At 50.5% G+C, this 144,179-nt stretch overlaps 5 protein-coding genes across 18 annotated transcripts in view; 4 read left to right on the forward strand and 1 right to left on the reverse strand.

Annotated features, from left to right (window-relative positions):
- RAB8A (RAB8A, member RAS oncogene family) overlaps positions 1–1,730 on the forward strand; it is a 20,903-nt gene extending 19,173 nt beyond the window's left edge. Inside the window, exon 9 of the mRNA XM_045554113.1 lies at positions 293–1,730. Coding sequence (XP_045410069.1) covers positions 293–385 — 93 coding nt within the window. The 3' untranslated portion in view covers positions 386–1,730. The remainder of the gene's footprint in view (positions 1–292) is intronic.
- A 4,067-nt stretch (positions 1,731–5,797) lies between these two features.
- On the forward strand, positions 5,798–16,557 carry HSH2D (hematopoietic SH2 domain containing). 6 transcript variants are annotated; one of them, XM_045551141.1, is made up of 7 exons: positions 6,810–7,009; positions 8,323–8,516; positions 9,763–9,909; positions 11,789–11,878; positions 12,831–12,996; positions 13,523–13,657; positions 15,829–16,557. In XM_045551141.1, the coding sequence occupies exons 3-7, from the start codon at positions 9,785–9,787 to the stop codon at positions 16,411–16,413; spliced, it is 1,101 nt and encodes a 366-aa protein (XP_045407097.1). In that variant the 5' UTR covers positions 6,810–7,009; positions 8,323–8,516; positions 9,763–9,784; the 3' UTR covers positions 16,414–16,557. The 6 variants fall into 6 exon arrangements, with proteins under 6 accessions (XP_045407103.1, XP_045407097.1, XP_045407088.1 ...); XM_045551147.1 differs by lacking the exons at positions 6,810–7,009; positions 8,323–8,516 and adding an exon at positions 5,798–5,943; XM_045551132.1 differs by lacking the exon at positions 8,323–8,516.
- A 1,790-nt stretch (positions 16,558–18,347) lies between these two features.
- CIB3 (calcium and integrin binding family member 3) lies at positions 18,348–26,412 on the reverse strand. 4 transcript variants are annotated; one of them, XM_045551198.1, is made up of 6 exons: positions 26,206–26,412; positions 24,404–24,438; positions 22,670–22,781; positions 21,516–21,663; positions 20,307–20,502; positions 18,348–18,467 (listed from the first exon to the last, which is right to left on the reverse strand). In XM_045551198.1, exons 2-6 carry the CDS (start codon positions 24,406–24,408, stop codon positions 18,446–18,448), a joined length of 483 nt encoding a protein of 160 aa, XP_045407154.1. In that variant the 5' UTR covers positions 24,409–24,438; positions 26,206–26,412; the 3' UTR covers positions 18,348–18,445. The 4 variants fall into 4 exon arrangements, with proteins under 4 accessions (XP_045407154.1, XP_045407145.1, XP_045407127.1 ...); XM_045551189.1 differs by lacking the exon at positions 26,206–26,412 and adding an exon at positions 24,666–24,929 and having other exon boundaries at positions 21,567–21,663; XM_045551171.1 differs by lacking the exon at positions 26,206–26,412 and adding an exon at positions 24,666–24,929.
- Positions 26,413–38,743: 12,331 nt separating this feature from the next.
- Positions 38,744–43,293, forward strand: FAM32A (family with sequence similarity 32 member A). Of its 3 annotated transcripts, XM_045551213.1 has the most exons (5): positions 38,744–38,858; positions 38,963–39,104; positions 42,105–42,158; positions 42,431–42,548; positions 42,980–43,293. In XM_045551213.1, exons 1-4 carry the CDS (start codon positions 38,785–38,787, stop codon positions 42,497–42,499), a joined length of 339 nt encoding a protein of 112 aa, XP_045407169.1. In that variant the 5' UTR covers positions 38,744–38,784; the 3' UTR covers positions 42,500–42,548; positions 42,980–43,293. The 3 variants fall into 3 exon arrangements, with proteins under 3 accessions (XP_045407169.1, XP_045407177.1, XP_045407164.1); XM_045551221.1 differs by having other exon boundaries at positions 38,963–39,074; positions 42,431–43,293; XM_045551208.1 differs by having other exon boundaries at positions 38,745–38,858; positions 42,431–43,293.
- A 2,767-nt stretch (positions 43,294–46,060) lies between these two features.
- On the forward strand, positions 46,061–74,904 carry AP1M1 (adaptor related protein complex 1 subunit mu 1). Of its 4 annotated transcripts, XM_045551234.1 has the most exons (13): positions 46,061–46,285; positions 50,967–51,123; positions 52,710–52,777; positions 54,967–55,097; positions 55,971–56,118; positions 57,116–57,151; positions 63,467–63,593; positions 64,544–64,686; positions 65,154–65,225; positions 65,771–65,929; positions 73,143–73,268; positions 73,798–73,873; positions 74,004–74,904. In XM_045551234.1, exons 1-13 carry the CDS (start codon positions 46,244–46,246, stop codon positions 74,024–74,026), a joined length of 1,308 nt encoding a protein of 435 aa, XP_045407190.1. In that variant the 5' UTR covers positions 46,061–46,243; the 3' UTR covers positions 74,027–74,904. The 4 variants fall into 4 exon arrangements, with proteins under 4 accessions (XP_045407190.1, XP_045407208.1, XP_045407217.1 ...); XM_045551252.1 differs by lacking the exon at positions 64,544–64,686 and having other exon boundaries at positions 63,467–63,571; XM_045551261.1 differs by lacking the exon at positions 57,116–57,151 and having other exon boundaries at positions 63,467–63,597; positions 64,521–64,686.
- The last annotated feature ends 69,275 nt before the right edge of the window (positions 74,905–144,179 follow it).

The following is a 144,179-nucleotide window of genomic DNA, read 5'->3' on the forward strand; positions in this document are numbered from 1 at the left end:
AGATGGGTGATGGCTGGATGGCTGGAAGGGGATGGATGATGGATGGATGGATGGTTGGAAGAGATGGATGGATGATTGGAAGGAGATGGATGATGGATGGGTGGATGGTTGGTTGGAAGAGATGGATGGATGGTTGGAAGGAGATGGATGATGGCTGGATGGCTGGAAGGGGATGGGTGGACAGTTGATTAGAAGGAGATGAGTGCATGGACTGGCCGGTGAATGGCTGGTTGGTCACGAGATGTGGCACTGATGCTCAGCAGTAACCTTGGAAAACCTCTTGTGACTTCAGGAAGGCAACAGCCCCCAGGGGAGCAACCAGGGAGTCAAAATCACACCAGACCAGCAGAAGAGGAGCAGCTTTTTCCGGTGTGTTCTTCTGTGAGGAATGCCGCCTTACTCTGCGCCTCACTCAGCCGAGCTGACTGTGCCTGTTCCGAGTGAGCCCCTCACTCGGCTGGGGCCCTCCCACCTCCAACGCCCCACCCATGCCGTGGCCGCCGAGCCCGCGGCCACCAGAATGCAATTGAGAAATTGTTTATTTTAGTAACTGTCTGATCTTTTTCAATTTCGGAGATGGAATAAGTTAAGAATTGCTATTTTTTTCTTGTAACATCCGCTGAACGGGCCGACCCACGCATCGAGTTTCCAGAAAGAGAGAGAAAAGTACAGTCAGGGTGTGACCAGCAGCAACAACCAGTGGCAGTCCTCCGGCTCCGGGCCTCTGATGCCTTGCCGTGGTGTGCGTGACACAGAACCCCACCGGAAAGCCCGTTTACACGACCCCGCTGGGGAAGCGAGGCCACCGAAGGCCAGCGGCAGTTCTAGGAGCGTCAGGCTCCGCACTTTGATCCAAGCAACCAACCACCAGGCCCGGGAGGCATCTGCCCAGCAAACCTGCTGCCCACTTCGTCCCCTCTTGGTTTCGACAAGTGACAAAAACCATTTCTCTCCCCTCTCTCTCTTTTTTAACTGTTAAACCAAAGGGAAGCACAAGTTAAGGGAGTCCTGTGCAAGGCGTCGAGAAGGGAAGAACCTGGGACGGTCCCTACCGTTCACGGAGGGGTTGAGGGCTGAGGTCCAGCCAAGCCCCTTGGCCAGCCCTGTCTGAGCACCAAGGGGACACTGGCTGTGCGCACCACAGGTGACCCCGAAAACAACCACACCTGCCACACGGTCCTCCTGCCATCGGGTCACCCTCCTCTCAGCCCCGAAATGGCCCCTGCTTCTCTGCGTCCCCCGCCGCTGTCTCCAAATTGGACATCCTTCCTAGCTGAGATTTTTATATTTCCAGATTCGTAGTGCCATGAAGTGATTCCATCTCTGATTTCTGACGGCAAACCTAGGTGATGAGGAACAAGCTCCTAATACCCCCAGCTGGATGTGGCCAAGACATAGGCATTCCGTGGCAACGGGGTTGGTGTTTAGCTGTCATCATTGGGTTCTGTCTTGACAGCTGTGCTGGCCCGTACAGAGACTGCAATTGGGACCAGGTCACCATGCTGGAGCAGTGCCACCACGGAGCCTTTTCTTTTGGTTTTTTTTTTCCCTCCCTCCTTAAGCTGCTGTCAATCGAAGCCATTGGCATCATAGTGTCTTTTTCTTTTTTTTTTTTTTTTTTAATTAAAACCAACATACCAGCAATAGTCTGAGCTCTCCTGGAATCTCTAACATGCTCTGTTTACATCAATAAATGCACTTAAGGAAAACAAAGCTCATTTTAAAGTTCATGGATTTTGATGTCCACGTTTTCCCTGTAGGCCTCACAGAGGGGCCACGTGTCGGGGTGGAGGGGTCTCAGGTCTGGACGAGATCAAAGTAGGAACTGGGGGCCACCTCAGCCGGGGGGTGCCTTGGAGGAGATGACACCCATCCTCAAAAGACAAACTTGGGAAAGGAAGCTCCCAGCCCTGCCCCTCTGCACCCGTGCCCTACCTCTGCCCACTTTTGCAGAAAAACAGAGGCATCCCCCTCACAGTTCTACTTCCGTGCCTCATGTGCTCTGCTTAGCCCACTCAGCCAGCATCCGTCCCCGTCGTGCCACCAAAATTCTCTGCTCTTGGTGCCTGATGACACCCATGTGGCCAAGTTGAGCCCTTGGTTCTGAGACCTCCCCGCCCACCCCTCACCTGCTTTCTGCCACACATCTTGGCCACTGTTTCCCTCCCGCCTCCCTGGTGGCTCCTTCCAGGGCCGCCACCTCCTGACTGCTCTCCAGGGTCTTCTACCCGGTCGGGGGTTTCCCCAAGGTCACCCTCAGGTTCAGGGGTTCACTAGGACCCAGCATATAGCTGCACTTGGGGTCAAAACGTGTCACAGCAAAGGGGTGCCACGCAAAACCAGCAAATGGAAAAGGCACACAGCGAAGTCCAGAGGAAACCAGGCAGAAGCTTCTAGAATCCTCTCCCAGTGGGGCCATACACCATGTGCTTAATTCCCCCAGCAACAAACGTGCAATATGTCTTATCACAGAAGCTCGTGAGACTCCATGCTCAGGTTCTTACTGGGGCCAGTCACACAGCAGCCTTTGCCTGGTGCTCATGGAGATTGCAGACTCCCAGAAAGCAAGCACGTGTGGAGCATAAACCGCATTGTTTGTACAAAAGAAGTTTAGACTGGGTGTGTTGGCTCACGCCTGTAATCCTAGCACAGGAGGCCAAGGTGGGAGGATCACTTGAGGCCAGTTCAAGACCAGTATGGGCAACGTAGTGAGACCCTGTCTCTACAAAAAATTAAAAAGTCAGCCAGGCATTGTGGCATGCACCTGTAGTCCCAGCTACTCAGGAGGCTAAGGTGGGAGGATCGCTTGAGCCCAGGAGTTAGAGGCTGCAGTGAGCTACGATGACGCCACTGCACTCCAGCCTGGGTGACAGAGCAAGACCCTGTCTATAAAAAAAAATGAAGGACACACAACACATGGCCTCCAGAGTGAAGGGGTGAGCAGGGAGGAGCTGACATCTCTCCCCTCAAAGCAACCAGCTGCTAGGTTAAACCTGGCCTCTGCAACCTCATGGGCAGCTCCCCATGCCCAGGCGTCCTCTTTTCTGGGCCCCTCAAACCACCTCTAAATCCCACGGAGGAGAAGGCAGTATAAACAAAGGGTTTGGGAGCCCCTAGCCACACACTCCCTCCCCACCTGACCTGGTTAGGGGCCTGCCCTGGTGGTCCTCAGCTTAGCTGCCATCAACATCGCTGGGCTTCATCCCTGGGCCTCAGAGCACCCACTTCGGGAAGACCCTGATTACTACTTCTAAAACTCAAAGCCCCCCCAGTGATGCCCGGTCATCGGCCACTTGGGAAACCTTTGCTCTCTTTCCATTCCTGCCCAAAGCTGCAAAATTCTGAGGAACTGATGGCTGATGCCAATTAATAGCAAACGCTGACTGAGCACTCGCCCTGCGCCTGGCTTTCCTCTGGGCCCCTCCCAGGTCACAGATAAGAGGCAGCTCCCCCTGCTCAAATCCCAGACCTGCGGCACAACCTTGGGCATGTACCCTCCTCTGCAACGTGGGATGATCAGTTTGCACGCCGCGAAGGGCCAGTGAGATGGTGGATCCCAGAGGAGAGAGAGACATGTAACAAGCACCAAGACAGAATAAGCTGCCATCAACAGCATCGTCACACCTTGTGGCCCAAGAAAAGAACCCACTTCTCTTTTCACCCCTTTTCACAGGGGACAAGTCACCAACGTAGCGCACAGCTTTGAGTTGTCATGGCGTTTGCCCCCAACTCTGATTTCCCACCCAACTGGGTCAGGGTTCCTAAGTCCCACCTTATAGCTGCTCTCTTGCTCAACGTAGCCCTAACTTCCCATCTCTAGGGGCTTTGATGGTATGGCAGGCAAGGAGGTCGTCCCCTTATACCCAGAGAGGTGACACCTCGGCTTTTTTCTTTTGTTCTGTTTTTAGAAAGAGGGTCTTTCTCTGTCACCCAGGCTGGAGTGCAGTGGTGCAATCACAGCTCACTGCAGCCTCAAACTCCTGGGCTCAAGCGATCCTCCCGCCTCAGCCTCCCAAAGTGCTGGGACTGCAGGCGTGAGCCATCGCGCCTGACTGCTTGGCTTTATTTTTTTTGAATACCAGCTTTATTGAGATATAGTTCACCCACTAACGTGTGCAATTTAATAGTTTTTAGCATATTCATAGAGTTGTGCAACTATCACCCAAGTCAATTTTTCTTTTCTTTCTTTTTTTTTTTCTTTTTGAGATAAGGTCTTGCTTTGTCGCCCAGGCTGGAGTGCAGTGGCATAGTCATAGCTCACTACAGCCTTGAACTCCTGGGCTCAAGGGATCCTCCTGCCTCAGCCTCCCCAGTAGCTGGGACTACAGGTGCACACTACCATGTCTGGCTAATTTTTCTATTTTCAGTAGAGACGGCGTCTTGCTCTTGCTCAGGCTGGTCCCGAACTCCTGACCTCAACTTTGAACATTTGCATCATCACTGTCCCTATTAGTAGTCACTCTCCACTCCCCTCCCCCAGCCCCTGGCCACCACTAATCAGCTTCCCGTCCCTGTGGATTTGCCTGTTCAGGACATTTCATGTCAGTGGAGTCACACACTGTGTGGCCTTTGTGTCTGGTCTGGCTTCTTTTGCTCAGTGTAATGTTTTTGAGCTTCATCCATGTGGTAGGTACCACGTATCACTGCTTCATTCCTTCATGAGGCGGAATCACATTCCACGGGGAGGAAGGACTGTATTTTGTGGATCCATTCACGTACTGATGGGCATCTGGGTTGTTTCCACCTCTTCGACACTTTGGCTGTTTCCTCCTTAAGTGCATCTAGTGCATTCCTGCCCCAGGGCCTTTGCACTTGCTGTCTCCTCTTTCGCCAGCCTTTCCTGCAGGTGAACTTGTTCAGCATCTGTCTCCCCATGGGCTGTGGACCCCAGCAGGTTGGGACGGTGCCTGTCCTCTCTCCGGCTTCAGCCCCAGCATCTAGCATGGTGCCCACACAGACCTGGGGCTCAGCCAGTGTTGGTAGGATCAGTGAGTGAACAGGGGCATCGTAGGAAGCTAGAACCATAAAAGTACATCAAGCCCGGCACTGGCCAAGCCTCCGGACTTCCCCACTCCCTAACTTCTGTGGTTCCAGCACTGAGTCAGTATGGTGGCCACCTGCTCGGAGGGCCACTCCCCCATGGGGCTGTGAACGTCCCACTCACCAGCTGAGGCCTCCAGAGAAAAGCCCAGATCTACCTCCCTGGATGAAGCTGACATTGGAGGGAGGGGGGCCTTGGAGTCCCATCCCCACTATCTCCGCACTGGGGCACCTCTGTCCCCCCACACCACACAGGCCGCCACTGGTCCCCTTCCTTCCTCTGGGGGCTGCATGTCCACTTGCGGGCCAGGGACTGTTGACACCGAAGGGTTCGGGGGCTGATTCTGTTGTGACATTCTTGAAAGGAAGTCGTTAGTTTGTGGGAGACCACATTGCCCAAGCAATGTCAGGGGAAGTGAACTGGAGCCTTTGCTGTGGGGCCTCAGGGGGCTGGGCTGGAGCAAGGCCCCAAGTTCCTAGAGACCTTGAACTCCACACAAATGAGACCCCCGATGGCCAGACTTTCCCAGGGACAAGGATCTTTCAGGCACTTCCAGTCCCCTCCCACAGCAGCGTTTGTCCCTCACCATCGAATCTGTGCCGAGCTGGCCCACTGGGCTGCAGAGGGTGTTGGGGGATCAGAGAAGTGAAGTGAGTTGCCCAAGGCGGCCCAGCCCATGAGATCCGGAGCCCAAGACCGCGTCTTCCTCAGCCAAGCACAAAGGCACTGGATTAGGTCACAACTAAGAGTCCTGATGTCATTGCTCTCGACTGAGCTCCGTGCCCCATGCTGGAGGGTGGTCACTCCTATCATCTTCACATGACTGAAGAGTTCTATTGTCATGCCCACTTCGCAATGCAGGCTCAGAGAGGCTGAGCGACTCACCCAAGGCCACACAGCAGGTGAGCGAGAAGCTGGGTTCCATGTGTCTATCTCCTGCTCCAGGCTTGTTGACCTACAGACTACAGACAACACCCCTCCCCCCGCCACCCCGAGAAGCAACAGGGGGGTGAGGGGAGCACCCAGCTTGAGCCCACAGCAGGGATTATTCCGCCCAGCTGGGCAGCAGCCATAGGCCCGTGGGGAGGCCCCCAGCCCAGCCAGGGGGATCTGAGCCCTTTCTGCGTGAGAGACAAGGAGGAAGTGGCTTTGCCTGTGTGCCCCCCAGCCAATCCGTTAAGCATGGGGTGGGGGGGCCACACCCAGGGCCCACGAGGCATGTGTAGGAGCTCCCAAAATAGTCTAACTCTTCAAATCAGAAAAAAGAAAACGAACACACCGATAATAACTACATAATAAGGAATCCAGTCTGGCTGCAGGGGCTTGATGCCAATGCAATTGTAAAATCTAGCGTTAAGTGTGTGTGGGTTTTTTTTGTTTTTTGGCTTTTTGTTTTGACAGAGGAAGACCTGGTGTGGTCCTGTGTGGGCTGTGGGCCCCCAGCCTGTCCAGCCTCGGTCTGGTCTCAGAGCCTTTGACCGTCCCGTTCCCTCCACTGACAACACTCTTTCTGCACCACACCCCCCGCCCAGAATCGCATTGACTCCTACGTGCCCTCAATGCCCCTTTCTCGAGATCAGCAAGACCCCCTCTGTCCCCCCTTGTGACAGTAATGACTTCTCACTGATAGATTCTACATGCTAGGAGAGGAGGGCTTGCACCTGTCTTAGGGTCACCCCTATGTCCCCCGAAGAGCTGGCACACAGTAGGTGCTCAAGAAAAGCTCGTTGAGGGCTAGGCAGGAGCAAGGTGTCCCCCAGCTGCGGCTCCATGGCTTTGTGGGACAGCAGACAGAGGGTGGCTGGTCCCGCCTCCAGGGCTTACCTGCTAGAGGAAACAGAAACCCAGAGCCACTTGGGGCGGCCGGCCCCGCCCCACTGACGACATGTAGACCCTGAATCGAAACCCAGGCTCCTGCAGCCACCGGCACAGCCAAGCGAGGGTCCCGGCCACCCAGGGGGCCCCCAGGTATGGGCTTCAAGAGCCTCAGCACCCTTCTGGCCCTCTCTCGGGGAGACAGAGCATGGGGGCGGAGCTTGTGGGGTGCAGAGCAGCATGAGGAATTTTCTGGAAGCATGGGGGAGGACTGCCTGGAGGAGGGGGCATTTGAGGTGACCGTCGGAATATGGAACTTGAGTTGGGGAAAGGGCACTCCTGGCAAGGGAATGTGGGGAAAGGCGTGGACGGGAGAGAGAGAGAGCAAGGATGGCCTTAGGACTAGAATGTGGGGAATGAGGAAGTGTGGGAGGCCCCAAGACCCAGGTCAGGAGTTTGAAATTTAGTATGGGTTCATGCATCACTAGATAGCTGTTCTTCGGCAAGCACCCTTGCACCATCCTCTGGGCCCAGCCAGCACCAGGGGATGCTGGGCACCCAGATTAAAAAAAAAGAAAAAAAAAAGAATCCAGCCCTGGATCCTGGGCCTCAGGAGACCCCAGTCTGGTGGAGACAGAGCCAGATGAAAACACTCCAACTCCATGGGATCATAGCTGGGCCAGAGGGAGAACCAGTGGGGAAGGCAGGGACAGAGAGGGGTGCCAGGGCTTTATCTGGGAGGAGAGGCAGGAAAGCTGCCTGGATGAGGGGACATTTTTACCGGGTTTTGCATGATAAATAGGAGCTCTTCCAAGTAGAAAAAAGAATAAGCCTATAAACATTGCCCTGTGCTAGTTCACAACTGGATTTACCAATATGACATATATATATATATATATATATATATATACACACACACAATGCTTACTCTGTGCCAACTATACCTTCCCAGGCAAATATCATTATCCTCAAGTAACAGATGAAAATATAGGTACAGAGAGGTTAAGTGACTGGCCCAAGGTCACACAGCAGCTAAGTGGGGGAGCTAGGGTTCAAACCTAGGCCATCTGGCTCCAATTCCAGGCTCTCCGTCGCTTTGTCACCCTGTTTTATTAAACATTTCTTATTAGATCTGTTTAATCTTCTTTGCCCCCAAATTCCCTTCGGCTACATCCTAGAGGGTGTACTTGTCTTCTCGCAGGAGAAAGTCAATATTGACTGCCATTGGTCAACACGCCAGTGTTTCTCTGTCCCCAGAGAAACGGCCCAGTAACAAAGACCTTTTGAGATATTGAAAAAGTAGATGGGGCCAGTGAGGGAGGGATCTGAGCTCCAGTCTGAAGACAGAATCACGGGTGAGCATGAGGGTGCCTTGGGGCTCATTCAGTAGGCCATGATCCTTATGCTAGTTTTACACCAACTTGATACCGTTTTGCAAATCGGTGCTGTTTTCTCTCTTTCTCCAGCTCTGTGCTATTGGCTCACAAAGTCCAGTGGTCCTTGAGCTTAAACTTGTTGATAATGTGTGTGAATTAACGACAAGCCTGACACATCGTAGGAGAGCCATCAGTGGTCACTACGTGTGGCAACACTGGTGGCAGAAGCAACTGTCTGGGCCACATGTCTCTAATGTTTAATGAAACCAAGGCAACCCTTTGTGGTATGCACCGCGGGTGGGCTATTGCATTCCTTTGCTTACCATTTTGCTATCTCCTCATCCCTCCAGGGACATTGATAATTGACTTGATATTTAAATAAACTCTATTCATACAGTTAAATACACTTATTTATAAAGGAAACTTTCTAGCCCTTGTAGTAATGCATAATAAGAACAAAAAGGCCAGACATGGTGGCTCAAGCCTGTAATCCCAGCACTTTGAGAGGCTGAGGTGGGAGGATCACTTGAGGCCAAGAGTTCGAGACCAGCCTGGGCAGCATAGTGAAACCTCATCTCTACAAAAAAATTTTTAAAAATTAGCTGGATGTGGTGGCACGTGTCTGTAGTCCCAGCTATTCAGGAGGCTAAGGCAGGAAGATTGCTTGAACCCAGGAGTTCAAGACCAGCCTGGGTGACATAGCCAGATCCTGTCTCTGCAAAAAAAAGAAGAAGAAAAAAAAAAGAAAAAGAAAGGAAGAAAAAGATGAGAAAAATTAGCTGGACATGGTGGCGAGTGCCTGCAGTCCCAGCTACTCAGGTGGCTGAGGCAGGAGGATCACTTGAGCCCAGGAGTTCAAGGCTGCAGTGAGCTATGATCACACCACTGCCTGGGCAACAGAGTGAGACCCTCTCTCTAAAAAAAAGAAAAGAAAAGAAAAGAAAAGAAGGCCGGGCGCGGTGGCTCATACCTGTAATCCTAGCACTCTGGGAGGCCGAGGCAGGAGGATTGCTCAAGGTCAGGAGTTCGAGACCAGCCTGAGCAAGAGCGAGACCCCATCTCTACTAAAAAAAATAGAAAGAAATTATCTGACCTACTAAAAAATATATATATAGAAAAAAATTAGCAGGGCGTGGTGGCGCATGTCTGTAGTCCCAGCAACTCGGGAGGCTGAGGCAGTAGGATCGCTTAAGCCCAGGAGTTTGAGGTTGCTGTGAGCTAGGCTGACGCCACGGCACTCACTCTAGCCCGGGCAACAGGGTGAGACTCTGCCTCAAAAAAAAAAAAAGAAAGAAAGAAAAGAAAAATGAATAAAAAGAAAAGTGCTAGAGGATTTTGGGGAGAAGACAATGAATGAATATGTAAAAAGTGCCAGACACATAGTGAGTGCTCAAGAAACTTAAGCCAGTTTTAAGCCCGTTGTTCTGTCAAGCCTAGAAGACTTCTCAGAGAAGGAGGAGCATAAGATGTGAGAATAGAACGAATATAGGAGGTGCACCAAACTTGAATGTCCCCCTCTCTCGCCCCCAGGTGAACCCCACCCCCAGAAGCCATGACAGAGGCCGGTAAACTGCCCCCACCACTACCCCCACGACTGGACTGGTTCGTGCACACCCAGATGGGCCAGCTGGCCCAAGACGGGGTCCCCAAGTGGTTCCATGGTGCCATCTCAAGAGAGTGAGGACACCAATACCCTGTACTCTCTTTCCTGTGTGCCCCCACCTTGAGCAGGTTTTTATTTCAGAACCCTGGGCTCAGCTCAGCTGAGGAAAGAGCTCTTGAATTCTGGGCTCAAATCCTACCTCCTCTGCGGACTCACTGTGTGACCTTGGGCGAGTTACTTGCCCTCTCTGGGACTTGGCTTTCTCCATACAAGTAGCCACCAGGCCAGCATTGCCAAGGACCTGGCAGCAAGCCCCACCTTACCCAGGACAGGTATCACCAATCAATGATGGCAGGATACAGCCTCAGAATCCTTCTTAACACAGCGCCCCAAGCATCTGCTCTCAATCCATCAGGATGTCACCAATGTGTTCTTTCTACTTCTGACTGTGAGCTCTGAGGACATGAACAAATAAATCCAGCCAGTTAGTTACCTCCAGGGCCTGGCTCTAAATAAATGGAAGTAAAGAACATTTATAGCCACCTTCTGTATACAGGAAATTGAGAGAATTCTGGGAAGGCCACAGAGAGGAAGCATTGGGCATGGTGTCTGAGCTCTGGGGCCGCACTAATAGAAATATTACATGAGCTGCACATTGCAATTTAACAATTTTTAGTAGCTATATTAAAAAGTGGCACATGCCTGTGGTTCCAGCTATTTGGGAGGCTGAAGCAGGAGGATTGCTTGAGCTCAGGAGTCCGAGGCCAGCCTGGGCAACATAGCAAGACCCTGTCTCAAAAAAAAAAAAGATGAAGTCAAAGGTAACAGTTGAAATTAATTGTAATTTTATATTTTATTTAACCCAGTCTATCCAAGATACCACTTCAACATGTAATCCAAACTAAAAATTTGATCCATGAGGGCCAGGAGCAGTGGCTCACGCCTGTAATCCCAGCACTTTGGGAGGCTGAGGTGTGAGGATTGCTTGAGGCCAGGAATTCTAGACCAGCCTGGGCAACATAGCAAGACCCCATCTCTAAAAAAAATTATTTTTTAATTGGCTGGGCATGGTGGCATGTACCCATACTCCCAGCTATTCAGGAAGCTAAGGCATGAGGATCGCTTGAGCCCAGGAGTTCAAGGCTGAAGTGAGCTATGATCATGCCACTGTACTCAGCCCAAACAGTAGAGAGGAGACCCTGTTTCAAAAAAAAAACAATACTGTTTTCAAAATCCAGCATGTATTGCAAGCTAAAAGCACATCTCAATTCAGATCAGCCACGTTTTAAGTGGTCAGTAGCCACTCGTGGCCAGTGGCCTCTGTATTGGACAGTGCAGATCCAAAGGCTCCCCATGTTACCCCACAGAAGGCTGCCCTACTCTCTGTGAACCCCAGATAATACATTATAGTAATGACAGAATACATAATAGTAATCATAATAGCAAATATTTTGGGAGCACTTACCAGGTAGCAGGCCCCACGCTCACAACGTTGCATGTGTTTGAGCTGTTCTCACATCCGCCCTGGGAGGGAGGAAGCTGGTCAGAAAGGGACAGACCATCACCTAAGGTCACACAGCTGAGCAACAGCAGAGCTGGGTTTTGAACCCAAATGCATCCGAGGACATCTCCTGTTCTGTTACCTGTGATACCCTGACCCACCCAAAGGGGCCTTAATGTGGGACTTGCAGGTGTTTGGGAAGGCAGGTGGGGACTGACAGAGAAGGGAGGAGGTCTGGTCTGGGGTCAAGGTCATCAGAGGCCTCCTACCGTCTCTGGTGAACACCCCCAGTCCCTGAATATCCCAACCGAGAAAAAAAATGCTTTTAGGTTTTTTGTTCATTTAGAAAACCAAAAAAGGACCAGCCTCTGTGGCCCTATGGCACCAGGAGTCTGGCCAGTACCTGGGGTGGCTGAAATGTGGCTCTCTCCTTCCTGTGTGTGCCCTTCCAGGGATGCTGAGCACTTGCTGGAGTCACAGCCTCTGGGATCCTTTCTCCTCAGAGTCAGTCACAGCCACGTGGGCTACACACTCTCTTACAAGTAAAGGCCTGGGCTAGGGGCCAGGGCAAGGGCAGGTGGGCTCTGCGGCTTCTTTGGAGGGGCAAGGGGTGATTCATGCCACAACTTCTCGGACAGCAAACAGTGTGAGGTGTGGCCAGATGCGGCTAAAGAGTGAGCGGCTGCAGGTCTGGCTGTAACCAGCAGACAGAGGCTCAGCAGTAACGGAAACTGTAGGTCTAACAACAAGGGGCTGCTGGAAGCCTGAGAATGGTTGCTGTTCTCCTCCCACCGCCGACCTTCTAATTAGTGACTCCCTGACTCTGGGTTAAGGAAACCCAGGGAAGTCCAGCTCTTTAGCACCTGAAAGGTTGATCTGGTATTATTTCAGAAGATTCAGAAGCACAAAACTTATTTTTCAAAGGGCAAATCCAAAAGATTCCAGGCCAAAGGAATAAACAAGTCCAATGGCTCGATTACAGAGTTCCCCACAGTGGCAGAAGCTTGGGCCAGGACTCACATAATCCAAGGTTCAGCTCTGCCATTCTATGCTGTGTGACCTCAGATAAGCTATTCAACCTCTCTGTGCCTCCTGCAAAAGAATGCTAAAACTTAATTCAGAGTCTTGATGTAAAGATTAAATGAGATATAGTAAGCACATAGCCATTAATAAATAGTTGCATTGATTAACAGAGCATTTATTGAGTGCTTGCTGTGTGCTGGGCACACAGCCTTATGCTGGAATCTACTCAACATGTTTCATTGTTATCATGTCTATTGCTCGTTTACCCCCAGCCAGGCACAGAGTTTTGCCTGTAGTAGCTTGTTTTATCTTTGCAAGAACTGAGGTCCACCTTAGTAGCCCCATGTTATAAATGGGGAAACTGAGGCAGTGAGGTTGGTAACGTGGCGGGTGTTGCATGGCTAGCCAGTAGGGGTTAGGAGGAGGAATGAGGGGGAGTGGGATGTCCCAGCCCAGACAGTGTCTCCGCAGAGCCCAAAGCTGCTGCCGCCACTTCATGGTGAAGCTCTTGGACGATGGGAGTTTTGTGGTGCCCGGGCAGACAGTGGCCCACGCCTCACTGGACGACCTGGTCACCTTCCACCAGCAGAAGCCAATTGAGTTGCATGGGGAGCTGCTGACACAGCCCTGCGGACAGGTGAAGGCAGGGCCCATGAGGGCCACAGCCATCTCCTTGGGGCCAAGCCTCCCAGACCCCTTTGCTCCCACCTGTCCCCTTTGGCTTCTCTTGATTCTGTCATCTCATGGCCCTTGACCCCTCCTGGCCCCCTGCACAAGGGTTCACGGGCAGGCCTTGGCTGATCTGTAGGAATGGCACGTTTCCTTACAAGGCCCAGTGGATGTGGCCCTAGCCCCCAGGATCCTGCTATGGGTGGGGCTTATTTCCTTATAAGTCTCAGTGGGTGTGGTCTAGACCTTAAGAAACTTCTGTGGGCGGGGCTTATTTCCTTATAAGTCTCAGTGGGTGTGGTCTATACCTTAAGAACCTGCTATAGGTGGGGCTTGTTTCCTTATTAGGCTCAGGTGGGCGTGGCCTAGGTCCTAAGGAGCTGCAGTGGGGTGGGGCAGTCCCTTAGACCCTCCTTCCAGGGTTCATTCAGGACCCCAGCCCGGTGCCTTCCCCCCCACATAGTGCTGAGCTGCAGGTCCCTTTTACCCCACAGAATGACCCAGAAAACGTGGATTACGAGGATCTCTTCCTTTACTCTTACACACTGGCTGAGGAAGCCGCCAGCCCCACCCCTGACCCCAGGGAGCATCAGAGGCCTTCCTTCTGCCCGGTGGCCACACCTGAGGAGGTATGTGACCCAAGGCTGGCACCTCATCTGAGGGATGGGCAGGAGCAGAGGTGGTCAACAGCTGCCAGGGGAGTCTCTTTCTGGAATGAGAATTAGGTCTTGCACGTAGTTTGGTACTTACAAACCTTCCAGTGCTTTCCTGAGATTAAATTCAAACTGCAACCTCAACTCCTCTTCCTGTCCACCATCACTGGTGGCCCTTCTCTGAAACCACAGGACCTTTGCACATGCTGTGTGTTCTGCCCCCTGACCTCCCATGCCTTCTTGCAGTTCTCCTTCAAGGGCCTCCTTCCCCAGGCTCCAGACTCAAAGCAAGACCGACTGCATTCTCTCCCACATCACCCTGTTTATTCATTGCGGAGTGCTTCTCAGAATTTAAAAAGTCTTGTTTATGTATGGGTTTACATGTTCCCTGTCTGCCTCCCCCATCAGACTGTGAGCTTTGGGAGGCTCGGGAATCCATCTTCCTTGTTTGCCACTGCTTCTCCCACCCCTAAGAGAGGACCTGGCATATTGAAGGTCCTCAACTAATGAGTCTGTGTAGTAGGTGAATGAATGAATAAATGAATATATCCCAGCTTCTCAGGGATGGGCAGACTTGGAGAGCCTAGCTGTTCTCCAAGCCTCCTGCATAGCAGGGAAGTTCTGACGGTGGTGGAAATGAAATAGGCTGGTGCGATGAACATCAATGGAGGAGCAAGTCAGTGGAGACAGTCAGGGAAGGCTTTCTGGAGGAGGTGGTATAGAACTGAGATGTGCAGGGTGAGGAGGACTCTGGCACATACAGAGATGCAGGCAGAGCGTCCAGGCAGCAGGAACAGCACATGCAAAGTCCTGGGGCTTAGTGAGTTTGAAAAGTAAAATAACAATAGCCAGGGTGCAGATGGAGTGGAGTTAGTGAGAGGGAGGCTGTTGAAAGGTGAAGCACCTGAGTTAGCGGTGGCCGACTGTCATGGAGGTTTGGGGCCAGAGTGAGAAGCTGGGATTCTATTCCACGTGTGCCAGAAAGCTCTCGGAGACGTTGAGCGTGACTGTATTGATGGTTTTAAATGTTCCTTGTAGCTGCTGCCTGCAGATCTTCCAGCTTCTGGGGGGCAGAAAGAAGGAGGCAGGGGCAGCGCCAGGTGGGGGGGTCCAGAATGGGAGCCCTGGGGGTGGAAGGAGAAGTGGATATTTGGGGCATGTTTTAGAAGGGAGCTTGTGGATGGCTCAGACGTGGAGGGTGAGGGAAAGAAGGATGTCAAGGTGTGGGTCTCTTGGTCCTCTGGTATTCGAGAGATGACCCCAGGAGATGGCAGTAGGGGAGCCCGGAAATGGGGCAGGAGAGAGAGCACAATGAATGAAGGGTGCGTTAGTGAGTGGGTTACCCCTGTGGGCAACCAGGGCTCGGTGCCCCTGGGGAATGCTGGGGGGCTGTGTAGAATATGCACCTCAGTTATGTCACCTTAGGGGCGAGGGAGCTGGGGTATTTATCCTCCAACTTCCATTAGTCATTGGGAGATTTTAAATCTCTGTTAATTTTGGTCCACCGTGCACAAACACAGTGGGCATTGGTGACCAAAGGAGGTCCCCAGGCAGAGTCCCCAGTACTGGCATTTGGGAGCGGGGCTGGGGGCACTGATGTGCTCAGGGCAAAGGGATATAGAGCAGCGAGGGGCATTGACACTCATGTTTTTGGCCTGAACAACTGGTTAGATCAGGGGTTGGCAGCCTATGGCCCTTGGGCCACGTCAGGTCCACTGCCTGTTTCTGTAGGGCCCTCGAGCTAGGCATGGCTTTTACATTTCTGAATGGCAGAGATAAACAAAGTCAAGATAATATAGAATCAGATGACATCCAAATAAAGTTTTATTGGAACACAGGCACGCTTGTTCACTGATGAATGATTTATGGCTGCCTTTGCCCTACAACAGCAGAGGTAAGTAGTTGTGGGTATGGCCTGCAAGGCTGAAAATATTTGCTTTCTGGCTACTTCCAGAAAAAGTTTGCCAACCCCTGGGGGAGATGGTGAAGCCATTTCCTGAGATGGGATGGATGGGGCGTGGAATCTGGTTTGGGGGTTCACACAGGGACATTTCTCGGCCCCAGGGCATCTGGGTGGAACCCGGGCCACAATTTCCCGTGCTGTCGTGGGCAGGTTGGTCCCAGGTCTCACCTGCTTTCGGTTTCAGGCCTCCCTAAAGCCAGTCCTGCTGGATGGGCCAAAGGAAAGCAAGCCGTTGACAGAGATGGACAGAGAACCCACAGAGGATGCCCCTTCCTCCTGCCCCCCAAAAGCCCCTTTTGGGGACGCCTGCCAGAAACTCTGGAGGAACCTCAAAATGCTCCCTGAGAAGGGCAAGAGAGTCCAGCAGCAGCTGAAGTCCCAGCTCACGGCTGTGAATCTGTCATCATTCTGGGATGCCAGGAGATCGACAGTGACCCATGGCTCCAGGGCCAGGGCAGGCCGCAGGGAGCACTCAGGTGCTGCAGCCCGTGAGGACAATATCTGCAGGGACCCCTTTGCGGCCACACCCCTGAAAAGCCCCTCGCAGCCCCAAGCCCCAAGAGACAGAAATGTCCCCTCCAGGAAGACCAAGAGGTCTGTCAGCTGGGACAAGGTGATGCCAGGGGATAGGAGTTGGCACCAATCAGTAGTGAGGGCTCTCTCCTACTCAGTGTCCTGGCCGGAGCCGAGGGGCATAGCAGAGCCCCAGGAGGACTGGCTCCCCGAGGAGTACCGCCCACCGCCACCCTTTGCCCCTGGGTACTGCTAGAAAAGGGGTTCACCCCGGCTCCAGAACATTCGCTGTCAGAGGCTGCCACACTCCTGATGTCCTCGCTCTGCCATGGCCCCACACCAGTCCTTGGGAGCCCAGGAAATGTAATAAAGATGTTTTGTGGGTCTGGTCCTGCAGTCACCGGTGGAGTGACCGGGTTATTTTAGTAATAATAATCAGAGTCATAGCAACAGTTCGATGCACCTACTGCATGCCAAGGCCCCACGCCAAACCCCCTTGTTCGTTATTTCTTTTATGCCTCTGAGCAAGCCCATCAGATAGGGTCATTCTCCGAGTTTTGAAGAAGAGACTGAGGTTCAGAGAGGAGAAGAAGCATGACAAAGGCCACAGTGTCAGCACCAGGATTTGAAGATGGGTGAGTCCGAGCCTTTTTCCCACATAGTCCATGCTCTTGTCTAAAACCAGAGCTGCACCTGGGCGTGATCATCTTCCAGCATGTTCTTGCCTCTAAATGGAGCTGTTCACACTTTCCTCCGGGGGTTTTATGCAGATTAGGGAGATGAAATGTGTTGAGGGCTTGGTGCACAGTAGGCTCTACGACATCATCAGTGTCAGCTTGAGGAGAAGCAGATGAGCCCTTTTTCTTTAAAAAAGTGAGGAGGCTGGTCGGGCGCGGTGGCTCACGCCTGTAATCCCGGCACTCTGAGAGGCCAAGGCGGGAGGATTGTTTGAACTCCGGAGTTCGAGACCAGCCTGAGCAAGAGTGAGACCCCGTCTCTACTAAAAATAGAAAGAAATTATCTGGAGAACTAAAAATATATACAGAAAAAATTAGCTGGGCATGGTGGCTCATGCCTGTAGTCCCAGCTACTCGGGAGGCTGAGGCAGTAGGATTGCTTGAGCCCAGGAGTTTGAGGTTGCTGTGAGCTTGGCTGACGCCACAGCACTCACTGTAGCCTGGGCACCAGAGTAAGACTCTGTCTCAAAAAAAAAAAAAAAAAAAAAAAAAAAGGCAGGAGGCATCACAGAGCCCTGCTTGGGGGTGGGCTTGGAAGGGAATACCAGGATGCAGTGCTGTGTGACCTTTGGCAAGTCTAGACCTCTCTGGGCCTGTTTCTTCACCTGGTAAATGAGGCAAACAAGCAGTCCCTCCTTCTCAGGATGAACTGGCAGGATGCACGTAGAACCTGGGGCTCTGGCACACAGTAGGTGCTTAATTTATTAGTGGGTTAGGGTGAGAGTGAGCTCTCTAGAAATGACACACTGTACAGTGGAGGTGTCTGGGAAGGTCCCTGAGGGCTGGTCTTGGTTGCGGGAATGACCACTCATTGTACTGACTGGAGCATGGGTAGGGGATCCTGGGACAACCTCTGGTGGAGCGGGGTGGGACTCCCCAAATTGGCAAGATGTAGATGGCTGGGATCTTGAATTAGGTGCACCTGGGTTCAAGTTGGCCTCTGCAAATGACTTGTGGTGTGGCCTTGGGCAAGTCACTCTGCTCCTTCTAAATGAGGGTATGATGGCTCCTGGGAGGCGCAGGTGCCTCATAAACTGTAAAGTGCGGTGCCTGCCTCCATGAATGACATTCCAGCCACTCTCCATCAGAGGCCTCCTCTTGGCAGCTCTGAGGAATTAGCAAGGGGTGAAAGTGTCAGTCCCTTTGAAGGACTCAGGGATTAGGGGAAAAGAACAAACTTGAGCTGGCAGACCTGAGGTTTAGCCGTGGGCGGGGTCCTCGGATGAGCCTGATCTCCCCACCTTGTCTCTGCCCATGGTGACCTGCCATGAGGCATTTCTAGCCTTCAGTGAAGAAAATCTGTCAGCCCCTTCCTTGTACAAATAGGCAGATCGTGGCCCAGAGAGGGTGTGGCCACACCCAGTGTCACACAGCAGCAGGCAAATGTAAGATTCCAGGCCCCCTCCCTCCCATCTGCCAGTTTTGAAGTGGAAAATGTGATCCCCCCAAGAGGTGTGACTCAGTGACTTGTGTTTATTCCCCCAGACGAGACTCCACAGCGGGGCGAAGGGTCAACCCGCCCCTTCTGTAGCTCCTTTCTCCGTGGTGCTCTCAGATGCGAATGTGGAAGGTGCTGTGTGCAAAGAGAAAAGGGGTCAGTGTCATCAAAAAGAGGGCAAGCCCTCGTCATCCTCCCCAACACTCTTGCCACAAGGCCCCAAAGCAGGCAGGAAGCCACGTGGGGAGATGGACCCCCACATGCAGCCCTAGGCCATGGGGTCTCAGAGTTTACATCCCAGCTCCACCTGGGACTTGCTGTGGGACGCTGAGCTGGTAGCTGCCCCTCTCTGAGCCTCAGTCTACTCCTCCATAAAATGGGGATGATAGCTCTTCCTGCTTCCTAGGCCTGTAATGAGGGCTAAGGGGGCAAATGCTCATGGAGGGACCCACAGGAAGTGCTCAGTCAGTGGCGGAGAATCCACCCTGTTTTCATTGTTCATGTCCCTGTCTTGCTTATCCAGGGCAGAAGAGCCCCTCTGTGCGCAAAAGGATACCACTAAACAATAGCAACAACAGGGGGAGGGAGGGATGGGGAGAGATTTTTTTTTTTTTTTTTTTTGAGACAGGGTCTCGCTCGGTCCCCCAGGCTGGAGTGCAGTGGCATGATCAGAGCTCACTGCCGCCTCCAACTCCTGGGCTCAAGTGATCCTCCTGCCTCGGCCTCCTGAGTAGCTGGGACAACAGGCACATGCCACCACCACTACCAGCTAATTTTTTAAATTTTTTTGTAGAGATGGGGTCTCACTATGTTACCCAGGCTGGTCTCAAACACCTGGCTTGAAGTGATCCTCCTGCCTTGGCCTCCCAAAGAGCTGGGATGACAGGTGTGAGTCCCCATGCCTCACCAGGAAGAGGTTTGTTAAAGGACACAAAATTACAGCCAGATAGAAAGAATAAGTTCAAGTGTTCTATACCACTGCAAGATGACAGTAGTATATAGTAATAGTTTCAAATAGCTAGAAGGAGGATATTGCATGTTCCCAACACAAAGACATGATAAACGTTTGAGATGGTGGATATGGGAATTACCCTGATCTGCTACCATACATTACATGTGTCAGAACATCACTATGTACCCCATGAATGTATACAATTATTATTTGTCACTTAAAATATAAAATAAAACATTAAAAGAAGTAACAGCAGCAATAATGACAGCACATGCTTGTTAAACACCTACTGTGTGCCAGATGCGGCCCTAAATTCTCTCCATATATTAACTCAGAGGTCAACAAACTTTTTTCTATAAAGGGACAAATAGTTGATATTTTCAACTGTGTGCCAGGACTCAACTCTGCCATCTCAGCACAAAAGCAGCCATAGACAATTATGTGCACAAATAGGTGTGGCCGTGCGCCAATAGTACTTTATTTATAGACACGGAAATTTAAATTTCATATCATTTTCACGTGTCATGGAATATTATTACTTTTTGATTTTTTTTCAACCATTTGAAACTGTAAAAGCTATTCTTAGCTCACAAGAGGTACAAAAACAGGCTTTGGGTCTCAGACATGGCCTGCTGGCTGTGCTCTGCCAACCCCTGTATTAACTCATTTGAACTTCGATATCAGCCCTACAGTGGGGGCTCTGATTTTCTTCCCCCAAAGGCTGCCAAGGACAGTTGCATAGTCTGTTCACTGCAAAACACATTGTTCCGGCAATGAGGGCTAAAGTCTAGCTGGGCTCTGCTTGCCAAAAGAGCTGCAACCTCACCCCCAAGAGGTGCCCACAGGGTCCCTAATTTTCCACACTTCATAGTCAGGGACTGAAACCAGGGAAACTGAGAAAGTTCCCCAAGGTCACAAATGAATGAACAGAGGAATTTTCATGAGTGGAGTCTGTGAACCGTCTCTGTAAGAGCCCCTTTCAGATGTGAAAATGGATTGTGCGGGGTAGTGGGAAATGTCACCTGAGGAAGTCAGGTGCCCGTAGGATCATGTTCTGGAAGTCTTCCAAGGACAGCCGCCCGTCGTGGTCCCCATCAGCCTCGTCCAGTACCTTTTCACACACCAGGGTCACCTCCTCAGCGCTCAGCTCCCCCCGGGTCAGCTTGGTCACTGTCTGCTCCAGGTCCCACGTGCAGATGTAGTCATCATTGTTAAAGTCTGTGGAGCAGGATGGATGGGCAGAGACAGCAGGTGGCAGGCAAGCTGGGCTGTCTGTGGGCACATCTTGTCCCCATGTTTCAGAGGAGGAAACTGAGGCACTGGGAGGGCACCCAAGGCCCTGGGGTAAAATCTGGATCCTGGCATTGGGCAGGGACCTGCTGGGAGTTCATTCATTTATTCACACAACAAAGTATTTACTGAGCACCTACTATGTGTCAGGCACCATGATAACTGGTTATAATTCATTCATTCACTCATTCAACAAGTATTTCTTCAGCATCTACTGGGTGCCAGACACTGTGATAACTATTTTCATTTACTCACTCAAAAAAGAGTTACTGAGTGCCTACTGCATACCAAGCACTGTGATAACTTTTTCATTCATTCATTTATTCAACAAGTATTTATCGATCACCTACTATGTGTCAGACACCCTGATAACTGATTTTCATTCAGTCACTTGCTGAACAAGTATTTCTTGAGTGCCTGCTAAGTGCCAGACACTAAGATAACTGCTTTTCTTTCATTTATTCATTCAACAAATCTTCACTGAGCACCTACTATGTGCCGGGCACAGGAGACAGATGGTGAACAAAACAGATATGTTGCTACCTGTGGGTCTCTCAATAAAAAGTGAACAGGGCAATAAATAAGAAATTAAGCAGCATTGGACAGTTCTAGGAGAGAAATAGGACAGTGGGATGCAGAGTGACTGGAAGCAGGTCCTACTTTCGACCTTGACTTCAAGGATAAGAAGGAGCTGAGGGCAAGGTGCTCCATGCAGAGAGTATAGCATAGGCAAAGACCAGGAGGCAGAAAGAGTTTGGTGTGTTCAGGGAACAGCAAGGCCAGTGCAGCTGGAATGGAGAGAGGTAGGGGACAAGAAAAGGAGGTACCAGGGTGGGGTGGAGGACAGGGTTACTTGGGCCTCAAAGTCCTTGGGGAGACATTTGTGGTGGGGGCTCCACCTGCTTCTCACACCCCACTCCACCCCAGGGCTGTGCACACACCATAAATTTTAAAAGCATAATAGGCTTTGAGGTCACGGGGAGCCATCTCACTCATCACGGAAAACATGTCTAGAAAGTTGTTCAGAGTCATGTGGCCGTCTCCGTCCTCTGAGAAGACCTGGGCGATCCTCTGGCGGAAGGGGTTGTCCTGGTGACAGAAAAGAAATAGGGAGGCGACCCTCTGACCAGGGTCTCTGGTGGCCCGCGTGGTCTCACTCTCAGCACCCACCTTCCTGGGAAGGTCCAAATGCCCTCCAGCAAGACTGTCTCCCTCCCACGGACCCTAGACAGGACTTTGGGCAGCTCCACCCTCCAACTCCTGTGGTCTGAGTGATGCTGACCTCACTTTCAGCTCCAGGAGCAGCCACGTGACCCAGGTGAGGCTAATCAGAGATTTCCATTCACCTGGCAAGTGTGATTGGCTCTGGGATGGGCGTGTGGCTCAAACTGGCCGATCAGAGGCTGCCCTGGGATGTTTTCTGAAAAACTGGGAGGGAGGGATCTGCTTTCTGCTGGTTGCAGAGCTGACAGAAGCTAAAGCTAAGTGGCTGAAGGTTCCCTCACAGCCTCCAGAGGAGAGGCTGCCTGACTCTGAAACCTCTTCCAGGGAGGAGCTGAGAGGTAAAGGGAGATTCCTGAGCATGTCATCGAAGGTCCTCGTTCCAGCTGCACCTGACGCTAGCTCCTGGCCCTGGATTTTTTGTTCAGGTGATCCAATCCCTTCTGTCCCTCTTAAATAAGGTTTCTGTCATTTGTGAAGAAATAATACCTACTCAGTCAGTCACTCAGCCCCCAAGTTCCCTTCAGAGGCACAAACCATGCATCAAACATCTGGCTGAGAAGAATCTGCATGTAGCAGGTTCTATTATGAAAAAAAAAAAAAAAAGCTAATGTTGCCTGAGTACTTGGCATGCTACACACCCTGTCTTGAGCCCATTACCTGAGTCATCTCATTTCAGCCCCCAACAACTCTGAGTTTTAATCCTGTCTCAGTCACATTGTACCTGTGTGACCACGAACAAGTGTCTTAACCTCTCTGAGCCTCAGTTTTCTTATCTATAAAATAGGGAAAATTGAAGCACCCACCTCATAAGAATGCAATGAAGGGACATCTCTGCTATTTTTCCCCTGCCTGCTCCATGCCCCGGGCATACCTTCAGCTCAGGCATGCTGCCAATGAGCTCGTAGGGCACCTTCACATCGGGGTAGCTGGTATAGTCCAGTGGGACGAGCTGAGGGGCCAGGTCCTGGTAGCGATAGAAGAGCCTGATGTGGGGAGGGAAAAGCTGGGGAAGGCTGGGAGCAGGGAGGGGGCAAGAGACTTGTCCCTCCTCTCTCACATTCACAGCTGCTCAATTCACACCAAAGGGTGCTAGATCCCCAAGGGCCATCAGCCCTGGGCCAGACACAGGCACCTCTACCCCACTGGGACAGGGCCAGGGTTGAAAGAGGTTCCCAAGGCTAGGGGAGACTAACTGGGGAAAGCAAGCTAGGGAGGAATAAGAGCTTCCTGGAGGAGGGGGCATTGATGCTGGGCTTTGAAGTATGAGCAGGAGTTTACCAGGCAGATGGAGTTGGGAGAAGGGAGGGTGCTTATGGTCAGATCATTTCACAGCAAGCCTTCAGATAACCCATCAACATCTTGACATCATCACATTCTCAACAAGACCCTGGCTCTAAAGATCCCTCCATTTTCAAACCTTCCTTTTCTCCCTTTATAATGGAAGGCAGGGTTCTTCAATGGGGACAGAGCAGAGGCAAACATTTAATATTCATGTTTTTGTGAAAGGACAAATGAAAGACATTGTGTAAAGCACTGAAGTCCACATACAGTACCTAGATTATAAAGCCAGCTCTCTGCTTAGATGCCCTCACCTGGTGACACCATACATTCACTGGGGCATGCTGAGACCTTGTGGAGACTGTTCTTGGTGAGGCCTCCAAGCTACTAAGGGCTGTCTCTGAGAGAGACGGGAGCCCCTGGGTCACATGGTGACTAGGAACTAGATGGTGTTGGGGGTGGATCTAGTCCTGACCACCCAATTCCCTATCTGGGTCCCCTCAGTGAGCACGCTGGGTCTAGGTTTCCATGTGGCCTTGAGCAAGTACCTCTTCCCCTCTGAGCCTCAGTTATTCTATTCAACAAGCGATGTCAGCCTTCAAATTCCTTGGGGCTCTGCACACCTGCCTGCAGGCTTGGGGTCAGCCCAGCCCTTGTCTGAGCCTCAGTTTCCCCATCAGTAATCTGATCATGATGGCCAAGGTGACCCTGCAAGCTGTCCTCACCCAGACAATGGGGCTCACTGGTGAAAGGTGTGTCCATCAATAATGGATGTCTCGTGACCACACAACTGGGGCCTTGGCTCTGATCACTCTGCAGAGGAACCCCAGCCAGCTTGGGTTTCCCAGCTCCAAGTTCATGGGTCGGGGCCTCTGGACAATGGCCTCATAGGCCGAGGGATGACGTGGGATACTCATCTGTGCCTATCTTGCTGGGCTCATACCAGGGACCTGCAGCAGTCTCAGGCCACCTCCCTGCCCCACACCCTCTCCTGGGTTTCAACCCCACAGCCCAGAGCTGGCTCTGAACTCTGCACTTGGACTCCCAGCCTCCAGTCCCAGCCTCTGCACATAGGCCTCGGGGGGATCTTTCTAACCTGTCGATTGGTCTCTCTCCTGCTCACACACCCTCCATGGCTCCCTGCCACCCTTGGAGAAAAAGCCAAGCTCATCAGCCTAGAGACTATGACAATAGCATGCCTGCAATGCTCCCCCCCCGCCCCCGCCACCACCCTTAGCATTTTTAAGTCCCATGAAATTGCAAATATCTTCCAGCAATGAATAGAAAGTTGTTTCCAGGCCTTCTCCCCCCTCCTCCCCGGACTGACCTCATGATCTCCTTCCTTGTGAAGAACGTGCAGTCCTGTGGAGAGAGATGATGGCTTTACCAAGACCCTGCCTCTGGGGCCTCTGTTCCCCACCCCGTCCTGCCACCCTATGCCTGTGCAGATGTCCTGTTGCCCCTGTACACAGAGCCACACCAGGAACCTTGGCTGACGGTGCACTCAGGTAAAAGGATGCTGTTCCCACTTCTCAGACCCGGGAACCAAAGCTGTCAAACCTACCGAGGGCCCCTCCTGGCTCCCCTACCTGATATGCTTCCAGCTGCTCATGAGTGAAGACAGTCTGCTTGTTGCCCATGGTGGGGACACAGCCCGGACACCGGGATGGATCCCTGAAGCCCCTTGTCTCCTTGGGGCCACACGTGTGGCTTGCCAGGCTGCTGTGTACCTGTGTCTGGGCAAATGTCCCTGCCCTGGCTGTCACCTGCCCACCCGCCCCGTCACTCCCAGCCTGATTGAGACTCAAGTTACAGCTGTGCTCTCTGGGAAACAGCCTGAATGTGTCCACAGACACGGAGGTCACGGAGCAGCCCTCAGTGGGGAGCCCACATCCGCCACCACCAGGTGAGGCTGGGGGTATGAGGTACCTTCAGGAGACAGGCAGACTGTCAGAAAGGCTGTGGGTACCCACCCCTCCAGCTCAAATTCCAGCTCCCTGTCCACTTAGCTGTGTGGCCTTGGGCAAACTGCTTGACTTCTCTGAGCCTCATTTATGAGAAGGAAATTACACGACTACTTATCTCATAGGGTCTTTCCAAGGATCTAATGAGATAAAAAAGTATTTGACCATTAGCTATAAGCCAATTCTAGACATTGGGAGCATAACGATAACCAAGCTAGATGAAGTTCTGAGGTGTCCATTGGAGTTTTTATCATTATTATTATAAGTGTTATGTTATGACTTGAGAAAAGTGATCCAAGGTCTAAGTTTGAGAAACTGGCTAAATAAAACCAGATAGAGTTCTCTATTGCAGGAATTGTCAGAGCCTTTAATGTTTTCTTTTTGATTTTTTGGGTTTGTTCTTTTTTTTAAGAGACAGAGTTTCCCTCTGTTGCCTAGGCTGGAGTGCAGTAGTGCGATCACAACTCACTGCAGCCCCAAACTCCTGAGCTCAAGTAATCCTCCCACCTCAGCCTCCTGAGTAGTTAGGGCTACAGGTGCATGCCACCATGCCCAGCAGCTAATTTTTTGTTTGTTTTTGGTAGAGACAGGGTCTCACTGTGTTGCCCAGGCTGGTCTTGAACTCCTGGCCTAAAGCAATCCTCCCACCTCAGCCTCCCAAAGGGCTGGGATTACAGGTGCGAACCACCGTGCCTGGCCAGAGCCTTTGATATTCTAATGTGCACTGTGCATCCTCAAGGGGGAGAGACAAGGTGGCTGCTCCCAACCTTACTAAGACCCAGGGATCTTCTTGGACAGATAATCTGGGGGTCTAAAGTTCTTAGCCTGGCTAGCCCTTCATGCCCTTCTCACTCTGGGTGTCATCTGTCTTTCCACGTTCCTCTCCTGCTCAACCTTTTGCAGCCCCATACCCCAAACCCCCTGAACCACTCTTAGATCTTCCCCTTCCCTCATCCCCACCCTCCAAGGCCTGGACCATTGCAATTCCTCCCAGAAGACTGCCCTGCCTCAGCCTTGTCACTGAGGGAGGAAGCAGTGATCTGATTGGGTCAGGCAAAGATGGGCTGATGAGTCCTTGTCTCTGAAATCTGTACTGCAACAAAACAGGGCACCCACAGCTTTGTAATTCAGTCCCTGTTCCTCAATCTGAGCACTTAGTTTTCACCTGTGGTTGATTTTTTTCCTTCAGGCTGGTGCTGGGGTCATGAATCGGGCACACTTGGTCCACCCAGGCCTGCTCAGGTTACATGATCTGCAACCTGGGGGTCTGTTGCACTGAAAAACAACTCATCATTTCATTACATTCTGTGACAGACAAAGTTGAACCTAAGTTGAACCAGACTGAACTGGTTCTGCGTTGCAGCGTCGTCAACTCATCCTCTACCCAAATCTAAGCAGTCATCTTGTAAAATGTGACCCCGATCAGCCTCTAAAGACTCCCCTCCAAGGATGACTTTTAAAAACGGACCTTACCAAATGTTGACGAGGACATGGAGCAGCTGGAACTGTTGTGTATGGCTGGTGGTTATGCAAAATGGTGCGACCCCTCTGGAAATGGGTGGGTAGTTTTTTATAGAGTTAAATATGCACTTACCACACGACTCAGCGATCACACTCCTGGGTATTTACCCGAGGGAAATTAAAACTCATGTTCAACCAGGAGTGAACCCTAACATAAATTATCAATTCTGGTTGATAATGATGTATCGATGTAGGTTCATCACTCGTAATAAATGTACCACTCTCCCGTGGGGAGGATGCTGTTAACAAGGAGGCTATGCAACTGAGGAAGCCAGGGGTGTATGGGAAATCTCTGCACCTTCTGTTCAATTTTGCTGTGAACCTAAAATTGCTGCCTAAAAAATGAAGTCTAATAAAAGAATTTTTAACTATGTTCACACAAAAACCTGTATATGCCATAAAATGGGAAAACATGCATTTGTCGCTCAATATCCATGGGGGGTTGGTTCCAGGACCCCTGAAGATACCAAAATTTGTGGATGCTCAAGTCCCTTATATAAAATGGCATAGTATTTTCACATCACTTAAGTGCATCTTCAGCAGGAATGTAAGAGTAATAAGAAAAAAAAGCTTATGCACATCCTCCCATATACTTTAAATCATCTCTAAATAACATAATATCCAATATGATGTAAATGCTATATAAATAGCTGTTATACTTTTTTATTTATATTATTTTTATTTTTGTATTTTTAAAAATTTTATTGTTTCCAAATATTTTCAATCTTTGGTTTATTAAATCTATGGATGCGGAACTCACTGATGTGAGGGGTTAACTGCATTTGCAAATCATACGTTTCATAAGGAACTAATATTCAGAATATATAAAGAATTCTTACAACACAACAATAAAAAGACACATAACCTAAGTAAAAACATGCTGAGCGAAAGAAGCCAGACATAAAAGGCCATATATGGTATGATTCCATGTATATGAAATGTCCAGAATTTGCTTTCTCTTCCCCTGGGGTTGGGGGAAAGAAGGAATTTTGGGGGTGATGGGACTGTTCTATACCTTGATTGTAGTGTTGGTTATGTTAAAAGAAAAAACTTTAGGAAAGTTAAATGTAGCAGGGTTTATTTGAGCAAACAACAATTCATGAATTGGGCATCCCTCAGTCCCAGAAGAGGTTCAGAGAGCACCACCTAGTCATGTGGGCAGACCATGTTCATAGACATAAAAAATAAGAGGCATACAGAAACAGCTTGATTGGTTACAGCTGGGCACTTACTTAAAATGGACATGGTCTCATCAGTTGGCAGCCTGTGACTGGCTGAACTTCAGCTGCTGTGATTGGCTGAGATTCAACTATTTGTTACAAGAATATACTCTTGTTAGGTTGCAGTTTGTTTACATACGAAGTCAGGTTGCAGTTTGCTACGTGGGGATTCAAGAGATGGAGACAGCTTTAGGTCGAATCTAATTTAACAGTTACATGGCTGGCTGTATTCATTTGACAAAACTCATAGAACTCTACACCCAAAACGGTAAATTTTATTGCAATTTTTAAAAATGAAAACAATAGCAAAACTAATTAGAAATGCCTCCTTACTCCCTGTTGCATCATGACTGAAATTCAGATTCCTACGCCTGATCAGACACTTGGCAGTTTGGTTATGCCCTGCCCCTCCAGCCAAAATTAATTATTGAGCACCTACTGTGTGCCAGGCACTGTCCTAGATCTTGGTAATACATCAGTGAACAAAGCCAGGTCCCAGCTCTCACGGAGCTCACATTCCAATGGGCAAGCAGCCAAATAAATACATAATTAGTCAGAAGTGCTAAGTTCTAGAAAGAAAAATAAAATAGGGGAGGGATTGAGAGAGATGAGGGTGAGTAGTGACCTGAAGGAAGTGAGGGAACAGGAAGAGAGTTCCTGGCAGGGGCTATAGCATGTGCAAAGGCCCTGAGGCTGGAATAAGTTTGACACAGTGGAGGAAGGGCAAGGTGGCTTGGTGCTGTGTGAGGACTCTACAAGCACTAACTATGATTAGTTAACTGCTCATGTCTGCCAGCCACCAGAGGCTGTTTCTCTGACACTCCGGCTCCAATAATGGGTTTGTGGTTATTTTGCATTTCCAAGAAATCATTTTTCATGGCATAGATAAATTAATTTTATCTTTGTATGGATCAATTCCACCTTCGCTATTATAAACAATATGCAATGATACCCCTTGTAATATAGCACTCCAAGGATGTGGAGAAATTGGAACCCTGGCACTGTTGATGGGAATGCAAAATGGTATAGCTGCTATGGAAAATAGTATGACGGTTCCTTAAAAAATTAAAAATAGAACTACCATGTGATCCCACAATCCTACTTCTAGGAATTTATCTGAAAGAATTGAAATCAGGGTCTCAAAGAGATATTTGGTATTCCATTGTTCATTGCAGTGTTATTCACGATAGCCAAGACATGGAAACAACCTAAAGGTCCATTGACAAATGAATGGATAAAGACAATGTGGTCTCCCTGGATAGAGTGCAGTGGCATCATCATAGTTCACTGCAACCTCAAACTCCTGGGCTCAAGAGATCCTCCTGCCTCAGCCTCCTGAGTAGCTGGGACTATAGGCGTGAGCCACCACGCCCGGCTAATTTTTCTATTTTTTGTAGAGATGGGGTCTCGCTCTTGCTCAGGCTGGTCTCAAATTCCTGAGCTCAAGCAATCCTCCCTCCTCGGCCTCCCAGAGTGCTAGGGTTGCAGACTTGAGCCACCACACTCAGCCCCAAATGAAACAGGTGTTTCATTTATAAGAGCCCCAAACTGGAAACAACCCACATGTGGTTAAGCAACCTGATACATCCATATTGTAGAATACTACTCAGTAATAAAAAAAAGATACATAAACATGATGACTTGGATAAACCTCTGGGGAATTATGCTGAGTGGAAACAAGCCAATTCCAACATGCTGCATACTGTGTGATTCCATTTGTGTCGCATTTTTAAAATGACAAAATCAGAGAAATGGAGGACAGATTGCTGCTGACTGCCAGTGGGCAGGAACAGAGGGTAGGTGGCAGTGCCCATAAAAGGACAACAAATGGGATCTTTGTGATGACAGAACTGTTCTGTATCTTGTCCATAACAATGTCAATATCCTGGTTTTGATACCGTCCTATAGTTTTGCAAGATATTACCATTGAAGGAAACCACTGATATCAAGGTTACAAAAGCTTTGTAGAATTATTTGGAAATATTCCCATAGTTCCTATTCCTTGGGGGAGTTTGTACAAATTCCTTTCCTGAGATCTCTATTTTCTTTCTTAAAACTGCATGTGAGCCTCCAATTATCTCAAATCAAAAGTTTAATTTTCTTAAAAACCCAATACTGCTTCTCATCCATTCAAAGATACACGTTTTGTTCCACATTTTAATATCTCTAAAATCAAGATGTATCTCCCCAGTGCTGTTAGCGTGTTCTCATTGTCTACACATGCACACACATTCAAAGCACCAGCTTCTAAGTAGGGTGCAGTGGTGCGTGCCTGTGGTCCCTGGCACTGGGGTGGCTGAGGCCCAGGACTTTGAGGCCAGCCTGGGAAATACAGCAAGACCCTCATCTCTGGGGGAAAAAAATAAAAAAGAAAGAAAGAGGGAAAAAATACAAACTTCTCATATCAGCCAGGAACAAAGCAACCCCCTTTTTATCCCAGCTTGGCTTTTTTTTTTTTTGAGACAGAGTCTCGCTGTGTTGCCCGGGCTAGAGTGAGTGCCGTGGCGTCAGCCTAGCTCACAGCAACCTCAAACTCCTGGGCTTAAGTGATCCTACTGCCTCAGCCTCCCGAGTAGCTGGGACTACAGGCATGCGCCACTATGCCCGGTTAATTTTTTTCTATATATATTTTAGTTGGCCAGATAATTTCTTTCTATATTTTAGTAGAGACGGGGTCTCACTCTCGCTCAGGCTGGTCTTGAACTCCTGAGCTCAAGCGATCCACCCGCCTCGGCCTCCCAGAGTGCTAGGTTTACAGGCGTGAGCCACCGCGCCCGGCCCCAGCTTGGCTTTTGATCTGTGCCCATGCCTGGTTCGTGAGCCTTGGACGTACAGAACAGAAAAAGCACCATCCCCTAGGGTATGAGGAAAGGGGCTATGAAATCCCACGTGCTTGGCTACATGCCTGAAGTGGGAGTTCAAAGTCAGTTAGCTTGACATCATCGCAAAGCTGGCTAAAACATCCAGCCCCAGAGGTTTCTAATTCCTTTACAGATTTTTTTTTTTCTAATACACTTTGAGTTTGGAAATGATTTTGAATTTACCTTAAAGTTGCAAAGATGACACAGAGAGTTCTCATAGATACTTTGACCAGCTTTCTCTAATGTGTTTTTTAATAAGCTTTTTAATTTTTAATTTATTATTATTATTTTATGACAGACTCGCTCTGTCACCCAGGCTGGAGTGCAGGGACATAGTCATAGCTCACTGCAGCCTCGAATTCCTGGGCTCAAGTGATTCTCCTGCCTCAGCTTCCCAAGTAGCTGGGACTACAGGTGGGCACCACCACACCCAGCTAATTTTTTTAATTTTCTTGTAGAGATGGGGTCTTACTATGTTGCCCAGGCTGGTCTTGAACTCTTGGCCTCAAGCGATCCTTCTGCCTCAGTCTCCCAAAGTGCTGGGATTATAGGCGTGAGCCACCATGTCCGGCCTCCTTTAATGTTAAGATCCTACATAATCACAGCACACTTATCACAAATGAGAAATTAACACTGGCACATCACTATTGACTAAACTCCAGACTTCATTCAGTCTGAAATATTTCACTGTTTTTCTCAGTAATGTTCTTTTTTTAAAAAGTCTTGGCTGGGCACAGTAGCTCAAGCCTGTAATCCTATCACTCTGGGAGGCTGAGCTGGGAGGATTCATTGAGGCCAGGTGTTCAAGACCAGCCTGAGTAACATAGCGAGACCCCATCTCTACCAAAAAAAAAAAATGTTTTTAATTAGCTGGGTGTGGTGGTTCGTGCCTATAGTCCTAGCTACTCAGGAGGCTGAGGCGAGAGGATCCCCTGAGGCCAGGAGTTTGCAGTTGCAGTGAGCTACAATGACACGACTGCTCTTTAGCCTGGGTGACACAGTGAGACCCTATCTCAAAAAAAAAAAAAAGTCTTGGTTCTTTTCATGAGTACAAGAAAATTTTTACCTCTGTCCAAAACATTGGTTTTAATAACCAAGTTTTTTCTATTTTTTTCTATTTTTTTTCAAGTTTTTTCTATTTTTTTTATTATGGTAAAAAATATGTATAATGTAAATTTTACATTTTAACCATTTTTAGATATACCAGTCAATGGCATTAAGTGCATTCACATTGTTGTGCAACCAGCACCTCCACCCATCTCCAGAACTTTCTCATCTTCCCAAACTGAAACTCTGTCCCCATGAAACACTAACTCCCTATTCCCCTCCTCCAGCCCCTGGCATCCACCATTCCACTTTCTGTCTCTATGAATGTGACTATGCTAGCGACCTCATATAAGTGGAAATGTACAGTATCTGTCCTTTTGTGTCTGGCTTATTTCACTGAACATAGTATCCTCAAGGTTCATCCAAGTTGTAGCATGTGTCAGTTTTATGAAGGCTGAATAATATTTCATTGTATGGATGGACCACACTGTGTTCATCCATTTATCCACTGATGGACATTTAAGTTGTTTCCACTTCTTGGCTACTGTGAATAGTGCTGCTGTTAGCATGGGTGCACACATGCAGTGATATCCTTTGTTTCTGTGCCAGGATTCAACCCAGAATTCCATATTGCATTTAGTCACCATTATCTCCTTAGTCTCCTGATCTGTGACAGCTCTTGAGTTTTTTGTTTTTCTTTCTGTCTTTTATTTTTCATGACCTTGACAGGCTTGAGGAATAGTGGTCAGGTATTTTGTAGGATGTCCTTCGACTTGGGTTTGTCTGATGCCTTCTCATGAGTAGACTAGATTTATGGGGTTTTGGAGGGGATGGAGAGGGCAGACCTCAGAAGTGGGGTGCCCTCCTCCTCCTCATATTGTATCAGGGGTTACATGATAGCTACATGATGTCACCAAGAATGGTAACCTTGATCGCTTGGGTAAGGTAGTGTTTGCCAGGTTTCTCCACCATCAAGTTCCTTTTTTTCCCTTTTCATACTCTATTCTTTGGAAACAATGTAGGTTTTTTTTTTAAAGAAATACTTCTCACTGGCCAAGTGCAGTGGCTCTCACCTGTAATCCCAGCACTTTGGGAGGCTGAGGCGGGAGGATCGCTTGAGCCGAGGAGTTAGAGACTAGCCTGGGCAACATAGCAAGATCCTGACTTTATTAAAAATAGAAAAAAAATATCCAGCTGTGATGGCTCACACCTGTAGTCCCAGCTACTTGGAAAGCTGTAACAGGAAGATCGCTTGAGCCCAGGAGTTTAAGATTGCAGTGAGCTATGATCACACCACGGCACTCTAGCCTGGGCAACACAACAGAGTGAGACCTTGACTAAAAAAAAAAAAAAAAAAAATGGAAGGAAGGGAGGAAAAAAGAAAAGAATTCTTCTTGCCAGTGTTGTTCATGGCACAGAAGACAACATCATGTGACAAAGCAAAGACATCAACATCCCTAACTTGAAAAATAATTGGGAAGAGTATATTCTGAAGTTCAGGAAACCTTACCTGATTCATTGTATTTTCTTTGTATGTATACACATGCATTACATATAATAAAAATCTATGTGTATTTAAATCTCAAGACTTTTTAAAATGGATATGAAACAATTTTTTAAGTGAGCAAAAAGCATTGTGTCATAGATTATTTGACAGTTTTCCCACCTTAGAGCATGGATTACCAGTGGGAGCAATATTCCCCCCAAGTGGTTAAAATTTGGTTGGAGGGGAGATGAAAAATCTTAGCTATTTCAAAGGTTTGTGCCTCTCCAAAACTCAACCCTCCTTGACAAAATCTTATGCATCAATATTTAACTTCTCTGATTTAATGACAGGTTCTCTTTAGGGACTGATGATGCCAAAAAAGGTTGAGAAACACTGTCTCAGAGCTGTATAAAATAATGGTGCACCTTACAACAGACGGCCTCAGTGTGGCAACAAAAGCAACAGTGGATCACTCGGTGTGGGTTGGATTACAGTCTGTGTCTCAGTTTCCCTAATAGGGTGGCTGTAACAGTAAATAAGACGATTCCTAGACATCCATATAAAGTATTAACTGCTGCTGTTGTTTTTATCATCATCACCATCAGCCCTATTTTATAAAAGAGGAAAAGGAAGCTCAGAGGGGTCAAGCCACCTGATCCAGGGCACACAGTTTTAGAGTTGCCAGAGACGAGCTCCAAAGCTTCTCACATGTAACCTCCCAGGCCAGGCTGCTGGGCTGGCTGGGAGAGAACAGGTTTCACCAGCTGAGTCTGTCCTGTCCCTCTCTGTCCAGTGGATTGTACCGGAAGTCCCCATCTGCTGGTGCTAGAAGCCAGTTCTCCCCAGACCCAACTGTGGACTGTTAAAGGTTGCGCCTGTGGCCCAAGAATTAGGCAGTCCCTTGCTTCCCCCTGCAGGTAAGAGTGAGGAAGGCAGTCACTGTGCCTTCCTTTGTCCTGTGTGCTAGATTTGGGGACACTTGCTTCTTCTTTCTTTTCTACTCTCTAACGCCACCCCCTAAAAAAAAGCCTCCGTGTCACAATTTGAGCAACAGCTGCCAGAAATAAAAATGCATAAATGTACACAACCTTGGGCCCAGCAATTCCACTGCTTGCAAAAGTTGGCCAAAATTTGTGGGAATAAAGATGGTTATCAGTTGGGGACCAGTTCACTCAGCCCCGGGACATCCAGCCTTTGAGGAAGGTGCGGTGGAGATAGGTGTACTTTCTGCCATGTAAAAACCTTCAAAGACAGAAATGAAAAGAGTATTGCACAGATATATAGATGTTGGCATTTACACACTTCTGTGCGTGCTGAAAGGAATCATAATGAAATTGTTCATCATTTTTGGAGGAGATGGGAAGTTCCCCCTTTTTGTGGTCTTTCTTTCTTTCTTCCTTCCTTCCTTTCCTTTTTTTTTTTGACAGAGTCTTGCTCTGTCACCCAGGCTAGAGTGCAGTGGCATCATCATAGCTCACTGCAGCCTCCAACTCCTGGGCTCAAAGGATCCTCCTGCATCAGCCTCCCAAGTAGCTGGGACTATAGGTGCAGGACACCAGGCCCAGCTACTTTTTCTATTTTTGGTAGAGACGGGGTCTCGCTCTTGCTCAGACTGGTCTCATACTCCTGAGCTCAAGCGATCCCCCCTCCCCCCACCACCAGGAATGCAGACGCATTAGTCCAGTGTCAAGGGAACTGCAGGGGACAGGGAGACTGCTGGAAATTGCTAGAAAACACCCACAGAGGAGTCAGCCATAACCAATGAAGATCAAAAACTGTCTTATTATCTCACTTCTTCTCCCTTCTCCACCCCTCCCTGGTGGGGACACAATTAGCAGCTGGCAATGGAAAAGAAGGAACAGTGGAAGACCCATGTCCTGCCCCTCCCCTTCTGTAGCAGGTCCTAGCTGAGGGAGAGGGGAGACCATTCCACATCAAATTCTAGACATTCCAGCTATTGAACTGTTTCATTTGCTTCTGTTGGGACTCAGAAAACAATACCCCAAAATAAAGGCCTTGAAACAGCCTCAGAAACAAACAAAAAAAGTCTCTCTCTGCCCTCCTCCTGCCCTCTTGTCTTTCAGTCCAGTTCTCCCCTGAAGCTAGCCATAAAAATGAAAATCCCTCTTCCCCAAGGTAGGTCATAGAAACCAAAAGCCCTTTTCCCCAAAGCCAGCTATAGAACCTAAAAATATTACTCTAACTTTCCTTCTGCCTTCCTGTGTAAAAAATTAGCCACAAAGAAATTATCTGACCTGCCTTGTTTGACTATAGGGCGTTAAGACCCCCATTCCAGAGAAGGTCCTGCCCACACCCAGGAGGAAGGAATGCACGATCAGGGAGTCGAGAAGAATCTAGACAGACAGGCCTTGCTGGGTTTCTCCACACATCTATTAGCATTAGATTATATCCTTTTTGTTTAATCATATTTCTATGTGACGGTTCATACTTTATTAAACCTAAGCATAAAAAGGGACAATTTCTGTCAGGCACAGTGGCTCACGCTTGTAATCCCAGCACTTTTGGAGGCCGAGGCAGAAGGATCGCTGAGGCCAGGAGTTTGAGTCCAGCCTGAGCAACATAGTGAGACCCTGTCTCTACAAAAAAATCAAAAAATTAGCCAGGTGTGGCACATACCTGTAAACCAGGTACTTGGGAGGCTAAGACAGGAGGATCGCTTGAACCCAGGACTTTGATGTTGCTGTGAGCTACAATCACGCCATTGCACAGAGTGAAACCCTACCTCAAAAAAAAAGGCGGGGGGGGGATTTCCCCTGTGTCTTTGGATCTTCATTTTGAAGGCTCCCATGTACACATTAAATACATTTATATATTTTTTCTCCTATTAATCTGCCTCTTGTCGATAATTTTCAACAAACCTTCAGAGGGCAAAGGAAAGGCTTTCTGGTGTCCTTAATATGACAATAGCACTGTATGTTACATAAAAATGAAATGAAAGGACAGTCATGGGGTCTGATAACATCTTCATCCAGGGCCAGAGGAAGGTGACTCACTTTTTTTTTTTTAAGTTTAAATGGATGGAAGGAAACAAAAGTAGAATTGTGTTTGGGTTATGACAGTAGTTGTGCCTGTTCAGCAAACAAATTACTCATCTTATTGGGGAATAAAAAAACAACTAACTCATTGGAGCCCCAAGTATTATGGCACCAGTAGATCAGGTTTTTTGGTAAACTCTACGCAACAATTTTCTCACAGCCTCAAAGTCAGAGTGGCTGAGAATCAAATTTAGTTCTGGGAAAACCCAAAGCTTGTTACAATCCCACAGCAAATACCAAAGGCATCAGGAGTGAGCACAAGAAAAATGAAACCTATGTCCATGTAGACTTATACATTGATGGTCATAGCAGTTCGGCTCATTGTATTGCCTAACTGGAAACGGCCCAGGTGTCTATCAACAGGTGCGTGGATGAACAGATTGAATATATTTACACAATGAATAATATTCAGCAATAAAAATGAATGAGCTACTGTTACACCCAACAACAAAAAGAATCTCAGACATTATGCTGAGTGAAAGAACTGTGAAATTTGGCTGGGCGTGGTGGCTTATGCCTGTAATCCTAGCACTTTGGAGGCCAAGATGGGGAGGATCGCTTGAGACTCTTGCAGCCTTTGCAATAACAAGACTCCATCTCTACAAAAAAAAGAAAAAATTAAAAATTAGCCAGGCATGGGGGCACACACCTGTAGTCCCAGGTACTCAAGAATTCGAGGCTGCAGTGACCTACGATGACACCACTGCACTCCAGCCTGGGTGACAGAGCGAGACCCTGTCTCAAAAAAATAAAACAAACAAAAAAAAACTATGAAGTTAAATAATTCCAACTTAAAATAATTCAAGCTTAAAGCTGTTGGAACTTTTAAGTACCCTGAGCCTTCATTGGAATGTGGCTATGTGGCCTGAGTCATATGGCATGCAGCTGCAACTTTGGTCCTTTTTCCCCTGTAAATAATTAAAGATCAAATGGCACCAGAGATAAGACACCCCGTCCCTCAGATCACGACCCCTCTCAAAGTAATCTTCCTTGAAATGTAGCAATCTGTAACCAATCATTTCGCTGGGGCATATACACTGGTTTTGTATGGAAAATGTTAACATCCTGCTAAAATTTCTATAGAAGTGAAAGCTTAACTTCTCTACTTTGGAACGCTGACCCCATTTATTTGGAGTTGGTGTTTCCAGGTGGCCATCCTCAAGCTTTGTCCTTGAACAAATCTGAATCTCATTATTTAAGATTGACAGAACCCTAGCTCAAAAGAACACATATGGTGTGTTTCCATTTATATGAGACTCCAAAAAGAGAAATCTAATCTACAGAGACAGAGAGTAGATCAGGAGTTGCCTGAGGACAGAGAAGGAGGGATTAACTGGGAAGGGGAACAAGGGAACTTTATAGGGTGATGGAAAGTTCTACGTCTTGATTGCAGAGGTGGTTACACAGGTGTGCAAATGTGCCAATACTCATCAAAGTGTATAACTAAAATGGGTGCATTTTAGAAAGGCAAATACCACATGATCTCACTTCTGTGACTCTAAAAAAGTTGAACTCAAAGAAGTAGAGAGTAGAATGGTGGTTTCCAGGAAGTGGGGGGGGGCAGTGAGGGGCAGGATTAGGGAGATGTTTGTCAAAGGACATAAAATTTCAGTTAGAAAAAATGAGTTCAAGAGATCTATATCACAACACGGTGACTATAATTAATAACAAACGATGTACTATATTCTTGAATATTGCTAAGAGAATTAGCCATTTCTAGTGTTATTGTCACTTTAAATTATCCTGAGCCTTGAGAGGAATGAGGCTATGTAGCCTGGGTCACACGGCACACAGCTTCAACTTCTGCCTTTTTTTCCCTCCTGTAAATGATAATTAAGACCAAACAACAGCCCAACAGATAAGACCTCCCCTCATATCCCTGCCCATCCTCACGGATTTTAACTATTCTCATCATAAAAAATAAGTATGTGAGGTAATGCATATGCTAATTAGCTTGATTTAGCCATTCCACAGTGCACAATATATGTAGACAACTTTTATTTCTCAATGAAATAAATAAAATAAAAATTTTTAAATAAATAAAAATAAAATGGGTGCATTTTACTGTACTTAAATTTTGCCTCAATAAGACTGACTTAAACATTTTTTTAAATATACAACCAACATGTCACATAATGTCATTTACCTAAAGCTGAAAAATTAATAAACATTGATTAGACCTACAAAATTAGGTCCAGTCATCCACTGAAAGTTCAAAATACGGCAATAAACAAAAACAGGATATCCAAAGGCAGCCAAGACTCTCAAAAAGGCATTGGGTATTAAGCACCTGACCTGAGGCTGAGAACCCGGAAGTGGGCGCCCAAACAGGAAGTGTGGCAGGAGACATGCTGCAAAGTACGCACCTCGCCTGACTCTTCGCCCCGCAACCTTGGCCCGCAACCCGGAAGTGTGGCCCAGCCGTAGCCGCCAAGAGCGCATGCACCCCACGTAGCTTGGCCAATCGGGAAGGAATGAGGCGGGCTTTCGCGCGGAAATAGTGTTCGCAAACAGGAAGTGTGGCAGTCTACTGCCTTACTGCGGGCGAGTACCATGGAGGCCTACGAGCAGGTTCAAAAGGGGCCCCTGAAACTCAAAGGCGTCGCAGAGCTCGGCGTGACCAAGCGGTGAGGCCCCAGGGCCCGCGGGACTCCATGTTCCGTTCCCTTAGACCTTTTCCCCTGACGCTCTGACCCATCCTCGTCCGCCCCTTCTCTGTACCCCTTCCCAGGAAGAAGAAAAAGAAGGCCAAAGACAAGGCGAAACTCCTGGAAGCGATGGGGACGAGCAAAAAGAACGAGGAGGAGAAGCGTCGCGGCCTAGACAAGCGGACTCCTGCCCAGGTGGCCTTCGAGAAGATGCAGGAGAAGCGAGTGAGGCGCAGGGCAGAGCGAGAGTGGTCGGGGAGGCTGGGGAAGCTCAGCGCCGGTTGACTCGAAGTCGGGGTCAGCGCTGGGACGCTCGAAGGAGGGCGAGCGGTCAGAGGGAACCTTAATTTCGGGAAGAAGATGTCGCGTGAGTGAGAAAGGGGGAGTTCACAGCCGAGGAAGATCCGAGGACGCAAAGACTGCCCCCTGGCCCGAGTGGGAGGCAGAGGGGAGCTAGGGCGGCGTTTAAACGATTCCAGCACTGTGGCTCATTGCCCTGTGACACCAGGCCAGTGACTTTTATTCTTAACGTGCCTCCGTTTCCTCATCCGTAGGAGTCAGGATAGTACTTTCTCTTAAGAGAGTTGGGAACTTTGGATGAAGTCATGCAGGTAAAGCATCTGGCAGTAGGTGTGGCATAAACATTTAGTGGATGATAGCTGTTGGTATTAAATGGCCATGCTCACTGCTCTAAGTCACCATAAAGTCTGTTTCCATGGCGACTTTGGCAGATTCAGCCATGTTGTATTTTAAAGCTCCAATAAATTATTTTGCTTCATATTAATCACTTAATAAATTTGGGTGATATGAGGCAGAAGAGATCAGGCAGGGTAAGACAGATAAACTTAGCCCATTATTTTGGGGAAAGGGATAATCCATTTAGGTGAGAGCCAACCCCCTCACCACCACCGCTGCCACACACACACATGTGGCAATGTCTGGGACATGTCCAGGTCACAGCTGGGCATGAGTGCTACTGGCATCCAGCGGCTGGAGGTGAGGGATGCTGCTGCACATCCTGCAATGCACAGAACACTCCCCACTCCCCCAGAAAATAATGATTTGGCCCCAAATGTCAATAGTGCCAAGGCTGAGAAACCCTAACCCCATTCTAGGTGTACAGTGACATTGGGGAAAGTTAACTCATTATTCCCGAATGTAATTCAGGCATACAGAAACACATGGACCCAGTAGCTCTGACAAGACAGACCTGGGTTAGACTCTACCACTTGTTAGCGGTGTACCTCTGCACGAGTCAGTTACCTTCCACTTAAAGTAGGGCTAAAGTCTACCTCTTAAGAGCCAGGCATGGTGGCTCGTACCTGTAATCCCAACTACTCAGGAGGCTGAGGCAGGAGGGTTGCTTGAGCCAGGAGTTCAGGGTTACAGTGAGCTATGATGACACCACTGTACTCCAGCCAGGGCGACAGAACGACACTTTTAAAAAAAGGAAAAAAAGAATGTGGAGGAAGAAAGGCTGATGAGAGTGGGTCCAAGAGAACGTGGGGAAAGACAAGTAGAGATGAGGAATAGAAATAACTTTTTGGAGGACATTATTATCCTTCAGGTGGACAGAGAAATGGACCTGTAGCTGGAAGGGGGTAGAGAGTGAAAGGGAAATGTTTGTTGCTGTTATTTAAAATGGGAGGTATTGCAGTGAGTTTTGTTTGGCCTAGAAGAGAAGAGTCATGAGAGATGCGGCAGGTGAGAGAGAAGAGAGAGAGATGTGGGCAGGGCCAGGCACAGTTGGGAAATGCAGATTCTCCTGTGGGCACGAAGGCTGTTCAGCTCCCGGCTCCTGGGAGAAGGGCCCACAGGGACAGGGGCCTGGCATCTCCAGCCCCATCACCAGCTGTACAAGCTGCTCCTCATTCTGTCCATCTGTGAAGTGGGGTTGGTGACAGTACCAGGATACCCTGTGAACTTGGTGCCTGGAGAATCTGGAGTTGGGGAAGGGAGAGCAGAGCACGGCCAGGTGCCTGGTGTCACGTGACAGTCAGAAAAGTCAGTGTGGTGTCTTGGGAGGCGACCCAGGCCTCAGGTGGGCTCACGGCAGCAAGAAGAGAGGCAAGGATGGACAGAGGGAGGTGAAGGGGGAGCGAAGGAGAAGAGGAGGGACAAGGAAGAGCAGCCAGGTGGCAGCTACCAATAGTATCTCTCATGATTCTTTGGGTTGACTGTGTTCAGCGGGGTGGTTTTCTTGCTGATCTCATTTGGAGTCTGGTGTAGTCAGATGGCAGCTGGGCCTGGAGTCCTCTGGAGGTGCAACTGAGCTGGAGGAGCAAAGATGGCTTTGCCATCACTTGCCTGGTACCTCAGTGCTGTTTTTGTGGCCTCTTCACCCGGGTCATCTTATCCTCCAGGTCCTGTCTTTCCAGCAGGGCCATCAGTCTTCCTGCACAGTAGCTGGCTTCCAGGCGCATGAAGCCAGAGTTGCCAGGCTGTCTTATGGCTTCAGCCCACAACTGGCACTACATTCTGTTGAGTTAGCTAAGTCCAAAGCCAGCTGTGTGTGTGGCCTGGGGACTGCATAAGGGATGAACAGGGGGCAGCACAGCTCCTGGGGACCACCAAAGAGTCAGCTACAGTCACCCTACCACTAAGTGGAGAGCCAGGTGCAGCCCCAGGTCTGTCTGGCTCTGCATCCCACACTCTCAACTCTTACCAGGTACCAGCCTTTCCAGGTATCATCAGGTGTTTGGAGTGAGTGTTGCAGCAGGACGTGGTGCAGGATGCACACTCCAGGATCACACTGGGGAGGGTGATGTGCATCTTGTAGCCCTTCTGGGCGCTGTGACTGGCCATCAAGATGGATACTGTCACTCGAACGTCCACTCTGTGTCCCCTTTACCTCCCTCATTCTTCATCCTTCTTCAGACTCCATCTTGGCTTTGTTTTCCTGCAAACTGGGAGTGCTGTCAGTTGACTAAGGATGCAGGAAACGCACGTACAGCTGCCAGCGGAGTGTGCTCACGGATACATACTCAGTCGACACTTGTACATTTCCTGTTACTCATGAGGCTGGGACCAAAGGGCAACTTGACCCGGGTTCCCTGTTGGGCTACCCTGAGTGGAGTTGAGGGAAGGGAGTGAGGTGTACAGCCTGAAGCCTCCAGCTGTTCTATGTGTGAGAGCCAGGCTGGCTGGGGCTCCCACCTTCCATCCCATGGCAGCCTGGACTGCCTTGAGCTTGGGAACTCACCTCCATGTCTCTTCTATCCCCAGCAAATGGAAAGAATACTGAAGAAAGCATCTAAAACCCACAAGCAGAGAGTGGAGGTAAGTCACCATGCCTGGTGTGGAAGACCGAGCCTTTTAGGGTCCCATTTGGCCCCAGAGGCTGGGAGCCATTGGAGTGGCAAGGGAGTTGACCCAACAGAAATGACACCACCCAGGGTTCAGGTGTCTAAAAGATCTGGCAAGTGGGTTTGAGAGGAGGGGCTCACTCAGGAGAGACAGGGTATGGGAGAGGTAGGGCTGGGCAGTGTCCCATATCTGTAGCACCCTCCTTGGGTCCATGCTGACACAGGCTTTCTCCTTCCCTTTCCCAGGACTTCAACAGACACCTGGATACTCTCACGGAGCACTACGACATCCCCAAAGTCAGCTGGACGAAGTAGCCTCCTGGCCCCGGGTACAGAGCAGCATCGAGGCTAAGCAGAAGGCCAGGTCAGGGTTATGTTTGGTTCCTGTGGTATTTTTCTAGAAACACTGCTTTACACACACCCTTGCATCTTCTGCTGTGGCAGTGCTTTTCGAAGCTGTGTAACCTCATTCTGGAACTTGATTAAAGACAGACTGTCCTTTTACTCAGGTGAGGTTTCTTGGTAGCACACAGAAGATACACCTTTTTGGTTTGAATGGAAAGTTTTGAAGGTTCATCTAGAGGTAAAGGCCATTTCTTTGTGCCCCATAAAAATGATTTTATCTCCAAGTCCCAGCTAACCCTCTGAGGCCAGGCCAGCTGTCTGTCTTTACCTGGATGAGACGACTCCACAGGATAAGGAGCTAATGCAGGCGTGGTCTGCAGTGTGCAGCCTCCTGTGGGACCCTGCCCTTCCAAGCTCCCTCTAGCTTGGGGCTCGTGCTGTTCTCCCCAGGTGCCAGGAGGCCACTGGCAGCTTCGTGGCCTTCACACTGCCCCCTCAGCCACCTGGCCAGTGAGACAACGCAGCCTGGGTAGCAGAACCACCAGCTGAGACAAGGATGGGATATTGCCATGGCAGGCGTTGCTAATCGATCACAGCACTCTTTGTAATGGAACCTGGACACGGCCTGCCTCACAAACCTCAACCCAGGCTCCGAGCAGCCTCTCATGTTTACTCAGAATGGGCACGTCACACGGAGCCAAGTGTTGAGTTTGGGGCTGTGCTGTGTAAACTGGAATAAAGCAAAAACCAGTTATTAAATACAAGTCTGAATGTCTTACTATTACTATAGGCTAATTGTTACTGAAATGCTTCCTTTTGGATTTATGGCATGTGAAGAAAAGTACATGCTACAAAACAACTCAGCTTGGAAAAGCTTAGGTGGCACATCTATTTCCACCTGTGGGTCGCACCTAAGAGAGATGACATGCTCTCATTAGTGGTGGCTATTTTTGGCAGTGATTCTCCCATTGCCCAGTGGAAAGACAGTTTATCAGTATGGTGGAAAGATAGTTATTTTAGTTATCCATCACTGCGTAACCCCTCCAAAATATAGTGGCTTAAGACGACAAAGATATATTGTCTCTCAAAATTCTGTGGGTTGACTGCTCTGCTAGAAGGTTCTTTTCCATGTAGTGTGGCTTACTTCACCTATGTAGCCACATTGGTGTGCCTGGGGCCAGAAAGTCCAAGATGACATCTCACCCTCCAGGATGTCTCCCCACATAGCCTGTCATTGGCCAACAAGTCACATAGCCAAACGCAGAGTCCAGGAGGGAACCACACAAGGGCATGGATGCCAGGATGTGTGGTTTTTTTTTCTTTTTTTTGAGACAGAGTCTCACTTTGTCGCCTGGGCTAGAGTGAGTGCCATGGCGTCAGCCTAGCTCACAGCAACCTCAAACTCCTGGGCTTAGGCAATCCTACTGCTTCAGCCTCCTGAGTAGCTGGGACTACAGGCATGCGCCACCATGCCCAGCTAATTTTTTCTATTTATATTTTAGTTGGCCAGATAATTTCTTTCTATTTTTTAGTAGAGACGGGGTCTCGCTCTTACTCAGGCTGGTCTCGAACTCCTGACCTCGAGCGATCCACCCGCCTCGGCCTCCCAGAGTGCTAGGATTACAGGCATGAGCCACCGTGCCCGGCCTAGGATGTGTGGTTTGTTGGGGGCTGTCACTATTACAGTCTGCCCCAGCTGCCACATATTAGAATCTCCTGGGAAGCATTAGAACCATGGAAGCCTGAAACCCATGTCTAGGGATTCTGTTTTAATTGGTCTGGGGTGGGGTTTGGTCATTGGGATTTTTTTAGAGCTCCCCAAATGACAGATGAATCAAAGTTTGAGAAACCCTGCTTTACCATAATAGATATGGTCTAATCTGCATTTATTAAATAGTATAAATAGCGAGGTTGAGATTCAAATGTGACCTGAGTTGCCCCCACATGAAGAAAAAGGGGTCAGGAGTAATTTATGTGTAAAGACAGTGCTTATTGTGGATGGTACTCTTGAGATTTGCAAGTCTATTTCCTCAAAAGACATCCAATCACTTCCAGCCCCCTTGATACTGATTTTTAAACATCTAAAACAAAATGCCTGGAGCAAACCTGGAAGGAAACGCTCTATAATGAGAGGAGCCACCTCTCTTAGGTGGTTTTTTTTTCTGCCGTATACTTTTTGGCATTTTCTCAGTCTTTGTTCAGTGAATGTGTACAGTTTTGTGCTTAAAAAAAGATAAGTTTTTCTAAAACACTACAATAAATTGGGCAAAGTATGAAGCTAGATACAATAGGGTTCCTTATACATCACATCTGTCACTGTTAACTCTTGCTGAAGAGACCCTGATGTTCTTTCTTAGGCAGTAATCAGTCACAGCCCTGACGTATTATCAGATTCCTTCCAGAGCTTATTCACTGGACAATCAATATCAAAAAGCTTCTCTTGGCTGCTTGCTTTGTGCAAGAATGCTTGCAGACCAGGATTCACTTAGTCGTTTTAAAATATTCCAGGGCTTTTTTTTTTGCCACAGAGTCTTGCTCTGTTGTCCAGGCTAGAGTGCAACTCCAAACTCCTGGGCTCAAGCAATCCTCCTGCCTCAGTCTCCAGAGTAGCTGGGACAACAGGCGTGCACTAGCACACCAGGCTAATTTTTCTATTTTTTGTAGAAACGGGGGTCTCGCTCTTGCTCAGGCTGGTCTTGAACCCCTGGCCTCAAGCAGTCCTCCTGCCTCACCTTCCCAAAGTGCTAGAATTACAGGCATGAGCCACCACACCCAGCCCCATTTTTCTTCTCTGGATTTTCTCGCAATTACATCTCCATCCTAAGCAAAGTATATATAACCACAGAGTTGCAAAAACCATTTTTCCAAACCCCAACAGAGATAGGAGGGAAGATAAAAGATATGCAAGAGGTGGGCAGCCTGGATAAATGGCTCTGATACTGCAGGATTAGGATCCCCAGGGTACCGTGATGGTTTGTTGGAACAGAAGGCAAGCATTTCTCCACAGCCCAAGTGTTCATAAAAGCAAACTAGATATAATTCAACTGATTAATCAGGGACCACCGTTTGCATTACCCACGTGGTCACTAACAGCAGAAATAAAACGCGGTGCTTTTGGTCTTGGATCAGGGGGTGTGGTTTTCATGAAAACATTCCGGGCAATAAACAGGATTTTATCTCATTCATTGATAAATGTTGACACTGACAGGCTTCATTGCCATTCCGAGAGTGTTTAATCTCTTTCCAAGTCACCACCGCCTAACCCTTCCCCTTTTGACTGTATACTTATTTATTTCCTAGATTCTCCCACCAGATTGTGAGCTCCATAGGGCTGAGTCCCAAGTGGGTGCCACCACCAGGCGCTCTCGCCTAGCTTGGCCCACAGGAGGTGGTTTCCCGCGACCCTGGCTTCATTGCCCCGCCCAACAACCGGAGGGTGCCTGGTTCGTCGGCCCCGCCCCTCAGGGCCTCACGCCCGGACGGTGGGCAAGAAATACAGTCCCATAGGACATACTGCGCCTGCGTACATTGCGTCCCGCGCCTGCGCATTGTTGGCAGCTCCTCCCCGACCGGACATAACGGTCCGCGCGCGTCTCCTCAAACCGGAAGTGGAGGCGAAGTGTCGCGGGGCGCGCCCGGCCTTGCTCAACGCCCGGCAGTCTCTGCCGTCGCCGCCACTGCCCTCGGCAGCTGCCGTGGCCTCCCGCAGCCGCCATGTCCGCCAGCGCCGTCTACGTGCTGGACCTGAAGGGCAAGGTACTTACGGCTCCCCACCCACCCCGTTGCCGGGCAACCGGCGGGGCCTCCCTGGACACACGGGGGTCCCACCCTGTTGCTAGGTAACCGGCCAGCGGGCCCCACCCTGGTGTTAGGCAAGAAGGCTGGTAGTCCTGTCCTGAGGGCCCCACCCTGTTGCTAGGTAACCGGGCGGGGGGGGTCTTCAGTCCGGAAGCCCCGCCCCGTTGCTAGGTAACGCGGTGGGCTGCGGCGCTGAGTTGCCTCGTGCCCGGGACCCGGGCCCAGGCTTGGGCGAAGGACCCGGAGGACCGGCCGCAGCCGGGCACCCGGGGGTTGCGCGACCCTTGGCCGGGGGTGGCGAGGCGTGGCGGGGACAGCGTGCCTTCGAAGGCCCGTCCCACCTTCTTCGGGTGCAGCAGCTTCTGTTTATTTTGCACTTTCTCCCCGTAGGAATTTCTTAACTCGCATTGTGACTTTCAGTTAGTTGCAAGAGTTCAGTGGGGTGGGTGATGGAAGCACCATTTTACAGAGAGAGAAACTGAGGCACAGCGGCGAAGCAGCCTGCCCAAGGTCACACTGGTCACAGAGAAGCAGCATCTCCAGGAGTCCGACCCAGCATCATTTGTCCATTCCGTCGCTGTCTGCGGAACATCCACTAAGTGCCCTGCACGGTGCTCAACCTTGAGCTGCCTTGTTTGAGCAAAAAATTGCCCTGTCCTTAGGGAGCTCGTGGGTTGGTGGGGGAGATGGTCACTAATCTCCAAGGGCACAAATAAATGTAACTTGCAGTGGTGGACCAGTGAGTGTGTCATGTCAGCCAGGGGATGAGAGAGGGTTTCCTGAGAGGTGAGTGACAAATCGCACCAACACATGAGAGAGTTGGACATAAACTAGGACCCAGACATCTTCGCCCAGGGGTACCTGAGAAAACTTAAAGGAGGGATCATTTACGCCTTTCAGGAATGGACTGCTTTCTTCCCCCAAGTCCATCCCAGGTGGAAGGCAAGTGACTGAACCTGCCTAACAATGTTAAGCCTGACATTGCTCAGCGGGAGAAACAAATAGGTGTTGGGTCCAGGTGTGGCAGCCGGGAGTTAGCTCGGAAGCAGTTGAGAGTGAGGAGGTGAAGTGGCTGCCCCTTCCTGCCCTACCCACAGCACTTTCCTTAAGTTCCCTGAGTGGGTGCCTGCCCTAGATGCCACCCAAAGTCAGCAACTGGTGAGCGCCCGTGCTGGGCTTCCTTCCCTGGCTTTCTTGGAAGCAGGGAAGACACCCTTCCTAGAGGCGTGCCAGGAGTTGGGAGGGTGCAGTGTTCCTCATGTCCTCATAGCAGGATTCTTCCGCCCTGGCCACCGCCTTCCCAGAGGTGCTAGCAGGCTGCCTGTCCCAGCTCGCTTGTTCCTTCAGCAGACAGCTCTCAAGTGCCCAGCATGTACCCAGTCATGTGCCAGCCACAGGGTATACATCAGTGCCAGCTGTCTCACTGTGGCTGTGCAGTCAGAACTAAGCCCAAAACCCATCGCTGCTGCTCAGCTGTGTGACCTTGGGCAAGTGCCTTCTCTCTGAGCCTAGCTTTCCTCACTGGTGAAGAGAGGCTTTTGTGGGGTTTTTGCTCAGACTTGCTGAGTGAACGCATGCGACAGGCTACGCACTGCCCGCCTCCATGGGCCTCTTGGCCTAGCAGGGGGGTCACACGGAAGCAGAGACGTTACCCAACAGTTGGATCCAGGCAGCCGCAGGGGCCAGGGACAAAGCCCCAGGTGACACAGTTGCCCAACCTCGTCTTTGGCCAGCAGACGGGGAGGTGGTTCCGAAAGGCTTCCTGGAAGATGAGGATGCTGGAGCTGGGTTTGGAAGGTGACCAGGTGACAGTCCAGTGGAAAAGAGGCATCCCAGTGGGCACGAGGGGTGAGGGGCAGCCCCTGGGGCTGGCGAGCCGGAAGTCCTGGGTGATGCTGGCACCTGGACTGTAGGTGTTGAGAATGTCCAGATGGGAGAGGGGGACCAAAGGGACCACTTGAATTCCAGGAAGGAGGAGCCACTGCGAGCAGGCTGTAGCCTGGGAGAAGCATGAACAGACCTGCCTTTCGGGAAGCTCCCCAAGGCAGCCGTGGGCTCCCCTCCCCCCCAGCAACCATGATGCCCTTTATCATTCCTCTGCCTGCGGACCTCGTGTTCCGAAAGTTTGCCTCCCGAGCAGACTGCATTTAATCACAAATACAGCAACGGCACATCAAGAAATGCGTGCCCTCATGTCTGTCTGCCAAGCAGCGCCTGTGATCACCGAGGAAACCAGCGTGGCCACGTGGAGCTGGTAGAAAGCCCTCCGTGGACACGTCTCCGCCTTATCTTCTTTGTGTCTCAGCAGCTTCTGACACCACTAACCACTCTCCCCTGCAGCACTTCCCTCCTGGGAAGGAGGAGCTTCTCTCTCTCTCTCTCCCCCCTCCCTCCCCTCTCTCTCCCCTCTTCCTCCTCTTCCTCCTGTTTCTCTCACTGTCTGCCAGCCCCTCCTCTTCTGCCCTCCCTATGGCTGTTGAGCTGCCCAGGCCCAGGCATGCCCCCCCCCCCACCGGTACTGTCCTCCTTCTTGGGTGGGCTTTGATTCATGTCAGTGGGCCAAAAACTCTCAAATTTGCCCAGAGCACTTACCTGGAGATTCACTGGCCTCTGGGACACCATGGAGGTCCCACAGCCACCACAAATTCAGCATTCCCCAAAAATGAACTCCCTTTACCTGCCTTCTCCATCTCAGTGATGACATCGTCCATTCAGCTGTCTGCACTGGACACCTGGGCAGTATCCTCGCCCTCTTTTCCTCCTTATCCCCACATTCACTGCACAAACGTTTACTGGGCAGCTGCTATGGGCCAGGTTCTGTTCTGGGTATTGGGACATAGCTGTGAACAAGACAGAAGTAGTCGCTGTTCTCAGGGAATGTCAGACCATAAATGAGGATCCAAATGTGTAAAGCAGCGGGTGACAGGGACAATGAAGATAAAGCAGGGTTAGGGTCGACAGGAGTGGGATGTAATCTCTCAGCCAGGGCAGCAGGAAGACTTCTTGGAGGAGGTACTGACAGGCCAACGCTTGAGAAATAAGAAGAGCCAAGTCCCAGCATTCTCAGCAGAGAATGCAAGTGCAAGTGCAGAGGCCCCAGGGTGGGCACAGACGTGGGTGGCTCAGACACCAGCTAAGGGGCCAGGCTTGCTGGAGTGGAGTGAGCCAGGGCCGTGTGGACAGAGGTGTCGGAGGGGCTCTGAGCAGCCAGGTCTTTGTGAGCCACCTGGACTCAGTGCCAGGGGAGGCTGGGGTAGGTTGTAGTTTCAGCAGGGGAGAGACCTGATCCAGCTTCTGTGTAAGAAGCTCCAAGCAGAGCCTCTGACTTGTCACCTGCCTCTCTCTGACCTGTCCCATGGGCCATAAGGAGAGATAAGGAAAGGACGGTGCTTCCTGCTCTCTCCCTGGCTTGAAAAAATAAAGACAACGTATGTGATGAAATGATGGGTTCTGAGGCAGACGGTTCCCAGGATGGTCAGCTCAACAATGACGTCCTGCCGCTGGCTGTCCTTGTGGGCCCCGAGAGCGGCGGTCGCTCCAGGCAGCATCTCCAACCATAGCCGTGCCCAGCCTGGTAAAGCTTCCAACCTCCTTTTAATTCCTTCGGTGTAATTTACATGTAATAAACTGCACTTATTTAAAATGTATGGTTTGATGAGATCAGTCGTGTGTGTACCTGGGAAGCCCTAACCACACCTCCCAAAGCTTCTCCCGCCCTCTTTGCTGTCCAGCCCTGTGCCTAGGCAGCCCCTGGGCTGTTTCTCATCACCATTTCTAGGGTTTTTTGTAAGTGTAGAAATGCAGGATAAGCTCTCTTGTGTGATTTCTTTGACTCGGCACAGTGACTGAGATGCGTCCGTGTGTTGTTAGTCTGTTCCTTTTCGTTGCTGAGGAATGATGCTGATGGTGTGTGTAGGCCTTGTGTCCACATTCACCTGCTGAAGGCCATTGGCAGAGTCTCTACTCGGGGACTGTGTAAATTAAAGCTTCTGTAAACATTTGTGTGCCAGTCTTCCTGCAGACGTATGGTTTCACTTCTCTTGTGTAAACGCCTAAGAGAGGAATGACTGCATCATATGGTAACTCTAGATTAACTTTTGGGGGAACTGCTAAACTTGACTGAAGTGGTGGTCCCATTTTACGTTCCCATCAGCGGATGGGGGTTCCGGTGCTGTGCGTCCTCACTAACCCGCAGGCTCTGAGAGAGACCAGGAGGAGGGCTTCTCCTCTTCAGGCCACAGGTGGGTTCCAGTAAACAAGAACCCTCAGCAGGAAACAGGTGCCCTGACAGTGGTAGGAGAGCAGGGTGTATTAGCACGGGAAAGGCTCTGAGAAGGTCTGCGTTGAGAGCCTGTGGGGCATTGCTTAATCTGGTGTCTCTGAGCAATTGGGTCCCGGACTCTTGCCCCAGGGCCCCCTTCCACCCGTCCCCTGCCGTGGCCCCTGTGGAAGTTCACTTTGGGAGATGCTCTCCTCAAGGTGGTCTCTGAGAGATGGAGATCAGAATGGCTCCTGGTCTCACCTTTTCACAGACCGGGGTCATGATCAGTGTCCGCAGAGGGAGGCAGGCTGGCACGTCTCACCCTCGGGTTGTAGGACTCAAAATGAAAGCATCTTCCTTCTTCCTTCCCCACGCCAGGTGCTCATCTGTCGGAACTACCGCGGCGACGTGGACATGTCAGAGGTGGAACACTTCATGCCCATCCTGATGGAGAAGGAGGAGGAGGGGATGCTGTCGCCCATCCTGGCCCATGGGGGCGTCCGCTTCATGTGGATCAAACACAACAACCTGTATTGTATCCCTTTGCCAGGGCAGCTCCTAGGGGACTCCTGTGTGTGCACGTGTGCACGTGCTGATAGCCACGAACACCTGGCCTGGCCCAGGGCTGGCTTGGGCACAGTAGGAGCCACCAGACACAGCCCTGTCCCCCTGGAGCTCCCTGCTGCCTGAGGAGATGGGCAGAGAACACATGACATGGGTGACAGGTACGAGGAGAGGACAGAGTGTGACAGGGACCTCATCTGGCTCAGGGACCCAGGAAGGGAGGTGACATCCTGGAGGAGACCCTCAGGAATGCCAGGCTTCTGCCAGCTGGAGGAGCAGGCAGGCACTAGGCCCAGGCGAAGCATCTGCAGAGGAAAGTGAGGCTTGTTCCAGAAGCTTCAGTGGGGGTGGCTGGAGCCCAGGAGAGGGGTGCATGGCGGGAGCAAGACTCAAGGGGTTGGCTGGGTCCTAGGCCACGAAGGACATGATCTTAAATGTGATAGGAAGTTTTTGGAGGGTTTGAGGCAAATTTGCATTTTCTGGAAGTCTCTGGCTGCTGAGTGGGGGCCAGACTGTTGGGGACAGGAGTGGACTTGGGAGGTGGCGGGCCGGCTGGGGCCAGCGTCCAGGTGGGAGGGTACTGGCCTGGTGCTCCCCTATACAAAGAAGGGGAGAGATCACTCGCTATCCCCCCCCACCCTTCCTGCCCGCAGGCCCGTGTGGAGCCCTGGCCAAGCCAGTTTCCCTCCATGAGGTCTGACGGGCCACCCCACAGCTTTGATCAGACCTCCAGGCACATTGAGGTACCCACACTACTGCAGGCAGGGCCTGGCTTTGCAGCGCACAGTCCCCTTCGAGCCCCAGCTCCAGCAGCCACAGAATGGGAGGCAAGTCCCTCGCCTTGCCACAGTCCAGTGGGAGCACGGACCTCTCGCTGCAGGACTGTTTGGGTCAGTCAAGCCGATACGTGCACATTTCACCCCGCAGATGTGGGATCCATGCCCCTTTCCGAGCTCGTGGAGACACTCAGGGCCTTGCTAGTACAGTATGGCCCAGGGGAAGAGCATCCCCTGGGAGCCTTTTGGAGATGTAGGATCCCAGGCCCCCCCAGCCCTGTCCAGTCAGCGTCTGCACTGTAGGGAGATGGTTCCTGGTGACTTCTGTGCGCATCCCGCTGTGGGCTGTCTGGTTCAGGGCCCTCGTCTGGCTCCCTGTGGCGTGCCCCTGTTTAGACTTCACCTTGTTCTGGAAGGCCCTGAGGACAGCTCTGAAGGGTAGCACAAGCAGCCTGTAACCTTGAGAATGAGCCCTGCCCCCTCCCCACTCAGGGAAGCCCCCTAACCCAGCAGCTGGGACAGGTGCCCTGTGCCACCTGTGATTCTCTGTGTTAACAAGCACTCCCTGGGGGCTGGGACCATGTCTGGCTGGTGACTGCTGTGTCCCAGGCCTGGCTCAGACCAGGATCTTGGTGACCCACTGTGGGCCAAGTAAATGTCTGGGAGTGGGGCTGGGGAGGCTCTGAGCCCAGTGTGGGGGTGGGGGGTTCCTCCAGGAACTGGGGTCTGCGAGGCGGCAGCCCAGGCGTCTTAACGCTCCTTAACTGCGGCTGCTATGCAGTGGTCGCCACTTCCAAGAAGAACGCATGTGTGTCACTGGTGTTCTCCTTCCTCTATAAGGTGGTGCAGGTGAGTCTTGTCAGAGGGGCCACGGGGGGTGGGTGGCAGTTGTCTCAACTCTGCTTTCGTGCTTCCCCATGCATGGCCACCCGAGCCAGAGCTGCAACATCCCCAGGGAGTTCTGGGACTGGAACCCCAGAAAGTGGGATGGGGGAGTCCCCGCCACCCACCGCCTGTTGAATTCTGTGGCCTTCATTGCTCCCCCACCCTGGTGAGGACGAAGGTGAACAGGAGAAGGTGGGGCTCAGAGCAGGGGTGTGCCCTGACCATAGGAGGGACAGGCAAGCCCCCCAGCCAGCTGTGGAAGGATTTTTGGTGAAAACTGGGGTTGGAGAGGTGGAATAACAGCAGGGATGCAGAGCCCAGCTCAGCTCAGAATCTCCCTGGGGACTCTCAAGGCACACATACCCCAGGCCTGCCTTGGAGAAAATTGACACATGCCAGGCCCAGGCTGACAATGAGATGGGGTGACAGCAGCACATACAAAGGCCCTGGGGCAGGAGTGTGCGTTGGGCAGTCAGGGAACACCAGGGAGGGAGGCCAGTGTGGGACAGCTTGTGGGGCTGGACCATGGAGGGCTGTGTGGGTGTGGGGATTTCATTCCACATCTGGTGAGAGGTTGCAGAGGGCTTTGAGCAGGAGACTGAAAAGACCTGGTTTGACTTAAAGCAACCTCTCTGGCTGCTGAGTAGGGGAAGAACTTGAAGGCAGTGAGGAGGCCACTGCAGGGTTCCAGGAATGCCGATGGAGGCCTGGCCAGGTGGGGCCGTGGGGCTGAAGAAAGCTGGGAATGGGGCCCTGGAGGCCTGGGGTGGGCCCAGGAGAGCTTTTGTCCCTCAGGTGGTGCTGCCCGTGCAGAACGTCGGCAGCAGGGGCTGGGGAGTGGTGCATCTGCCTGGGAATCCCCCAGGCCGTCACTCTGGGGCAATGGTGCCATCCCAGGCAGGCCGTGCCTGGCTGTGCTGCCCATGATTTCCAAGCAGAGGCCCAGGTGACTGCAGCCCTCGAGTGCCCAGGGATGCCAGCAGAGGAGGGAGCACGGGGATGCGGGCAGGGGAAGGTTCTCCTCCCCAAGTACTGGGTATTGCTTTTCTGTTTTAGTGACCTTCCTTCCTTTGGTGTTAGTGCTAACAAAAGAGCTTCTGCTGGGTGGGCATGGTGGCTCACACCTGTAATCCTAGCTACTTGGGAGACCAAGACAGGAGGATCACTTGAGGCCAGGAGTTCGAGACCAGCCTCAGCAAGAGCGAGACCCCCATCCTACTAAAAATGAAGAAATTAGCTGGCCAACTAAAAATAGAAAAAATTAGCTGGGTGTAGTGGTGCACACCTGTAGCCTCAGCTACTCGGGAGGCTGAGGCAGGAGGATCGCTTGAGCCCAGGAGTTTGAGGTTGCTGTGAGCTAGGCTGACACCAAGGCACTCACCTGGGTGACAGAGTAAGATTCTGTCTCAAAAAAAAAAAAAAAAAAAAGACCAACTGGAGCAACGTAGCAAGACCTCATCTCTAAAAAATTATTTAAATTAACCAGGTGTGGTGGCCCACACCTGTAGTCCCAGCTACTCAGGAGACTGAGGCAGGAGGATCACTTGAACCCAGGAGTTCAAGGCTGCAGTGAGCTATGATCATGCCATTGCACTCCAGCCTGGGTGACAGAGTGAGACCCATCTCTGAAAAATAGGAAAAAAAAAATTAACAGAAAAAGAGCTTCTAACAAGCCCCTCTTCTTTGGCATCCCTTCTTTAAACCCTCTGCACTTTGTATTGAAATGGGGCAGACGTGTGTGCACATGTAGCTGTGCAGCCTGGCAGCTTACCAAGGCCAGAAGGTGGCTCTCGGCCCTCACCTGAGTCCCTGCTGACTCAGAGGCAAGGGGTGACTTTTACAGCCTGGATTGAAGGGAAGGTCGGGAGGGGCCACACCCCTGGGGAGGAGAAGAGACGTGGGGTCAGGATGCGGCACTTCTGACCAGGCTTCAGAGGACGTCTGCGGCAGCCCCAGCCGGCTCCCACGACACAGACAGCCACTGCCTTCCTCCTGCCCACATTCCCCGGCCCTGTAGCACGTCACCAAGCCTAGAAAGTGGGCAAAAGGGCTGTTGGCTGGGGCCTCAGGGCAAGAAGGCAAATGCATTTGTGCAAGCATTCATTTAGTTCTCATCCGTCTTCTCAACAACCCGCCTGCCTCCAACGCCACAGGTGTTTTCTGAGTACTTCAAGGAGCTGGAGGAAGAGAGCATCCGAGACAACTTTGTCATCATCTACGAGCTGCTTGATGAGCTCATGGACTTTGGCTACCCCCAGACCACCGACAGCAAGATCCTGCAGGAGTGAGTGGGCGGCATGTGGCCTGGGAGGTCGGGCCTGGGGGGGCGGCATGATACTGACAGCATCAGGTTTGGAAACGGGAGAAGCCAATGTTGTCTCCCCATCCACCCTCCCATCTCCAGCCATGTACGTGTTTTTACTAAGTTGCCCTCAGTGGTTTGGGATCCTGTTTTCATTCAACATCCCGTTATAACAGGAGTGTTTTTCCTGTTGCTGGGTCTTTATTTTCTATCCACTTAGATGTGCCAAATCCCTTGCTATTAGGGAGTTACCTGCCTTTGTTTTTATTGTCGTAATGAGACTGTGGTCAAAATCTTCCTTCTTTGAAGTCCTGCCCCTCAACAGCCCACGTGGATTAAGCACTTCCTGGGGGCCAGGCCCTGTACAGCTCACTTTGCGATTTGCAATCTCCCCATGCAGCCTCTCCCCACCGTAGAGGGAGCAAACAGACGCACAGAGACATCTATGTTCCCAACCACTGCTCCCGTCGACCCCCCAAATGGGATCCAGGTTGCTGGGGTACCCTTGCAGGGCTCAGTCCCATCTGCATGTCCAGCAGGGACAGGGGAACAGCTCACCCCCACTTGTTTTCCTCCCAAACACTGTCTCCCTTGGCCCCCCAAAAATTAATGCTTTACTGTCATTATAACTTGAGTCTGTTGGTTTTTTGGAAATTGTTAAGATTTTCTTGTATTAAGCACCCCCAGGTGGAACCAGAGGCTGCCTTTTCCCGGGTGTGATGAAATTGAGGGCCTCTTTGCAAGTCAGCTGGGACCTGCCCTGTCCCCACTGCAGCCCTGCTGAGATATCAGGGCCTGAAGCTGTGGTATTGGTGCAGGTGGCCCCTCCTTAACTCTGGGTGTGTGGCCCCAAAGGTACATCACTCAGGAAGGCCACAAGCTGGAAACAGGGGCCCCGAGGCCCCCGGCCACCGTCACCAACGCAGTGTCCTGGCGGTCCGAAGGCATCAAGTACCGGAAGAATGAGGTGTTCTTGGACGTCATCGAGTCCGTCAACCTCTTGGTAGGCTTCCTTTCTTTCCTTCTTTCTATAAAATTTTGTCTCCTCCATGATAGAAATAAACACAAATAATATTTTTAAACCAGCAAAGCCCTGAGAACCATGTAGGTTCTGTGTGGTAGCAGATCAGGATTCAGTTTGGGCCACACAGTGAAACTTGAACTTGTTTTATCTTTATTATCTTTTGTTCCAATTTAGAATCAATACATGAACATTGTTTTTTAAAAAAGCAGTATATCAAGTTAGAAAGTGAAGTGGTCCTGTAATCAGGAAGACCGCCCCCCTTAAGATGCAGTCACTGTCAGCCTTGTGTATCCTTTAGATACACAAACACGTCATTTTTCTGTAAAACTGAGCTCCTAAGATGTGGTTCTCTGGCAGCTTGGGTTTTTTTTGTTTTGTTTTTGGAGTTTGCTTTCTGTGTTTTGTTTTACTGTTTTGTGTATGTTTAGGTTTTTTGCTTAATTTTATTTAAGTTATGAGTAAAGTTGACCTTTTGAAAATGAATTTTGCTGCTTGTACAGATTTGTCTACCCATCACTGCAGTCAGGACACAGAATCTCAAAACCTCCCTCGTGCTGCCCCTTTGTCGTCCTGCCCTCCACCCTTCCCCACGTCCTGGCTACCACCGGTCTGTTCTCCATCACAGTAGTTTTTGTCTCTTTGAGACTGTCATCTGAATGGTGTGGTGTGGCACTGTAATTGTCATTTTGAGATTGTTGTATGAGTGGCATCATACAGTGTGTGGCCTCTGGAGTCTGGCTTCTTTCACTCAACATAATGCCTTTGAGATTCATCCAAGGTTTGTTCTGTGTGTCAAAAGTTTGTCTCTTTTTGTATTTATTTAGATTTATTTTATATTCTGAACCACAGCTTGTTTAACCATTCACCCATCAAAGGACGTTTGGGTTGTTTTCTGGTTTGTGGCAATTATGAATAGAGTTGCTATAAACATTTTGTGTACAGGTTTATGTGTGGACATAAGTTTTCATTTCTCTAGGGTAAATACCCAGGAGTGGGATGGCTGGGTCACGCGGTAAGTGTATGTTTAACTTTATAAGAAACTGCCAAACCATTACTATTTTGCACCCTCATCCGCAGCGGAGGAGAGTTCCAGTTGCTCCGCATCCTTGGTCAGTGCTTTTATTTTTGCCATCCTCATAGGTGTGTTGTAGTATCTCAGCAGAGTTTTAATTTGCATTTCCCTAATGGCTAATGATGTTGAACGTCTTTTTATTAATATGTGTTTCTTTGTCATCCATATATCTTCTTTGAAGAATGTCTCTTTGTGTCTTTTGAGCATTTTTAAATCAGGTCATTTTCATATAGTTGAGCTTTAGAATTGTATGTTCTGGATGTAAGTTCTTTGTCAGATATGTAATTTGCAAATATTTTCTCTCAGTCTGTAGCTTGTCTTTTTATTCTGTTTAGCAGTGTTTTTCAAAGAGCAAGTGTTTTTAATTTTGATGAAATCCAATTATCAAATATTTTTTGTTGGTTGCGCTTTTGGTGCCATGTCTAAGAAGTCATTATCAAACCCAAGGTCATATAAACCTAAGTTTTCTTCTAAAAGCTTTATATTTATAGTTTCACATTTAGATCTATGATCAGTTTTGAGTTAAATTTTATATAAGGTGTGAGGTTCGTATCCAAGTTAACTTTTTTTTTTGCATATGAAATAATTTTTTGAAATTATTCCAACACTATTTTTAGAGAAGACTGTCCTTTCTCCATTGAATTGTTTTTGCACTTTGGTCAAAAGTAAATTGGCCATATTTGAGTGGGTCTGTTTTGGGATTCTGTTCTGTTCCATATCTGTTCCTTTGCCAATACCACACTGTCTTCATTGCTGTAACTTTGTAGTAAATCTGAAAATCAGATAGTACGATTCTTCCAACATTCTTTTTTAAAATTGTTTTAGCTATTCTAGTTCCTTAGAATTTTAGAATCAGCTTGTCTAGATCTACAAAAATCCTGCTGGGACTTTGCTTGGTATTGTGTTAACTCTATAGCTCAGCGTGGGGAGAATTGATATTTTTACCACATTAAGTCTCCCAATTGACGAACACCATATGTGTTTGTGTGTGTGTGTGTGTGTGTGTGTGTGTGTGTCTATATATACACACACACAATGTATGTAAATATATATGATATGTATTATTTACATAAATGTTTGATATATAATATACATTATTTATGTCATCTTTGATTTCTTTCCATCAGTGTTTTGTAGTTTTTACCATGTACCTCTAGTATTAGTTTTATACCTATTTCTTTTTTTTGAAGCTGTTGTAAATTGTATATTTTTAAATTTCAGTTTCCATTTGGCCATCACCAGGTGATAGAAATATGACTGATATTTGTGTGTTGACCTGGTATCCTGCAGTCTTGCCAAACTCACTTCCTCTGAAAGTGTGTTTTAGATTGCGTGGGACTTTGTACCATAGATGTATTGGCTGCAGATAGGGACACTTTATTTCTTCCCTTTCAATCTTACGGCTTTTATGTCTTTTTCTTGACTTGTTCCCTCACTGAGACTTCCAGTACAAAGCTGGATACAAGTGGTGAGAGTGGACATTCTTGCCTTGTTCCTGATCTTAAAGGAGAAGAATTCAGTCTTTCACCATCAAATAAGATGTTAGATGTAGGTTTATTGTGATGTCCTTTTTCACACTGAGGAAGTTCCCTTTTATTGCTAGTTTACTGACAGTTGTTTTTTTTTTTATTATGAATGCTGTTGTATTTTGTTAAATGCTTTTTTATTTGTTAAATGCATCAATTGAGGTGATCGCATGGGATTTTTTTCTTGAGACTGTTAATACACTGACAGATTCCACTGACTGCTTTCTGGTTACTGAACCAGCCTTGCATTCCTGGAATAAATTCCAGTGGGTTCTGATGCATTATGGGTTGTGTGTCCCTTATGCAAATGCTTGGGACCAAAAGTGTTTTGTTTGTAGTTTGGATTTTTTCGGACTTTGGAATATTTACATGTACATAATGAGATATCTTGGGGATGGGACCCAAGTCTAAACACAAAATTCATTTATGTTTTCCTATATACGTTATACACATAGCCTGAAGGTAAATTAGAAGGTAATTTTATTTTTCCCTTGGGATGCTGAATAAACTTTGTGTTATGCACTTGCATTTTGACTGTGACCTGTCATATGAGGTCAGATGTGGAATTTCCCACTTGTAGGGACAGGTCAGTGCTCAAAAAGTTTTGGATTTTGGAGCATTTCAGACTTTGGATTAGGGATGCTTAACCTACATTCTTTTTATGGTATTGCTGGGTTTTATTTGCTAATATTTTGTTGGAGATTTTTGGATCTATATTCATATCAGTCTGTTATTGTCTCTTTTTTGTAATGTTTTTGTCTGGTTTTGGTATCAAGGTAATGGGGTCCTTATAAAATGAATAGGAAGTTTTCCTTTCTCTTTTGTTTTCTGGAAGACATTGTATATAATTGATGTTAATGAAACTATCTGAGTCTGGAGATTTATTTTTCAGAATGTTTTTAACTCTGAATTTCAATTTTTTGAATCACTCAGGTTTTCTGTTTCATTTTGGGTGAGTTTTGGTAGTTTGTTGTTTTTAAGAAATTGGTCTATTTCATGTAAGTTGTTGAGTTTGTATGCATAGTGTTGCTCATAGTATTTCCTTATTATCTTTTTAGTGTCTGCAGAGTCTATAATGATATCTTCTCTTTCATTCCTGATTCATTGATTTCTGCTCTTATCTCTAGTATTTCCTTCTGTTTGATTTGAGTTTATTTTGCTCTTTCCAGTTTTTTTTAGATAAAGCTGAAGATAACTGATTTGAAATCTTTCTTCTTTTCTAATATAAACCCTTCATGCTATAAACGGTTTCTCTCTATGTACTGGTAGCTAAAGCATCACACTATTGGCCTGTTGGATTTTCATTCTTACTCAGACTATCTTTGTCAGATAATCCCAGCATCTGTGACCGTGTTGGCCTCTGTTAAATTATTTTCCTTTGCGAGTTGATGTTTTCTTGGTCTTTCATATAATTTTGGATTATATCCTAGAGTTCTGGAGTATTATGTGGTAAGATTCTAGGTCCTAAATTATATACAAAATATTGATATTTCTGTTTTAACCAGCAGTCAATCTGGTTAGGTTCAGGCCACAAGTTCTAATCCTCAACCTGTGGGCCATGAACATCAGGTCAGTTTTCAAAGCCTTTGTGCCATCTGCTGTTCAAGTCTGTCTGGGTATGCACCGCCCAGGGGTCAGTCTGGGAGCTGGGTGGTTAGTTCAGTTCTCAGAGGCTTTCACAAGTCAGAGTATGGTGTGAAGACCAGATTCACGCATGCAGGATTCTAGAGATCTCTGGAGACATAACGACTCCATGGGGTGGCTTTCCTGGGCTCCTCACTTGTTGCTCACTGGCCGGTACTTTCCAGTTCCCTGGGCCTTCCTGGGTCCTGTGGCCACAAACTTGGGGCTCTGGATCTGCACTCTGTCGTGCTGTCTGCCATTGGGCCAGCATTCTCACCTCAGTGGAGGGAGGACAGAGGAAAGAGCAACAGGGTTGCCCCACCCTCTTGGGACAGGGCTAGCACTACAGGACGGCCTGGGGCCTGGGACGTGAGGGAACAGAAAGAGGGGGGCTGTGGGGTGATTCTCTGTTCCCTCTGAGTGCCAGGAGTTCCCCTTCCTACCCTAGAGCCGAGCTAGGGTCTCCCCTATCTGCTCCACAGCGCTCACTTCCACTTCCAGATCTCTGCTGCGCTTTCCTGTTTGGGGGCAGGTGAGGTTGGGACACTGCTCACTAGCAGCTCTTCCCTGGTCCACCAGCTGCTATCTTCAGAGTCTTCCAGTAGCCGCTGGGCCTCCTGCCCAGGTTTCATGGCTGTAGTCAGTGGCAGAGGAAGGGAGGCGTGAGCTGCCTCTGCCTCGCCTAGGGCTGCCTTGCCCCCTTTGGGCACTGGCCTCAGCGCCTGCTGTTTAGGTGGACTGGGATGGGTGCGCCCGTTTCTGACTGTCCCAGGCGGTGAGGAAGTGACTGTGCTTACTCATCCTCAGTCGTGCGTTCGGGACACGGACCCATCCCTTACCTGGGTCTGGATTTCTGGAGGACTGTGTCTGCGGGCGTGGGACTGCTGAGTGAGAGCGTTTCCCAAAGAGATTCTTCCAGTGCACTTAGTGCAGACCTATTTGCTTTCTTCCCTTGTAAGCCAGGGGGCAAGACAGTGACCTTGCTAACCACGTTCCCCTCCTGCCTGGGGACCCTCGTCTGAATTGTTCACTGAGCCCAGAACATGGTCTGCCTGGCTCTAGGGTACCTGGGGTAGGAAGCAAATCGCAGGGAGCTAAGCAAAGCCCCGGGAACGTGGGGGTCCCAACCACAGCCCTCTCGGCACATGGCCCTGCCCAGAAGGACCCCGTTCCTCCACAGGGGTCAGCACGAGGCAGGTGTTAGAACCCCACCTTCCCTCCCTGAGATTGTAGAGCTGGTGGCTGAGTCAGCATTTGCTCCCACATTCAGCCAAGCTGAATGGAGCGGCGCACTTGCACAGCCGATCCCTCAGCAAATATCTCTTCGGCACCCACCCTGGGGAGGGCACCAACTTTGGGTGGCCCGGTCACGCCTCAGCTGAGAAGGCCACCTGTCCTGATTGCTACCTGCCAGGCAGAGATTAGCCTTGTGGGCTGGGCGGCCTTTCGGCTCCACTTCCTGGGCCTTCCTAAGCGGCGTTTGTGACCTCACGTGTTCAGTTACAGAATGCCACTAGGGCAATCCCACTCCCCAGAAAACGGGAGTTAGGGGCCGTCACAGGTGGTACACTGAGGGCCCTGGGAGTAAGACAGGTGACATCCCAGCACTCAGGATCCTGGAGCCCCGTCTGGCAAGGGCCCCAACGCTGTGTGCAGACGCTGTTCTCAGTGTGGACACGGCAGTGAGCAGCCCCACACGGGCCCTCACCAGGGGGAGGCACAGAGGCAGACAGACACATGCAGGGTGGCTGTGTACGCCGTGCACATGCAGGGGCTACCTGCTGGGTTGAGTGAGCGAGGGACAGTGACAGAGGTGAGGGTGGGGAAGTGACAGAGCCAGACCCCACAGGGCCTTGCCCAGTTCCGTGCCTCTCTCAGGGTTGTCACTCGCTTGGCACCTCAGTTTTCCGGCTCCCCTCAGAGGCAGCAAACTGCTGAAGGGCTTCTGTCTGTCCACGTGGTGCTTTTAGACACGTTAAAGACTGGACAGATTTTCCTACTTCTCTGCATGCAGGAAGCTTGGGCCCTCCACCACATTGGCATGGCTGGAGCTGGCATCTGGCCCCAGGGCACCCGAGTTGGTGACCCTTGGCTCGCTTGCCCGTGTGGACATGGCCTCATGCGGCAAGGCACTGTGAAGTGGTGGTCAGGGCTGCAGCCCCAGCACTTCTTCCGCCAGCCCCTACGTGGCACCCCCCTCTGTGCCTGTTTCCTCATCTCTAAAGTGGGCACAAGGAGAGGTGCTCCAGTATCTTGGCTCCCTCAGGGCAGGCAGGGAGGTGTAGGCCCATCGCTCTGGTATGATGTTCTTAATTGCACTTTCAGGTGCACTCGGGTTTGCACCGTGGGTTGTAGTCCCTCAGGTCATCTGGAGTCACAGCCGCAGCCCCACAGGTTGTCAAAACATGTGTGTGGCTGGCACAGAGGAAATGCTCCGTCAGCTCAGCTCTGTGACTGATTTGTTTTGGTTTATTGTTTGGGTGGAGGGTTCTCAGCCTTCAGGACAGGGAGGAAGCGGGGAGGGGCCAGGGCCCAGGAAGCTCCACCTTTAACAATCCCTGAGGGATGGGGGACCAGTGGCCTCCCCAAGAGGCCAAGAGGAGAAACAGATTTCAAGAAAAGTAACTCTGGCCCGATCCAAGAGAGCCAGGGTCAGCCCATCAGGTGAGCAGGGACTGGCCCAGGGCCACGAGCACGGGGACCAGCCGCCAGGTGTGCCTGGGGCTTCTGGGCAGCTCCCAGAGGGAGGGCATAGTATACCAGATGGCTCTCAGAGGGGACTCCAGGCACTACCACAATGCTAGGCCCCAGTGTGGGCTGAAGCCTAGAGGGTGGACCCGCAGTGTCCACCTCAGTGTCCAGCGGGCCCTGATGTGAAGGCTGGATGGGGGCGGGTAAGCCTGAGACCCTCAGCCAGGTGTGTGTTGGGGGAGGGGGGAACCTTGAGCCAGAGCGGGGCTCCCACAGCTTGGGGTTGCTCAGGACAGAGAGCCATTTGGAGGTGAGAAGGGCAGTGAGAATGGGGTGGCCGGGAGGTCACGCAGCATGGTGGGGGCAGTGGCTGGTGAGTCAGGGGCCTCCTCTCATGCCCACCTGCTGCCCCCAGGTCAGCGCCAATGGCAACGTCCTACGCAGCGAGATCGTGGGCTCCATCAAGATGCGGGTCTTCCTCTCGGGCATGCCCGAGCTGCGCCTGGGCCTCAACGACAAGGTGCTCTTTGACAACACGGGCCGTGAGTACCCTCCGCTGTGGGTGGGCAGCAGGCAGCCCCGAGCAGCTGCCGGGCCCCGTGGGGACAGCTTCATTGGGCACACAAATTAGAACCGAGGGGAATGTTGGCCTGGGTAAAGGAACAAGCTGGTTGTGAGCACTTGGTTTAGGAACATTTCACGTTGCTTTAAAGACAACTGTGACAATTCCTGGGTGTGGAACACACAGGAGAGTGAAAATCCTAAAGTCAGGTCCCCTGGTCGCCCCAGGTGAACCTCACTGAGCGTCACAGAGCGGGGTCCTCCACCTGCCCTGTGCTGTCTTCTCGGGAGCTGAGCCACCAGGGCTCAGGATTAGGCCTTGTTCTCTGGTCCCTCCAGGGCCAAGTTACTCCCTCACCTCGGGCCCTGTGTCCACGCCATTTGAATCCCACACACGGCGATCTGAGCTCTTACCACCTGGCTTGTAGCACTTCTTGAGGCAGGACAGGAGGCAGCGTGAGCTCAGGGCCCTGGACGAGGGCTCAGTGGCCTGGGTTTGCCCACATTCCTGGCCCAGTCAGGGCTTCTCGAGCACTAGCCCATCAGGGCAGCTCCCCGCCCAGGGACCCAACCCACACAGCCCCTCAGTGGGGTAGGAAACCGAGATAGGACCCAGGACCCGAGGGATGCCAGGCCTGGGCCCTCGGGGAGCCCCAAGCCATCCCCCACCAAGTCCGTCTCTTGAGCAGCACCCAGCTGGGCCCTGGGCTCCCTGCTGGGGACTCAGCATGAGCCATACATACCAGCTCTCCTTCCGGGAACGCCAGGGGGCAAGGAGTGATAGGCAGTTGTCTCAGAACCCAGCCCTCTTGGTGTTTGTGCCCCAGGATGCTTTTAAAGTGTGGGCTGGGGGCTGTGCTCTGCTGGGCAGTGGGAGAGCTGCTGAGAGAGTGACCCAGAGGGCCCAGGGTCTGTCCTACCCTCACCTCAGGTGGCAAAAGCAAGTCTGTGGAGCTGGAGGACGTGAAGTTCCACCAGTGCGTGCGGCTGTCACGCTTTGAGAACGACCGCACCATCTCCTTCATCCCCCCCGACGGCGAGTTTGAGCTCATGTCCTACCGTCTCAACACCCACGTGCGTGCGCAGACCCCAACAGGCCACGGGCATCCGGGCAGCCTCCCTCCCGCTCTTGGTGGGCAAGCGCCTGTCCACGCGGTGAAGCCCAGGGCAGGCGCAGGGCCTGGCCCCACCCCCAGACTCCATGGGCTGCCTGACGACAGAGAGCTCTGAGCTTTCTGATGGGGACAAGACCCTCTGGCCACCACTGCCCCTTTCCCAGGCAGCCTCCCCAGAGCAGGCCCCGGGCACGTGTTCCACGTTTGCACAGAGGCCCTTGGCAGCTCCTTGCAGCTTCATTCAGTCTTTATGCTCCGGCCTGTCCTCATGCTGGCTGTGCTCCCCTCTAGGGGCCCCAAGCAGCAATGTGCTGGACCCACACCTGGGCAGATGGTCCCTTGCCCTGGGCCTCGGTTTCCCCTCTGTGAAACAGGGCTTTGTAAAACACAGCCAGGTGTGAGCCCTGTCTTCGCCCTCCCCTGCAGGTCAAGCCCTTGATATGGATTGAGTCGGTGATTGAGAAGCACTCCCACAGCCGCATCGAGTACATGATCAAGGTGCGTGGTGTCCTGCACGCGCTGGCAGCCAGGGCAGTGCAGGGGCTGTGGACGGTCCCCCACCAAGGGCATTTGGGTGTCTCTGGCCCTTTCAGGCTGACCTGGGGCTGGGGGCTGGGGGTGCTGTGGGCCGGGCACTGAGAGGAGACCCACCAGCGCCTGCCCTTAGACAGTGCTGCCTCGCTGGAAGGGCTTGGGGCCAGAAGGCTTCCTGGAAGTACTGCCCACCAGGTGGGGCATTCCTGCCGCTCATTGACTCCGTCTAGCCTAGGCTGGCCTTGGGGACACAGGTGTTGTCTTAGGAGGCTTGGGCTGGGCCAGAGGGTGGAGTGGGGAGCCTGGAAGGCCTAAGGGACTGGAGGGCAGAGATTGAACTTCTGGGATCAGGAGTTGGGAGAGTGTCGGGGAGTGAGGGGGGTATGGGCAGTGTCTGGAAAAGCCAGGGGTCAGGTGGTGGGGGCAGGGGGGTCACACAGGCCAGGCTGAGGGGTGTGTGGCCAAGGTGGGGGCTGTCTCACCTTCACCCTCCAAAACCCCGTCTGCAGGCCAAGAGCCAGTTCAAGCGGCGGTCGACAGCCAACAACGTGGAGATCCACATCCCCGTGCCCAATGATGCTGACTCGCCCAAGTTCAAGACGACGGTGGGGAGTGTCAAGTGGGTCCCCGAGAACAGCGAGATTGTGTGGTCCATCAAGTCCTTCCCGGTGAGCGCCATTCTTAGCGGAGCACGCCCTCCAGACATCCACCGGCTCCCATGTGCTCCCCCTGCCCGTTCAGGCAAGGCGGCCTGTCTGCTGCGGCATCCCCTGTGCCTCAAGACGGGCTGACGATCCCCACCGTGTTCCCCACGCCTGGGGCTTCTGACGGAGGGCTTGAGGACCAGGCTGGGCTGGAGGGAAAGCCGGGGGAGGCAGAGGCTGGCACGGCCTGGCGGCCCCTCTGCACCTTCCTTTTGTTAGGGAACCCGCCTCCGTCTTCAGCCTCAGGGCAGTACCCCCTGCCCCCCACGCTTCCTAGTACTGACGTGAGATGTGGCGTCTGTCTGTGCTTGTGCTGTTCCCCCAACCCACAGTGCAGGACCCTCCCCTCCACCTGACACTGGCAGGTAGATTTGCTCCGACTGGGCACTAGCTCGTCCGGGCCCTGCCCCAAGGCGAGCTCAGGCTCGACTTCCCTCGAGGGGCACAGGCTGCCTTGAGGGGAGAGCAGCGCAGCTTCCAGGATCTGGCACCAGCTCCAGGAAAGTGCACCTCATGTCCTGTGCCAGCTCTGTGCACTGGTGTGGCTGCCTGGGCATGGTGTGAAGGGTTTTGAGGCCTTGAGTCTGCGCATGCGGGATCCATGGTGCCCAGAGAGGCGGGAGCCTGGCGTGGCTCCGGCGCTGGCTCCGGCCGTCCTGAGCTGCTCCATGGGGCAGGCTCCTTGGCAGTCACTGGTGTCCATGTTCTGTCTGGATCCCAGGGGGACTCCAGGACAGTACCAGCTGAGTTAAAGAAGCTGGAAAGGCGCAATTCGAGTGCCTGGACGTTTTTTATGTCAGTACTTTCCCTCAAAACCATAATACAATCACATGAAAGAAAATACAGAAAATAGAGCGAGGGGGAAAAAAGCCCATAATCCCACCACTGTAGTGCACTACTATTAGCCTTTGAGCGCGTCTCTTTCTAATCTTTCTGTGTGTTTTTGTTTGACATAGTTGTAAGCAAGGAGTAGAGCCACTTTGGTGTTCCTTCTCACTCAGCGTTGCATGAGAAGCATTCTCCCTCTGGCCGCTGTCTCAGCAGTCGGCTTTGGCAGCCATGGAATAGTCCACAGAGGGTGGTGGCCATCCCGGATTGTCAGAATGTCTCTTTTTCCCTCTACATGCCACTGTATAAAATAGTGTTTGTATTTTAAAACACGATAGGACAATCACAAAATAAACAGCATGGTTAGTGGTATGCAGGGAGGAGGGGATAGGACTACGCTAGCCAGCATGGACTGTACCTTGTTCTGTAGGTTTGTTCTGAAACCATGTGCTGGCGCACCTTGTTTTAGCATGCCTCACGGACACTGTGTTTTTTACAAATTGAAGGTTGTAGCAACCCTGCGTCTAGCAGTTCCATCAGAGCCGTGTTTCCAACAGCACGTGCTCGCTTCATGTCTCCATGTCAGCACTTTTTTTTAGCAACAAGTATTTTTGAGTAAGGTACGTGCATTGTTTTTCCAGACACAACGCTATTGCACACTTCATAGACTGCAGCATCATGTAAACAGAACTTCTTATGTGCACTGGGAAATGAAAAAATGTGTGTGACTTGCTTTATTGCGATACTGGCTTTATTGCAGTGGTCTGGAACAAAACCTGCAGTGTCTCCAAGGTATGCCTGTACATGTTTTCCATGAATATAAAACAAAATTAAACCGAAATGGAAAAAAAGGCAATTCTTAAAAATCAAAGCAAAATAAATTCACCAGTGTAGCCAGGTGATGATAACCACACAGAGATGAATTACTTACTCTGTTTATCTGTGTGTCTGTATGCTAGTGCCATATTGTTTTGCATACTGTAGCTTTGTACTAAATTTTGACATCAGGAAGTATGAGTCCTCTAGCTTTGTTCTTATTTTTCAAGACTGCTTTGGCTATTCAACTCCTCATTCTTTTTACGGCTGCATAGTGTTCCACCGTGTGGCCATTTATTCAATCTGTAGTCAGCCGTCCCCCACTGAAGGGCGCCAGGTTGTGTATAGTCTTCAGCTTTAGAAAGACCACTCCGACGATTAACCATGTGCATGTGTTGTTCAGCAGTCTTGGACATATAGGTTCCAGAAGTGGGATTGTTGGGTCAAAGGTTACACAGATCTGAGATTTTCCTAGATCATGCCAAATTCCCTACTTTTGCATTCCCCTGGCACCATCTCCAGAGCTTCCCCAGTCGAGTTGCAGGGGAGCTTTCAGACGGCTCCAGTCAGAGAGCAGAGGCACGGTGTCTCTCTGCCGCCCTAACCTGCTACTCTCTTGTGAAAAACAAGATGGAACCACTGTTCTTATCTCTAAGTTCTGTTTGCATTTCTTTTTCTGGAAACTATAGCTGTCTCTTGCTCATTTTTCTGTCAGGTTTGGTCACTTTCTTCTTTGTTTCCAAGAGCTCTTCATATACAGGCAAGATTGAAGATTGGCACTGTTTCTTTGATGTAGGTTCCAAGTAATTTTCCCTAGTTTGGTGTTTGTCTTTTGACTTGACTTCCGGTGTTTTGGGCTGCATAACCTTTTTGTGATTGCTGCTTTGTTTGTTGATGTTGTTTAATGTAGTCAGATTTCCCAGCCTTTTCCTTATGTTGTGTCTAGATCTGAAGTCGGACTTTGAAAGGCTTCCCCACTCCCAGTGATAAAGGAATTCACCCATGTTTGCTTCTAGAACCTGTGCAGTGGCATTTTTCTCCTTAGATTTTAGGTCCTTTTGCAGTGTCATCTGGTAACTGGAATGAGGTACAGATCGTTTTTCTTTCTCCAAATGACCATCCAGTTACCTAATATTTACCAAAAAGTCCATCTCTTCCCCAGTGATTTGAGAAACTGCGTTTATCAAATATCACATTTTCATGTGGCATTAGATCCATTTCTGCACTTCCTCTTGTCTGTCTGTCCATGCAGCAAGGCCGCATTTTAACTAGAGGCTTTATTCCGGTTTTACATCTGGCGGGCCCCACGCCCCACCCTAACTGCCCCCCACACCCATGGCTCTTCTCTCTCCTGGTTTTCCTAGTGATTCTTGTTTCATTTCCATTACAAACTTTTCTTTTCTTTTTTTTTTTTTTTTTGAGATAGTCTCACTATGTTGTCCTGGCCAGAGTGCAGTAGCATCATCGTCGCTCACTGCAACCTCAGACTCCTGGGCTTAAGGGATCCTCCTGCCTCAGCCTCCTGAGTAGCTGGGACTACACAGGTCCCCACCATGGCACCCTGCTAATTTTTCTATTTTTAGTAGAGGCCACCTCAGCCTCCCAGAGTACTAGGATTACAGGTGTAAGCCACCATGCCCTGCCTCCTTATGAACTTAGACTTCATATGTCTGCACAAAATTTATAAGTTAATTGGGAAGAATTAATACCTTCACAGGCTGAGCACAGAGGCTCACACTGATAATCATAGCAATTTGGAAGGCTGAGGCGGGAGGATCACTTGAGGCCAGGAGTTGGATACAGCCTGGGCAACATAGCAAGACCCTATCTCTATGAAAAATAGAAAAATTAGCCAGGTGTTGAGCTCAGGAGTTCGAGATCAGCCTGAGCAAGAGTGAGACTCCGTCTCTACTAAAGATAGAAAAATTAGCCAGGTGTGGTGGTGCACACCTGGAGTCCCAGCTACTCGGGAGGCTGAGGCAGTAGAATCGCTTGAGCCCAGGAATTCGAGGCTGCAGTGAGCTACGATGACACCACTGCACTCCAGCCTGGGCAACAGAGTGAGACCTTGTCTCAAAAAAATAAAATTAGAAAAAAAATACCTTTATGATGCTGAGTTGTCTTATCCACTAACCTGCCGTAGGCTCACATTTGTGCCTTTTGGGGATGTTTTAATGTTTATCTTATATACCTCGTATGGTGTTTCCCATAGTTTTAAAAAATACTTTTCTTGAAGGATAGCATGCCCATGTCCACGTAGAACAGTACACAAATGAGATGTGCACAGCTCAGTGAGTCTCCTCAGAGTGAACACATCATGGATCTGGGCCCAAATAAAAGCCACAGAACACTCCCTGCCCCAGGAGCCCCTGGGACTCACCCCCGGTTTGGGGCATTTGTCATTAAGATGATTTTTAACTCTGTGTTTTTAGTACACGGAACCTTCTCTTCCATGTTATCTTCCAGCAGGTAGCTGATGTTTGTACAGTCATTTCATGTCCCTGTGCCTTACTGACTGTTCTTGTTTGTGGTAGCCTTTGTCTCGGTTCTCCTGGGTTTTCAGATATTGTCTCATCGTTTGCAGCCAGATGCGATTGTTCCCCTGCCTCTCTTGTTCTTGGACATCCGATGGCTTCTGGCATCTCATTGCTTTGACAGCTCCCTCAGGGCCTGTAAGTGGGGGGCAGAGGGTGGCCTTCTGGCCTTGGCCCTGACCAGAACCCTCAGGGTTTCTTCTCCAGTGCTGCTGCAGCTCTGGGCTGCAGACTCAACGCCATCCTGCTTGGCTGTGTCTCCACATGTGTGGGTATGAGCGTGGCCACGTGCCTCCTCAGTGTCTCTGTCAGTGATCGTGGTCCTTCTGCTCTGACCTATTAATGAGATGGATCTGGAACCATCTGTGCATTCCGACAAGCTCCACTTGATTATGGTATATGTTCTTTTTAATGCACCATTGAATTCTGTTGGCCAGCATTGTATTTCGGATTTTTGCGTCGATAGTTACAACTGGGATTGCTTTTCTTTTTTTTCTGAGACAGAGTCTCACTCTGTCACCCTGGGTAGAGTGCAGTGGTGTCATCACAGCTCACTGCAACCTCAACTCCTGGGCTCACGCGATCCTCCTGCCTCAGCCTGCCTCCCAAGTAGCTGGGACTACAGGTGCCCATCACGACACCCAGCTAATTTTTCTATTTTTAGTAGAGACAGGGTCTCACTCTTGCTCAGGCTGGTCTCGAACTCCTGAGCTCAAGTGATCCTCCTGCCTCGGCCTCCCAGAGTGCTAGGATTACAGGCGTGAGCCACCGCGTCCAGCCCTGGGATTTATTTATTTATTTTTTATTGTTGGTACAGTCTCCATCAAGTTTGGTATTGATGTTATCCTTGATTCATAATGTTTTTGTCTTTTCCATGCTGCAGAAGAATTTAAGTACCCTTGAGAATGGTCTTGAGCAAGTTGATAGTTTCGGCTGTGCAGCCATCTCCGTCTTTGCTATTCTCTTTTCTGTGGAAATCAGGTCATTTAAAGGTTCTATTCTGTTGGACTCAGTTTGAGTAAATTATGTTTTCCTAGAAAATTATTGTGCCTGGCCAGATTTTTTAATTTGTCTACACATAGTTGTAGAAAATACTCTTTTTTTTTTCCTTCTTTTATGACAGTTATTTTTCCCTGATTACTTCTTGTTTTGCCTATTTGTGTCTTCCCTTTTTTCTTCAGAAGATTATCTAGTGGTTTGCCTATTTGTTTCCAGATTTGCTTTTTAATTTGTTGTATTATTTTCCTGTTTTCTAAGTCTTTCATTTCTTTTCTTTGTTCTGATTCCTACTTTTTGAGTTAGATGTTTAATTATTTTTATTTTTAAATTTGTATTGGTATAAGTATTTAAGCCACAAATGTTTCTCTGAGCCCTGCCTTGGCCATGTAGCCCATAGATTCTGACATGTAGTATTTTATATCATTTTCTAGAACCTCTGTAATTGATTAGAGATTTTTTTTTTTTTTTAACATTGCCTGGTCAAAGGGACTTTTTGTCTTCACATTTTCTCCTCACTGTGTAGATTTGGTGCCCTGAGGTCAGAGAATGTTACTTGCACTCTTTCTACCTTTTAGAATTTACTGAGGTGTCCTTCCTAAAAGGTCAGTGTTTGTAAACACCCCATATGTACTTGAGAACATGATAAGGCCTTTGTTATCAGGACAGAGAATGAGACACATGTGCCCTGAGGTGGGCTGGGACTCCACGACAGTGTCAGCCGGGAGGGAGCTGGGTCGGGCCTCACCTCCATTCTCTTTGCAGCGCTGGTAGCGTCTGGTTTACCAAAGTTGCTGCTGTGTTATTTGGTGCATAGATAGTTGCAACTATTGTATCTTCCCTGTGGCTTATAGGACTGTGGCTTGTTCTCCTCGGTGCCTGTAATTCTCCCCTGTTGTGACAGCAGCCCCTGTCCTGATTTCTTTGCCTTTGACTGGCACATCTCTGCCCATTCTTCTACTCTTTTTTTTTTTTTTTGCTTGCATTTTCCCTTCAGTCTTGGGTAAGGTTCAGATGTTTGGTCTGGTTTGGTGTTCATGCCTGGACTAACAGAGCGTATTTACTGCTTTGCAGCCTGCTTTGTCAGTTGCTGATACCACATTATTCTTCCCTCGCTTTCCCAGAGTCTTTACTCGGTACACGTCACAATGTCAAGCTGGCTCTGGTGGCAGTAGGCAGAGGGTAACCACTCGCTGACAGCCCAGGGGAAGGAGCCACGGCTCCGCCTGCTCTGCTCCGGCTCATGAGGACAGCCCCTTCTCTGGGGCAGATGCAGTCCTGGTTGGCAGCAGCTCCTGCTGAGCCTTGGCCAGATCCCTGGGGATCAAAGACTGTGGTGTCCCAGGTGTAGCCAGAGCTCAGATCGTGCCTCCCCCTGCTCAGGGCAAGACCAGGCGCTGGGGACAGCCAGGCTGAGACCTGTTGTTCCTCAAGGCAGGGAGAGGGCAAGGTCACAGCCAGGACGTGGGTTCCAGTCCTTTCTGGGCCTGCTCTGACCCGCATCTCTAGCCATTGCTGAGTCCTGGGGCCAGAGCCGCCCCCTCCGCACTTTCAGAAGCAGGAACCTGGTCTGTTCCTGCTCCGTCACTCAGCAGTGTTCTTGGTGCCTTACTTTGTTCATGTTCCTCATTTTGACATTTCTCCTTTCTGTCCCGTGCTCTCCTGAGACTGGGTGCAGGGGGCTGTTCACTAGGACGTCTGGCCTGGGATGCGGGGCCCCCTTGTCCCCTGGCAGCCCTTGCCTGCCACTGTCGTTACACAGCCTCCCTCCCTCCTCTTCCTTCCCAAGGCCAGTCTGTCTGGTCCATCAGGCTCAGAGGATGGTGTGTTAAGGGAACTGGGGTGCTGGGTGGCCACAGGCCACACAAGAAGGGGCTTGGTGACCAGGGCAGGCAGCCTGGTGAGCTCAGCTCCAAGCACCCGGACATCCTCCAGGGGCAGCTGTTGGCGGAGCTGGGGCAGGGCCTGGGCCTGACTGGCTCCATCTCCATCTGCTCCCCCAGGGCGGCAAGGAGTACCTGATGCGGGCCCACTTCGGCCTGCCCAGCGTAGAGGCTGAGGACAAGGAGGGCAAGCCCCCAATCAGTGTCAAGTTCGAGATCCCCTACTTCACTACCTCCGGCATCCAGGTATGTGCGGCCAGCACTGCCAGGGCCCCGGAGCATAGACAGACGGGCCCAAGGCTGGCAGGTGACAGACATCAGCACACCCAGCTCAGAGAAGGTTCTAGTCCGCTCATCCCAGGACCCGCCGGTGCTGCCTGGCTCTGCTTCTCCTCGCCCGGGCCGCCCAACTGAGAATCCGAGCCACGTCTGCTCAGACCTGCCCCATGCTTGAGTTCAAAGCTCAGAGACTCATTCTGCCCTGAAGCCAGTGTTTGAGGCTCCGCTGCCCACATGCACCTGATCCATGTGGGGCCTGTTTTCCTGACATCTCCTGGAAAGCCCAGGGCAAGAGAGACCTGCGGAGAACCGGAGGCCTTCCCAGGCCAGGGCCCCTTCCACAGGCGGCTGCCGAAGGGCCGTGTCCGCAAGCAGGTCCTGGTCCTCGTGCCTCTTCCCTCCACAGCCTCCCCACCCGGCCCGTGAGGGATGCTTAGGGGGGTCCTAGAGGGGAGGGAGCCTGTGCATGCTCAGGGCCCTGGTCCCTATGCCCCAGGTGCGCTACCTGAAGATCATCGAGAAGAGCGGCTACCAGGCCCTGCCCTGGGTCCGTTACATCACTCAGAACGGAGGTGAGTGTGGCCCCACCTGTGGGAGGGGGAATGCCCTGAGGGGCCCGAGGTGCAGCCCCAGGTCCCAAAGCCTTGCAGGGCACCCTCCCCGGTGCAGGGCCCAGGATGGACACCTCCCCCTGTCTCCCAGATTACCAGCTCCGGACCCAGTGAGGGCCACCACAGCCAACGCCCCGGCCCTGGCCTGGGGCTCCTGGTGGACAGCCCTGCCAAGCCCACCTGATGGAGGGACACTCCCTGGCCCCTGGCTACCCTCCTGGCCTCCGCCCAGGGACCCCTCCTTCTCCAGGCCACCTGTCCTGCGTTGACACTCGCCTCAAAAGCCCCTTTTCCCAGAAGAGGCTTGTCTTAGAGAAGTCTCATCTGTTCACCCTCCAGTCAGTTTCGGGGGAAGGAAATGAAATCTTCCCCTCTAGACATAAACTACAGCCTTCTGTGCTGTTGAGTTCACGGTACCAAAAAGCTCATCCAGTGCTCGCCAGATCTCCCGTTGCAGTGGCATCCTGCCACCTGGGGAAGCACCCGCCGCCGTCAGGCCTCCAGGGCCATCGTTTGTTGCCATTTTTGTTGCCATTTTGTTGCCTGTTACAGGCTATGGGTGTTTCCAGAACTCATCTTTGTTCATTTGTTGTTGTTTGTGTTACCCTCACCCGTGTCCCCCCAAGTCCTAAGGCACTCAGGCAGCACTTAGCGAGGACAAACCCTCGCCCTCCAGCTCCACGCTTGCTCAGCGACAGGGCCCCTGCGGGGCATTTACACGTCAGGGTCAGAGCCTGGCGCTCGCTGGTGCTCCTTGGAGGCCCTGGCCTGCCTCTCAGGCTCGCTGTGGCGCCTTCCCGGGGCCAGCCTGGGCCGGGAGCCGCCGTCACTCAGCCAGATCAGTGTTTGCCCCCAGGGGAGGTAGAGCCCAGCGAGGGGTGCTGGCCTCAGCCTTCCTCCCGCTGTGGGTCCAGAGAGCGGGGGACACATGTCCCACCCTCCCCACCCTGTGTGTGTTCGAGTCATAGTTACATTAAATTCCATTCATTAAATACGCCTCCTGCCTTCCCTCTGATGCAGCGTGGGACCGACTCCTCCCGGGTGACCACAGGCAGGTGAGGGGCTTAGCTTGTCTGGCTCTGTCACTGACCCCCATGTGGCCCCATGATGTGTCACCAGCTCCCAGCACCTCCGCTTCCCCCGCTGAAAAATAGGAGCAAGCAGTCATGGGACGGTGCCCCTCCCAGGGCCACACAGAGGAGGGTGCACAGGCGGGCTCCTGGTGTCTCCTCTGAGGTGACTATTGCGACCTTTTCAACCCTCAGATCACCAACAGCTCATCCCTGTCGCTCCCCAGGCCCTGCGAGCTTGCTAGAGACGCAGGTTCGTGGGCCCACCCTGACCTGCCAAAGCAGAGGCTCCGGGGCAAGGGCCTGGGAAATGTTTCACCGGTTCCCAGGCAAGCCTCTCGCCCTTGTAGTTTGACGACCACTGCCTGGTCCGCAGTGAGGGAAACAGCACTTGGGCAGGAAGTGCCACCTGCGTGCTCGTTGCCTTCCCCTCCAGCGCTGGTGTCCCGCCTGGCCAGCCCCCTCTTGCCTTTGAGAGCTATGTTCTTTCCCTGTCTCTCCCATGTCACCCAGCTCCGCCTTGGATGTCTAGCAGGCATCTGATTTAACAGCCAGAGTGGGATCTGGGCCTTCCACCCATGTGCAGTCTTCCCCATCATAGCAAATGACACCAGCCCAGCCCAGGGCTCCGGCCAAAGCCCTCATGCCCCTGCGCACCCCCACATCTGCAGCAAGCCCTCGTGGCCCCCTCCAGAAGACTGTGGGCCCAAGACCATTTGCCATCCTTATTGTCACCCCTGGGGCCCAAGCCTCAGCATGGGCTCTAGCCAGGCGCAGCCTCAGGAGCCTCCCAGCACGGGAGGGCAGTGGTCTGCAAGGCAGGGCAGGGGCTTCTGTTTGCGGCAATGCGTTAGCATGACCTGAAAACCCTCCCGCTGCAGACACGTAGACATGCGTGTAACAAAGTGTGCGTGGCTGTGCCTGTTAGAAGGCAAGGGGGAGCTGTAGATGCCCCGCAGAGGAACTAGACACTGAAGGAATAGCACGAGCTGCTGCTGGACTTGCGCTTAGAAACAGCGCGTTTAGATTTAAGGGCCAGGTTGGTGATGTGCAGTGGGGACTCCTGCGTGAAGCTGAGAGCCTGGGAGAGTGAGTCATAGTTATAGTTTGAAAAGGTAAACTAGAAAAGACATTTGCCCTCCAGCCCTGGGAGATGGCACCATTTCACTCTCTTGGCCTGAGATACGGTGAAGAAAAAGACTCCCCGGAAATCCTGCCACCCCAGCTTAGAGCAGAAACGCATGCTCTCTCTGTGGTCTGGAGACACCCAAGCCGAGACGTTTCTGACACAAAACCTCTCTGGAGGGACATAATTTCAACCCTTGTTACCCACGGTCCTTGAGTGCCATCTACCCTAAACATGAGGGCATGTCCCGAAAATTAAAAAACTTGTAAGAGCGGACTATAAAGATCAGATCCTCGAGAACTTTGTATAAGATCATCAGACATGTTAGACCACGTGGTTATAGGCAAAAGAAAGACTCCATCCAGTGTGACAAGAACAAAAGGCCGTCGAGACTGGCTTTTCCAGCATCTAACAAGGCAAGTCATTTGCATCCAGATTATTCAGATAACTCCTACAGATCAGTTAGAGACAGAAAGAACTCAACAGAAAATGGGAAATGCGTGAATAAACGATACCAAAGAGATGAGGTACGAATGGCAAATAAACAGGAAAAGGTGTTGAACCCTGTAGGCAATTAAGGAAATAAACTCAAACCACAATTAGATGCTATTTAACACTCATATTGACCAAAAAAAATTTTTTTTAAGTCTGATAAAAGCAGATATTGGTGAACAAGTAGAGCTACATAAAATGTGTACGCTGCTAATAGTTGTATAAATTGATACAATGACTTTTAAAAATTGGCAAGACTAGCAGAGTTAGAAGTTGCATTTACCTACAGACCAGCAGTCTCATGCCTAGGTACAAACTCTCACCCCTTCTCGAATGGGGTTCTGCAGAAAAGTGAAGCCTTTGTGTCCTGAGGCATCTGTTATAGGTAATGAATCAATTTCATTCCTACACGTCTGGAGCACAGTAGCTGTGTGGGAAAGTTGAGATCATAGTCCCTGAAATCATTTTCTGTATGCCAGAATTTTCTCATAGAATTCTAGTTGAGAAATGCCGTGAGAAGCCCATGCACCAACACGGGCAGAAATGTCATGCATACAGTAACATCCATAGCAGTGGAGTTTGTGATAGCAAAAAAATTGGAAAGCAAACAACGTCCCTCAATAGGAGAACAGGCCATTGTGGTCTATTCACACAGATTGTAGCAGTGAGGAGGATTTAAATTAGACCGATGATATGGTTCAGAATGAATCTTAACATTGAGGCTGGTTGCGGTGGCTCACACCTGTATTCCCAGCACTTTGGGAAGAAGATCACTTGAGGCCAGGAGTTTGAAACCAGCCTGGCCAACAGAGTGAGACCCTGTCTCCACAAAAAATAATAATAATAAAAATTAGCCAGGTGTGGTGGCAGGTGCCTATAGTCCCAGCTACTTGGGAAGCTGAGGCAGGAGGATCGCTTGAGCCCAGGAGTTTGAGACTGCAATGAGCTATGATTGTGCCACTGCACTCCAGCTTGGGGGACAGAGCAAGAACGCATCTCTAAAATAAAAAAAGATAAATAAAAATACACATATACACATATAAACATTTAGTGGAAGGAAAAGCAGGTTGCAAAAGAAAGCATGCAGTATTCTAGCAGAAAGTCTAGAAATATTCATATTACATGTGCTAAGGAATCCGTATATATGAAGCAAAAGTCTAGCAAGATGCTTGAGAATTTGAAAAAATTCAAGTCCCTGGTTATCTCTGAGGGCGAAACAGGAAGGAGGCGCAACTGAGGTCTCTGCTCTATTGGTAATTTCCTTAAGCTTGGTGGCCAGTGGTTTATTCTCCATGCTTGCTTTATGCTTTCTGCAGTTCTTCAGTACTGCTTTATTTAAATAAAAAAAAAAGATAATGCAGATTTGGAAGAAAAATCCCAATTCCTATAAATGAAAATTATAATCATAGAAATTAACAAACTGCTTGGAGGGTGTTAAAACATAGGTGAGTCTCGGCTGAAGAGAAGGAACTAGAAGAAAGCTGTCTGAAGCAGTTACCCAGGATATAGCAAAGAGAGTTAGTGAGGCCATTTTATAAACACACATGTATCTGGTATGTCCACAGGTTCTGCACTGGTGTAATTCAATCGACCTCAGATTGAAATTATTGGAAAAAAATTGCATCTGTACTGAACATGTACAGATGTTTTTTCCTTGTCATTGTTCCCCAATGCAGTATAGTGACTATCTACATACCATTTACATTGTATTAGGTATTATGAGTAACCTACAGATGATATAAAGTACACGGGAAGATGTGTGTAGGTTATACACAAATGCTGCGCCATTTTACTTAAGGGATATGAGCATCCTTGTATTTTGGTGGTATCTGAGGGAGGCCCTGGAACCAATCCCCTGAGGATACCACAGGAACACTGTGTGTGTGTGTGTGTGTGTGTGTGTGTGTGTGTGTATGAGAGAGGTTGACACAAGACAATAAGAAGACCCAACGTGCCAACAATCGTCTAATACAAATCAAAATAATGAGAATCGGGGAGGAGAAATAGACAAAGAGATACTGGCCAGAATTTTCTAAAATTAATAAAAATCTTGAAGTTCTCAGCTTCAGGAAACCAGTTATGAAGCATGATATACACACCTAAGTAAATCCATAACTAAAACCATCACTGTCAAAACACACAACATCAGACGATCATACAAGCAACACAAAGAGATGAAAAGGTACCTCCAGACACCAAGTGGGCAGAGGGCAACTGGAACGACAGACGTCAAAGATGGGGCATAGCTTCACATTGCTGAGAGAATCCTGTGCCCAGCTGATCCATAAAAGTTTGAATGAGATAAAAACTTTATCAATAACAGACCTTGATTGAAGGAACGTGTGTACATCAGAAAGCTGTGAGAAGCAATGGTGACGGAGCTCAGAAACCATCAGGTCTGTGGGAACTGGCACTGACTGTATAAGGCACCACTAATGGTGACTAATGTTTGCAGCAGTGACATAAGGCACAACAGAAATAGTAGACGAGAGGTAAGTGATTGGCATTCGTGCCTTTCAAGGTCTTTACGCTATTTGGGAGGAGAGCCGACTAAAATCTAAAAAGGCCACATCCTCACGTGTAACTTTCATACCAGTGATTGGGAAAGGGTTTAAAGAAAACTTTAACAAACAAGTAGGAAGAAGGAAATGAGAAAGAAGAATAGAAAAATCAGGATAAACACAGGGTGTCCTAAAATTGTTAAAATAGCACTTAAAACTGCACTAAGACTTTTGGGCTATCCCTACTGCCCTTGGCTGCAGAAGGCACAAAATGAGATGGTAGGAATAAATCCAGATCTTCATTAGGATAGTGGTTAGTTAGAAAAAAAAATCCAAATATTAGGAATCACAACAGATGTAAATTAAGCAGACTACTAGTTTAAGATAGAGTGAACTGAAATACAAAACCCTATTTTATCCCGTTTATAAGATACATACCTAAAATATTATAGAAGTACACATCACAGTTAAAAGTAAAAAGACAATAAAAGATGCCAAAAGAAACGTCATGCAGTTACATTAATATCAGACAGAATAGACTTTAAAGCAAGCAAGAAAAAAAAAATCAATGTCCTAGACCCCCACAAATTTCCAAAAATTATTATTGGAGTCCACCTTCTCTAAGAGATCCTCAAGAAAAATGAGTTAGGATTCATCAACAAACAAAGTATTTTCCAATACAAGGGAGTTTGAAGCACACTTCTCAATCACCATGTGTCAAAGAAGAAAACATAATGAAAATTAGAAAATATTAGAGCATGTTGTTTTTTGATCTGGGTGCAGGTCACATGGGTGTGCTCACTTGGAAATCCATCAAGCACTGATGATTTGCTCAATCTTCTGTATGTATGTTACTAAACTTCAGTAAGACATTTACAAAGAAAAAAAAACAGGCAAAAAATCTTTAAAGCAGCCAGAGACAGACCCACATGACTTTCAGACATATGACAACTAGACAGACAGATGTCTTTTCAAAGGAAGCCAGAAAACAGTCAAGTGACATTTTCAACATGCTGAAAGAAAACCACCAACTCAAATTATATGCCCAACAAAATTATTTCAATAATGAGGTTGAAATAAAAACATTTTTTCAACAAACAAAAGAGTTTGCCAACAGCACACAACACTAAAGAAAATTCTAAACAAAGTACTGAATTTGGGAAAATGGAAAGTGATCCCAGATGGAAGGTCAAGATGGAAGAAGAAATAAAAAGCAAAGAAAGAGTAAATATGTGGGAAAATCTTGACAATTATAGGTTGCATAAATAATGTTTTCTGGAGGGTTTTTTTTTTTAAGTGATAGAATTAAAATATACACCAGAAAAGAAGTCTACAGGAAGGAACTAAATGAATGGAGTTAGTGTTCTGAGTCCATGATTGTATGGCAGGAGAGTAGATAACATTGATTAAATCTACATTTTGATAATATGCATTTTAATCTCTAAGGGAGCTATTAAAATAATAAAAGTAGAATCATAACTTCCGAACATTCAGAGGAAAACAATGACTTCTTTAAAAAGCCGCAAACAATCTAAAAGGAGACCAGAGAGGAGATAAAAGGGAACATAGAAAGGGCAAAAATAGAAAACAAAGTAAGATTATAGCCTTAAATCTAGATTTAAATGTAATATCAGTTATTACATTAAATGTAAATGGACTAAATACTCCAGCTAAAAGTCAGTTTGTCAAACTAGATTTTAAAAATTCCAATGCTATGCTATTTATAAGTGACACATCAAAAATATAAAAATGGGCTCCATGCAGTGGCTCACACCTGTAATCCTAGCACTCTGAGAAGCCGCAGCAGGATAATTGCTTGAGGCTAGGAGTTCCAGACCAGCCTGAGCAAGAGCTAGACCCCGTCTCTACAAAAAATAGAAAACTTAGCCAGGTGTAGTGGCACATGCCTGTAGTCCCAGCTACCTGGGAGGCTGAGGCAGGAGGATCGCTTGAGCTTAGGAGTTTGAGGCTGCAGTGAGCTATGATGATGTCACTGCACTCTAGCGTGGGCAACAAAGCAAGACTCTGTCTAAATAAATAAATAAGCAGAAAGATTAAGAGGATGGGGGAAATATACCATAGAAATCATGACCAAAAGAAAGCTGGAATGGTTAGATTAACATTGGACAACATATACCTTAAGCCAAAATTATTGCTAGAGATAAAAAGGGACACAATGATAAAACATTCACTTCATTAAGAAGATAATTTTTAAAATTTATGTGACCCTAATAACATGGCCTCAAAAATACATAAAGCAAAAATTGACACAACTACCAAGAGAAATAGTTAAATTCTCAATCATGTGACAGATTTAAACTCATCTCTCTCACAGAACAAGTAGACAAAAACAATAAGTAAAGATGTAGAATATTTGAACAATAAAACTATAAAATTGATCTAGTGGATCCATATAGAGAGAATATTGTATTTTATAACTGCAGAATACATTTTCTTTTTGAGCACACGTTGGGTTATAAAGAAAAACTGAAGGAAATGGTCTCTTTTAAAAAGATTTTTACTTTTTTTTTTTTTTTTTTTTTTAGAGAGAGACAGAGTCTCACTCTTGTCACCCAGGCTGAAGTGCAGTGGCATGATCACTGTACTCTCTAACTCCTGGGCTCACGTGATCCCCCTGCCTCAGCCTCCTGAGTAGCTAGGACTACAGGTGTGTGCCACCATGCCTGGCTAATTTTTTGTAGAGACAAGAGTCTCACTATGTTGCCTAGGCTGGTTTTGAACTCCTGGCCTCAAGTGATCCTCCTGCCTCAGCCTCCCAAAATGCTAGGATTACAAGCATGAGCCACCACGGCCTGTCAAAAATGATCTCTTGTGTTATCTCTAAATGTTATCTAGTTATCAATCAATGTAAAAACTATAGCAAAATCACCATTTGTTTGGAAATCAGTTTTTTGTTTATTTGTTTGTTTGTTTTGGTTTTTTTTTTTTTGAGACAGAGTCTCACTTTGTTGCCCAGGCTAGAGTGAGTGCCGTGGCATCAGCCTAGCTCACAGCAACCTCAAACTCCTGGGCTTAAGCGGTCCTACTGCCTCAGCCTCCCAAGTAGCTGGGACTACAGGCATGAGCCACCATGCCCAGCTAATTTTTTCTATATATATTTTAGTTGTCCAGATAATTTATTTCTATTTTTAGTAGAGACGGGGTCTCGCTCAGGCTGGTCTCAAACTCCTGACCTCGAGCCATCCACCCGCCTCGGCCTCCCAGAGGGCTAGGATTACAGGCGTGAGCCACCACGCCCAGCCAGAAGTCAGTTTTAAATAATCCCATTGCTCAAAGAAGAAATTCTAGGAAAATTATAAAGTATTTTGAACGAGAGATAATGAAAATACTGCCTTTTAAAACTTGTACAATGCAGCTAAAGTAGCATTTAGAGGGAAATTTATAGCCCTAAGTACATACATTTAAAAATTAAAGTATAATATAGAAGGTATATATGAAATATATACACTTTATATATAAATTTTATACACTTTATACTTTGAAATATATATACAGATGGTCCCTGACTTATGATGGCTCAACTTAATGATTTTTTGACTTTATAATGGTGGAACTATAATATACATTCAGTAGAAACTGTACTTTGAATACCCATACAATCATTGTTTTCAGTATTCAATAAATTACATGAGATAGTCAATACTTCATTATAAGATATAGGCTTTGTGTTAGATGATTTTGCCCAACTCTAGGCTGATGTAAGTGTTCTGAACATGTTTAAGGTAGGACAGGCTGAGCTATGATATTTGGTAGGTTAGGTATATTAAATGCATTTTTGACATGATATTTTTAACTTATGATGGGTTTAACAGTATGTAATCCCATCCTAAGTTGAGGAGCATCTAGACTTTCATATATAAAGTACATATATGAGAAATATATATGAGTATATATTAAATATATACACATATACATATATATAAAGGCTGAAAATAAAGAGCTAAGCATCCATCTCAAAAAGTTTAAAAAAGAACAACAAAATAAACCTAAGACCACAGAAAGAGGGCCATAATAGGGAACAGATAGGAAGGAAATGAAAAACATTCAGTAAAGAGAATCAACAAAACCATAGGTTTTTCTTTTTCTTTTTCTTTTTCTTTTCTTTCTTCCCTGAATACATTCTGCACAGATAGGTTGTTTATTGTAAAAGATGAATGAAATGGCAAAACCAGCTGGGAAAATTGATCAAGATGAAAACAAGTTACAAATAGCTATTTGTGGAATTGAGGGGGGAAAGACATGACTAGAGATTTAAAGTCATTAAAATGATTAGAACAGGGCGGATGCTGAGGGTTGTGTGGGCAATCACTTCCTGAGGGTGCTCAGCCCTCTCTGCCCACCAGTGTGTGTGCACTGCCCCAGAGTTTCATGACCTAGAGGATGACACCATACAGCTAGGCAGTGGTCCCCAATCTCTTTGGCACTAGGAACCAGTTTCATAGAAAACAGTTTTTCCATGGACCGAGGGAGAGGGTTCAAGCTCATTCCATGTATTGTGCACTTTATTTCTATTATTATTACATTGCAATATATAATGATATAATTATACAACTCACCATAATGCAGAATCAGTGGAAGCCCTGAGCTTGTTTCCCTGCAACTAATGCTCCTGCTGAACAGACAGGAGGCGGAGCTCAGGCGGTGATGCGAGTGATGGGGAGCGGCTGTAAATACAGATGAAGCTTCGTTCCCTCACCCACTGCTCACCTCCTGCTGTGTGGCCCGGTTCTTAACAGGCCATGGACCAGTACCAGTCCGAGGCCCAGGGTTGGGGACTGCAGAGTTGGGGACCCAGGTGAAAGGATATGAATCACTTCATGCTGCAAATGTGAACATTTTAGGTAACCTGGATAAATCCCAGGAAAAACTGACTGAAAAAGAAATTAAAAATCTGAATAGTCCTAAAACCACTAAAAAGAAACAGTCAAAATTTCAAGCGTGGATGGCTTTACCAGGAAACTTCTACCAAACATTCCAAAGGAAAAAAAAAAACAACAAATTTTACAAACTCTCCCAGAGAATGGAATAGAAAAATAGGAAACATTATCTAACGTATTTTATGAGACCAGGTTATACGTGAAATGCTATGACAGGTAAATTACAGACCAATCTCTCTTGTGACCATCAATGTGAAAATCCTAAACAAAACCCAGGAAAAAGAAAAGCTGGAAATATATAAAAAGGATAAAACATTGTGACTAAATGGGATTAAATCTTGGGAGTGCAAAGTTGATTTAAGATTGGAAAATCAATCTAATCTACTACATTAAAAAGATTAAGGGAGGAAAACATATATGATCATTTCAGTGGGTGTAGGTGAAGTATTTGATAAAAATGAAATCATTCATGATTTACAAAAATAAACAACCCTTAAGCAAACTACAACTACTTACAATAGCGTCCAAATACTGAAGTACTTTGGATTAAATCAAATAACAACAACAACAACAAAAATCAAACACAATGCCTCTGTGGGATCTTTACAGTCACTGGGAAAAACTAAGGGGAGAGAGAGATACAACGTGTTCAACAGAAGCCAAGTCTCAGTGTTGAAGATACCAATACTCCTTGCGGAAGACGGAATGTTGCCCCCCACCCCCCGACAAAGATGCCCGCATTCTAATATCCAGAACCTGTGAATTTGTTAGGCAAAGGAAATTAAGGTAGCAAATGGAATTAAAATTAAAGGTGACTTTTTTTTGAAAGACAAGGTCTCACTCTGTTGCCTGGGCTGGAGTGCAGTGGTGTCATCACAGCTCACCACAGCCTTGAACTCCTGGCCTCAAGCAATCCTCCTGCCTCAGCCTCTCAAAGTGCTGGGTTTACAGGCGTGAGCCACCACGCCAGGTCAAGGCTGACCTGGACAGGGAGATTATCCTTAATAACCCGGGTGGACGCAAAGTAACCCCACTGGTCCTTAAAAGTGGAAGATGGCAGTGTGTGAAACACTCAGCCAGAGGCTGCTGGCTTTGAAGGTGGAGGAAGGGGCCATGAGCTAAGGATGCAGGCAGCCTCTAGAAGCTTCTAGAAGCTGGAAAAGGTAAGAAGACAAATTCTCCCTTAAAGCCTCCAGAAGGAGCACAGCCCTGCCAACAGCTTGATTTGAGCCCAGTGAGACCCATTTCGGACTCTGAACCCTAAATTAATAAATGTGTGTTGTAAGGCCGGGTGAGGTGGCTCACGCCTGTAATCCCAGCATTTTGGGAGGCCAAGGCAGAAGGATCAATTGAGGCCAGGAGTTTGAGACCAACCTGAGTAAGAGCGAGAGCCCATTTCTACAAAAAGTACAAAATTTTGCCAGGTGCATGCCTGTAGTCCCAGCTACTTGGGAGGCTGAGGCAGGAGGATCACTTGAGCCCAGGAATTCGAGGCTGCAGTGAGCTGTGATGATGCCACTGCACTCTGCCTGGGTGACAGAGCGAGATCCTGTCTATAAAATAAAATAAAATAAAATAAAATAAAATAAAATAAAATAAAATAAAATAAATAAAATAAAATATATATGGAAGCTCAAAGAGCCAGAATAATTAAGCATCTTGAAGAAGGATAAGACTGGTCTGACCAGGCATCAAGAGCTGCTTAATTGACAGTGATATAGACAAACATAACACACACAGTATGATTTATTTGAAATGAATCAAAGGCTTAAACTCAGCTATAATCTTTAGAGATGCTAACACGGTAAGGGTCAAACTTTAAAGAGCCAGATGAAGATTAAGTCAGAATGGGGCCACCTGGGGGGTGGGTCACTAGGAAGAGGCAATGGTGGGCTTCGGGTGCTGGTCAAACTCATTTCTCCACTGCGTGGTGGTGATTCAAGTGTTTGACTCACAATTTTGTTAAATAGTACATTTATGTTTTTTGTGCTTTACAGTAGGACACTGTATCCCCCCCAAATTTAATGTACTGAAATCAGAGAGGTAGGATGTGGTGGCGTGTGCCTGTAGGCCCAGCTCCTCGGGAGGCTGAGGCAGGAGGATCCCTTGAGCCCAGGAGTTCGAGGCTGCAGCAAGCTACGATCGCACCTGTGAATAGCCACTGCACTACAGCCCAGACGACATAGGGAGACCCTGTCTCTTAAAAAAAAAAATCAGATGCCTCCAATGTTATTTAACAATTCCAGGCAATCAAAAACATGGAAAGCTCCCCCAATTCATTCTTTGAGGCAGTCTGCATTTTAATACCAAAGTCAGTTAAAGATGGTAGGGATAAAAGGAAACCATAGACAACCTTACGAATAACAAAGCAACACCTCTTAAACAAACCATTAGCACCCAGAATGGCGCCTCCAGCGGGGCAGTCCTGTAACATGCCATGACCAAGCAGGGTTTATTCTGCAGAAGACAGATTCAACAGCAGCAACTCAATGGGTATAACCCAACCCATCACCAAACTGAACCATATCAAGAAATGCAAAAAAAGGAATGATTAAGATACAGCGGACATTCCTAACAGATGTGGGTGAAAGGACAGAAGGAGCCACTTGCCCATACCAAGCGAGCCCCACTTACCAATAAGCATCAGGAAGTGCCATGCTTGGGGGTCCCAGCAGGCAAGCTCAGACAGTACGGTGACGGCCTTCTCAGATGTGGACACCAGGGGGCGCTCATGGGTCAGAAATCGCCACGTGGGGACGCAGCGCAGCCAGGACAGGGAGAGAGGTGGGTGGGGGAGGCCGGCGGAGGAGGCGGCTCTGGCCCTCCCTGAGCACAGGGGTCCCCAGACCACTGCTACCCCTCTTAGGGGGTTCTCCTTGCAGCCTGAGGGACAGATGTGGATACTCGAGCTCATAAAAGTCACAGGTTCCAAACACCTTCCCTTCACCTCTTGGGCAGGGCTGCTGGGGGCCCTGATCCCAGGGTGGTGCCATAAGCCCCACTGGCCATCCTGGCCTGCCTACGAGGACCAATTCGGGGACAGCCAGGATCTGCCTGAGTTTAGCAGTCCTCACTGTACACACAGGGAAACTGAGCCCTGGAGACAGGCCAGAGCAGGCCTCAGTGCACCAGGACCCCAGAGGTCTCCCCACCCACTGCTGCTTCCCCTCCAGCTGCCCTCCATAGTGGGGCTCGAGGACCCAGTGTCGGGACCGCAGGCAAGTGCCCCTCACTCACTTGGTTCCAGCTCCCTAAACAGATGGAGAACTGCATCTGTGCCTGCCCGGGCTCACCGGGAGCTCCAGACTCAGACCAGCCCCCCCGCAAAGGAAACGCCCAGGGGCCTGGCCCTGGAGTGGGTAGAGGAGGCCCCTGTCCAAAGCTGTGACCAACACACCCAGCTCCTCTGTCTGTGTGACCTTGAGCAGACTCCTCACCCTCTCTGGGCCTTTTCCTACGTCCACACAGGGCCTCTGCGTGCCATTTTGTTAGAAGAAAGAGTCTCTAGAAGAAGATCAAGTTCACTTGTCTACCATGTAAGACCTGCTCAGTTGGCATCTCTAAGCGCTGAGATTCTTTTCAACGATGCAAAGACCTGGTATCACCAATGTGTTTTTTTTTTTTTAATTGAGGTGAAATTCACATAACATGCAGTTAAGCATTTTAAAGGGCACAATTCTGTGGCATTTAGGACATACACACTATTGTGCAACCTCTATGCAATTCCAGAACATTTTCATCACCCCAGAAGGAAACCCCGTCCCCATCGGCAGTCACTCCCCACTCCCCTCCCCCAGCCCCTGGCAGCCACTAATCTGATTTCTGTCTCTGTGAATTTGTCTGCTCTGGACATTTCGGATCAATGGAGTCACACACTGTGTGGCCTTTTGTGTCTGGCCTCTCTCAGCATCATGTCCTCGAGTTTCATCCACGTGGTAGCAGGTGTCAGAGCTTCATTCCTTTTTCTGGAGAAATAATACGCCACTGTGTGTTTGGATCACATTTTGTTGATCCATTCATTCATCTGTGGGTGGATGGGGCTGTCCGCCTTTCAGTTGCCGTGGGTTGCACTACGAACATTCCATGCTATGAACATTCGTGCGCAAGTGTCTGCTTGGACATCTGTCCTCAGTGCTTTCAGGTATATACCCAGGAATGGAACTGCTGTAGCATATGGTAATTCTGTGTTAACTTTCTGAGGAATTTCTCTGATTCTTTATTAATATAAACCTCAAGGCCACGGCTCTTGGCTAAACTGCAAATACAGTGCCTGGAAATTTCTGGCAAGTTCTTTTCAATGAGCACTTTCCTCTGCACCAACCTGCCACTCCTGTCAGCCCCAGCTCCACCCTGACTGGCCACAGCCCCCTCCCCTCAGAAACCGCAGCGCGCCCAGCCTCAGAGCAGCGTCCACACACCGCATCACCCACACATTTTTAATGCTACTGATACTTTGTGTTTAAAGTGTTGCCCAAATTGTTTTTGTTTTAATGACCATACATGTTCCCCTTTATGTTCAAACACAACATGTATGGCTGGGTATCATAGCATGCACCTGTAGTCCCAGCTACTTGGGAGGCTAAGGTGGGAGGATTGCTTGAGGCTAGGAGTTCAAGACCAGCCTGGGCAACATAGCCAGACCCCATGTCTACCAAAAATAGAAAAATTAGCCGGGCATGGTGGTGCTTACCTGTAGTCCCAGCTACTTGGGAGACTGAGGCAGGAGGATCACTTGAGCCCAGGAGTTTGAGGTTGCTGTGAGCTATGGTGATGCCACTGCACTCCAGCCTGTTACAGAACAAGACCCTGTCTCAGAGAGAGAGAGAGAGAGAGAGAGAGAGGAAAACTCACAGCAAAATGTGTCAAATATTTAGATCTTAAGTGTGTAGCTTGAAGTGTTTTTACTTTGGTGTATGCTTAGATCAACAAACAAACCCCCTCCACCTCCCTCCTGCCACCTCTCAGAGGCTAACACCGTTGGTTAATGTCTCCCGCCCTTGAACTTCATTCGTATGAGCAGAATCACATGGTGCACCCTGTTTTGCATCTGGCTTCTTTTGTTCACCACATGCCTTTCTGCTTCACCCATGTGACCGTGTGCAGGGGTCCTCTGTCCTTCTTTGCTGTATACTATCCTGTCGTGCGACTGCCACGCAATTTGTTTCCCCAGTTCTATTGGTGGGCGTTTGGGTTGTGTCCAGAGCTATTAGGAACAAAGCCACCCTGAGCGTCCCTGCCCAGGTCTTGGGACAAGTTGAACAACCCAGGGATGCAGTGTCTGGATTATAGGGGAGGAGAGACCTATGTTCAATGTCAGCAGATGCCACCAAACAGTTTTCGTGGTGGTTGTGCCATTTTACCTCCCACAGCAGCTGGTGAGAGTTCCAGTTCCTCCCCATCATCACCAACACTTAGTGTTATCAGAGTTTTTATTTTTAGCCCCACTGGTGGGGTCGTTCCAGCCCCTTTGCAATCCAGACATTGTGACCACCACCAGGTTCCCTGACAGCGAATCCAGTGGGGGGTTGACCACGCCCCCTTCTTGAGCCACCGCCTCTTCCCTTGGCTTCTGGGCCACCGTGACCCCCTGTGTCTTCCTCCCACCTCTGTGCCTGCTCTGTCTCCACCCCCTTGACTGGGTGATCTTTCTCGGTTCGTTTTCCAGGTGTCTCCCGATTCCCAGGAAATGACTCCTGATTCTGTCTAGTGGGTCCCTGACAGAACTGGGTGTCTCCCTCCACAGCCTGTTTCTGCTCCTCCTTCTAGCCCCTGGGGGGCGGCCTTTCCTACCTCTGTGAACACTGGCCCAGCTATTTCCACAAAACCATCAGGAAATCAAGGCTCACCCTGCCCCACACCCACTCCATGAAGCTCCTGCCCTTTCTACCTCCTACATCTCACCTCCCGCCCCTGCCACCTGCCTAAAGTCCTCAAGGGTCCCCAGCTTCCTTTCTTAGGCACCTGCCCCTGTCCAGCTCACATCCCAGTGACACTTCTAAGACATGCGGTACCGGCTTTAAAGCATGTGGACACCTTCCCAGCATTCAGTCCCTGCCTAGTCTGGGGTCTCCTGACCTCTCCAGCCCTCCCCTGAGCCCCCACTCATTCATTCATTCATTGGGGTATCGAGCACCTGCTGTGTACAGGGACACAGCTGAACCAGACAGACGAAACCCCAGCCCCGTGAGGTGGGGGGACAGATGACCTCAACAGTCACCACGTGGCATGCAGGGGTTGAATGGGGGACAGGGCGACCCTCAGTGGCCCAAAGAACTCACTGCCGAGGCTGAGGCTGAGGCCTAGGATGGGAGGATGCAGCGGGAGGCACAGGAGGGAGACGGAGGCTACAGCAGAAGGGGAGCCCTGAGCCCCTGGAGAAGGGGGAGGGCGGGTGTGCATGAGGAGGGTGCTGGGGAGCCACAGAGGGTTGAAGGTTTCACGGCTGCCTCTGGTGGGAGAGGGGCGAGCCTGGCAGGAGGGAGGCTGGGGCCCCAGGCCGCAGGGGGTGGGCAGTGGAGGGAAAGGTGCGATTCGGGGCGCGACCCGAGAGCTAAAAGGCTGAGGCCGGCAGGGCCAGGGGAGTCCCCACACCCTCTGGGCAGCGTGCACATCCCGCCAGGGGACTCAGTCCCTCTAATGCCACATACGTGCCTGCACACACATGGGAACAGTGAGCAATCAGACACACACAGACACCACGCACACCTGCAACACGGACATACACAGACACACAACACACACACCTGCAACACACGGACACACACAGACACAGACATACACCTACAACACACGGACACACACAGACACACAGACACACACACCTACAACACATGGACACACACAGACACACACACCTGCAACACACGGACACACACAGACACACAGACACACACACCTGCAACACATGGACACACACAGACACACACACCTGCAACACACGGACACACACAGACACAAAGACACACACAGCTGCAACACACAGACACACACAGACACACACACACCTGCAACACACGGACACACACAGACACACACACCTGCAACACACGGACACACACAGACACACAACACACACCTGCAACACACGGACACACACAGACACACAGACACACACACCTGCAACACACGGAGACACACAGACACAACACACACCTGCAACACATGGACACACACAGTCACACACACCTGCAACACACGGAAACACAGACACACAGACACACACACCTACAACACACGGACACACACAGACACACACACACCTGCAACACACCTACACACACAGACAGACACACACACCTGCAACACACGGACACACACAGACCTACAGACACACGCAGACACAACACATACCTACAACACGGACACACACAGACACACAGACACACCTGCAACACACGGACACACACAGACACACAACACACACCTGCAACACACGGACACACACAGACAAACAACACACGCCTGCAACACACGGACACACACAGACACACACAGCTGCAACACAGGGACACACACAGACACACAACACACACCTGCAACACACGGACACACACAGACACACAACGCACACCTGCAACACACGGACACACACAGACACACACAGCTGCAACACAGGGACACAGGCAGACACACAACGCACACCTGCAACACACGGAAACACACAGACACACAACACACACCTGCAACACACGGACACACACAGACACACACACACACCTGCAACACACGGACACACACAGACACACAGACACACACACCTGCAACACACGGACACACACAGACACAAAACACACCTGCAACACACGGACACACACAGACACACAGACACACACACCTGCTACACACGGACACACACAGACAGACACACCTGCAACACACGGACACACACAGACACACACACACCTGCTATACACGGATACACACAGACACACAAACCTGCAACACACGGACACACACAGAAACACAGACACACACACCTGCAACACACGGACACACACAGACACACAACACACACCTGCAACACACGGACACACACAGACACAGACATACACCTACAACACACGGACACACACAGACACACAGACACACACACCTACAACACATGGACACACACAGACACACACACCTGCAACACACGGACACACACAGACACACAGACAGACACACCTGCAACACACGGACACACACAGACACACACACACCTGCTATACACGGATACACACAGACACACAAACCTGCAACACACGGACACACACAGAAACACAGACACACACACCTGCAACACACGGACACACACAGACACACAACACACACCTGCAACACACGGACACACACAGACACACAGACACAGCTGCAACACAAGGACACACACAGACACACACACCTGCAACACACGGACACACACAGACACACAACACACACCTGCAACACACGGACACACACAGTCACACAGACACACACACCTGGAACACACGGACACACACAGACACAACACACACCTGCAACACACGGACACACACAGACACACAACGCACACACCTGGAACACACGGACACACACAGACACAACACACACCTGCAACACACGGACACACACAGACACACAACACACACCTGCAACACACGGACACACACAGTCACACAGACACACACACCTGGAACACACGGACACACACAGACACAAAGACACACACACCTGCAACACATGGACATACATAGACAGAACACACACCTGCAACACACGGACACACAGACACACAGACACACACACCTGCAACACACGGACACACACAGACACACAACACACACAGCTGCAACACAAGGACACACACAGACACACAGACACACAGACACAACACACACCTACAACACGGACACACACAGACACACAACACACACCTGCAACACACGGACACACACAGACACACAGACACACACACCTGCAACACACGGACACACACAGACACACACACCTGCAACACACGGACACACACAGACACACAACACACACCTGCAACACACGGACACACACAGACACACACACCTGCAACACACGGACACACACAGACACAACACACACCTGCAACACACGGACACACACAGACACACAGACACACACACCTACAACACATGGACACACATAGACACAACACACACCTGCAACACACGGACACACAGACACACAGACACACACACACACCTGCAACACACGGACACACACAGACACACACAGCTGCAACACACGGACACACACAGACACACAACACACACAGCTGCAACACACGGACAGAGACACACAGACACACACAGACACAACACACACCTAGAACACGGACACACACAGACAAACAGACACACACACCTGCAACACACGGACACACACAGACACACACACCTGCAACACACGGACACACACAGACACACAGACACACACACCTGCAACACACGGACACACACAGACACACAGACACACGCAGACACAACACATACCTACAACACGGACACACACAGACACACAGACACACCTGCAACACACGGACACACACAGACAAACAACACACACCTGCAACACACGGACACACACAGACACACACAGCTGCAACACAGGGACACACACAGACACACAACACACACCTGCAACACACGGACACACACAGACACACACAGCTGCAACACAGGGACACACACAGACACACAACGCACACCTGCAACACACGGACACACACAGACACACAACACACACCTGCAACACACGGACACACACAGACACACAACACACACCTGCAACACACGGACACACACAGACACACACAGCTGCAACACAGGGACACACACAGACACACGGACACACACACCTGCAACACACGGACACACACAGACACACACACACACCTGCAACACACGGACACACACAGACACACAGACACACACACCTGCAACACACGGACACACACAGACACAAAACACACCTGCAACACACGGACACACACAGACACACAGACACACCTGGTACACACGGACACACACACACAGACACACCTGCAACACACGGACACACACAGACACACACAGCTGCAACACACGGACACACACACACAACACACACAGCTGCAACACACGGACAGAGACACACAGACACACACAGACACAACACACACCTAGAACACGGACATACACAGACACACAGACACACACACCTGCAACACACGGACACACACAGACACACACCTGCAACACACGGACACACACAGACACACAGACACACACACCTGCAACACACGGAGACACACAGACACAACACACACCTGCAACACATGGACACACACAGTCACACACACCTGCAACACACGGAAACACAGACACACAGACACACACACCTACAACACACGGACACACACAGACACACACACACCTGCAACACACCTACACACACAGACAGACACACACACCTGCAACACACGGACACACACAGACCTACAGACACACGCAGACACAACACATACCTACAACACGGACACACACAGACACACAGACACACCTGCAACACACGGACACACACAGACACACAACACACACCTGCAACACACGGACACACACAGACAAACAACACACGCCTGCAACACACGGACACACACAGACACACACAGCTGCAATACAGGGACACACACAGACACACAACACACACCTGCAACACACGGACACACACAGACACACAACGCACACCTGCAACACACGGACACACACAGACACACACAGCTGCAACACAGGGACACACGCAGACACACAACGCACACCTGCAACACACGGAAACACACAGACACACAACACACACCTGCAACACACGGACACACACAGACACACACACACACCTGCAACACACGGACACAGACACACAGACACACACACCTGCAACACACGGACACACACAGACACAAAACACACCTGCAACACACGGACACACACAGACACACAGACACACACACCTGCTACACACGGACACACACAGACAGACACACCTGCAACACACGGACACACACAGACACACACACACCTGCTATACACGGATACACACAGACACACAAACCTGCAACACACGGACACACACAGAAACACAGACACACACACCTGCAACACACGGACACACACAGACACACAACACACACCTGCAACACACGGACACACACAGACACAGCTGCAACACAAGGACACACACAGACACACACACCTGCAACACACGGACACAGACACACAACACACACCTGCAACACACGGACACACACAGTCACACAGACACACACACCTGGAACACACGGACACACACAGACACAACATACACCTGCAACACACGGACACACACAGACACACAATGCACACACCTGGAACACACGGACACACACAGACACAACACACACCTGCAACACACGGACACACACAGACACACAACACACACCTGCAACACACGGACACACACAGTCACACAGACACACACACCTGGAACACACGGACACACACAGACACAAAGACACACACACCTGCAACACATCGACATACATAGAACACACACCTGCAACACACGGACACACAGACACACAGACACACACACCTGCAACACACGGACACACACAGACAGACAACACACACAGCTGCAACACAAGGACACACACAGACACACAGACACACAGACACAACACACACCTACAACACGGACACACACAGACACACAACACACACCTGCAACACACGGACACACACAGACACACAGACACACACACCTGCAACACACGGACACACACAGACACACACACCTGCAACACACGGACACACACAGACACACAACACACACCTGCAACACACGGACACACACAGACACACACACCTGCAACACACGGACACACACAGACACAACACACACCTGCAACACACGGACACACACAGACACACAGACACACACACCTACAACACATGGACACACATAGACACAACACACACCTGCAACACACGGACACACAGACACACAGACACACACACACACTTGCAACACACGGACACACACAGACACACACAGCTGCAACACACGGACACACACAGACACACAACACACACAGCTGCAACACACGGACAGAGACACACAGACACACACAAACACAACACACACCTAGAACACGGACACACACAGACAAACAGACACACACACCTGCAACACACGGACACACACAGACACACACACCTGCAACACACGGACACACACAGACACACAGACACACACACCTGCAACACACGGACACACACAGACACACAGACACACGCAGACACAACACATACCTACAACACGGACACACACAGACACACAGACACACCTGCAACACACGGACACACACAGACACACAACACACACCTGCAACACACGGACACACACAGACAAACAACACACGCCTGCAACACACGGACACACACAGACACACACAGCTGCAACACAGGGACACACACAGACACACAACACACACCTGCAACACACGGACACACACAGACACACAACGCACACCTGCAACACACGGACACACACAGACACACAACACACACCTGCAACACACGGACACACACAGACACACAACACACACCTGCAACACACGGACACACACAGACACAAAACACACACCTGCAACACACGGACACACACAGACACACACAGCTGCAACACAGGGACACACACAGACACACAGACACACACACCTGCAACACACGGACACACACAGACACACACACACACCTGCAACACACGGACACACACAGACACACAGACACACACACCTGCAACACACGGACACACACAGACACAAAACACACCTGCAACACACGGACACACACAGACACACACACACCTGCTATACATGGATACACACAGACACACAAACCTGCAACACACGGAAACACACAGAAACACAGACACACACACCTGCAACACACGGACACACACAGACACACAACACACACCTGCAACACACGGACACACACAGACACACAGACACACACAGCTGCAACACAAGGACACACACAGACACACACACCTGCAACACACGGACACACACAGACACACAACACACACCTGCAACACACGGACACACACAGTCACACAGACACACACACCTGGAACGCACGGACACACACAGACACAACACACACCTGCAACACACGGACACACACAGACACACAACACACACCTGCAACACACGGACACACACAGTCACACAGACACACACACCTGGAACACATGGACACACACAGACACAAAGACACACACACCTGCAACACATGGACATACATAGACACAACACACACCTGCAACACACGGACACACAGACACACAGACACACACACCTGCAACACACGGACACACACAGACACACAACACACACAGCTGCAACACAAGGACACACACAGACACACAGACACACAGACACAACACACACCTACAACACGGACACACACAGAAACACAACACACACCTGCAACACACGGACACACACAGACACACAGACACACACACCTGCAACACACGGACACACACAGACACACACACCTGCAACACACGGACACACACAGACACACACACCTGCAACACACGGACACACACAGACACACAACACACACCTGCAACACACGGACACACACAGTCACACAGACACACACACCTGCAACACACGGACACACAGACACACAGACACACACACCTACAACACACGGACACACACAGACACACACACACACCTGCAACACAGGGACACACACAGACACACAGACACACACCTGCAACACACGGACACACACAGACACACAACACACACCTGCAACACACGGACACACACAGACACACAGACGCACACACCTGCAACACACGGAGACACACAGACACAACACACACCTGCAACACATGGACACACACAGTCACACACACCTGCAACACACGGACACACAGACACACAGACACACACACCTACAACACACGGACACACACAGACACACACACACCTGCAACACACCTACACACACAGACAGACACACACACCTGCAACACACGGACACACACAGACCTACAGACACACGCAGACACAACACATACCTACAACACGGACACACACAGACACACAGACACACCTGCAACACACGGACACACACAGACACACAACACACACCTGCAACACATGGATACACACAGACAAACAACACACGCCTGCAACACACGGACACACACAGACACACACAGCTGCAACACAGGGACACACACAGACACACAACACACACCTGCAACACACGGACACACACAGACACACACAGCTGCAACACAGGGACACACGCAGACACACAACGCACACCTGCAACACACGGACACACACAGACACACAACACACACCTGCAACACACGGACACACACAGACACACAACACACACCTGCAACACACGGACACACACAGACACACAGACACACACACCTGCAACACACGGAGACACACAGACACAACACACACCTGCAACACATGGACACACACAGTCACACACACCTGCAACACACGGAAACACAGACACACAGACACACACACCTACAACACACGGACACACACAGACACACACACACCTGCAACACACCTACACACACAGACAGACACACACACCTGCAACACACGGACACACACAGACCTACAGACACACGCAGACACAACACATACCTACAACACGGACACACACAGACACACAGACACACCTGCAACACACGGACACACACAGACACACAACACACACCTGCAACACACGGACACACACAGACAAACAACACACGCCTGCAACACACGGACACACACAGACACACACAGCTGCAACACAGGGACACACACAGACACACAACACACACCTGCAACACACGGACACACACAGACACACAACGCACACCTGCAACACACGGACACACACAGACACACACAGCTGCAACACAGGGACACAGGCAGACACACAACGCACACCTGCAACACACGGAAACACACAGACACACAACACACACCTGCAACACACGGACACACACAGACACACACACACACCTGCAACACACGGACACACACAGACACACAGACACACACACCTGCAACACACGGACACACACAGACACAAAACACACCTGCAACACACGGACACACACAGACACACAGACACACACACCTGCTACACACGGACACACACAGACAGACACACCTGCAACACACGGACACACACAGACACACACACACCTGCTATACACGGATACACACAGACACACAAACCTGCAACACACGGACACACACAGAAACACAGACACACACACCTGCAACACACGGACACACACAGACACACAACACACACCTGCAACACACGGACACACACAGACACAGACATACACCTACAACACACGGACACACACAGACACACAGACACACACACCTACAACACATGGACACACACAGACACACACACCTGCAACACACGGACACACACAGACACACAGACAGACACACCTGCAACACACGGACACACACAGACACACACACACCTGCTATACACGGATACACACAGACACACAAACCTGCAACACACGGACACACACAGAAACACAGACACACACACCTGCAACACACGGACACACACAGACACACAACACACACCTGCAACACACGGACACACACAGACACACAGACACAGCTGCAACACAAGGACACACACAGACACACACACCTGCAACACACGGACACACACAGACACACAACACACACCTGCAACACACGGACACACACAGTCACACAGACACACACACCTGGAACACACGGACACACACAGACACAACACACACCTGCAACACACGGACACACACAGACACACAACGCACACACCTGGAACACACGGACACACACAGACACAACACACACCTGCAACACACGGACACACACAGACACACAACACACACCTGCAACACACGGACACACACAGTCACACAGACACACACACCTGGAACACACGGACACACACAGACACAAAGACACACACACCTGCAACACATGGACATACATAGACAGAACACACACCTGCAACACACGGACACACAGACACACAGACACACACACCTGCAACACACGGACACACACAGACACACAACACACACAGCTGCAACACAAGGACACACACAGACACACAGACACACAGACACAACACACACCTACAACACGGACACACACAGACACACAACACACACCTGCAACACACGGACACACACAGACACACAGACACACACACCTGCAACACACGGACACACACAGACACACACACCTGCAACACACGGACACACACAGACACACAACACACACCTGCAACACACGGACACACACAGACACACACACCTGCAACACACGGACACACACAGACACAACACACACCTGCAACACACGGACACACACAGACACACAGACACACACACCTACAACACATGGACACACATAGACACAACACACACCTGCAACACACGGACACACAGACACACAGACACACACACACACCTGCAACACACGGACACACACAGACACACACAGCTGCAACACACGGACACACACAGACACACAACACACACAGCTGCAACACACGGACAGAGACACACAGACACACACAGACACAACACACACCTAGAACACGGACACACACAGACAAACAGACACACACACCTGCAACACACGGACACACACAGACACACACACCTGCAACACACGGACACACACAGACACACAGACACACACACCTGCAACACACGGACACACACAGACACACAGACACACGCAGACACAACACATACCTACAACACGGACACACACAGACACACAGACACACCTGCAACACACGGACACACACAGACAAACAACACACACCTGCAACACACGGACACACACAGACACACACAGCTGCAACACAGGGACACACACAGACACACAACACACACCTGCAACACACGGACACACACAGACACACACAGCTGCAACACAGGGACACACACAGACACACAACGCACACCTGCAACACACGGACACACACAGACACACAACACACACCTGCAACACACGGACACACACAGACACACAACACACACCTGCAACACACGGACACACACAGACACACACAGCTGCAACACAGGGACACACACAGACACACGGACACACACACCTGCAACACACGGACACACACAGACACACACACACACCTGCAACACACGGACACACACAGACACACAGACACACACACCTGCAACACACGGACACACACAGACACAAAACACACCTGCAACACACGGACACACACAGACACACAGACACACCTGGTACACACGGACACACACACACAGACACACCTGCAACACACGGACACACACAGACACACACAGCTGCAACACACGGACACACACACACAACACACACAGCTGCAACACACGGACAGAGACACACAGACACACACAGACACAACACACACCTAGAACACGGACATACACAGACACACAGACACACACACCTGCAACACACGGACACACACAGACACACACCTGCAACACACGGACACACACAGACACACAGACACACACACCTGCAACACACGGAGACACACAGACACAACACACACCTGCAACACATGGACACACACAGTCACACACACCTGCAACACACGGAAACACAGACACACAGACACACACACCTACAACACACGGACACACACAGACACACACACACCTGCAACACACCTACACACACAGACAGACACACACACCTGCAACACACGGACACACACAGACCTACAGACACACGCAGACACAACACATACCTACAACACGGACACACACAGACACACAGACACACCTGCAACACACGGACACACACAGACACACAACACACACCTGCAACACACGGACACACACAGACAAACAACACACGCCTGCAACACACGGACACACACAGACACACACAGCTGCAATACAGGGACACACACAGACACACAACACACACCTGCAACACACGGACACACACAGACACACAACGCACACCTGCAACACACGGACACACACAGACACACACAGCTGCAACACAGGGACACACGCAGACACACAACGCACACCTGCAACACACGGAAACACACAGACACACAACACACACCTGCAACACACGGACACACACAGACACACACACACACCTGCAACACACGGACACAGACACACAGACACACACACCTGCAACACACGGACACACACAGACACAAAACACACCTGCAACACACGGACACACACAGACACACAGACACACACACCTGCTACACACGGACACACACAGACAGACACACCTGCAACACACGGACACACACAGACACACACACACCTGCTATACACGGATACACACAGACACACAAACCTGCAACACACGGACACACACAGAAACACAGACACACACACCTGCAACACACGGACACACACAGACACACAACACACACCTGCAACACACGGACACACACAGACACAGCTGCAACACAAGGACACACACAGACACACACACCTGCAACACACGGACACAGACACACAACACACACCTGCAACACACGGACACACACAGTCACACAGACACACACACCTGGAACACACGGACACACACAGACACAACATACACCTGCAACACACGGACACACACAGACACACAATGCACACACCTGGAACACACGGACACACACAGACACAACACACACCTGCAACACACGGACACACACAGACACACAACACACACCTGCAACACACGGACACACACAGTCACACAGACACACACACCTGGAACACACGGACACACACAGACACAAAGACACACACACCTGCAACACATCGACATACATAGAACACACACCTGCAACACACGGACACACAGACACACAGACACACACACCTGCAACACACGGACACACACAGACAGACAACACACACAGCTGCAACACAAGGACACACACAGACACACAGACACACAGACACAACACACACCTACAACACGGACACACACAGACACACAACACACACCTGCAACACACGGACACACACAGACACACAGACACACACACCTGCAACACACGGACACACACAGACACACACACCTGCAACACACGGACACACACAGACACACAACACACACCTGCAACACACGGACACACACAGACACACACACCTGCAACACACGGACACACACAGACACAACACACACCTGCAACACACGGACACACACAGACACACAGACACACACACCTACAACACATGGACACACATAGACACAACACACACCTGCAACACACGGACACACAGACACACAGACACACACACACACTTGCAACACACGGACACACACAGACACACACAGCTGCAACACACGGACACACACAGACACACAACACACACAGCTGCAACACACGGACAGAGACACACAGACACACACAAACACAACACACACCTAGAACACGGACACACACAGACAAACAGACACACACACCTGCAACACACGGACACACACAGACACACACACCTGCAACACACGGACACACACAGACACACAGACACACACACCTGCAACACACGGACACACACAGACACACAGACACACGCAGACACAACACATACCTACAACACGGACACACACAGACACACAGACACACCTGCAACACACGGACACACACAGACACACAACACACACCTGCAACACACGGACACACACAGACAAACAACACACGCCTGCAACACACGGACACACACAGACACACACAGCTGCAACACAGGGACACACACAGACACACAACACACACCTGCAACACACGGACACACACAGACACACAACGCACACCTGCAACACACGGACACACACAGACACACAACACACACCTGCAACACACGGACACACACAGACACACAACACACACCTGCAACACACGGACACACACAGACACAAAACACACACCTGCAACACACGGACACACACAGACACACACAGCTGCAACACAGGGACACACACAGACACACAGACACACACACCTGCAACACACGGACACACACAGACACACACACACACCTGCAACACACGGACACACACAGACACACAGACACACACACCTGCAACACACGGACACACACAGACACAAAACACACCTGCAACACACGGACACACACAGACACACACACACCTGCTATACATGGATACACACAGACACACAAACCTGCAACACACGGAAACACACAGAAACACAGACACACACACCTGCAACACACGGACACACACAGACACACAACACACACCTGCAACACACGGACACACACAGACACACAGACACACACAGCTGCAACACAAGGACACACACAGACACACACACCTGCAACACACGGACACACACAGACACACAACACACACCTGCAACACACGGACACACACAGTCACACAGACACACACACCTGGAACGCACGGACACACACAGACACAACACACACCTGCAACACACGGACACACACAGACACACAACACACACCTGCAACACACGGACACACACAGTCACACAGACACACACACCTGGAACACATGGACACACACAGACACAAAGACACACACACCTGCAACACATGGACATACATAGACACAACACACACCTGCAACACACGGACACACAGACACACAGACACACACACCTGCAACACACGGACACACACAGACACACAACACACACAGCTGCAACACAAGGACACACACAGACACACAGACACACAGACACAACACACACCTACAACACGGACACACACAGAAACACAACACACACCTGCAACACACGGACACACACAGACACACAGACACACACACCTGCAACACACGGACACACACAGACACACACACCTGCAACACACGGACACACACAGACACACACACCTGCAACACACGGACACACACAGACACACAACACACACCTGCAACACACGGACACACACAGTCACACAGACACACACACCTGCAACACACGGACACACAGACACACAGACACACACACCTACAACACACGGACACACACAGACACACACACACACCTGCAACACAGGGACACACACAGACACACAGACACACACCTGCAACACACGGACACACACAGACACACAACACACACCTGCAACACACGGACACACACAGACACACAGACGCACACACCTGCAACACACGGAGACACACAGACACAACACACACCTGCAACACATGGACACACACAGTCACACACACCTGCAACACACGGACACACAGACACACAGACACACACACCTACAACACACGGACACACACAGACACACACACACCTGCAACACACCTACACACACAGACAGACACACACACCTGCAACACACGGACACACACAGACCTACAGACACACGCAGACACAACACATACCTACAACACGGACACACACAGACACACAGACACACCTGCAACACACGGACACACACAGACACACAACACACACCTGCAACACATGGATACACACAGACAAACAACACACGCCTGCAACACACGGACACACACAGACACACACAGCTGCAACACAGGGACACACACAGACACACAACACACACCTGCAACACACGGACACACACAGACACACACAGCTGCAACACAGGGACACACGCAGACACACAACGCACACCTGCAACACACGGACACACACAGACACACAACACACACCTGCAACACACGGACACACACAGACACACACAGCTGCAACACAGGGACACACACAGACACACAGACACACACACCTGCAACACACGGACACACACAGACACACACACACACCTGCAACACACGGACACACACAGACACACAGACACACACACCTGCAACACACGGACACACACGGACACAAAACACACCTGCAACACACGGACACACACAGACACACAGACACACACACCTGCAACACACGGACACACACAGACAGACACACCTGCAACACACGGACACACACAGACACACACACACCTGCTATACACGGATACACACAGACACACAAACCTGCAACACACGGACACACACAGAAACACAGACACACACACCTGAAACACACGGACACACACAGACACACAACACACACCTGCAACACACGGACACACACAGACACACAGACACACACAGCTGCAACACAAGGACACACAGACACACACAGCTGCAACACACGGACACACACAGACACACAAGACACACCTGCAACACACGGACACACACAGTCACACAGACACACACACCTGGAACACACGGACACACACAGACACAACACACACCTGCAACACACGGACACACACAGACACACAACACACACACCTGGAACACACGGACACACACAGACACAACACACACCTGCAACACACGGACACACACAGACACACAGACAGACACACCTGCAACACACGGACACACACAGACACACACACACCTGCTATACACGGATACACACAGACACACAAACCTGCAACACACGGACACACACAGAAACACAGACACACACACCTGCAACACACGGACACACACAGACACACAACACACACCTGCAACACACGGACACACACAGACACACAGACACAGCTGCAACACAAGGACACACACAGACACACACACCTGCAACACACGGACACACACAGACACACAACACACACCTGCAACACACGGACACACACAGTCACACAGACACACACACCTGGAACACACGGACACACACAGACACAACACACACCTGCAACACACGGACACACACAGACACACAACGCACACACCTGGAACACACGGACACACACAGACACAACACACACCTGCAACACACAGACACACACAGACACACAACACACACCTGCAACACACGGACACACACAGTCACACAGACACACACACCTGGAACACACGGACACACACAGACACAAAGACACACACACCTGCAACACATGGACATACATAGACAGAACACACACCTGCAACACACGGACACACAGACACACAGACACACACACCTGCAACACACGGACACACACAGACACACAACACACACAGCTGCAACACAAGGACACACACAGACACACAGACACACAGACACAACACACACCTACAACACGGACACACACAGACACACAACACACACCTGCAACACACGGACACACACAGACACACAGACACACACACCTGCAACACACGGACACACACAGACACACACACCTGCAACACACGGACACACACAGACACACAACACACACCTGCAACACACGGACACACACAGACACACACACCTGCAACACACGGACACACACAGACACAACACACACCTGCAACACACGGACACACACAGACACACAGACACACACACCTACAACACATGGACACACATAGACACAACACACACCTGCAACACACGGACACACAGACACACAGACACACACACACACCTGCAACACACGGACACACACAGACACACACAGCTGCAACACACGGACACACACAGACACACAACACACACAGCTGCAACACACGGACAGAGACACACAGACACACACAGACACAACACACACCTAGAACACGGACACACACAGACAAACAGACACACACACCTGCAACACACGGACACACACAGACACACACACCTGCAACACACGGACACACACAGACACACAGACACACACACCTGCAACACACGGACACACACAGACACACAGACACACGCAGACACAACACATACCTACAACACGGACACACACAGACACACAGACACACCTGCAACACACGGACACACACAGACAAACAACACACACCTGCAACACACGGACACACACAGACACACACAGCTGCAACACAGGGACACACACAGACACACAACACACACCTGCAACACACGGACACACACAGACACACACAGCTGCAACACAGGGACACACACAGACACACAACGCACACCTGCAACACACGGACACACACAGACACACAACACACACCTGCAACACACGGACACACACAGACACACAACACACACCTGCAACACACGGACACACACAGACACACACAGCTGCAACACAGGGACACACACAGACACACGGACACACACACCTGCAACACACGGACACACACAGACACACACACACACCTGCAACACACGGACACACACAGACACACAGACACACACACCTGCAACACACGGACACACACAGACACAAAACACACCTGCAACACACGGACACACACAGACACACAGACACACCTGGTACACACGGACACACACACACAGACACACCTGCAACACACGGACACACACAGACACACACAGCTGCAACACACGGACACACACACACAACACACACAGCTGCAACACACGGACAGAGACACACAGACACACACAGACACAACACACACCTAGAACACGGACATACACAGACACACAGACACACACACCTGCAACACACGGACACACACAGACACACACCTGCAACACACGGACACACACAGACACACAGACACACACACCTGCAACACACGGAGACACACAGACACAACACACACCTGCAACACATGGACACACACAGTCACACACACCTGCAACACACGGAAACACAGACACACAGACACACACACCTACAACACACGGACACACACAGACACACACACACCTGCAACACACCTACACACACAGACAGACACACACACCTGCAACACACGGACACACACAGACCTACAGACACACGCAGACACAACACATACCTACAACACGGACACACACAGACACACAGACACACCTGCAACACACGGACACACACAGACACACAACACACACCTGCAACACACGGACACACACAGACAAACAACACACGCCTGCAACACACGGACACACACAGACACACACAGCTGCAACACAGGGACACACACAGACACACAACACACACCTGCAACACACGGACACACACAGACACACAACGCACACCTGCAACACACGGACACACACAGACACACACAGCTGCAACACAGGGACACACGCAGACACACAACGCACACCTGCAACACACGGAAACACACAGACACACAACACACACCTGCAACACACGGACACACACAGACACACACACACACCTGCAACACACGGACACACACAGACACACAGACACACACACCTGCAACACACGGACACACACAGACACAAAACACACCTGCAACACACGGACACACACAGACACACAGACACACACACCTGCTACACACGGACACACACAGACAGACACACCTGCAACACACGGACACACACAGACACACACACACCTGCTATACACGGATACACACAGACACACAAACCTGCAACACACGGACACACACAGAAACACAGACACACACACCTGCAACACACGGACACACACAGACACACAACACACACCTGCAACACACGGACACACACAGACACAGCTGCAACACAAGGACACACACAGACACACACACCTGCAACACACGGACACAGACACACAACACACACCTGCAACACACGGACACACACAGTCACACAGACACACACACCTGGAACACACGGACACACACAGACACAACATACACCTGCAACACACGGACACACACAGACACACAATGCACACACCTGGAACACACGGACACACACAGACACAACACACACCTGCAACACACGGACACACACAGACACACAACACACACCTGCAACACACGGACACACACAGTCACACAGACACACACACCTGGAACACACGGACACACACAGACACAAAGACACACACACCTGCAACACATCGACATACATAGAACACACACCTGCAACACACGGACACACAGACACACAGACACACACACCTGCAACACACGGACACACACAGACAGACAACACACACAGCTGCAACACAAGGACACACACAGACACACAGACACACAGACACAACACACACCTACAACACGGACACACACAGACACACAACACACACCTGCAACACACGGACACACACAGACACACAGACACACACACCTGCAACACACGGACACACACAGACACACACACCTGCAACACACGGACACACACAGACACACAACACACACCTGCAACACACGGACACACACAGACACACACACCTGCAACACACGGACACACACAGACACAACACACACCTGCAACACACGGACACACACAGACACACAGACACACACACCTACAACACATGGACACACATAGACACAACACACACCTGCAACACACGGACACACAGACACACAGACACACACACACACTTGCAACACACGGACACACACAGACACACACAGCTGCAACACACGGACACACACAGACACACAACACACACAGCTGCAACACACGGACAGAGACACACAGACACACACAAACACAACACACACCTAGAACACGGACACACACAGACAAACAGACACACACACCTGCAACACACGGACACACACAGACACACACACCTGCAACACACGGACACACACAGACACACAGACACACACACCTGCAACACACGGACACACACAGACACACAGACACACGCAGACACAACACATACCTACAACACGGACACACACAGACACACAGACACACCTGCAACACACGGACACACACAGACACACAACACACACCTGCAACACACGGACACACACAGACAAACAACACACGCCTGCAACACACGGACACACACAGACACACACAGCTGCAACACAGGGACACACACAGACACACAACACACACCTGCAACACACGGACACACACAGACACACAACGCACACCTGCAACACACGGACACACACAGACACACAACACACACCTGCAACACACGGACACACACAGACACACAACACACACCTGCAACACACGGACACACACAGACACAAAACACACACCTGCAACACACGGACACACACAGACACACACAGCTGCAACACAGGGACACACACAGACACACAGACACACACACCTGCAACACACGGACACACACAGACACACACACACACCTGCAACACACGGACACACACAGACACACAGACACACACACCTGCAACACACGGACACACACAGACACAAAACACACCTGCAACACACGGACACACACAGACACACACACACCTGCTATACATGGATACACACAGACACACAAACCTGCAACACACGGAAACACACAGAAACACAGACACACACACCTGCAACACACGGACACACACAGACACACAACACACACCTGCAACACACGGACACACACAGACACACAGACACACACAGCTGCAACACAAGGACACACACAGACACACACACCTGCAACACACGGACACACACAGACACACAACACACACCTGCAACACACGGACACACACAGTCACACAGACACACACACCTGGAACGCACGGACACACACAGACACAACACACACCTGCAACACACGGACACACACAGACACACAACACACACCTGCAACACACGGACACACACAGTCACACAGACACACACACCTGGAACACATGGACACACACAGACACAAAGACACACACACCTGCAACACATGGACATACATAGACACAACACACACCTGCAACACACGGACACACAGACACACAGACACACACACCTGCAACACACGGACACACACAGACACACAACACACACAGCTGCAACACAAGGACACACACAGACACACAGACACACAGACACAACACACACCTACAACACGGACACACACAGTCACACAGACACACACACCTGGAACACATGGACACACACAGACACACAGACACAACACACACCTACAACACGGACACACACAGAAACACAACACACACCTGCAACACACGGACACACACAGACACACAGACACACACACCTGCAACACACGGACACACACAGACACACACACCTGCAACACACGGACACACACAGACACAAAACACACCTGCAACACACGGACACACACAGACACACACACACCTGCTATACATGGATACACACAGACACACAAACCTGCAACACACGGAAACACACAGAAACACAGACACACACACCTGCAACACACGGACACACACAGACACACAACACACACCTGCAACACACGGACACACACAGACACACACAGCTGCAACACACGGACACACACAGTCACACAGACACACACACCTGCAACACACGGACACACAGACACACAGACACACACACCTACAACACACGGACACACACAGACACACACACACACCTGAAACACAGGGACACACACAGACACACAGACACACACCTGCAACACACGGACACACACAGACACACAACACACACCTGCAACACACGGACACACACAGACACACAGACGCACACACCTGCAACACACGGAGACACACAGACACAACACACACCTGCAACACATGGACACACACAGTCACACACACCTGCAACACACGGACACACAGACACACAGACACACACACCTACAACACACGGACACACACAGACACACACACACCTGCAACACACCTACACACACAGACAGACACACACACCTGCAACACACGGACACACACAGACCTACAGACACACGCAGACACAACACATACCTACAACACGGACACACACAGACACACAGACACACCTGCAACACACGGACACACACAGACACACAACACACACCTGCAACACATGGATACACACAGACAAACAACACACGCCTGCAACACACGGACACACACAGACACACACAGCTGCAACACAGGGACACACACAGACACACAACACACACCTGCAACACACGGACACACACAGACACACACAGCTGCAACACAGGGACACACGCAGACACACAACGCACACCTGCAACACACGGACACACACAGACACACAACACACACCTGCAACACACGGACACACACAGACACACACAGCTGCAACACAGGGACACACACAGACACACAGACACACACACCTGCAACACACGGACACACACAGACACACACACACACCTGCAACACACGGACACACACAGACACACAGACACACACACCTGCAACACACGGACACACACGGACACAAAACACACCTGCAACACACGGACACACACAGACACACAGACACACACACCTGCAACACACGGACACACACAGACAGACACACCTGCAACACACGGACACACACAGACACACACACACCTGCTATACACGGATACACACAGACACACAAACCTGCAACACACGGACACACACAGAAACACAGACACACACACCTGAAACACACGGACACACACAGACACACAACACACACCTGCAACACACGGACACACACAGACACACAGACACACACAGCTGCAACACAAGGACACACAGACACACACAGCTGCAACACACGGACACACACAGACACACAAGACACACCTGCAACACACGGACACACACAGTCACACAGACACACACACCTGGAACACACGGACACACACAGACACAACACACACCTGCAACACACGGACACACACAGACACACAACACACACACCTGGAACACACGGACACACACAGACACAACACACACCTGCAACACACGGACACACACAGACACACAACACACACCTGCAACACACGGACACACATAGTCACACAGACACACACACCTGGAACACACGGACACACACAGACACAAAGACACACACACCTGCAACACATGGACATACATAGACACAACACACACCTGCAACACACGGACACACAGACACACACACACACACACCTGCAACACACGGACACACACAGACACACAACACACACAGCTGCAACACAAGGACACACACAGACACACAGACACACAGACACAACACACACCTACAACACGGACACACACAGACACACAGACACACACACCTGCAACACACGGACACACACAGACACACAACACACACCTGCAACACACGGACACACACAGAGACACACACACCTGCAACACATGGACACACACAGACACACAACACACACCTGCAACACACGGACACACACAGTCACACAGACACACACCTGCAACACACGGAAACACACAGACACACAACACACACCTGCAACACACGGACACACACAGACACAACACACACACCTGCAACACACGGGCACACACAGACACACAGACACACACACCTGCAACACACGGACACACATAGACACACACAGATGCAACACAGGGACACACACAGACACACAACACACACACCTGCAACACACGGACACACACAGACACACACACACACCTGCAACACACGGACACACACAGACACACAGACACGCACACCTGCAACACATGGACACACACAGTCACACACACCTGCAACACACGAAAACACACAGACACACACACACCTGCAACACACCTACACACACAGACACACAGACACACACACCTGCAACACACGGACACACACAGACACAGACACACACAGAGCCAACACACACCTGCAACACATGGACACACACAGTCACACACACCTGCAACCCACGGACACACAGACACACAGACACACACACCTACAACACACGGACACACACAGACACACACACACCTGCAACACAGGGACACACAGAGACACACAGACACACACCTGCAACACACGGACACACACAGACACACAGACACACACACCTGCAACACACGGACACACACAGACACACAACACACACCTGCAAGACACGGACACACACAGACACACAGACACACACACCTGCAACACACGAAGACACACAGACACAACACACACCTGCAACACATGGACACACACAGTCACACACACCTGCAACACACGGACACACAGACACACAGACACACACACCTACAACACACGGACACACACAGACACACACACACCTGCAACACACCTACACACACAGACAGACACACACACCTGCAACACACGGACACACACAGACACACACACCTGCAACACACGGACACACACAGACACACACACACCTGCAACACACGGACACACACAGACACACAGACACACACACCTGCAACACACGGACACACACAGACACACACACCTGCAACACACGGACACACACAGACACACAACACACACCTGCAACACACGGACACACACAGACACACAGACACACACACCTGGAACACATGGACACACATAGACACAACACACACCTGCAACCCACGGATACATAGACACACAGAGACACACACATGCAACACACGGACACACACAGACACACAACACACACCTGCAACACACGGACACACACAGACACAACACACACCGACAACACGGACACACACAGACACACAACACACACCTGCAACACACGGACACACACAGACACAACACACACCTGCAACACACGGACACACACAGACACACAACACACACGTGCAACACACGGACACACACAGTCACACAGACACACACACCTGGAACACACGGACACACACAGACACAAGGACACACACACCTGCAACACATGGACACACATAGACACAACACACACCTGCAACACACGGACACACAGACACACACACCTGCAACACACGGACACACACACACACAACACACACAGCTGCAACACAAGGACACACACAGACAAACAGACACACAGACACAACACACACCTACAACACGGACACGCACAGACACACAGACACACACACCTGCAACCCACGGACACACAGACACACAGACACACACACCTGCAACACACGGACACACACAGACACACAACACACACCTGCAACACATGGACACACACAGACACACAGACACACACACCTGCAACACATGGACACACATAGACACAACACACACCTGCAACACACGGACACACAGACACACAGACACACACCTGCAACACACGGACACACACAGACACACAGACACACACAGCTGCAACATATGGACACACATAGACACAACACACACCTGCAACACACGGACACACACAGACACAACACACACCTGCAACACACGGACACACACAGACACACAACACACACAGCTGCAACACACGGACACACACAGACACACAGACACACAGACACAACACACACCTACAACACGGACACACAGAGACACAAAGACACACACACCTGCAACACACGGACACACACAGACACAACACACACCTGCAACAAACGGACACACACAGACACACAGACACACACACCTGCAACACACGGACACACACAGACACACACGTGCAACACACGGACACACACAGACACACAACACACACCTGCAACACACGGACACACACAGTCACACAGACACACACACCTGGAACACACGGACACACACAGACACAACACACACCTGCAAGACACGGACACACACAGACACACAGACACACACACCTGCAACACATGGACACACACAGACACAACACACACCTGCAACACACGGACACACACAGACACACACACACACACACCTGCAACACATGGACACACATAGACACAACACACACCTGCAACACACGGACACACAGACACACAGACACACACCTGCAACACACGGACACACACAGACACACAGACACACACACCTGCAACACATGGACACACATAGACACAACACATACCTGCAACACACGGACACACAGACACACAGACACACACACCTGCAACACACGGACACACACAGACTCACAACACACAGCTGCAACACACGGACACACACAGACACACAGACACACAGACACAACACACACCTACAACACGGACACACACAGACACACAGACACACACAGCTGCAACACACGGACACACACAGACACACAACACACACCTGCAACACACGGACACACACAGACACACAGACACACACACCTGCAACACACGGACACACAGAGACACACACACCTGCAACACACGGACACACACAGACACACACACCTGCAACACACGGACACAGACAGACACACAACACACACCTGCAACACACGGACACACACAGTCACACAGACACACACACCTGCGACACACGGACACACGCAGACACACAACACACACCTGCAACACACGGACACACACAGACACAACACACCTGCAACATGGACACACACAGACACACAGACAAACAAACCTGCAACACATGGACACACATAGACACAACACACAGCTGCAACACACGGACACACAGACACACAGACACACACAGCTGCAACACACGGACACACACAGACACACACACACACACCTGCAACACACGGACACACACAGACACACGGACACACACACCTGCAACACACGGACACACACAGACACACAACACACACCTGCAACACACGGACACACACAGACACACACAGCTGAAACACAGGGACACACCCAGACACACAACACACACACCTGCAACACACGGACACACACAGACACACACACACACCTGCAACACACGGACACACACAGACACACAACACACACCTGGAAGACACGGACACACACAGACACACACAGCTGCAACACACGGACACACACAGACACACAACACACACCTGCAACATACGGACACACACAGACAGACACACACACCTGCAACACACGGACACACACAGACACACAACACACACCTGCAACAAACGGACACACACAGACACACAACACACACCTGCAACACATGGACACACACAGACACACAGACACACACAGCCGCAACACAAGGACACACACAGACACACACACCTGCAACACACCGACACACACAGACACACAACACACACCTGCAACACACGGACACACACAGTCACACAGACACACACACCTGGAACACACGGACACACACAGACACACACACGCACCTGCAACACACGGACACACACAGTCACACAGACACACACACCTGGAACACACGGACACACACAGACACAACTCACACCTGCAACACACGGACACACACAGACACACAACACACACACCTGGAACACACGGACACACACAGACACAACACACACCTGCAACACACGGACACACACAGACACACAACACACACCTGCAACACGAGGACACACACAGTCACACAGACACACACACCTGGAACACACGGACACACACAGACACAAAGACACACACACCTGCAACACATGGACACACATAGACACAACACACACCTGCAACACACGGACACACAGACACACAGACACACACAGCTGCAACACACGGACACACACAGACACACAACACACACAGCTGCAACACAAGGACACACACAGACACACAGACACACAGACACAACACACACCTACAACACGGACACACACAGACACACAGACACACACACCTGCAACCCACGGACACACAGACACACAGACACACACACCTGCAACACACGGACACAAACAGACACACAACACACACCTGCAACACACGGACACACACAGACACAACACACACCGACAACACGGACACACACAGACACACAGACACACACACCTGCAACACATGGAAACACACAGACACAACACTCACCTGCAACACACGGACACACACAGACACACAGACACACACACCTGCAACACATGGACACACATAGACACAACACACACCTGCAACACACGGACACACAGACACACAGACACACACCTGCAACACACGGACACACACAGACACACAGACACACACACCTGCAACACATGGACACACATAGACACAACACACAGCTGCAACACACGGACACACAGACACACAGACACACAGACACAACACACACCTACAACATGGACACACACAGACACACAGACACACACACCTGCAACACACGGACACACACAGACACACACACACACCTGCAACACACGGACACACACAGACACACAACACACACCTGGAACACACGGACACACACAGACACACACAGCTGCAACACACGGACACACACAGACACACAACACACACCTGTAACATACGGACACACACAGTCAGACAGACACACACACCTGCAACACACGGACACACACAGACACACAACACACACCTGCAACAAACGGACACACACAGACACACAACACATACCTGCAACACATGGACACACACAGACACACAGACACACACAGCTGCAACACAAGGACACACACAGACACACACACCTGCAACACACCGACACACACAGACACACAACACACACCTGCAACACACGGACACACACAGTCACACAGACACACACACCTGGAACACACGGACACACACAAACACAACACACACCTGCAACACACGGACACACACAGTCACACAGACACACACACCTGGAACACACGGACACACACAGACACAAAGACACACACCTGCAACACATGGACACACATAGACACAACACACACCTGCAACACACGGACACACAGACACACAGACACACACAGCTGCAACACACGGACACACACAGACACACAACACACACAGCTGCAACACAAGGACACACACAGACACACAGACACACAGACACAACACACACCTACAACACGGACACACACAGACACACAGACACACACACCTGCAACCCACGGACACACAGACACACAGACACAGACACCTGCAACACACGGACACACACAGACACACAACACACACCTGCAACACACGGACACACACACACAACACACACCGACAACACGGACACACACAGACACACAGACACACACACCTGCAACACATGGACACACACAGACACAACACACACCTGCAACACACGGACACACACAGACACACAGACACACACACCTGCAACACATGGACACACATAGACACAACACACACCTGCAACACACGGACACACAGACACACAGACACACACACCTGCAACACACGGACACACACAGACACACAACACACACAGCTGCAACACACGGACACACACAGACACACAGACACACAGACACAACACACACCTACAACACGGACACACACAGACACACAGACACACACACCTGCAACACACGGACACACGCAGACACACAACACACACCTGCAACAAACGGACACACACAGACACACAGACACACACACCTGCAACACACGGACACACACAGACACACACACCTGCAACACACGGACACACACAGACACACACACCTGCAACACATGGACACACACAGACACACAACACACACCTGCAACACACGGACACACAGAGTCACACAGACACACACACCTGCAACACATGGACACACACAGACACACAACACACACCTGCAACACACGGACACACAGAGTCACACAGACACACACACCTGCAACACACGGACACACACAGACACACACACCTGCAACACACGGACACACACAGACACACAACACACACCTGCAACACACGGACACACACAGACACACAGACACACACACCTGGAACACATGGACACACATAGACACAACACACACCTGCAACCCACGGATACATAGACACACAGAGACACACACATGCAACACACGGACACACACAGAAACACAACACACACCTGCAACACACGGACACACACAGACACAACACACACCGACAACACGGACACACACAGACACACAACACACACCTGCAACACACGGACACACACAGACACAACACACACCTGCAACACACGGACACACACAGACACACAACACACACGTGCAACACACGGACACACACAGTCACACAGACACACACACCTGGAACACACGGACACACACAGACACAAGGACACACACACCTGCAACACATGGACACACATAGACACAACACACACCTGCAACACACGGACACACAGACACACAGACACACACACCTGCAACACACGGACACACACACACACAACACACACAGCTGCAACACAAGGACACACACAGACAAACAGACACACAGACACAACACACACCTACAACACGGACACGCACAGACACACAGACACACACACCTGCAACCCACGGACACACAGACACACAGACACACACACCTGCAACACACGGACACACACAGACACACAACACACACCTGCAACACATGGACACACACAGACACACAGACACACACACCTGCAACACATGGACACACATAGACACAACACACACCTGCAACACACGGACACACAGACACACAGACACACACCTGCAACACACGGACACACACAGACACACAGACACACACCTGCAACACATGGACACACATAGACACAACACACACCTGCAACACACGGACACACAGACACACAGACACACACACCTGCAACACACGGACACACACAGACATACAACACACACAGCTGCAACACATGGACACACATAGACACAACACACACCTGCAACACACGGACACACAGACACACAGACACACACACCTGCAACACACGGACACACACAGACTCACAACACACAGCTGCAACACACGGACACACACAGACACACAGATACACAGACACAACACACACCTACAACACGGACACACACAGACACACAGACACACACAGCTGCAACACACGGACACACACAGACACACAACACACACCTGCAACACACGGACACACACAGACACACAGACACACACACCTGCAACACACGGACACACAGAGACACACACACCTGCAACACACGGACACACACAGACACACACACCTGCAACACACGGACACAGACAGACACACAACACACACCTGCAACACACGGACACACACAGTCACACAGACACACACACCTGCGACACACGGACACACGCAGACACACAACACACACCTGCAACACACGGACACACACAGACACAACACACCTGCAACATGGACACACACAGACACACAGACAAACAAACCTGCAACACATGGACACACATAGACACAACACACAGCTGCAACACACGGACACACAGACACACAGACAGACACAGCTGCAACACACGGACACACACAGACACACACACACACACACCTGCAACACACGGACACACACAGACACACACAGCTGAAACACAGGGACACACACAGACACACAACACACACACCTGCAACACACGGACACACACAGACACACACACACCTGCAACACACGGACACACACAGACACACAACACACACCTGGAACACACGGACACACACAGACACACAGCTGCAACACACGGACACACACAGACACACAACACACACCTGCAACATACGGACACACACAGTCAGACAGACACACACACCTGCAACACACGGACACACACAGACACACAACACACACCTGCAACAAACGGACACACACAGACACACAACACACACCTGCAACACATGGACACACACAGACACACAGACACACACAGCCGCAACACAAGGACACACACAGACACACACACCTGCAACACACCGACACACACAGACACACAACACACACCTGCAACACACGGACACACACAGTCACACAGACACACACACCTGGAACACACGGACACACACAGACACAACACACACCTGCAACACACGGACACACACAGACACACAACACACACACCTGGAACACACGGACACACACAGACACAACACACACCTGCAACACACGGACACACACAGACACACAACACACACCTGCAACACGAGGACACACACAGTCACACAGACACACACACCTGGAACACACGGACACACACAGACACAAAGACACACACACCTGCAACACATGGACACACATAGACACAACACACACCTGCAACACACGGACACACAGACACACAGACACACACAGCTGCAACACACGGACACACACAGACACACAACACACACAGCTGCAACACAAGGACACACACAGACACACAGACACACAGACACAACACACACCTACAACACGGACACACACAGACACACAGACACACACACCTGCAACCCACGGACACACAGACACACAGACACACACACCTGCAACACACGGACACACACAGACGCACAACACACACCTGCAACACACGGACACACACAGACACAACACACACCGACAACACGGACACACACAGACACACAGACACACACACCTGCAACACATGGAAACATACAGACACAACACACACCTGCAACACACGGACACACACAGACACACAGACACACACACCTGCAACACATGGACACACATAGACACAACACACACCTGCAACACACGGACACACAGACACACAGACACACACCTGCAACACACGGACACACACAGACACACAGACACACACACCTGCAACACATGGACACACATAGACACAACACACAGCTGCAACACACGGACACACAGACACACAGACACACAGACACAACACACACCTACAACACGGACACACACAGACACACAGACACACACACCTGCAACACACGGACACACACAGAGACACAACACACACCTGCAACAAACGGACACACACAGACACACAGACACACACACCTGCAACACACAGACACACACAGACACACACACCTGCAACACACGGACACACACAGACACACACACCTGCAACACATGGACTCACACAGACACACAACACACACCTGCAACACACGGACACACACAGTCACACAGACACACACACCTGGAACACACGGACGAACACAGACACAACACAAACCTGCAACACACGGACACACACAGACACACACACACACACACCTGCAACACATGGACACACATAGACACAACACACACCTGCAACACACGGACACACAGACACACAGACACACACCTGCAACACACGGACACACACAGACACACAGACACACACACCTGCAACACATGGACACACATAGACACAACACACACCTGCAACACACGGACACACAGACACACAGACACACACACCTGCAACACACGGACACACACAGACTCACAACACACAGCTGCAACACACGGACACACACAGACACACAGACACACAGACACAACACACACCTACAACACGGACACACACAGACACACAGACACACACAGCTGCAACACACGGACACACACAGACACACAACACACACCTGCAACACACGGACACACACAGACACACAGACACACACACCTGCAACACACGGACACACAGAGACACACACACCTGCAAGACACGGACACACACAGACACACACACCTGCAACACACGGACACAGACAGACACACAACACACACCTGCAACACACGGACACACACAGTCACACAGACACACACACCTGCGACACACGGACACACGCAGACACACAACACACACCTGCAACACACGGACACACACAGACACAACACACCTGCAACATGGACACACACAGACACACAGACAAACAAACCTGCAACACATGGACACACATAGACACAACACACAGCTGCAACACACGGACACACAGACACACAGACACACACAGCTGCAACACACGGACACACACAGACACACACACACACACCTGCAACACACGGACACACACAGACACACGGACACACACACCTGCAACACACGGACACACACAGACACACAACACACACCTGCAACACACGGACACACACAGACACACACAGCTGAAACACAGGGACACACCCAGACACACAACACACACACCTGCAACACACGGACACACACAGACACACACACACACCTGCAACACACGGACACACACAGACACACAACACACACCTGGAACACACGGACACACACAGACACACACAGCTGCAACACACGGACACACACAGACACACAACACACACCTGCAACATACGGACACACACAGTCAGACAGACACACACACCTGCAACACACGGACACACACAGACACACAACACACACCTGCAACAAACGGACACACACAGACACACAACACACACCTGCAACACATGGACACACACAGACACACAGACACACACAGCCGCAACACAAGGACACACACAGACACACACACCTGCAACACACCGACACACACAGACACACAACACACACCTGCAACACACGGACACACACAGTCACACAGACACACACACCTGGAACACACGGACACACACAGACACACACACACACCTGCAACACACGGAAACACACAGTCACACAGACACACACACCTGGAACACACGGACACACACAGACACAACACACACCTGCAACACACGGACACACACAGACACACAACACACACACCTGGAACACACGGACACACACAGACACAACACACACCTGCAACACACGGACACACACAGACACACAACACACACCTGCAACACGAGGACACACACAGTCACACAGACACACACACCTGGAACACACGGACACACACAGACACAAAGACACACACACCTGCAACACATGGACACACATAGACACAACACACACCTGCAACACACGGACACACAGACACACAGACACACACAGCTGCAACACACGGACACACACAGACACACAACACACACAGCTGCAACACAAGGACACACACAGACACACAGACACACAGACACAACACACACCTACAACACGGACACACACAGACACACAGACACACACACCTGCAACCCACGGACACACAGACACACAGACACACACACCTGCAACACACGGACACAAACAGACACACAACACACACCTGCAACACACGGACACACACAGACACAACACACACCGACAACACGGACACACACAGACACACAGACACACACACCTGCAACACATGGAAACACACAGACACAACACTCACCTGCAACACACGGACACACACAGACACAACACACCTGCAACATGGACACACACAGACACACAGACAAACAAACCTGCAACACATGGACACACATAGACACAACACACAGCTGCAACACACGGACACACAGACACACAGACACACACAGCTGCAACACACGGACACACACAGACACACACACACACACACCTGCAACACACGGACACACACAGACACACACAGCTGAAACACAGGGACACACACAGACACACAACACACACACCTGCAACACACGGACACACACAGACACACACACACCTGCAACACACGGACACACACAGACACACAACACACACCTGGAACACACGGACACACACAGACACACAGCTGCAACACACGGACACACACAGACACACAACACACACCTGCAACATACGGACACACACAGTCAGACAGACACACACACCTGCAACACACGGACACACACAGACACACAACACACACCTGCAACAAACGGACACACACAGACACACAACACACACCTGCAACACATGGACACACACAGACACACAGACACACACAGCCGCAACACAAGGACACACACAGACACACACACCTGCAACACACCGACACACACAGACACACAACACACACCTGCAACACACGGACACACACAGTCACACAGACACACACACCTGGAACACACGGACACACACAGACACAACACACACCTGCAACACACGGACACACACAGACACACAACACACACACCTGGAACACACGGACACACACAGACACAACACACACCTGCAACACACGGACACACACAGACACACAACACACACCTGCAACACGAGGACACACACAGTCACACAGACACACACACCTGGAACACACGGACACACACAGACACAAAGACACACACACCTGCAACACATGGACACACATAGACACAACACACACCTGCAACACACGGACACACAGACACACAGACACACACAGCTGCAACACACGGACACACACAGACACACAACACACACAGCTGCAACACAAGGACACACACAGACACACAGACACACAGACACAACACACACCTACAACACGGACACACACAGACACACAGACACACACACCTGCAACCCACGGACACACAGACACACAGACACACACACCTGCAACACACGGACACACACAGACGCACAACACACACCTGCAACACACGGACACACACAGACACAACACACACCGACAACACGGACACACACAGACACACAGACACACACACCTGCAACACATGGAAACATACAGACACAACACACACCTGCAACACACGGACACACACAGACACACAGACACACACACCTGCAACACATGGACACACATAGACACAACACACACCTGCAACACACGGACACACAGACACACAGACACACACCTGCAACACACGGACACACACAGACACACAGACACACACACCTGCAACACATGGACACACATAGACACAACACACAGCTGCAACACACGGACACACAGACACACAGACACACAGACACAACACACACCTACAACACGGACACACACAGACACACAGACACACACACCTGCAACACACGGACACACACAGAGACACAACACACACCTGCAACAAACGGACACACACAGACACACAGACACACACACCTGCAACACACAGACACACACAGACACACACACCTGCAACACACGGACACACACAGACACACAAACCTGCAACACATGGACTCACACAGACACACAACACACACCTGCAACACACGGACACACACAGTCACACAGACACACACACCTGGAACACACGGACGAACACAGACACAACACACACCTGCAACACACGGACACACACAGACACACACACACACACACCTGCAACACATGGACACACATAGACACAACACACACCTGCAACACACGGACACACAGACACACAGACACACACCTGCAACACACGGACACACACAGACACACAGACACACACACCTGCAACACATGGACACACATAGACACAACACACACCTGCAACACACGGACACACAGACACACAGACACACACACCTGCAACACACGGACACACACAGACTCACAACACACAGCTGCAACACACGGACACACACAGACACACAGACACACAGACACAACACACACCTACAACACGGACACACACAGACACACAGACACACACAGCTGCAACACACGGACACACACAGACACACAACACACACCTGCAACACACGGACACACACAGACACACAGACACACACACCTGCAACACACGGACACACAGAGACACACACACCTGCAAGACACGGACACACACAGACACACACACCTGCAACACACGGACACAGACAGACACACAACACACACCTGCAACACACGGACACACACAGTCACACAGACACACACACCTGCGACACACGGACACACGCAGACACACAACACACACCTGCAACACACGGACACACACAGACACAACACACCTGCAACATGGACACACACAGACACACAGACAAACAAACCTGCAACACATGGACACACATAGACACAACACACAGCTGCAACACACGGACACACAGACACACAGACACACACAGCTGCAACACACGGACACACACAGACACACACACACACACCTGCAACACACGGACACACACAGACACACGGACACACACACCTGCAACACACGGACACACACAGACACACAACACACACCTGCAACACACGGACACACACAGACACACACAGCTGAAACACAGGGACACACCCAGACACACAACACACACACCTGCAACACACGGACACACACAGACACACACACACACCTGCAACACACGGACACACACAGACACACAACACACACCTGGAACACACGGACACACACAGACACACACAGCTGCAACACACGGACACACACAGACACACAACACACACCTGCAACATACGGACACACACAGTCAGACAGACACACACACCTGCAACACACGGACACACGCAGACACACAACACACACCTGCAACAAACGGACACACACAGACACACAACACACACCTGCAACACATGGACACACACAGACACACAGACACACACAGCCGCAACACAAGGACACACACAGACACACACACCTGCAACACACCGACACACACAGACACACAACACACACCTGCAACACACGGACACACACAGTCACACAGACACACACACCTGGAACACACGGACACACACAGACACACACACACACCTGCAACACACGGACACACACAGTCACACAGACACACACACCTGGAACACACGGACACACACAGACACAACACACACCTGCAACACACGGACACACACAGACACACAACACACACACCTGGAACACACGGACACACACAGACACAACACACACCTGCAACACACGGACACACACAGACACACAACACACACCTGCAACACGAGGACACACACAGTCACACAGACACACACACCTGGAACACACGGACACACACAGACACAAAGACACACACACCTGCAACACATGGACACACATAGACACAACACACACCTGCAACACACGGACACACAGACACACAGACACACACAGCTGCAACACACGGACACACACAGACACACAACACACACAGCTGCAACACAAGGACACACACAGACACACAGACACACAGACACAACACACACCTACAACACGGACACACACAGACACACAGACACACACACCTGCAACCCACGGACACACAGACACACAGACACACACACCTGCAACACACGGACACAAACAGACACACAACACACACCTGCAACACACGGACACACACAGACACAACACACACCGACAACACGGACACACACAGACACACAGACACACACACCTGCAACACATGGAAACACACAGACACAACACTCACCTGCAACACACGGACACACACAGACACACAGACACACACACCTGCAACACATGGACACACATAGACACAACACACACCTGCAACACACGGACACACAGACACACAGACACACACCTGCAACACACGGACACACACAGACACACAGACACACACACCTGCAACACATGGACACACATAGACACAACACACAGCTGCAACACACGGACACACAGACACACAGACACACAGACACAACACACACCTACAACACGGACACACACAGACACAACACACACCGACAACACGGACACACACAGACACACAGACACACACACCTGCAACACATGGAAACACACAGACACAACACTCACCTGCAACACACGGACACACACGGACACACACAGACACACACACCTGCAACACATGGACACACATAGACACAACACACACCTGCAACACACGGACACACAGACACACAGACACACACCTGCAACACACGGACACACACAGACACACAGACACACACACCTGCAACACATGGACACACATAGACACAACACACAGCTGCAACACACGGACACACAGACACACAGACACACAGACACAACACACACCTACAACACGGACACACACAGACACACAGACACACACACCTGCAACACACGGACACACACAGACACACAACACACACCTGCAACAAACGGACACACACAGACACACAGACACACACACCTGCAACACACAGACACACACAGACACACACACCTGCAACACACGGACACACACAGACACACACACCTGCAACACATGGACACACACAGACACACAACACACACCTGCAACACACGGACACACACAGTCACACAGACACACACACCTGGAACACACGGACGAACACAGACACAACACACACCTGCAACACACGGACACACACAGACACACAGACACACACACCTGCAACACATGGACACACACAGACACAACACACACCTGCAACACACGGACACACACAGACACACACACACACACACACCTGCAACACATGGACACACATAGACACAACACACACCTGCAACACACGGACACAGAGACACACAGACACACCTGCAACACACGGACACACACAGACACACAGACACACACACCTGCAACACATGGACACACATAGACACAACACACACCTGCAACACACGGACACACAGACACACAGACACACACACCTGCAACACACGGACACACACAGACACACAGACACACACACCTGCAACACATGGACACACACAGACACAACACACACCTGCAACACACGGACACACACAGACACACACACACACACACACCTGCAACACATGGACACACATAGACACAACACACACCTGCAACACACGGACACAGAGACACACAGACACACCTGCAACACACGGACACACACAGACACACAGACACACACACCTGCAACACATGGACACACATAGACACAACACACACCTGCAACACACGGACACACAGACACACAGACACACACACCTGCAACACACGGACACACACAGACACACAACACACAGCTGCAACACACGGACACACAGAGACACACAGACACACAGACACAACACACACCTACAACACGGACACACACAGACACACAGACACACACAGCTGCAACACACGGACACACACAGACACACAACACACACCTGCAACACACGGACACACAGAGACACACAGACACACACACCTGCAACACACGGACACACACAGACACACACACCTGCAACACACGGACACACACAGACACACAACACACACCTGCAACACACGGACACACACAGTCACACAGACACACACACCTGCGACACACGGACACACGCAGACACACAACACACACCTGCAACACACGGACACACACAGACACACCACACCTGCAACATGGACACACACAGACACACAGACACACACACCTGCAACACATGGACACACATAGACACAACACACAGCTGCAACACACGGACACACAGACACACAGACACACACAGCTGCAACACACGGACACACACAGACACACACACACACACCTGCAACACACGGAAACACACAGACACACAGACACACACACCTGCAACACACGGACACACACAGACACACAACACACACCTGCAACACACGGACACACACAGACACACACAGCTGCAACACAGGGACACCCACAGACACACAACACACACACCTGCAACACACGGACACACAGACACACACACACACCTGCAACACACGGACACACACAGACACACAACACACACCTGCAACACACGGACACACACAGACACACACAGCTGCAACACACGGACACACACAGACACACAACACACACCTGCAACACACGGACACACACAGTCACACAGACACACACACCTGCAACACACGGACACACACAGACACACAACACACACCTGCAACACACGGACACACACAGACACACAGACACACACAGCTGCAACACAAGGACACACACAGACACACACACCTGCAACACACCGACACACGCAGACACACAACACACACCTGCAACACACGGACACACACAGTCACACAGACACACACACTGGAACACACGGACACACACAGACACAACACACACCTGCAACACACGGACACACACAGACACACAACACACACACCTGGAACACACGGACACACACAGACACAACACACACCTGCAACACACGGACACACACAGACACAACACACACCTGCAACACACGGACACACACAGACACAAAGACACACACACCTGCAACACATGGACACACATAGACACAACACACACCTGCAACACACGGACACACAGACACACAGACACACAGCTGCAACACACGGACACACACAGACACACAACACACACAGCTGCAACACAAGGACACACACAGACACACAGACACACAGACACAACACACACCTACAACACGGACACACACAGACACACAGACACACACACCTGCAACCCACGGACACACAGACACACAGACACACACACCTGCAACACACGGACACACACAGACACACAACACACACCTGCAACACACGGACACACACAGACACAACACACACCGACAACACGGACACACACAGACACACAGACACACACACCTGCAACACATGGACACACACAGACACAACACACACCTGCAACACACGGACACACACAGACACACAGACACACACACCTGCAACACATGGACACACATAGACACAACACACACCTGCAACACACGGACACACAGACACACAGACACACACCTGCAACACACGGACACACACAGACACACAGACACACACACCTGCAACACATGGACACACATAGACACAACACACACCTGGAACACACGGACACACACAGACACACACAGCTGCAACACACGGACACACACAGACACACAACACACACCTGTAACATACGGACACACACAGTCAGACAGACACACACACCTGCAACACACGGACACACACAGACACACAACACACACCTGCAACAAACGGACACACACAGACACACAACACATACCTGCAACACATGGACACACACAGACACACAGACACACACAGCTGCAACACAAGGACACACACAGACACACAGACACACACCTGCAACACACGGACACACACAGTCACACAGACACACACACCTGGAACACACGGACACACACAAACACAACACACACCTGCAACACACGGACACACACAGTCACACAGACACACACACCTGGAACACACGGACACACACAGACACAAAGACACACACCTGCAACACATGGACACACATAGACACAACACACACCTGCAACACACGGACACACAGACACACAGACACACACAGCTGCAACACACGGACACACACAGACACACAACACACACAGCTGCAACACAAGGACACACACAGACACACAGACACACAGACACAACACACACCTACAACACGGACACACACAGACACACAGACACACACACCTGCAACCCACGGACACACAGACACACAGACACACACACCTGCAACACACGGACACACACAGACACACAACACACACCTGCAACACACGGACACACACACACAACACACACCGACAACACGGACACACACAGACACACAGACACACACACCTGCAACACATGGACACACACAGACACAACACACACCTGCAACACACGGACACACACAGACACACAGACACACACACCTGCAACACATGGACACACATAGACACAACACACACCTGCAACACACGGACACACAGACACACAGACACACACCTGCAACACACGGACACACACAGACACACAGACACACACCTGCAACACATGGACACACATAGACACAACACACACCTGCAACACACGGACACACAGACACACAGACACACACACCTGCAACACACGGACACACACAGACATACAACACACACAGCTGCAACACATGGACACACATAGACACAACACACACCTGCAACACACGGACACACAGACACACAGACACACACACCTGCAACACACGGACACACACAGACTCACAACACACAGCTGCAACACACGGACACACACAGACACACAGATACACAGACACAACACACACCTACAACACGGACACACACAGACACACAGACACACACAGCTGCAACACACGGACACACACAGACACACAACACACACCTGCAACACACGGACACACACAGACACACAGACACACACACCTGCAACACACGGACACACAGAGACACACACACCTGCAACACACGGACACACACAGACACACACACCTGCAACACACGGACACAGACAGACACACAACACACACCTGCAACACACGGACACACACAGTCACACAGACACACACACCTGCGACACACGGACACACGCAGACACACAACACACACCTGCAACACACGGACACACACAGACACAACACACCTGCAACATGGACACACACAGACACACAGACAAACAAACCTGCAACACATGGACACACATAGACACAACACACAGCTGCAACACACGGACACACAGACACACAGACACACACAGCTGCAACACACGGACACACACAGACACACACACACACACCTGCAACACACGGACACACACAGACACACACAGCTGAAACACAGGGACACACACAGACACACAACACACACACCTGCAACACACGGACACACACAGACACACACACACCTGCAACACACGGACACACACAGACACACAACACACACCTGGAACACACGGACACACACAGACACACAGCTGCAACACACGGACACACACAGACACACAACACACACCTGCAACATACGGACACACACAGTCAGACAGACACACACACCTGCAACACACGGACACACACAGACACACAACACACACCTGCAACAAACGGACACACACAGACACACAACACACACCTGCAACACATGGACACACACAGACACACAGACACACACAGCCGCAACACAAGGACACACACAGACACACACACCTGCAACACACCGACACACACAGACACACAACACACACCTGCAACACACGGACACACACAGTCACACAGACACACACACCTGGAACACACGGACACACACAGACACAACACACACCTGCAACACACGGACACACACAGACACACAACACACACACCTGGAACACACGGACACACACAGACACAACACACACCTGCAACACACGGACACACACAGACACACAACACACACCTGCAACACGAGGACACACACAGTCACACAGACACACACACCTGGAACACACGGACACACACAGACACAAAGACACACACACCTGCAACACATGGACACACATAGACACAACACACACCTGCAACACACGGACACACAGACACACAGACACACACAGCTGCAACACACGGACACACACAGACACACAACACACACAGCTGCAACACAAGGACACACACAGACACACAGACACACAGACACAACACACACCTACAACACGGACACACACAGACACACAGACACACACACCTGCAACCCACGGACACACAGACACACAGACACACACACCTGCAACACACGGACACACACAGACACACAACACACACCTGCAACACACGGACACACACAGACACAACACACACCGACAACACGGACACACACAGACACACAGACACACACACCTGCAACACATGGAAACATACAGACACAACACACACCTGCAACACACGGACACACACAGACACACAGACACACACACCTGCAACACATGGACACACATAGACACAACACACACCTGCAACACACGGACACACAGACACACAGACACACACCTGCAACACACGGACACACACAGACACACAGACACACACACCTGCAACACATGGACACACATAGACACAACACACAGCTGCAACACACGGACACACAGACACACAGACACACAGACACAACACACACCTACAACACGGACACACACAGACACACAGACACACACACCTGCAACACACGGACACACACAGAGACACAACACACACCTGCAACAAACGGACACACACAGACACACAGACACACACACCTGCAACACACAGACACACACAGACACACACACCTGCAACACACGGACACACACAGACACACACACCTGCTACACATGGACACACACAGACACACAACACACACCTGCAACACACGGACACACACAGTCACACAGACACACACACCTGGAACACACGGACGAACACAGACACAACACACACCTGCAACACACGGACACACACAGACACACACACACACACACCTGCAACACATGGACACACATAGACACAACACACACCTGCAACACACGGACACACAGACACACAGACACACACCTGCAACACACGGACACACACAGACACACAGACACACACACCTGCAACACATGGACACACATAGACACAACACACACCTGCAACACACGGACACACAGACACACAGACACACACACCTGCAACACACGGACACACACAGACTCACAACACACAGCTGCAACACACGGACACACACAGACACACAGACACACAGACACAACACACACCTACAACACGGACACACACAGACACACAGACACACACAGCTGCAACACACGGACACACACAGACACACAACACACACCTGCAACACACGGACACACACAGACACACAGACACACACACCTGCAACACACGGACACACAGAGACACACACACCTGCAACACACGGACACACACAGACACACACACCTGCAACACACGGACACAGACAGACACACAACACACACCTGCAACACACGGACACACACAGTCACACAGACACACACACCTGCGACACGCGGACACACGCAGACACACAACACACACCTGCAACACACGGACACACACAGACACAACACACCTGCAACATGGACACACACAGACACACAGACAAACAAACCTGCAACACATGGACACACATAGACACAACACACAGCTGCAACACACGGACACACAGACACACAGACACACACAGCTGCAACACACGGACACACACAGACACACACACACACACCTGCAACACACGGACACACACAGACACACGGACACACACACCTGCAACACACGGACACACACAGACACACAACACACACCTGCAACACACGGACACACACAGACACACACAGCTGAAACACAGGGACACACCCAGACACACAACACACACACCTGCAACACACGGACACACACAGACACACACACACACCTGCAACACACGGACACACACAGACACACAACACACACCTGGAACACACGGACACACACAGACACACACAGCTGCAACACACGGACACACACAGACACACAACACACACCTGCAACATACGGACACACACAGTCAGACAGACACACACACCTGCAACACACGGACACACACAGACACACAACACACACCTGCAACACACGGACACACACAGACACACAGACACACACACCTGCAACACACGGACACACAGAGACACACACACCTGCAACACACGGACACACACAGACACACACACCTGCAACACACGGACACAGACAGACACACAACACACACCTGCAACACACGGACACACACAGTCACACAGACACACACACCTGCGACACACGGACACACGCAGACACACAACACACACCTGCAACACACGGACACACACAGACACAACACACCTGCAACATGGACACACACAGACACACAGACAAACAAACCTGCAACACATGGACACACATAGACACAACACACAGCTGCAACACACGGACACACAGACACACAGACACACACAGCTGCAACACACGGACACACACAGACACACACACACACACCTGCAACACACGGACACACACAGACACACGGACACACACACCTGCAACACACGGACACACACAGACACACAACACACACCTGCAACACACGGACACACACAGACACACACAGCTGAAACACAGGGACACACCCAGACACACAACACACACACCTGCAACACACGGACACACACAGACACACACACACACCTGCAACACACGGACACACACAGACACACAACACACACCTGGAACACACGGACACACACAGACACACACAGCTGCAACACACGGACACACACAGACACACAACACACACCTGCAACATACGGACACACACAGTCAGACAGACACACACACCTGCAACACACGGACACACACAGACACACAACACACACCTGCAACAAACGGACACACACAGACACACAACACACACCTGCAACACATGGACACACACAGACACACAGACACACACAGCCGCAACACAAGGACACACACAGAGACACACACCTGCAACACACCGACACACACAGACACACAACACACACCTGCAACACACGGACACACACAGTCACACAGACACACACACCTGGAACACACGGACACACACAGACACACACACACACCTGCAACACACGGACACACACAGTCACACAGACACACACACCTGGAACACACGGACACACACAGACACAACACACACCTGCAACACACGGACACACACAGACACACAACACACACACCTGGAACACACGGACACACACAGACACAACACACACCTGCAACACACGGACACACACAGACACACAACACACACCTGCAACACGAGGACACACACAGTCACACAGACACACACACCTGCAACACATGGAAACACACAGACACAACACTCACCTGCAACACACGGACACACACAGACACACAGACACACACACCTGCAACACATGGAAACACACAGACACAACACTCACCTGCAACACACGGACACACACAGACACACAGACACACACACCTGCAACACATGGACACACATAGACACAACACACACCTGCAACACACGGACACACAGACACACAGACACACACCTGCAACACACGGACACACACAGACACACAGACACACACACCTGCAACACATGGACACACATAGACACAACACACAGCTGCAACACACGGACACACAGACACACAGACACACAGACACAACACACACCTACAACACGGACACACACAGACACAACACACACCGACAACACGGACACACACAGACACACAGACACACACACCTGCAACACATGGAAACACACAGACACAACACTCACCTGCAACACACGGACACACACGGACACACACAGACACACACACCTGCAACACATGGACACACATAGACACAACACACACCTGCAACACACGGACACACAGACACACAGACACACACCTGCAACACACGGACACACACAGACACACAGACACACACACCTGCAACACATGGACACACATAGACACAACACACAGCTGCAACACACGGACACACAGACACACAGACACACAGACACAACACACACCTACAACACGGACACACACAGACACACAGACACACACACCTGCAACACACGGACACACACAGACACACAACACACACCTGCAACAAACGGACACACACAGACACACAGACACACACACCTGCAACACACAGACACACACAGACACACACACCTGCAACACACGGACACACACAGACACACACACCTGCAACACATGGACACACACAGACACACAACACACACCTGCAACACACGGACACACACAGTCACACAGACACACACACCTGGAACACACGGACGAACACAGACACAACACACACCTGCAACACACGGACACACACAGACACACAGACACACACACCTGCAACACATGGACACACACAGACACAACACACACCTGCAACACACGGACACACACAGACACACACACACACACACACCTGCAACACATGGACACACATAGACACAACACACACCTGCAACACACGGACACAGAGACACACAGACACACCTGCAACACACGGACACACACAGACACACAGACACACACACCTGCAACACATGGACACACATAGACACAACACACACCTGCAACACACGGACACACAGACACACAGACACACACACCTGCAACACACGGACACACACAGACACACAGACACACACACCTGCAACACATGGACACACACAGACACAACACACACCTGCAACACACGGACACACACAGACACACACACACACACACACCTGCAACACATGGACACACATAGACACAACACACACCTGCAACACACGGACACAGAGACACACAGACACACCTGCAACACACGGACACACACAGACACACAGACACACACACCTGCAACACATGGACACACATAGACACAACACACACCTGCAACACACGGACACACAGACACACAGACACACACACCTGCAACACACGGACACACACAGACACACAACACACAGCTGCAACACACGGACACACAGAGACACACAGACACACAGACACAACACACACCTACAACACGGACACACACAGACACACAGACACACACAGCTGCAACACACGGACACACACAGACACACAACACACACCTGCAACACACGGACACACAGAGACACACAGACACACACACCTGCAACACACGGACACACACAGACACACACACCTGCAACACACGGACACACACAGACACACAACACACACCTGCAACACACGGACACACACAGTCACACAGACACACACACCTGCGACACACGGACACACGCAGACACACAACACACACCTGCAACACACGGACACACACAGACACACCACACCTGCAACATGGACACACACAGACACACAGACACACACACCTGCAACACATGGACACACATAGACACAACACACAGCTGCAACACACGGACACACAGACACACAGACACACACAGCTGCAACACACGGACACACACAGACACACACACACACACCTGCAACACACGGAAACACACAGACACACAGACACACACACCTGCAACACACGGACACACACAGACACACAACACACACCTGCAACACACGGACACACACAGACACACACAGCTGCAACACAGGGACACCCACAGACACACAACACACACACCTGCAACACACGGACACACAGACACACACACACACCTGCAACACACGGACACACACAGACACACAACACACACCTGCAACACACGGACACACACAGACACACACAGCTGCAACACACGGACACACACAGACACACAACACACACCTGCAACACACGGACACACACAGTCACACAGACACACACACCTGCAACACACGGACACACACAGACACACAACACACACCTGCAACACACGGACACACACAGACACACAGACACACACAGCTGCAACACAAGGACACACACAGACACACACACCTGCAACACACCGACACACGCAGACACACAACACACACCTGCAACACACGGACACACACAGTCACACAGACACACACACCTGGAACACACGGACACACACAGACACAACACACACCTGCAACACACGGACACACACAGACACACAACACACACACCTGGAACACACGGACACACACAGACACAACACACACCTGCAACACACGGACACACACAGACACACAGACACACACACCTGGAACACACGGACACACACAGACACAAAGACACACACACCTGCAACACATGGACACACATAGACACAACACACACCTGCAACACACGGACACACAGACACACAGACACACAGCTGCAACACACGGACACACACAGACACACAACACACACAGCTGCAACACAAGGACACACACAGACACACAGACACACAGACACAACACACACCTACAACACGGACACACACAGACACACAGACACACACACCTGCAACCCACGGACACACAGACACACAGACACACACACCTGCAACACACGGACACACACAGACACACAACACACACCTGCAACACACGGACACACACAGACACAACACACACCGACAACACGGACACACACAGACACACAGACACACACACCTGCAACACATGGACACACACAGACACAACACACACCTGCAACACACGGACACACACAGACACACAGACACACACACCTGCAACACATGGACACACATAGACACAACACACACCTGCAACACACGGACACACAGACACACAGACACACACCTGCAACACACGGACACACACAGACACACAGACACACACACCTGCAACACATGGACACACATAGACACAACACACACCTGGAACACACGGACACACACAGACACACACAGCTGCAACACACGGACACACACAGACACACAACACACACCTGTAACATACGGACACACACAGTCAGACAGACACACACACCTGCAACACACGGACACACACAGACACACAACACACACCTGCAACAAACGGACACACACAGACACACAACACATACCTGCAACACATGGACACACACAGACACACAGACACACACAGCTGCAACACAAGGACACACACAGACACACACACCTGCAACACACCGACACACACAGACACACAACACACACCTGCAACACACGGACACACACAGTCACACAGACACACACACCTGGAACACACGGACACACACAAACACAACACACACCTGCAACACACGGACACACACAGTCACACAGACACACACACCTGGAACACACGGACACACACAGACACAAAGACACACACCTGCAACACATGGACACACATAGACACAACACACACCTGCAACACACGGACACACAGACACACAGACACACACAGCTGCAACACACGGACACACACAGACACACAACACACACAGCTGCAACACAAGGACACACACAGACACACAGACACACAGACACAACACACACCTACAACACGGACACACACAGACACACAGACACACACACCTGCAACCCACGGACACACAGACACACAGACACACACACCTGCAACACACGGACACACACAGACACACAACACACACCTGCAACACACGGACACACACACACAACACACACCGACAACACGGACACACACAGACACACAGACACACACACCTGCAACACATGGACACACACAGACACAACACACACCTGCAACACACGGACACACACAGACACACAGACACACACACCTGCAACACATGGACACACATAGACACAACACACACCTGCAACACACGGACACACAGACACACAGACACACACCTGCAACACACGGACACACACAGACACACAGACACACACCTGCAACACATGGACACACATAGACACAACACACACCTGCAACACACGGACACACAGACACACAGACACACACACCTGCAACACACGGACACACACAGACATAAAACACACACAGCTGCAACACATGGACACACATAGACACAACACACACCTGCAACACACGGACACACAGACACACAGACACACACACCTGCAACACACGGACACACACAGACTCACAACACACAGCTGCAACACACGGACACACACAGACACACAGATACACAGACACAACACACACCTACAACACGGACACACACAGACACACAGACACACACAGCTGCAACACACGGACACACACAGACACACAACACACACCTGCAACACACGGACACACACAGACACACAGACACACACACCTGCAACACACGGACACACAGAGACACACACACCTGCAACACACGGACACACACAGACACACACACCTGCAACACACGGACACAGACAGACACACAACACACACCTGCAACACACGGACACACACAGTCACACAGACACACACACCTGCGACACACGGACACACGCAGACACACAACACACACCTGCAACACACGGACACACACAGACACAACACACCTGCAACATGGACACACACAGACACACAGACAAACAAACCTGCAACACATGGACACACATAGACACAACACACAGCTGCAACACACGGACACACAGACACACAGACACACACAGCTGCAACACACGGACACACACAGACACACACACACACACCTGCAACACACGGACACACACAGACACACACAGCTGAAACACAGGGACACACACAGACACACAACACACACACCTGCAACACACGGACACACACAGACACACACACACCTGCAACACACGGACACACACAGACACACAACACACACCTGGAACAC

This window comes from Lemur catta, chromosome 1 (genome assembly GCF_020740605.2).
Source record: "Lemur catta isolate mLemCat1 chromosome 1, mLemCat1.pri, whole genome shotgun sequence".
NCBI classification, from domain to species: Eukaryota; Metazoa; Chordata; class Mammalia; order Primates; family Lemuridae; genus Lemur; species Lemur catta.

What these genes read in the sequence shown, in the direction of transcription:
- HSH2D (XM_045551147.1), top strand. Translation starts at nt 9,785, where the DNA reads ATGACAGAGGCCGGTAAACTGCCCCCACCACTACCCCCACGACTGGAC. An exon ending in CATGGTGCCATCTCAAGAGA is followed by an intron (nt 9,910 to 11,788) that starts GTGAGGACACCA and finishes GTGCCCTTCCAG; the next exon opens with GGATGCTGAGCACTTGCTGG. An exon ending in TGACACAGCCCTGCGGACAG is followed by an intron (nt 12,997 to 13,522) that starts GTGAAGGCAGGG and finishes TTTACCCCACAG; the next exon opens with AATGACCCAGAAAACGTGGA.
- CIB3 (XM_045551171.1), bottom strand. Translation starts at nt 24,716, where the DNA reads ATGGGCAACAAGCAGACTGTCTTCACTCATGAGCAGCTGGAAGCATAT. An exon ending in GCAGCATGCCTGAGCTGAAG is followed by an intron (nt 21,664 to 22,669) that starts GTATGCCCGGGG and finishes TTCTGTCACCAG; the next exon opens with GACAACCCCTTCCGCCAGAG. An exon ending in TTATGCTTTTAAAATTTATG is followed by an intron (nt 20,503 to 21,515) that starts GTGTGTGCACAG and finishes CCTGCTCCACAG; the next exon opens with ACTTTAACAATGATGACTAC.
- FAM32A (XM_045551213.1), top strand. Translation starts at nt 38,785, where the DNA reads ATGGAGGCCTACGAGCAGGTTCAAAAGGGGCCCCTGAAACTCAAAGGC. An exon ending in GAGCTCGGCGTGACCAAGCG is followed by an intron (nt 38,859 to 38,962) that starts GTGAGGCCCCAG and finishes ACCCCTTCCCAG; the next exon opens with GAAGAAGAAAAAGAAGGCCA. An exon ending in AGAAGATGCAGGAGAAGCGA is followed by an intron (nt 39,105 to 42,104) that starts GTGAGGCGCAGG and finishes TTCTATCCCCAG; the next exon opens with CAAATGGAAAGAATACTGAA.
- AP1M1 (XM_045551234.1), top strand. Translation starts at nt 46,244, where the DNA reads ATGTCCGCCAGCGCCGTCTACGTGCTGGACCTGAAGGGCAAG. An exon ending in GGTCCATCAAGTCCTTCCCG is followed by an intron (nt 65,930 to 73,142) that starts GTGAGCGCCATT and finishes CTGCTCCCCCAG; the next exon opens with GGCGGCAAGGAGTACCTGAT. An exon ending in TTACATCACTCAGAACGGAG is followed by an intron (nt 73,874 to 74,003) that starts GTGAGTGTGGCC and finishes CCTGTCTCCCAG; the next exon opens with ATTACCAGCTCCGGACCCAG.